The sequence below is a fragment of the Meles meles genome, chromosome 7, assembly GCF_922984935.1.
Source record: "Meles meles chromosome 7, mMelMel3.1 paternal haplotype, whole genome shotgun sequence".
NCBI classification, from domain to species: Eukaryota; Metazoa; Chordata; class Mammalia; order Carnivora; family Mustelidae; genus Meles; species Meles meles.
In genome coordinates this window covers 4741432-4882350 of record NC_060072.1, presented here as the reverse complement: position 1 = coordinate 4882350, position 140919 = coordinate 4741432, and the positions used below count along the sequence as shown (strand labels likewise).

At 56.9% G+C, this 140919-nt stretch overlaps 2 protein-coding genes across 6 annotated transcripts in view; one reads left to right on the top strand and one right to left on the bottom strand.

Moving 5' to 3' along the window:
- The window catches only part of PARVG (parvin gamma), a 26606-nt gene extending 25424 nt beyond the window's left edge, over positions 1-1182 (top strand). The window contains exon 13 of the mRNA XM_046013701.1: positions 1-1182. This exon is cut by the window's left edge and continues 457 nt beyond it. The gene's annotated coding sequence lies outside the window, so the exon portion shown is untranslated.
- Positions 1183-22612: 21430 nt separating this feature from the next.
- On the bottom strand, positions 22613-95721 carry SHISAL1 (shisa like 1). Of its 5 annotated transcripts, none has more exons than XM_046013654.1 (5): positions 95608-95721; positions 68057-68152; positions 64547-64760; positions 54297-54614; positions 22613-25843 (listed from the first exon to the last, which is right to left on the bottom strand). In XM_046013654.1, coding segments are annotated over exons 2-5 (600 nt in total). In that variant the 5' UTR covers positions 68124-68152; positions 95608-95721; the 3' UTR covers positions 22613-25842. The 5 variants fall into 5 exon arrangements, with proteins under 5 accessions (XP_045869610.1, XP_045869609.1, XP_045869612.1 ...); XM_046013653.1 differs by lacking the exon at positions 95608-95721 and adding an exon at positions 94692-95048; XM_046013656.1 differs by lacking the exon at positions 95608-95721 and adding an exon at positions 87836-87922.
- Between the last annotated feature and the right edge of the window lie 45198 nt (positions 95722-140919).

Below are 140919 nucleotides of genomic sequence, written 5' to 3'. Positions count from 1 at the left end.
CCCCCACCTAGGGCAGCTCGCCTTCCCACGGGGCCAGGCAGGGAAGGTGCTCAGATTCCCATCTCCGAGGGCACTTGTGGGGGCCGCTGAGAGCCCAGTGATGCTGACCTTCCCTCGGGCTCAGGGCCTGACCTTGGGAGCAGAAAGGACTCTTGGGGCTCAGGGTGGATGGCCAGAGGCCCCAGCCTGCCCCTCAGGCTGATGGGCATAGCTCCAAAACCAAGCCCCGGAGCCCTTTGGGGAAGTTAAGTCAGTTACTAGCCAGAGGAACCGTGGGTCAGGCCCTCACAATGGTGGCAGAGAAACCTGCCCAGACATCCTGAAGGAGAAAGCTTTGAGGTCTCCCAGTCTGTCCCGGTGGGGCCCCTTGCTCTCTCTCTGGTGAGACTTGGCACCTGCTGCCTTTGCAAAGAATAATTCCCTGGAGGAGGGTTGACCGTGGCGGTCCCAGTACCCGACGTTGGTGGGGAACCACCAAGACAAGGCACGGGGGGCAGGGGGCAGGGCTGGCAGGGGAGGGCTGAGGTGGGCACCCTGAGCCTGCTGCTGGGCATCTCCCCTGCGTTCCCAGCTCCGGGTCCTTGTGGAGGACAGAGCCCTCGAGGTCTGGGGTTATCACAGTTTGACGGCCTTCGATGTGGGGAGGGGCTTTGTGGTAGGGGGCTGGTGTGGGCCAGGCCATCTCTGCCAGACCAGCTGGTGGGGCTTGGGAAGACATCCCACAGGGAGTGACATCAAGAACCCTTGGAGTTGGTGTCTGAGTGTGAGACGGTCTCAGGTGGTCTTCCTTCCACTCTGCCCTCATCCACCTGCTCCCTTGCCCTCCTGATTCACAGGCAGTCAGGTCTAGAGGAGGTCTAGAGGTGGGGCCCCCATGATGGGATCAGCGTCCTAATAAGAAAAGTAAGAGATGCCGGCACTTTCTCTCACTCTCTGCCACGTGAGGACACAGTAAGAAAGTGGCCGTCTATAAGCCACAAGGAGGGTTCTCACCAGCCCTGAATCTGCCGACCTCTTGATCTTGGACTTCCAGCCTCCACAAGTGTGAGAGATACATGTCTGTTGCTTAAGCCCCCAGTCTGATAAAAAAAAAAAAAGTCTGTATTTTATCATAGCAGCTGGAGCTGCCTGACTCGGAGTTACCATACCACGTGTCATTAGGGAAATAAAACGAAAACCACGGGAACTACCGCTGTCCACCTCCTAGAAAAGCTAAATTGAAAAGTCCGACAGTTCCAAGTGTGGGCAAGGATGTGGCGCATCCTCATCCATGCCTGGTGGGAATGCAAATCGGTACCTTTACTTTGGAAAGGCGTTCGGCGGTTTCTTCGAAACTAAAACAGACACTCACCGTAGGACCCAGCCGTTTCAATGTTGGGTGCTTATCCGAGGAAAATGAAAACACGTGTCCACACAAAGACTTACGTGTGAATAGCAGTACTGTTCACAAAAACCTCAGACTGGGAAGGACACAAGGGACCATACGCTGGTAAATGCATTACGGTGTGTTCGTACGTGGAGGTTCCGCTCAGCATTGTGGAAAGGGGTGTTGATCCAGAGCCGACCTGGAAGACGGCAGTAGCGCTGGGCAGAGTGGAAGATCGGAGACACAGCAGACCACGTACTGATGAGAGAGTTTATAAGAAATTCTAGAAAAGGCAAAAGTGCAGCAGTGGGGAGAGAGGGGTGGTCCCCAGGGCCAAGGGCTTGAGGAGGGGGACGGACCACGAAGAGGCACGAGGGAAGCTTTGGGGGAGGTGGCCTAGCCCTGGGTCATGATTGTTGGCGTGGTGGGTACATGACTATCGGCAACCATCAAGACTCATCAGATCGTATGATTATTCCTCAGTAAAGCTGCAAACAAAGCCCTGAAGTTTGCCATCGGACAAAACACGGGGTGACGTGCGTGTAAGGGAGGGGGCAAAGGCAGCCGGGCGGCCCTGCTTCCTGCTTTCTCGGAGCCTGGTGTGAAGACGACCCGGGCTGAGGGGGCAAGACCAGAGGCCCTGGGCTGTGGGAATGCCTGCTGGAAGGCTCCGGAAGAGAGGAGAGGAGGGGAGGAGGGAGCGGCTTGGAGGAGGGAGGGGCGGACAGGTGCAGGGAGCCAGCTCTAGACATGGGGAGGACAGGGAGGACGGACACCTGGAAGGCAGGAAGGGCGGGGATGGGAGCAGACGGAGAGGATGCCCCTTGGAGCATCACCTGTGTCTCCTTGTGCTCCAGAATGTCGCCTGCTCTGAAACCTCATTTGTCTGATACTAACACAGCGAGATGATCTTTTCCGTCTTTCTACTATCAAACTGTCGCATCTCCGTGTTTAAAGAGGATTCCTCACAGACACAAGTAGTCGTATCTTTCTGACCAATCTGAATGCCTCTGCCTTTTAAGCCAGAGTCAATCTTTTTTTTTTTTTTTTTCCTAAATTGTGGCAAAATGCCCTCGATAAGCTGGCCATTTGGGCCACTTCAAAGTGCACGGTTCCATGGCAGTAAGTACGTCCTGTCGCCGTGGAACCATCCCCACCATCCGCCCCCAGAATCCCTCCCATCTTGCCAATCTGAGACTCTGCCCCCCTCAGACAATGACTCCATCGCCCCCACCCCCACCGCCAGCCCCTGACCCCAACCATCCCCCTTCCTGACTAGACCCACTGGCACAGCTTCCCTTGGGGAACCCACCGAACTCTCCATGTCCAAGTCAGAGCTCACCCTTCCCCTGTCCTACCTCCCGATGCCCCATCTCCAGCCTCCTGGCCCCCAGACCCCAGGCCCCAGACCTGTGGCTCATCTAGACATCACCCCCCCCCCTTCCCAGGGAACCAAGTCATGCCCTCGGTTTGCCTCTCAAACTCACACCTTCCCCTCTTTCTCTCTGCCTCTGGAGAGGTCAGGCTCTCACCCTCCATGGGGGACCGGGATATGGTGACTCCCCAGCTTGGTCTCTCTACCTGTCTCCCCTGTGACCCCAGATCCACTCCAACACTTGGGGTTTTTCTGTCCTGGGAACATGATCACATTAGTGTCCTGCTCTAAATCCCCCCTGGTCTAAATCCCCAGCCTCCCCGTGGCATCCAATGCCCTGGGTCCTCCTGGCCTGCTGGCCTCGTGGTCTACCCCCTGCCCCCCAACCCTTCCCATCTGCTTGTAGCTGTCTCTGGGGCTTTCCCACTGCTGTCACCCATTGCCTGAGATGCCCCATCCCCCCTGTTCCAGGAGCTCAGCTTTCACAAAAGGGACGATCCTTGAGGAGATAATGAGGGAGGGGGAGCCCTGGCGGCACTGGGCGGATGCCTTGGGGGTCCCGGCTGGTGCTTGGGGGCAGTAGAAGCTGTGGGTCTCACAGAGGAGATCAGGGAGGCGGACAGGGAGCCCTTCCCTCCGCTTAGCTGGCTGTCCTGGCCCCCCCCCCCCGCCCCCTCCACCCCGGGGAGTCTGACTCCTGCAGGGCTGCGGGGGATGTGGGAAGGAGGATGACAGTGGCTGAAAGGGAGGACAGGCAGGCCTGAGACGGAGCCGGCAGTCTGGGGCCGGGTGTGCAAACAGCTTCGGAGTGATGGGAAATGCCTCGAAGGAAGGCCAGGGTGCTGCGGAGTTGAGCCGCTTCCCAAAATAATCCAGGGGGCAGCTGTCTCGGATTCTGAAACTGGGTCTGGCTGCCTGAACGGCAGGAAGCCCCGGGCCCCACACCAGCCCCACTCTGGGAACAGATGGCACTAGGAATATTTTTTCTTTTACCCAAGTCAGCTGGTAAGCGAACAGCTTGTCTGGAGAGAAGTGTGTTCTTCCCCTCTCTCTCTCTTTGGCAACAGATCAAAGCCGCTACCTCCCCTCCTCCAGTCCTGCCCCTATGGGCTCTTTCCCTGTAAGACCTGAGCAGCCGAGGCTGAGGGGCGTCGCAGGCCTTTGCCACCTGCGGGCTCATGGGGTCCTCATCCACAGGTGGGTTTAACTTAGGGATCGGTCTTGATCCATGGGGGCCTGGGCTGAGCTGGGGCAGCAGGTTCTGGGAGGCCTGGCTGGTTGGAAAGTGCACAATGGGGATGTCCCAGACATGATTCTTCTGGGAAGAGCCAGCCAACTGGTCTGGGTTGGCCAACACCTGCATGAATTCATTCATTTGTCCACGAGCGTTTCCAATCGATTGGTACGCTTATTGCTTGTAAAGGCAATGCATTAAGACACAGGCGGGGATTTTACATCTGTACAAATCATTGTGCACAAGCCGTTCCCAATTGACCTTCCCTGAGCACCTACCAGTGTGAAGGCCCTGGGCTCGGAGCTGGGGATATAGATGGTTGGATGGAGGCCCTGTCCCGGAGGAGCTCAGCACCCCATCGCGGGAGGCAGGGTGGTGCCGTGGTCTCAGTGCAATGCTTGAGTCAGATTCTGGGGCGGAATCCTGGAGGCATCCTCCAGGTGCAGGGTGAGCCACTCCCCTCCTTGAGTCTCAGTTTCCTTCTCTGTCAAATGGAAGTAAAGGAATCTGCTTTTTGAAGGGTTACTATGAAAGTTAAAGAAGAGAATCCACCTGACATTGAAACATTACTGGATACATAGTGTTCAATAATGTCAGATGACGTCACCATCATCTCCACCATCATCATCACCATCATCACCATCATCATCATCATCATCATCACCATCATCATCACCATCATCACCATCATCACCATCATCATCACCATCATCACCATCATCATCATCATCACCATCATCACCATCATCACCATCATCATCATCATCATCATCACCATCATCATCATCATCACCATCATCATCATCATCATCATCATCATCACCATCATCATCATCACCATCATTTCACCATCACTATAGCTGCAAAAACAGAACTGAAAGGCCCTCCCTCCATGGGTTCTGGTGAGAATGCCACCATATGAGGTCTGGACCCTAGGACCTTGCTGGATTTCAGGACCAGGTAGCAAAGAGCTCGCTCAGCAGGTAACCTTAACTGGATTTTGCACACTCCCTGCCCACAGGCTCTCCTTGTTGAAACCCACAACACTACTCAGCACATCAGAGGCACTGGATAAATATTTGTCGGCTGACCCCCTGATAGGGACCTCTTAGCTCTACTGGGGTAGGGCAGATGCAACCCTGCTGCGGCCACTTGGGCCCACCCTGGGGCCCAAGCTGGCCACCCTGATGCTCCAGGAAGCCAGTGTTAAAGTTGAACTCAACTCTAGACTCACTCCTCTGACCTCCAGTTGGTTTCCTTGGCCCCTGGGTTCACCGGTGCCTAGGCTAGTGGGTTCACCAGCTCAGCTGAAAACACAGAGGCATATTGAGGACCTCTGGCTCCATGATGACTCTCCTTTCCCCTGTCGTCTGGAGCGAGAGGCAACAGTGTGATGTTATGGGAAGTCCTGGACTCTGATCTCAGCAGCTCTGTGCTCTTGGGCAAGACATGGCCCTTCTCTGAGCATGAGTTTCCTTACTTATAAGATGGGAAGGATCCTCCCTGCTTAGCTTAATCCCCAGGATGGCAGTCAGGAGGATTAACTGAAATAACAACGGGCAGGGCTTTTAGAGTGCAGTGAGCAAAATAATAACTGGAGCTCACGTTGACGGGACCTTCACACTTCTTCACCTGGCGTGGTCCAGACAGCCTGGCCGCTCACCAAACCTGAGTTCTCTTGCTGCTGGGCACGCAGCTAGACGCCATTTCCCAGCCGTGTGCCTGATCCTAGTCACTGAAATGTGAATGAAGTAAGAAGCAACATCACAGAGCCTGGTCCCCAGACCCAGGCCCTCCATGGCCCTCGGTCTCCAGGATGAGCCGGTGACACCCTGGTGATGCAGACGATGGGGTGACCTTGGCAGCCATGTGCTGAAGATGGCGGAGCCACAGGTGGAATCGTTCTGGGGGGAGCGCCGCCTGCCAGTCAGGAACACCTGCTTTGAACTTGTACGTGAGCAAGAAATGTCTGAACTGCCCTCTCCGATGGGTTGCTGCAGTAGCTGGGGGTGGGGGCAGCTTGCCTATAACACCTGCCGCCACTCTGATGGTTACTCCATTCATTTCATTTCGGTTATATCGTTTTTTGTTGCTGGGAGTTTTATTTGCTTCCTTTTCGAAATTTCACAGCCATTTTGTGGTCTCTTGTGCCTTATTCTTATGTCTCATCCCCTCTTTTACTTCCTTAGGCACCTTTATTATCTGTTCGGTGTCTGATGAGCTAAGACCTGAAGCCTGTCTTTGCGGTCCGACGCTGCCGCCTGTCGTCTGCGCTGACTCTCGCTCATGGTGCTTTCTCCCGTGCGTGTCTTCTGGGGGCTTTGCCGGTGGTGCTTCCTACTTAATCGTCAATAATTCTTCAAAGTCTAAGTTGCAGATGGGAACCCCCAGAGATAGTTCACATCCACTTCAGCCGGATCCCGAGGGTCACTCTGATTCGGCTCCCTTCAAATTAAAGTCTTAGTCTGAGCGTTGTGGCCCCCACGGCTAGTAGGATAGCCACATTAGGGCTGGCTTGTGGTTGTGACTGTAGGGGAGGGTTTTTTCCCTTTCTTCCCACACCAGGATTGATAAGGGCAAGTGTCCTCTTTAGGGTTTCGCCCCGACTTCTTTCAGCGGTGACAGCACAGCCCCTGGGAGACCCCCTTCGATGGGGGCTCCCTGGCTGTGCCTCCTGGGCGGGCCCGGCCCAGGCTTTCCACCCACCCCAGAGCCACGTGCGGTCAGGGGACCCGGCTTGGCCAAAAGTCCCCAGGACAAAGCCAGCTTTGGCAGCGGCTTCTTTCCAGGGAATTCCAGTTTTGCTTTTCGTCCCCCGGCTCGCGAGAGTTCTCCTTGCCCTTGCTTGCCCCGTGTGATGCACGTTCATCCGTGTGTCATGCACGTCTGTGCTGTGCATACAGTTGCACAGGTGTGTGAGGAGACCTTCAGACATGCCTCCGTATATATCACTTTTCTGTCATTCTGCGCCGTGACCCCTGCTCGGTGTGTTAGTCCCTTGTACCGTGGGGAATGGGAGACAGTCTCTGGTTTCACAGAGCTGATTTCTAACAGGCAACAGTTCTCTCTCTCTCCAGTTTTGGCTCCTCCCGGAGTCTCCACGAGCAGGTGGTCAAGATCCCCCTCGCCCCATCCTGTCTCCCATCCCGGACCCTGACCTGGACGGCAGTTGTCCGTGGCTCGCCTTCCCCGCCACACTGGTATTTGCCATTAACAAAAGGCTTTGGGTGCCTTCTTCTTGGGACAAAAGCGGTGTGGGTGTGCTGGGGAGATGGAACGTTCTGGGGGACAGGACCAGCCTGGGGCACCGAGTCAGCCGAGGCAGCAGTTCTGGAGGAAAGAAATTGGCCTAAAATTCCCGGGCAGAGAGCGGCAGGAAACAGGTGCAGACGAGCTGTTTCCCTCCCCCGGGGCGGTGGGGGAGGGCAGAGGCCCCCAGACATCAATGGCCAGGGGACTCTGTATCAGATCAGGTCGAGCTTTCCAACAGGCAAGGCCATGCCAGGAGGGCGTGGGCTGCCTTCGAGGTGCTGCCCGCCCACCTGAAAGGCGTCTGCACAGGGTTCTGGTATCCTCTGGCAAGGTGGGAATAGAGCACTCCTAATGGGTCGGGTGCTGCTCACCGGCCTAGGTAGCCTTGCTCGGACCACCCCGGGTCACCCAAATCCGGGCTGTGCTGGTCAGACAGGCTCGCCGGCTGATGTACATCCAGCACTCAGGGCCCACGGGGACAGGCAGCACGTCCTGGATTTTATATTAAACACCAGGCAACCGCTCGGAATTTACACGTGCGTGACTCATCTGGGTGTTTGATACAGATTCTGCCTTGCTGACAGGCTCCGGGGGATCTGGATGCTGCCGGAGTCCGTGGAGCGCACTTGGAGTAGCAGCTCGAGGACTGTGGCTCTCCTCTTGGCCGCACTTGGACTTCTGATCCTGGGTCTCCCCTGTAGACATTCCCAGTCCCTGGACCAGTTGCGGTTTGGATGCTGGAAGGTCTAGACCCTGTCCAGGGGACTCGAAGAGTTAGCTGGGTCCCAGAACCATACATGTAGACCACAGAGAAATCGGGAACGCCTAGGCCCTCCTGTTCAGCCTTCATTCTGAGAGGTTTGGGTATGGAGAAAGGCGTCTTCTCTGAGAGAACAGCGCAGTGCAACCTTACGCAGCAACTGGTTGGCTAGGATAGGACGCCAGTGAGAAGGGGAGACACAGAGAGGGGCCCTCATGGACTCTCCAGGACCTCGGGGGCAGGAGGGCACCGTGAGCAGGAAGGAAAACTCAGGTCTGGCTTGGGTTCAGCTCCTTGTTGCGTGACCAAGGCAAGGCGTGACCTGCCTCTGTTCTTGTTCTGCCATCTCTGGGCCAATATCAGTGCCTGACCTCCTCCCTCTTTCCTTCCTCCCTCCCCTTCTTCCTCCTCCCTTGCCTCCTCTCTTCCTTCTCCCTCCTTCCTCCTTCTTTTCCTGTCTTTCAGATCCCTTCCCTCTCATTCATGAGACAAGCCCATGAGGCACGAGGTCAAGGGACACTCCTAACCTCAGGGGTTCTCGGTCGGGGGACAAGACCCTTCCCCCTCAATCTCCCCACTTTAGGCCCAGGGTTGACCTCAAGATTCCAATGGGATCCTGTCCCTGGTCTGGAACTCTTAGAAGGGCCCCTTCTAACCCGTCTCATGCACTGTGAGTGCCCGTACGTCCCCAGACCCAGTGTTGTGGGGAGAGCTTGCCCCTGGTGGGATCTTTGTGTGGTTGAGACAGCGATGAATCCTGGCTGACACAGGATGGTTTCTGGAACAAGAGGCAGCCTTTTTAAAAAGGCAGAGTGGATTTCCTGGGAGGGAGGACAGGCAGGAGCCACAGGGTCCGTCCCTTCCCCGGGCCCCTTCCAAAGCGCTGGGAGGGTCCTATGTATCATTTCAGTTCGCAAGCGGAAATACTTTCATGTCCCTTTTGCTGAAGTGCCCCTCCCTCCTCAGTGTGGGGGCCTCAGGTAGAAAGGCCAGAGTGACTGGGGTGGTCAGAGCTGTCCAAGGTGTCCCACAGGCCTGTCCGGTCCCCGGGTGGGCCTGGCTGACTCTGGGGACTGACCGGCTCCGGGGACTGACCGGCTCCCAAGAACGGTGGCTGCTGGGTGCAGGAGAGCGGGAATCTGAGGGTCCTGGGAGGAAGCTGGTGGCCTTTGGTGACCAGACTGGAAGTGCTGCGGCAGGAGTCCCCTGGGTTCTGCAGCTCATGCGGTCACAAGCCCTGCTGAACTCGGGAGGTGAGGGACAGGCTTTTCTCCGTTGCTCAGGCGAGACGGAGCTGAGACCCCTGTGGGGGGACGCAGAGAGCAAATGGGGCTGGAGACAGGCTTGGGCCTGAGATGAAGCAAGCCAGTGAGCCCAGCAGGGAAGGCGTCTCAGGCCCGCAGGCCGCTCGGCTGTGTCAGGCTTTTTCTGATGGAGGATGACCCAGCTCCTGTCTCGGGTGAGGACACAGAAGATTTTAAAGGTGCCTTCCCTCCACCGCACGACTGCTTCTGGGCCAAGTTGTCTCATCCGGCGGGAGCGGGGAGGAGGAGGGCTGGAGGCTGGCCCAGACCGAGAGCCTGGCTGTGGTAGGTGCGGGGTCTGGGGCTGCACCCTGGGGACAGGGGAGGTGTGTGGTCGGACAAAGGACACCCCCTCATTTGTGAGTGAGTTTTCAGAGAAACCCTTACACAAGTGTAAAATCCTTTAAATACCCTTAGCTACGCATTTTACAAGCTACCACCAATGATAAGAATAAAATTCCGCATAAGAAACATCGGCTTCGGGTGGATATACTGTCCGATCAGCGTGTGTTCCTTTGGTCACTCGCTGGGGAGACGGAAGGCACACGGAGGGCTTTGTCCTCAGCCGTCTGAGTACTCCTTGGGCGCCCACTCAGCGCTCGCTCCTAGCTGTGTGGCTCAGGATAATGGTAACCTCGGGATAACCTCCAATGGGAGTTCTCGCACACTCACTTGGCAGGAGCCCAGAGAGGTCGATAACATTCTCCAGGCCACACAGCTGCAGCATGAGAGCCAGGAGACCCCAGTGCAAGAGTCCTGGGGTGGCCCAGGGCTGGGACTGGGGGCTGGAACCAGCCGCTCAGAGCCACGTGTGGAGAGAAAGAGGAGGCCCGGGGTGAAGGCTGCCCGACCCTGCCCCGGCCGGTCCCTCAGCCACCCGTTCTGTTAGCTGTCTGCCGGCTCTTCACCTGAGCCACCGTCTGTCTTTCCGGACCTCCCTAGGTTGGTTGGGCCAAATCAACACCCACGGGGTGGCATAAGGGGTGGCCTAAGACAAGGGAAATGTCACCGTCTGCAGATCTGAGTCCTAGAGCAGGATGTGGACGGGGCTGGCTCCCTCTGGAGATCCTGAGGGAGAAGCTGTCCCAGGCTTTCTCGGGGCTCCTGGTGGTGGCGGAACCCCCGGTGTCCCTGGCTTGTGGCTGCACTCCTCCGCTCTGCTTGTTCTCACAGAGTGTCCCCTGTGGGTCTCTTCTGTGTCTGTGCCTCAAATATCCCCCTTCTTCCTCTTAGAAGGACACTGGTCATTGGATGTAGGGTCTGGCCCAAGTCTAGGATGACCTCATTTTAATCATATCTGCAAAGACCCTCCTGTCCAAATATGGTCACAGGTCCTGGGGGTGAGGAGGCAGACATGTCTTTTTGGGGGACTCTCTTTAGTGCATAGAGCAGGGACAGGAGCCTGTATGAGGCTGACCCGCAGCAGGGAGTAGTCATGAGTTCCCTGGGGGGTGAGAGGTGCTGGGCTGGGGGTGAGGCAGCTGGAGCCCAGCTTGATGTGGGAGGGGACTCCACAGAGTCCAGTAAACCTAATCAGGGTCCCCCAAGGCTGCCAGGAAGGAGGGTCCCCAGGGGTGGGTGTTGGGGGCAGGTTCTGCTCAGGGGGAAGGCCACAGAGACCTAGAGGAGGTGGAGCAGGGATGGCAGGGGTGGGGCCCTGGAGGGGAAGGGCTCTGTCCATGGGTTACACATCCTCACATGGTCCCTCTAGGCTCAGAGAGCAGGTGTAGCTCCTTGCTGCCAACTGCCCCCTGGTCCCGGCCCTATTTCTGCTCCTGGGACCAACCCAACCCCAACAAAGACATTGAAGATGGCCACCCACATCACGCGGTGGGGGGGTCCCCGTCCTCAGGAGGGTCCCCACACCACATCTTCTGTTCAGAGTGCTGAACTCTGATAGTCACACGTACGGCTCCCTCTGACCCAGTGCTCGTGAAGCTGTTACAGCTCCTGGTCACCCCTATGACCTGTCCCGTCCGTGTCTCTCCCCTCCCTAGTGCCTCTGCCCTAGCGGGTGTCTCCTCCCTCCTCTCCTTCTGCTGTGTGGGTGGGTTCCTGTTTGTCCACTGCGGGAAGGGACCCTGGAGGTCCTACGGCATCCTGTGTCCAGAACACTGGTCAACACTGTTTTTTAAATGAAAGCACTTTCTAACATTTTTGAACCATCTAACCATGAAATGGGTTGCTTGTGATAGTGAGCCTCCCGTCGCTGGTGGTATCCAAGCTACAGTGAGATGAACGCTTGGCAGGGTATGTTGGAGGGATGAGAGCAGGGGGTTAGGGGAAGCTGAGGGCAGCCCCAGACACCCTCCAAGGGGCTCTGACCTTCCCGTGCTCCCTTCCTTGTCCGTGACCCCCTTCCTGGGCCATGCCGGGTAACACCCTCCCCCTGCCTGGGCCCCAGCCTCTCCACTGTTCTGGAAAACAAGAGGCGGCAGTATCTATTTGATAGAACTACCCAAATGGAACAAGCTGCAGAAGGGAAGACCAATATTTGTTCATTATCATATTCAGAAATTAGGCTGGGGAGCCGCAAATAGACATTTCTAGCAAGAGCCCGTCTGGCCCTGCCTCCCCGGCTCATGCAGCAGATTCCTCGTTCCGGTCACGTCTTGCTGCCTCCTGCAACCGAGTTTGGCTCCAATATTTGCCAGCCGCTCCGGGTAGATCCTGAGGTGATTAATGGGAAGGTGGAGGGGGTCCCACAGCGATCTGGGACACACGCTGTTCCCCGGCAACGCCCACCCCCGGCCTGAGAGCTGAACCTCTGTAAGCTTCAGGGGCTCCGTTTGGGAGCGGAGGGCAGGCGGGGAGGAGTGAGGGCAGGAGAAGAGAGGGAGCCGGCTCAGCACAGCTTGGCACTCAGGCTTCTAGCTCTTCTCCAGCGCTGAACAGGCCCTCGGCCCCCTCTGCCCTTCACGGCCGTCGTCTACCCTCTCCTGATGGCAAAGCTCCCCGGAAGAGCAAAAACCCTTCCCCGTCTTTCTTGAATCCGTCCAAAGCCCTCCAAGCAGGCCCTTGACCCCACAGATCCCCTGAGATGGCTCTGAATGAACTCAGAGGTGACCCCCACCCACTGCCAGACCCCGGCTCCCTGCCCCCCAGCAGCACCCGACTCTGCAGATGGGGCCCCCTTTCCTCCAGGCTGCCATCTCCGCACCTGGCTTCAGGAACCCGCACATTCACTCCTCCTTGCCGGGGCTTCCATGTGCTTGACCTTGCACGCAGTGCGGTGTCCCGGGACTCAGTCTTTCCACTGTGCCTCCCTTCATTAGCCACAGGCTCCCTTAGTGATTCGACGCGTGGAGTTAAACACCGATGAGATGCTAATGACTCCCACGTTATCCTCCAGCCTGGGCCCCTCTCCTGACCTCCAGCCAGCTTTCCAGCTGCCCCCGCGACGTTCCTCCGGGGTGTGAACCACTTTGTCTCAAGCCCAACACGCCCACGGCTGAACTCCCGGTCTCCCAGCCTTGCTGGCTTTCAGTATACCTTGTGCTTACCCACGGAGCCTGTCTCACACCCCACACGTGGTGTGCAGAAATCGTGTTGTCTGCCTTCAAAGCACACCCGGGACCTGACCACTCCCCACCATGTCCCCCTGCTTCCTACCTGGTCCAAGCCACCTTTATCCTGTATCCTTGTGCCCTGCAGTCTGTCCTCAGCGCAGGGCTCAAAACAGAAAGCCAGTAGCACCTGGCTGGCTCAGTCGGTGGAGTGTGCAACTCTTGATCTTGGGGCGATGAGTTCAAGCCCCACATTGGATGTAGAGTTTGCTTGTGCTCGCTTCGGCAGCACATATGCTAAAATTGGATGTAGAGTTTGCTTAAGATGAATGAATGAATGAATGAATGAATGAATGAATGAAATTTTTAAAATAACCCTAACAAACACGAAGCCAGAATTTGTCATTCCTCAGCTCAAAACCTTGCAAAATCTCCCAGTTTTCCCCTAAAATGCAAATCAAAATCCTTGCAAGTCCTGCAACTCCCTGTGTCATTTTCCTGGCCCTCCTCCTGCACCCCCAACCGCTCCCCCTCTCCCGCTCACCATGCCGTGGGGAAGCCCAAGCAGCCACGCGGAGATGACCACGTGTGGACAGCTTGTGGCCAGCCTCACGGGGGGCTCATGCGTACTGCCCAGCCTTGCCAGCGCCCCTAGAAAATGCACACTCTGAGTGCATAGAACTGTCAGAGTAAATGGTTGTTGGCAATTTAAGATACGACATTCTGGGGTGGGGACTGCTACACAACAATGGATAACCTAACAACAATAGATAACACAACAATAGAAAACCTAACAATAGTCCCACGGAGGACCTGGTTTAAAGTGCACTTTAGGACCGGTTTAAAGTGTACTTTATGAGGGGCGCCCGGGTGGCTCATTGGGTTAAGCGTCTGCCTTCAGCTCAGGTCATGATCCCAGGGTCCTGGGATCGACCCCCCCTCCAGCTCCCTGCTCAGTGGGGAGTCTGCTTCTCCCTCTCCCTCTGCCCCTCCCCCTGTTTGTGCTCTCTCGCTCTCTCCCTTTCAAATAAATAAATAAAATCTTTAAAAAAATACGATGTGCTTTAATGACATGAACACATACATGCATATATTATGCATAAAAGCCAGAATGTGTTAACATATGTACAATTTGTTTTATTGGCAGTCTTTTTGTTCTGTTTTCCTATTTTGCTTGGCTCCCTTTCCCCTCTCCCACACATCACACCCTATGTCCTCAAACCGTGTCGCCTTATCCTTCGGAATACTCGTGCAACAACTAACTAGTGTGTACGCACACATGTCCCCGGCGTTTGCTGGGGGAGGTCATTGTGTTGCAAAAACGGGATCGATATTATTCTCTCTTGTCTGTATTTTGCTCTTCTTATTTGGCAGTTCTTTGTGAAAATCCCTCCAAATCCTTTGTAGAACTCCAAGTCATTCTTGTAAATAGTTGCATAAAATCCCATTGCGTGGCGACTCCGTATTTACCAGCCGCTCCCGGGGCCGTGCCAGAGCCGACACATCCTGGCTCGTGGGAGTCTATTCTTAATTTTCCAGGAAAATTTTGTGAGCCAGTTATTAAGTGCAGTCAGCAAGGAGATTAAATTCCATAAACTACACATTAAATACATTCTATTAAGAAACAAAGGCAATAATAAATACTTAAAACGATCGCTTCCTGATGATTTCACCATGACTGATGATCAAGGTTATGAATATTTATTGTCATGCAATATAACGGCAAGCTTTGGCGTGTCTCTTCCTGATCCGACACGTCACGCGGGGAGTTCATAGGTGGCCGTGTGAGAAGGTACACACCACGGACACGGCCACACATTATAAATCAGGACATCATTTACTGTCTTGGTGGTTGTCTAGTACTCAAGAAACGCTAATGTTGATCATGCAAATCAGTGTCAAAGGGTGTCATGTTTGTAGCTATTGCATTGGGAATAGCACAGAAAAATGACCAAAACGAACATTCTCCAAGGACTTGAAAACGTATTTAACTGGACAAAGAGGGCATTCTTGCCATGGACAGAAGATTGCAGTCCCAGCATGTCTTGGTTTCTTTTTCTTCTTCCTCTTGCATGAAAATGTAACGACCTGCGAACGTTCACGCTGGACCCACACTTGCTCATTGATTACAACCCTGTGTGGGCTACAGGTCTAAGAGTTTGGCAAAAATCAATGGAAGCCCTCTGTAAGGATTATTGGACTGTACGAAATTTACAACCAAGCGTATTGCATATTTTATGATCACTCGTAAACTCTGTGCCACACATCTCTTACGTTAGAAAATTTTACGACAAATAAAAAATGCACGCTTCCCCTCACCGTGGGATTAGATTGCCATCACTTAGCGGCATGTCACTGAGTCTGTCCCTTTCGGCGAGTGTCATTTTTTCCCTTTCCCATGGGGAATTCCATTCCATCCATGCTGGGTTGAACGGGGTACGGCTTTTTAATTTTAATAGAGATTTTCAGATCGCTTCCAACAGAGGTGACGGTGGCTCCAGTTCTGACCACAGTGTATGAGGGCACCCTCTTCTCACGCGGCTGCTAACGAGAGATTTATAGATTTGGTTTTTCGCCGGTCTGAAGGATGAGCAACGGCAGCTCTTTATTTCACTTTGCTCCCCTGACCCATGTCCGTGTGTCGGAAGGTCTTTCTGTATGTCTGTTGCCATTTGGATTTAGTTCTGTGAATTGCCTCTCGGTGTCCCTTTTGCTTTTTAGAGAAATTGGGTTGTTTACTCCCTCTCTGTCGACTTGTGCGTGCTCTCTATAAATTAAATATAAGCCTCACATGTGCTCTCTGTGTTTAATTCTCTTGTTCGCATTTTAACTTTGTGTTACCTGTTGCCAAACACAAACTAATTTTTTTGTTGTTGTTGTTTATCACTTCTTTAGCTACTGGGTGTCTGGTCTTGATTAGGATTTTTCCTACATTGAGAATGTTCCTATAATCCTTTAGAATTTCTTGCTGAATTGTTTTTGTTTTATTGAAGTCTTTAATGGGCCGTTGGTTTTCAGATACGGTGAAAATAGGGCTCCACTTTTCTCTTCTCCTGGATGGGTAGCCAGTCAGTGTCATTTGTAAATACTTGTGACTTGGTCAAGCAATGACAATAATTATATATTCATTAATAATTCTTCACAGCATTGAAACACTGCTTTTGTTATATCAAGGACCAAATATGCTCCCTTATATTTCTGTATTCTAAGTTGTTTGTCTACTCTCAAGCCAGACACATATTGTTTTTTTTTTTTAAAGATTTTATTTATTTATTTGATAGAGAGAGATCACAAGTAGGTAGAGGGATAGGGGCAAGCAGGCTCCCTGCTGAGCAGAGAACACAGTTCCGGTCTTGATCCCAGGACCCTGAGATCATGACCTGAGGCAAAGGCAGAGGCTTAACCCACTGAGCCACCCAGGCGCCCCCATGTATTGTTTTGATCAAAGTGTCTCTACAGGATGTTTGCATCTGAAGGACTTTGGGAAGACAGTGTATAGCAGTGGGATGAGGTCATTAAGAAAGCTTCTTCATCTCTCTGTTCCCTCCCAGGGTATTCCCGTCTGGGAGGCTCTGAGGGAAAGCCCTGAGACAAGATGGAAGTGCTTGGATCCCTGAGTCACATTGTGGAGCGGAGTTTCCCTGCGGCACGGTCGGAGTGCATCATCTTTGCACGAAGGATGGAGAATCCTTCATTTTGACCTCTGAGCGGCCTTATGCTGTCCTGACTTAAACCGGTGTTGAGGTATCAAAAGGCTAAAAGATACGGCTTAGTATCTTAGTGGCTGGTGGCGAGTGCCAAGGAAACGCTGGATCTGGGGTGTGGGAGGTCAGGTTGTGGATGGTGACATACTCACCCAGGTCAGTCTGTGTGAACCGGTAGCCTCCTGGACTTGCAACAGGAAAACAAGAGGGGAGAGAGCAGGAGAGTAGAAGTGCGTCTTGGCTGTTGACGACACTCAATAAGATTTTGCAACAAAGCCATGAGCTCAGGAAAGAAATGGCTGTTCGTGGGCAGAAATAAAAAGAATAGGCTTGGCAAAATTGGAAAGGTAAAAATACCTTGATAAGGGATTTAGGGAGAATTTGAACAACAAAGGCTGGAAAAACTGCAGAGCAAAACGCAGACGAGAAAGGTCCAGATAGACTCCAGGTGGCTGCCGTTATACTGTGAGCGAAACATGGGGCCAAAATGACAAGGAAGCAAAGTGGAGACCCGTACCCATCCCAGATAGACCTTTTGCACTGAGGGATGGAACGTGGAACTCACCGGAAACACATATATCAATATCTACTACATTACATATACATCTGTATTGGAGAGGAACCCAAAGCCAGGACTCAAACTCTTGACTGTTGACTGTTCACTGGGTCCCCAGTCTTCAATGGGTGGACAGCAGCTGAGATCCCACAGACCCCAAAGGGGACACTCCCACATGTCCTTTTCACGTGTGGCCAAGGAACCTGATGGCAGGACATTGTCAAGGGCCGGCAAGAACGACCAGCAATGTACTTTCTCAGGAGAAGCCTAATCCAGAAAGCTTGCCCCCCTCCCCAGGGTAGGGGCCTTGGGCCCAGGTAGGTCTGCCCCCCAGGGTGTGGCGATCGCACAGAGCAGAGATGGCCACCCGTGTCCATTGTCTCCACGTGGAAGTGTCCATTGTTATTTGTCACGACCCTGCTCCGTCATTGAATATGGGGTCAGTATCGGAGGCAGGGAATTCTTTCAGTTTGCATGTGTCCAGAGCGAGAGCTGGTGGGCACTGAGCCTCTGGAGACCCCCGTGCAGGTCATTTGTCCAAGAGCCAAGGTTTCAAGCTGGATTCGGTGATCATGGCAGTTGGGTGGTCTCTGTCTGGAGAAGGTGTGAGTGCGTCCTCCATGGGGGACAAAGCGTGGCTTGCATTCTTGCAGGACGACTCTTCTTAGCTCCCCAGCAGTTAGGTGGGGCTGTGTGACCGGTTCCAACGCTGAAATGCGAGTGGAAAGGACACTTATTACCACCAGCCCAAAGTTGAAAAGGTGACGAGTGACCCTCTCACTCTGTCCTTCCTTGCTATGGTGACCTTGGAGGCCTTGGAGGGAGACACTGGTGAACAGATCAGAGGGGCCCCAGGCCCCAGAGTGGCATATAATAGAGGGTTCTCAGCAACCCACATCAGATTTTGTTTGAGTTATATATATATATATAAAACTTTCGTATAAATTTTTATAAATATTCATATACACATATGTGTATATGTATATGTGTATATATCTTGCTTACTACTGGGTTTAATTTAAATTAGATTATTTTGGATTTCCCACCGATACAATCATATCGTCTTGATAGTTACATTTTAATTTCTTCTGTTTCGAACCTCACACCTTCGATTCCTTGTCTCTGCTTCGCGGCACTGCTGGGAGTTCTGCGACGTTGGACAGAAGCGGTGAGAACAGGGGTCAGGGGCTCATTCCTGACCTGAAAGGAAAGCTTTCAAGATTTCAGGGATCAAGCTCCGTCTGGTGTTTTCTGTACATTTCACGGGGATCGGCTACCTGGATTGAAAATGTCCCCTTGTCCTCCAGCCTTTGTAAACTTGAACAGGTGTTGGCGTGTATTTATTTATTTGTTTTCCCTGTGCCGATTGAAAAGCTCACACGTGTTTCTCTTTCAGATGCTGATGCTGTAGATAGATCCTAGCTCTTGCTCCCTGATGTTCGGGCAGCCCGACGTTTCTGGGATACACCGACGAGGGCTGCTGGAGTCCGCGTGCTCCGCGTTGGTTGGGATTCCGGCATCTGTATGCTGACCGGGGCTCGCTCCGCCGGGTTTTGGTGTCAGCGGTCTTCTGGCCTCAGAAAAGCGAGTTGAGGCTGTTCGATGCTCTTGTACGTTTATCTTATTTTCCCTCCTGTTCTCCAGGAGCAGAGTTTGTGCGACATGGGCTTGATTTCTTCCTTTGATTGAATTTTGGTTGAATCTGTGGGGCCTGGAGCTTCCTTAGTGGGAATAATTTGCTGACGGATTCAATTTATTTAATAATTAGAGGGCTCTTCAGAGTCTCATTCTCTAGTACCAGTTTCTGGAACTTGTAATGTTTTAAAGAAAAGTGTCCATTTCTTTTCGACGATCAGGTGTTTTAGATTGGGTTTTTCTTCTCCTATATTTTTCGTATTTTTTTGGATGGGCAGTGGTGACTTCTTTTGAATTCCTGGTCTGGGGAACTGATAGCACTCGCCTTTGTCTCAAGCCTGCCCGTGGCACTCCATGGCCCATTTGGGCAAGTCCAAGACGTTTGGCCGGGCAGCGAGGCCCTGAGAGATCTGAAGCCAAACTCTGTCCCTTCTCCTCTGTGGTCACCCTGCCCGCAGCACAAGGAACAACTCGGAGGGAGATGGCAGCTTTCCAGGAGGACCGTCTTTATTCAGGAAGGTTGTCCCGTCCCCTCTCCAGCACCAAGCCGGGGAGGGCATGAGTGTGTACCTATGTGAGCCTGCGTGTGTGTGTGTGTGTGTGTGTGTGTGTGTGCACAAATGGCTACATCCTGGCCTGGTCTTCCTTGCCTGGGAATAGGGGCACAGGGAGACCCCACATCGCTCTCCCAAGGAAGCCTCCATGTCCCCCAAGGACAAGTCCACAGATCTTGCCTACGGCAGCAAGAACAGTGACACCAAACCAGCCCCATCCCCTGCCTTTCCTCGCCTGGTCCTCTGCTCCAGCCCACATGCTGGCTGCCCCGGGGATGGGAAGGTTGCGCTGAGTCCTTCTCTGTCCCCGGGGCCCTGGGATGGGGCTCCAGTCCGGAGGGGTGGTGTGGGAGGCGGCGCTCGGAATGGCGTTTGAGACTCTGGAGTTTTGAACGGAACTGGATGCGGCCCCAGCCCTTTTGGGGCGACACTGCGGTGGCCGAATTGTTCATGGGGCTGAGACTTGGGAGGAAAAACGGTCCAACGTGGCCCCCGTGGGTGGCAGGTAGGGGAGGTGAAAACCCCCTTTTGTCCAACAAGCGTGTCTATCCCTCCTGGAGAGCAGAGGCCTGGTGCTCCTCTGAGAACCCACGGGATGGGGCTCAGTCATTTAGGGCCACCCTCTGAGCCAGGGGTGGGAATCCACCCGTCCGGGAAGAGTGGCCCCCGCTTCACCAGCCCGGCACAGGGTTTAAGGAGATAATAAGGCGCAGCAACCATCCCCAGCCCGCGCGCCCGCCCGCTCACAGCTCTTGCCATCCCCCCGGTGGACCACACGACTGTCTCCTTTCCCACCTGCTCTTGTCCCTGGGGAGGTGGTCCCCGTCTGGTCTCTCCATCTGCCCTGGGGGCTGAAGTCAGGCTGGACCCCTAGTGCCATGCTGGACAAGTCCTCAGCCGAGACCTCGGACCCTCCTCTCCCAGCCTCCATGGCCAAGAGTGACACATCGGGAGGGCAGGAGCGCGTTTGGAAACGTGAAAGCAAGTTTTAACACTGGGAAGAGTTGACGTGACTCCTTTATTAAAACCTAAGGACATCTTTATAAAAACTACTGTATATAAAGACAAAAGCAGCGTAGCGCAGTGTAAAATACATTATTATTATTGTTGTTATTACATTATTATTATCAGGAATATTGTTGGTTTTTGGTTTTCCCGGTTATCAGCTCTCAGGGAGACCCCGTGCCTGCTCGCGGGAAGTCGGGGTGCGCAGGAGAGAGGGACCGTCCTATCCCACCCTCGCCTGTGTGCCCTAGCGTGGCGGACCCTGGGGTGGACACACCAGCCAGGAGGGGGTGGCAGTCCTGCCTTGTTGGGGCCACTGAGCCCTTCCCCTTCGGCACCCCACTTAGTTATTGCCTGACCCAGACGGACGGCTTGCCGATCTGCATCCCACCAGCTTGAACATACAGAAGGGGGAGAAACAGAAAACACACACGAGAACCCAGGCGGGGCTCCAAGAAGACATTCGCTCAGGTCACCAGTTTGGTCCCACTGGACGCCCGTGGTGGCGGTGCCATCCGTGACTTGCGACCATGTGGCCCAGGGATCCACGTCCCCTGCCCCACCCCCGCCTGTTCATCAACTTCCTTCGGCGCCTGCACATTTTGGAGGGCGGTGAAGGGCAGTCCACGGGACCTCACTGCACCAGCCCGGGGGGTGCTGTTCCAGTGTGGTCCGTAGAAACGCTGTTCCTGGGGACCCAGGACCATTTTGCTGACAGCATCGTGAATGGTACCGTTGGAGGGTGGGCCCTGCCGCAGTCCTGAATGTCACTCTGTCAAGGGCAAACGCATTAGGGTTTTGATGTAAAGATAGGAGTTTTAGGGACAGTGGGACTAAGGGTCAGAGCACTCACCAAGCATCTCTCGAGCACCAACTGTCTGGCAGGGTCTGGTACTGAGAACTTGAGGGGTAGGGACAATGCCATCTCCAGGTCACTCTCACAGAGAAGCAAGCTATTTGCTTTGTGGATCTGGGCGTTCCTGAATGTTGGGGACAACCAATCACTTCTCGGGGGATCGCAGCCTCTCCCACGGACATGCGCCTTTCCCCGACATCTCCGTGTTCGGCAGGAACTGCTCCCAGATGCGCACTGGGTTCAGAGATGGACAAATATTTGTTGAACAGACGAAGGAATGCACGCATGAGCGAATGGATTTTCTAGAATCTTCTGTCTCTTGCGCCTGACTGCTCAGCTTCGACATCTGTTTTTTAGGCCACAGACCCCAAGGTTGTATCTGTCCCCTTGACTGCCATGTGCGGCTGTGTGTGTTGCAAGGCAGGCTGGGAGCCTTGTGGGGCGTCGGTCACACAGCAGGTGTGTGGGGTCTGTGCGCTGCAGGGTAAATGGCATCGCCCCAGCCTGGGCTGGTGATGGGCTCTGGGGCTGCAGGTGGCAGTGAGCACGGTGTCACCACTCCCTGGGGGGCTGGCTGCCCCCCCCGACCTTGCAGTCGGTTTATGGGGAGCACCTAGACCCCACCTGATACTCACCAGGTAAGCGGTAAGGTCAAGAACTCCTAAAAGTCCCTTCTATGACTCCGACCTCAAGTTCCCATAGCAGACCACGGGGGCGGGGAGGCAGAGACGGCTCCCTGTGATGACAAGGCTGCCCCTCGCCACGGACAAGAAGTGCCCCCAGTGACATCACTTGGGGCTGTCACGTGAATTTGGGTTGTTGAGGGATCTAGGAGACTCTAGTAGACACAATGGACGGGGTGTCAGCTGAACCAGTGGACAGGGCCTGGGCTGGAGGAAAGGCAGAGGGTCAGGACACCGACCTGGTGCAGACGAGGGTCTGGGGGTCTGCGCAGGGGATGGTGCCAGGCACGGCCACTCCCACAGTCTCACTGAGACTGAAATGACCTAGAGAGAGCTTTGGATTTGATGGTGAGCCTGGAAGTGTCTCTTGGCAGAAGGCTGTTATCCCACGTTCCTCACTGTGTTGTCCCCGATCCCATCCCCCACCCCCTTCCCAAGTCCTTTCCAGCCCTGGGGTCACATGTCCCTGAACGCTATTTTGCTCAGTGAAGGGAAGGACCACCTGCCCTTGCTAGCCGCTCGCCTATTTTTCTTAGGTAGCAGAGACCACAAGGGGGTCTGGATGCCCCCACTTGTGTGCACGTGTGTAGGTGTGTGTGTGGCGCATGCGTGTTCCTGTGTGTGTGTTTTCAACTAAGGCTCTTTCCTACCGGTCCCGGTCAGAGTCAGACGTGCCCCTGGGGGCAGCTCCGGGCCCATCGGCAGGGGCGGGCCACTCCCTGACTGAGGCTCAGGGTGACTTCAGAGGTTAAGGTGAGGGCCGAGGGCCTGGGTGTTGGTTCTGAATCGGTTCCAAAACACACAGATCACACCATACACAAGTGAGAGGAAAAGCAGACGCCGCTTGTCCATGACACACTGTTCCCAGCGGGAAGAGGCCTTGCAAGCAGGAGTCACGACACAGACCGGCGTCGGGCACAGATTCCCCGGGAAGGTACGCTGTCTTCTTCTTTCTCTGCTTTTTATTTCTCTTTTTGTACGAGGATTATTGTTACGGTTACAAATTACGTGGGGATAGCCAGAAGCTCACAGTAGAAAGGAAACAGAGGCAGCTTGAACAACTGGGTTTGGAAGTCACTGAAAACACTAACTCTGAAGATCTCTACTTGAACTTATCACTACCCTGTGTCTTATTCTCGGGGATACTCTACTGATTGGCACGGTGGCCTGCCACAGTAGGGGGTTGGGGGGGCGGGTTTTTGCTGGGACGAGCCGGGCTCCTGTGGGGTTTTGAGGAGCCCTGGACATTGTGGGGGGACACACTGCTCACACGTGCCTTCCCCGCAGCCGTGCCCTCCACTTGGGGTGCTCAGGCCCGGCACCCCATCGCACCCCTCAGCCACTCAGAGAGACGGTGACTGTTGTTTCCTCCCTCCCACGCCGCCGCCTGTGATGTGTGCCGAGCCACACGTGGGAGGCCTCCATTCCAACAGAATGTTCCGCCCCAAGCCCTGAAGGATCACAGGTCACTCCCGAAAAGACTGTGGGCGGGGGCCAGAAGCCAGCTGTAATTCTCGGGGCTGCGGACCGGGTGGGTCCTAGCCCTGGCTGGTGAGAGCAGCCTCTGGCTTAGGCCCCCAGGCCAGGGAGGCAAGGCGACCAGCTCTGTCTTGCCCAAGAAAGGACTCTGTAAGCAGCTGCGTGAGCATCGCCCAGGACCACAGGAGGCCAGAGACGCCAGCCCCCGAACACCTGGTCTGACTCCTTCCTCTTACCGAGGGGGAAACTGAGGGCGGAGAAGGCACAGGCCTGGCCCGAGGTCACACCGCTCTGAGTGCAGAGCTGACGTCAGAATCGGGGTCTTGTACCCGCCCCCCCGAACTTCGGATTCCCCCGATTCCCGAGGCTCTCACATCTGACGCAAGTGAGGGTTGACCCCCCCTGGGCCGGAGGGAGCTGGGTCCCTCTCCAGGGCTGCCCATAGCGTCCAGGGAAAGGAAGATGTGCCCGTCCCTACTCAACACCCCAAATAAAGTTTTCCCTCTTTGCTGCTGCCAAGCCATACACTTGGGCACCCCTGTCTGGGAGATGTGGGGAAACCACGGGTCTGGTCTGCCCCAGCCTGCCTGGTGAACTTGGGCAGGCCACTGGACCTACCTGAGTCTCAGGTTCCTAGTCCACGAAATGGGGAGAGTCCTTTCCTTATGGAGCTGGAAAATGCTTTATCAAAGGATGGGGTGTTGTGTCTGTACGCCTTGCAGAGAGCCTGGACTCCCTCCCCCTCAACCCCTCTGCCCTCCTGCCGGTTCCGGCCATCCTGGATTTCTTTGGATCTTTGAAAGCATCAAGCACGCTGCTGCCTGAGGGCCTTTGTGCTGGGATGCTCCCCCCCACCCCCCAACCCCGTCTTTAGTGCCCATGGCTGGCTCTCGCTTATCATTCGGACCGACCTTCACTGTCACCTGCTCAGAAAGGAATTCCCAGACCGCCAACCTCGACGAGCCCCTCACGAACAGTCGGCCCAGTGCTCAGCATCCTTATTCACGATTCGCTTCTCGCCGGCCCTTGCTCCCCAGCTCGCCGAGCAGCACCACGGGCATCACCCGCTCACTGGTGTGGAGTCCGGCTGAGTGCGGACACGCCATCATCAGACACGTTTGCTGAGCAGGGTCCACTGCACTAAGAGCTGGGGGAGATCTGGAATCTCCCCCGGTGGAATGGGTGTGTCTACACTGGCCTTGTGGTCCTTGGGGATTTATATGAAGGTTTCCCGGGCAATGCCCTTCTGTGTGTGTGCCCTTGGCCGGCGGGGTGGGTGGTGGTGGGGACCTCTGGGGATGGATGTTGTAGGCATCTGGGTTTGTGCGGAAATCTAAAGCGGACTGGTTTCTAGAAACTTCCCTTGGGGCTTCCACAGCCTTTGTCACTGTGTTCAGCTCAGATCTGTGTATCTATCCCACCCGATGGTGGCCTTCCTCCGGGGCAGGGACGCGGCCTGCCTGACTCATGGCCAGTTCCCATCACTGCCCAGCCTGGGGTCTGACACACAGCAGGTGCTTAACAGAACGTGCTGTGTGGATGAGGGTTTCAGGGCCGTGATGGTGGAGAACTTGGGACAACAGTCAGTCCACTGAGAGGCAAGGGGGGAGATGTCCCAGGGATTGTGCTGGGGGTCCCCTGGGCTGGGGAGTGTGGACTTTTGGTTCCCACACCCCTAAGATCTGGTCTCCTCTTGGCTGTGTGACCCTGGGCACCTTCCCTGCTCAGAGCCATTTCTGCAGAGGGCTCACCACACCCCCCTCCCGGGCCGTGAGAGAGGGAGTGCATGGAGACACGCGGCCCCGTGCCTGTCCCGTGGATGACCCGAGATGCCTCATCACCTATTATTACATTGTTAGGGGAGCAAATTCCATAAGAACAAACCCTCACTAGCATTTTCAAGTCCCCATGTCCTCTGAGACATAGCGGGACCATATGCCTCATGCTTGGTGACTCCAGGGCGTTCACGGCTGCCCGCTACAGCAAGAAGTCTGAACGGGGACGCTGACCAGGGCCCCCACCACTGGTGACCTGTGCCCATTAGGGGACTCGCGGGGATTCCAATAGAAACCAACACGCAACCAAACAAAAAGAACACCCCAAACCACACCTCCAAACACACACTTATGCACACACACACACACACTCACATTCAGTATTCTGACACAGGCCCACAGGCCACACTGGAGGGACTGGAGGCGAGGGGCCCACAGGTACGACGCACAGGCCTAATCCCTGCAGCTTGAATTAGCCGGAGCAGCTTTGTGCTGGTCATCCTGAGTCCACAATGGCGTCCCCTCTCAGAAGCCACCAGCCCAGAATGGGACTATTGCTTGCAGACGGGCGGCTCAAGACCCCCCTCCCTTAGAACCCCCGGCCCCCACCCCTGAGTTTGCTCCTAGTCTTAGAAGTCCATGGAAGGGGGTTGTGGGCACAGGTGGCATTTCTTCCTCTGCCACCGCCGCAGCCACCTCGGCTCTCCCTGGGGTCTCTGTTGACGTTGGTCTCCGTGGAGGCTGTGCCGGGTGCTTCGGGTCTCACCTCCCCCATCCTGAGGCACGGCAAAAGGGTTTTCTGAGGAAGCAGAAGGAAACAAAATATCATACAGTGTCTCCTCCGTGGGGAATCACTGAGGACACTTCTCTTGGGATTCAGTGCCCAGAGAAGTTAGGTTTCCTCTGACTGCATGACTTCTGGATACAGAGAACTATTTGACGTTAAGACTGGAAGCAAGACAAGCAAGCCTGCCTCCACTATGGCTTCATTCGGTCCTGGCACTCGTGGCCCATGTAATAAGACAAGAAAAAAAAGCATAGCATCTTAGGAGTGGAATAAAAGAAATTGAATTACAATTAATGGCACATTATTATATAATAGGCACAGAAAATCCAAGAGAATCAACAGGCTAATTCCTAGAACACGGTGCAGATACAGAGATATGGTCTTCAATCCGTGAGATTAGCAGTTTAATGTATAAAACCGACAATATTCCATCTGCCTCAACAGTTACCAGAGTGATTATGTGTCTTAGCTTGGGTCATCCCAGTTAACACCTGTTGTTCTGATATAATTTTTAATATTGTTCCTCTTTCATGCCAATAAGTGTTTTGATTTATATGATAAACTATACGGTCACCCTTGGTTTTAAAAACTAGAAAATATTGGGGCACCTGGGTGACTCAGTTGGTTAAGTGTCAGACTTCAGTTCAGGTCAGGATCTCACAGTCTTGGGACTGAGCCCCGCTACAGGCTGTGCTCAGCAGGGAGTCTGCTTGTCCCTTTCCCTCTGCCCCTTCCCTCCGCTCATGCGTACCCACTCTCTCTGTCTCAAATAAATAAAATCTTTTAAAAAAACTATCAAAAATATTAAGAACAGCCACAGATACCATTCATAATTATATAAAAGCCATTACAAATCTTGGAATCACATCACTGGATGTGACTGTATCCTACAAAGCCATGGAGAAGAAACCAGGGTGCTCCTCGCACAGGAATAGACCAGGAGACCAATGGGCAGGGTCATGAGGGTAAACACTGGCCCATGGGGTATGTACAGCTTTGACTGGCAGAGTCGCGATGGCACTATGAATCCCCCGTCTCCTATCCAATTATCAGGGCAACTGTCCAGTCACAAACCCTTACCTTTCTAGGCATCCTTGCAGATGGGTGGTCCCATGACCTGTCCTGTGTAAGTGGAAGTCCTCTGGGAAAGGGACATGAATCCAGATAAGAGTACAAGAAGGAGGGACACTCACTAATGTAGGTAAAGTGGAAAGCAGGAAGACGCCTGGTTCTGGTGGGGGCCCCTGATGCTCGTCTTCGTATCAGTGCAGCTGGACTTCCAATTATAGCTCTTAACCAATAAACCATCTTCAACCAAGCTCCAGTGGATGTTGGGAGGGGGTGGGGGCAGGGGAGAGTTGAGGGAGTGGCTTTGACGAAGCCCGCACAGCCCTTCTTTCCAGAGTAGCTGAGAGTCCAAGAAGCAGAGCCAGCCCCCTGCTCTCCATCAGCAGAAACGTGTGACGGGCTCAGGGTTGGGATGCCATAGAGCCTTCTCTGCAGCTTCCAGGACAAAGCCAGGTCCGGTGATCCCCCACTACCTGCTTTATCTTCCTCCATAGCATCCAACCTCTTCAGCACACCACAGATTTCACTGACTGTTCTAATTTATTGTTTGTCTCCCCCACCCAGAAAGTAAGCTACAAGAGGGCCACAGTGTCAGTGTGCCCGTATTGCCAGGGTCTGGAACAGTAACATAGGCAGGTTCTGGAACATAGTTTCCTAAGTATTTGTCGAATGAATGAATGAACCAAGAATTTAAAACCCAGATGGACCATCTTTCAAGTTTAACATCCACAGAAACACTTTTTGAACCTATTTTTGGAATACAGTTTCTGGGAGTCCTTCTTACATAAATTACTAGAGGACACACTTGGGAGAACCAAGGCCAAATGGGGTGAGTCTGGCAATGGTACCAACAGTGAGAATCCACTGAACTGTAGGACTGTCCGAAACAGATCTACGGATTAGGACTACTATAGGCAAGAATGAAAGAGAAAACAGAGAACTGGGGTAAATAACAAGAGATGGGAGGGTAGAGGTGAGAAGGGGGAGGGAATTTATGTAAACTATGTCTTCATCACTTACATGTAGGCATCTCAAGAACTGTTCAAAGGTTTAAGTAAAATTAGAGGTATAAGAGTAAACAGGGAAGAAAATCATAAAATATAATCAACTAAAGTCATTTGGTGGAAGTGAGAGAAAGGGAAGGCAAGTAGAAATATTCTAATTTGGACATTCTTCATATGTAAGGAGAAAATAAACATTGTCTAAAGAAATAGAGAATTAAGGGTATCATATCACAGTAGAATTATAAAGATAACCACAGGATCAAAAACACAGCTTTGCAAATTGTCAGAAGACACATACACAAAAAATAAAACAAAGAAAACAGAGACCATATGGTGGAAATTGACAACCCCCACAAAAGCTATAAAAGCAAAAAGCATATCACAAACCATGACAAAAGTAACACCAAATGTATCTGCCATGTCAGTAAATGTTAATGAACCACACACGCTGGCTTTAAAAAAAAAAAAAAAAAAAAAAAAAGATGCTCAGACCAGATTACAAATGAGATCTACTGAGGGTACAAGGAGTCACACAGGTTTCCCATAAAAGGATGGACGGATGATGAAAAGGCCGCGGGAGATGGTTTTTCAACATCAATGTACTTAATGTCACAATTCAAAAAAAAAGGGTCAGCAGAAACATAACAAACAAACAAATGCAAACCAAGAGAAATCAGGGGTCTTGATCTGAATATTAGATAAAGCTGAAGTCAGGGCGAGAAATACTGAATGAGAAAAAGAAGGGTACCATGCAGAGCTCAGGATGAAAGTTACCACGAGGGTCTTAAAGTAGTGAACGTCTATGCACCAAAGAACACAGCCTCTGCGTTGCAGAGCTGGAAATGTGGGAAGAAAAAGACAGAGTGTGCTAGTATGCCTGCATTTTGATTAACCTCTCCGTCCGTTACAGATTAAGTTGACAAAAACATAAATAAAAAGAGAGGGGGCCAAATACCTAATCAGTAAGATAGTGTGCGTGTGTGCATTCTATGTGTGCGTGTGTGTGTTTGCATGTGTGTATGCCTGTGTGCATGCAGTGTACACGCGTGTGCACGGGTGGTGCCTATGTGTGTGTGCATGGAACAGGATCTACTACCTATTCAAAAGGTCTTGAAAAAGGACACACAGAAAGTGACTATCACGCCCCAAAGAAAGCACATTCCAAAACTGAAAAATCAGATAACATTCTCTGATCATAATACACGAGAATCTGAAAATATTTATAATGAAAACCACAAAACAAAATGAACGCTACAACCAAGAAGTTTAAAAACTCTAAAAGAACTTGTGCATCAAAGAGAGAGCCAAGAAATTAAAATTTTGGAATATAGAGATAATAAAAATAAAAATACCGTATCTCAGAACTTCTGGGATGCTCAGGCAATGCTCAGGGGAAAATTTATAGCTTTAAATATTGATATTAATCAACAGAACACGAATTAATTATCCAATTCAAAAAGTTAGAAAAGGCCAAATAAGCTTAAGGAAGGCATAGGATGGCAACTGATAAATTAAAACTGAAATGAAGTTGAAAACAAAGGAAGGAAGGAATACATAAACCAAATTTCTGGTTCTTTGAAAAACACTGAAATGTTAGCTGTTGGTAATCCAGAGGCAGAAGGAGAGAGGATCAGGCTTTTGCCCCAGCTAATCTGCAGAATTTGTCCTGGTCAAGGTCACCAAAGGCCTCTGTGTTGCTAAATCCAGTGGTCAATTCTCAGACCTTTTCTTACTTGCCCCCTGGGCAGCGTTGACCCAGGGGATCACTCCTCCTGCCTCTGGGACACTCTGGACCCTCTCCTGCTTCTCCTCCTGCTTCTCTGGAACCTTCTCAGATTCCTCCCTTGGTCCCTCCCCATCTTTCCGTCTCCTCTCCTCCCCATCTCCGATCACTCCTAAGGAGCTCGTCTCCTTGCAGGGACTCGAACACTCTATACACTGATGGCTCTCTGGCCTCAAGCTCTCGCTTTATCTCCATAATGTCCACTTGATATCACCAACTGGAGATTTGCCACACATCTCAAACTTAACCTCCTCAAAACTAAAATCCAGATCTCCGCCCCAGTCAACTTTCCCACAGTTGTCCTGACCTCATTAAATAAAATTCTATCCTTCTAGTTGCTCGCATCAGAATCCCAGGGCTATCTCTGGCCCCCCACCTCCTCTCAAAGTCCACTCTGATCCGTTAGCTGCTTCCTGCATCCCCTTCTCCCACCACAGGTCCAGCCCACGGGGTTCCTGCAGCGGCTTCCTTGGCAGTCAGAGGGATCCTGTGAAAACCTGAGTCAGATCATGTCACCGCTCAGCTCAAAACCCTCAATGGCCTTCGTCCCACCAAAGTAGAACCCAAAACCTTCCTCTCTATCTTCTCCGATCAAGTCCCTATCTTCTCTTTTATTCACTCCACTCCATCCCTGATGGCTCCTTTTATGGGTCAGCTTGACTGGGCCCATAGGGTGGGGCCAGACACCCGGTGAAATATGATTCTAGTGTGTTCGGGAAGGTGTTTCTGGGAGAGACTCACATTTGAGTCAGGTGACAGTGTAAGCCGACAGCCCTTCCCAGTCCACTGACAGCCCGAAGAGAACGCACCGACTGACTAGGGGAGAATTCCTTCTTCGCCTGGCTGTCTTCCGACTGGGACGTCGGTCTTCTCCTGCCTTCAGACTTGGACCCATACTAGCGCTCACACCAGCAGCTCTCCTGGGTCTCCAGCCTGCCAGCTACAGATTGTGGGACTGCTCAGCCTCCAAGATGGCACGAGCCAATTCCTTGTAGTAAATCTCTTTATACATTTATGCCTATATCGACAGGGTGTCAATAGCTATATGGCGTATCTATACGGACAGGTGTCTATTTCGACAGCATCTACAGTGTGCTTCCATTTATAGCGTGTCAATATCTATGGTGTTCTATATCTAGAGCCTTTCTATATATCTACAGTGTATCTATATCTAAGGTGTGTCTATCTTTGTCTACCGCATGTCTATATCTTCAGGGTATCTATTTCTATAGCAGGTCTGTATCTACGTGTCTCTTTATGTATGTATGTCTCTATCTATAACGACAATGTAGCTATATCTACCCGTGTTTCTATCTATAACCACAATGTATCTATGTCTATAGCAAGTCTGTATCAATAGCTACCTCCGGTCTATATCTATAGTGTGTCTATATCAGTATCTACAGTGTGTCAGTATCTACTTCTACATCTGCCCATTGGTTCTGTGACTAACACACCCTGGCACCCATCTCTTCTCCCAGATAAACACAGGATTCTTCTCTCATGGCCCTCAAGGCCCCTGTGCCCGAGTCCCTCTGTGACTACCCGATCAAGTTGCACTTTCTCAGACTCCTTCTCTGCTCTCAGACTGCTTTTCTCTAGCACTTACTACATTCGAATAGTCCACGGATTTTACATAACTATTTAAAAAAAAAATCTGTACCTCAAAGTAGTGCTTTTCGTTGGTTTTGGTGCACAATCGTGTCCCCAGGGCCAATAATGATGCTGGACATGGAGCAGGTGCTCGGTAGAATGAGGCGAGCAGACAAATCTCGAGAGAAGAGCCAGGGAGCCTACCCACTCAACTCTGTCCAACTAAACCAGAAAACCTCGACCAAATGAGTGAATTTCCAACAAAACAGAAATTACCCAAAGGATCCAGGAGGGGAGAATCGAAACAGACCAATTGCCAAGAAGAAAAACTGTCAGATCGCAAATCCAAAGTCTAAAATAAGAGCGATGCAAATTAAAGCCACAAGGAGACCGCGCCCTGGAGCACAAATGACAGGACACTGCCGCATCCTTGACTCATCACGCTGGCAAAGATCAAGAAGGTTGAGGCCTCCCTGTGTCTGCTGGATTATGGCGGGGCGGGTGGGGGGCAGGGCGGACAGCCTCTGCTGCACCGCTGGTAGGAGGAACACCAAGGTCATTTCTGGAAAGCAGCTGATGTGCCGCTAAGATTACAGATGCACGTGCCCCGTGACCCGGCAATTCCACTGAAAAATTATCCTCCAAACATGTGCACAAAGGCAAAGTATGCGGCACCTCGTGCATACCCCATAGCCCCAGCAGCGGAGTTTAGGATCCATGGAATGCCCATCCGTGGGGCACTGGGTTCAAAGGGACGGCTCGCCATTTGTGAAGGATGCAGACATCCGAAAGGCCCAAGCAGCTGTCCGGGAGGGCAGTCTGTCAGCTGACTCCTGCACATCACGCTCACGTGCCTCCCATTCTCCGGTCTCTGTCCCAGGGGTCCTTGGGGTTGGTGACTTTCATCCTGTCTACGTGTGGAGGACGCTTTCCTGAACTGTAGTCGCGAACATCCAACCACCTCCTGGATCTCCCCCTCCCATGCCCAGCAGGTGTCATTCTTGACTTCTTCTCAGTCCCCCACTCCGCTGACAGCTGCTCCATTCTTCCAGTAGCTCAGGTCCAAAGAATGCGAGCTGTCCTCGACTCCTTTTGTCGCACGCCCAGGTCCAACCCATCAGCCCGTCCCATCAGTTCGAAATACCCGTAGAATCCCACCCATTCCACTGTTGCTGCCGTGGTCCAAGCCACAGACCTCAAGGACTTCAATACTCTTAGCTGATTTCTCTGCCCTCACCTCCCTACAGTGTATTCTCAACACAGAAGCCAGAGTTTCCTGTGCTTTTGATATATTTTCAATATATATATTAAATCTTTTCTGCTTCAAACTCTCTAGTGGTTTCTTATTTCCAAAGCTCGGGGGACTCTCTATGTTGTCTCCTTGTACTTTTCCAATGCGGCCTCCTTCCTATTCATGCCCTTTTGTCATCCTCTCCAGCCACATGGATCTCTTTGTGGCTCCTCCAACATTCCTGGGTGCTCCTGCCCCAGGGCCTTTGCACTTGCTGTTCCCTCTGCCTAGACATCTGGGCAGAGCTCGTTTTCTCAGCAACCTCAGGCCGTTGTGCAGACGGCTCTTCAGGGAGGACTTCCTGACCCTTCTACATCCCCCAAGGCCCTGCTCAGTGCTCACTGCCACGCTCCTCATGGACTCATGTGCTGTTTCCTTCATTTGAGAACTGTCTTCCCCCCACCCCATCTGTTCCATGATGCAGGTCTTATCTGATGCTGTGTTTTCTGCTCCCTCTCAGCCCCAGGAACTCAGGTGGGGGGAAGCATGGAACAGATGATTCAGACTCTGGCCTTGGGGACCCCACCTGGAGGGGCAGATGGTGACATCAGGTAGGAAAATGCTGAGACAGAGGATGTCCCGGGGGCCAAAGGAAGAGGTAAGTCACAGGAAGCTTGCAGAGGAAGTCCAGGTGGTGGTCTAGACATTGCTTGGCTTCCCCCATGGACAGGGAGCTCACTACCTCGCAACCCATTGTCCTCAGACTTGTCCTCCCTGCCTCTAGTGGCCCTTCTGAGACACGGCACCAGCAGCAATGTCCCTCCTCCCTCGTCTTTGCTCCTCCAGGCTGATGTGGAAATGAGGCTCTCCTTTCTCTGAGGGGACGCAGCCTCATTCCTGACCTTGGCCAAAGCCTCCATGAGGTTGTCCCTGCTTCTGGGCCCCATGGCCAGGCCAGCCTCTATATTTCCCCAGAGTCCTTTCTCTGGAGAGCAAAATCTGCTCCAGTCACTGCCTAGAGGGAGATATGTGGGGATGGCAGGCATGAAATTCAGGCTGGTGGAACCATGCGTGGGTGCATGAGTGTGTGAGTGTGTGTGTGTGTGTGTGTGTGTGTGTGTGTAGGTGGGGCGGGGTATGCTGAGAGCTTCTCGATATTGCTCTGTTTCACAGTGGGAACGTGGTATTGACCACTCTTTTTTATGCCTCATATATGAATTTTACATATATTCTTTTATATAGAACGAATTACTTTGAAATCAATAATGTTAAAAAATTGGTCATGGTTTCTTCAAAGGGAAACTTTTGATGCCTTAGCTGGGCACCTGGAGCCTCTTTCCACGTGGTCTCCACTTCAAAGGACTCCCCAGAATGCCCCTGTGTTCTCCCACATGCTGGGAGCACCTTCCCTTTCTCCACTTGGCAAACTCCTACTCATCCTTCAAGACCCTGCTCACAGGGCATCCCTTCCACACAGCGTGACTTTGTGACAGTCAGGACCACGTGGCGCTGGCATCCCCTCCCACCAAGGGGCTGGGGGGCCGTAATGGCCACTGGTCCTGGGGCAGGCCTGGGTTTGGGTCTCTGCTCTACCCCTTGCCAACTGTGTGACCCTGGGCAAGTCACTTCACCTCTCTGGGCCTCAGAACCCACCTGATGCTGCTCCAGGCCTGTGGGACCATCCTCCTCGCTGGCCAAGGGTGACTTTCACTGCTGTGGACCCTCCCTGCCAGGCTGGCTCTCGGGCTTGGCCCATCAGCCCCTGCCCTAGGGGATACCATGCCTCAGAGCAAAACTTCAGCAAAGGTCAAGTTCAGTTCTGCTTTTGTGGCTACCATGCCTCGGCCAGGCAAGGAGTGCAGGGAGTACATGTCCCTGTCCCTGGGGCTGTCGGTCCTCCTGGGCACTTTGCAGATGGCCTGGCCCCTCATTGCCAAAGCCCGGCAGAACCTGGGGACAAGTGGCCGCTGCTCCCCTCACTCAGTACCCAGGCCAATGCCTCCGACCGGGTCCTTCTGGAAGCCCTCACCGGTGGCATCTTCTGCCAGGCTTGCATCGGCTGCTGTGGGCACAGACCTGCGTCAGGTGTGGGCTCTTCCCTTGAGGGCTTTGAGCTGTGGGAGAGCCACACAGGGGCCCCCAAACAAGAGTGGGAGGTCCACGTGGCGTCAGGGGTGAGGTCCTGGGGGCCCTGGGGGCAGGGACTGGACAGAGGCAGAAGGGGGGCTCAGGGAAACCTCTTGGGGAGCCGGCGCCTGAGCAGGTCAGGAAGATGAGGAAAGTATGCAGGAGGAGGGACACAGCCTCAGTCAAGGCCATTCAGAGGCTCGTAGTGGGCGGCCAGCTGCTCCTGGCAAGGGTGCGTCTGGAAATGTGGCTGTCACTGAGCACTTCCCCTGCCAGGAGAAGGCGTTTGGACAGGATCCTGGGGCTCTGAGAGCAGGCACGGGCACTGCTCGTTCCTGATTCTAACAAGGGCAGGAGTCTGGGCTGATGGGTGTTGGCTATTTCTTCTGTGCAAGCACTTTCCACGCACGGTCTCACTCAGCTCTCCTTGCGAGGCAGGCACACCATTTCCCCCACGCACAGAGGGGGAGACTGAGGCTCAGGAAGGAAATGGAACTTGCCCAGGGTCAGGTGTCTAGTGAGCGCAGCCTGGGATGCTTGCCCCTGTGCACGGCCCTTGCTCTGGTGCAGGGGAGTGGGCTGGCGGGCTGGGGGCAGGTCCCTGGCAGGGCGGTGGGCCACTGCAAGCCCCCCGGAGGGGAGAGGTGCAGAGCCTGGGCCCCGGGCGGGTGTCGGGCCCAGGAGGAGGGAAGGGAGGAGGAGTGTCCCAGCTGCAGTCTGCAGCCTGACAGGGAAGATAAGACGGAGCACCTGGCAATTTGAATAACAATGAACGTTTCCAGAAGGCTGGGAGAGTCGGTGACAATAACCGTTAACTGACAAAAGCAGAGGAGTCACGAGGCCCAACAGACTAATTGCCAGGTGAGCTGCAGACAATATGGTCCTCGGAGCCATGATAGCTGGGTTTGTGGGGCGCTGACTCGGTGCCAGGTGCAGGGCTAGGAGCTTCCCGCAGCCTTCCACCGCAATCCCATGGCAACCCCAGGAAGTGGAGGCCTAGGGTCCCCATCTTACAGGGGGCCAATGGGGCAGGCATGCTGAGGACAGAGCTCTTAGCCACAAAAGAGGCGGTCTTGGGAGGCTGCCTGGAGGAGGTGTGTTTGTGTAACACAAGCGTTGGGAAGATATAACATAAAACCACCATGAGTCACCCCTCACAATTCAGGCCCCCAAAGAGGTTCCTATCCCGGTCCCCAGAGGTGAATGTGGCCTCACACAGCGAAAAGGAGTCTGCTGGTGGGGGTAGGTTGGGGACCCCTCGATGGGCACTTCGTCCTGGGTTATGCAGGTGGGCCCGGTGTCGTGACAAGGGTCCTTCAAAGAGGGGTCCAGGGGGCCAGAGTCAGAGAAGGCAAGGTGAGGACAGAAACAGGTCAGAGCAGAGTCAAGATTGAAGGCACGAACCACGGAACGTGGATGCCTCTGGGAGCTGGAGACGCAAGAGAGCAGATTCTCCCCTAGAAACTCCAGGAGGGGCCAGCTCGGCCGACAGCTGGACAGCAGGTGTTCCTAAGACTCATCTTGAACTTATGGATCTGGGCTTCATATCCTCCTTCCTCGTGTTAGGCGAGAGCTAGGAGGTGAGCACGGGCGCGGGTCCCAGCTCTGAGCACTTAGCGTGGACGTGGTCCATGGCAGGTGGGACGGGGGCAGCCCTCCTCTCCGAAGTGCCCCGGGGAACACAGTCCTTTCCTGCTCACTGGGTCACCAGGAAAGATGAGACGCTAACCCAACAAAGATCTTATTTGTGGACAAACTGGAATTACTTTGCATTTTATAGGACACTGTGTCATTTGAAAGACTCGAATGTGAAACCTCACTTTCTTTCCCGGAGAAAGAAGATAGCTGTCATCCCGGGGAATGGGAGGCGGGGTGGGGGGGGGGGCGTGGGGGCGTGGCTCTGGTCGTCGGCTCTTCCCCGCACATTCCACAGACAAGTGTTGTGTCTGTGTTTCTAGGAGCACACCCACTGCTCTGGGGGGTGGGGACAGGGACGATGCATCGTGGGAGCAATGGGCAAAGGGCAGGGCATCTGGTCCTGGCGTCTGAGGCCAGGGGGCCACATCCCTTAGGCTGTCCCTGCTCCTCTGAGGACACGCCCCTTTAAGTCTCTGGACACCATGCCTCCTGGTTTCCTCCTGCCTCACGGGCTGCTCCCCCCTCACTGACTTCTTTCCCAGTTCCTCCCTCCACCCCAAGAGCTCCTACACATTTCATCCTCCCCCCAGGTGACATCCAGTCCCTCGGATTCCATGACAAATGCCCTTGGTCAAGTTCAAGCTGGCTGTAGCCTAGACCTTCCTCTGAGATCCGGCTAGTCTGTGGCCCCAACATGACCCCCTGAGGCTCACAAGCATCTCAAACTTCAGACATCCCACGCCGCTGGTACCCAAAGCCACACGCACCCCTAGGGTCCCATCTCAGAAAATCCCATCAGTGTATCCCCGGTGGCTCGGTCCAGGGTCCCAGCTCTCCCCTCCGGAGCCCCCCTCTTCCTTACCATCCCCCCCTCCCCAGCCAGCCTTGCAGGTGATGCCCCCGACTTTCCTTCCGAGGCACGAATGTACCAGTGTCCTCTGCCCCAGTGCCAAGGACCTGGCTTATCGGGCAGGCTGCGGGGAGCCTGGAAGGGCTGACCAGGTCGGCGCCCCACAGACACGGGGCCCATGGGGAGCTGTGCCTGGCTCGGGGAGCTTCATTATCCCAGTCCTGTGTGCCGACTCCCTCCCAGCCCCTCACCCTCCTGACTTCTGGATGTTTCTTGGGGAGCTCGGGGGGGTCTTTAAACATCGACATCCCGAAGGTTAATTTTTAATGCCACTTTGGTAAATATTTGATGCCACGGCTTTTGCAAGACAGCCGCGTTGCGCCTTCAGCGCCACAAAGGGATGGAGACGGAGACGCTGTCCTCTTCGACCGCGGCCTCTGTCACGGCCCCACCTCCTCCTGCTCTACAGAAATAAAAGACTCCCCCTTTGCTTCCTGTGATGAATTTTTCAAGGGCTTTCCACATCCATTCTGGTCCCCAATCGGCGTCTCCATTAGCCAGAGAGAAGGTCAGAGGGGTTTTAAGTTGAAAGATGCCGCGGAAGCGTGCTGTCGCATGGGGAAAGCGAAGCCTGGGGAGGGACGAGGCTGCCCAAGGTCAGACAGTGAGCCGGCGGCGGAAAGAGACCGACAAGCAGCCATGACTCCCAGCCCAGGGCTCCGCTCCAGGCACTGGGAACCGCAGGAGGACCCAGACTGTCCATGGCCTCCCCCATCCAGTGGGCACAGATGTGATAACAGAACGCATGGGCCTGGCTGTGATGAGAGTGGGGAGCAGGGAGGGAGGACCTTGGCGCGAGGGTGGGGGCCTCAGGGAGAAGAGCAGCCTGAGCAAGGTTTTGAGGGATGAGTAGGAGCTCGGTGCAGGGGAGGGGGTGGGGAACCCAGTGAGGTGACCAGGCTGGGAGGCGGGTCTCACGGGAGGAGACAGGGTCTGACATATTCTGTGTACCCAGCCCTGGACGGGAGGGGAGCCCAGGCTTTGGTCCCTATTTTGCAAATCCTTGTGAAATGAACGTGCCTCCCAGCTCTGGAGCTGTCTGTACCTCGCCCTTGACCACGGCTCCCCGAGCCCTGGCCCTGGCTCTGTCCCAGTCTCTGTGTTCCCTCCTGGGGACCGCTGACCCGAGGCTGTTTTTATGTTATTGCTCCCTGGGCTGCCTCAAATACCCCTGCTCGTGCCCACAGCCCTTTCTCAGTCCTCGGGCTGGGCCAGAGGTGGCGGGAGGGGCCGAGGCTGGAGCCAGGGTCATAGCCAAGCACGAGAGAGTGCACACAACACACACTCTGCTGCACACACACAGGATGCAGACATCCCACTACACACACTGAGACCAAACCACACACACACGCGCGCACACACACACACACACACACACACACACACATCCTGGTCTCTGGCTTTGCTGCCTGGCCTCAGAACCAGAGAGAAGGCCGTATCTCCTGGGCAATATGCTCCAAGCCCACCATCCCTCCTGGGGCCTCCCGCTGCCCACCTGGCACACACTTGTCCCTCCTGCCCACCTGGGACCTGCCTCTGGCCTCAGGATGCGCGTTCCAGCCCCGTACGTCCGCACCGGTGGGGCAGAGCTCGGGGCTCCGGCCACAGCCAGCGGCAACAGGCCCCATCACGCCCTGCCTGGGTGCCTGGCTCCGCCCCTTCTCCAGCGGGGTCCTTCCTCATGGGTGACAACACCACACGCCCCTCGGGTCAGACCCTACAGCCGTCCGGGGTGCCCCCTTCCTTGCGCCCAGGCCCCATCCCTCCGTCATCCTGTCTGCACCGCCTCTGAAACATTTCCAAAGTAGCTCAGCGGCCCCCAAAGTCTCCTCCCGGGGGCACAGCAATGGCCTCCCCACGGCCTCCTTGGCTCCACTCCTGCCTCCTACCGCCGACCTTGCCCATGGCGGGGGGCTCTTGTCAAAGCTCCCATCTGACCAAGTCACTCGCCGCTCAAAGTGCATGGCTGCCCCATGGTTTCCTGAAACCAATGGACACGATCTCTGCCGTCGAGACAGCCGCCCCGTGGTGTCCTGCCTTTCCTCCCTCTGCTGATGCCACCAACCACGAGAGGCTCCATCCCGAGGTGGATTTTCAGGGGAGAAGGTAGCGGCGGTTCACTACACAGACACCTTGGCCGGGGACACATCTGGATGCCAGAGGGGATGAAGACGTACCCCACAGGGTCATGTGAGTGACGGCATCAGGGCCCAGGTGGGCCACAGCCGCTGGGCTGACGTGGAATAAGGCATTTATCATAGGAGTTCCTGTTGCCACACTCTGGGACAGCGAAGGTCGAGGACGGGGAGTCAAAGGCTCAGAGAAGTGTCCCTCAGCTGCACTGGGTGGGAGAACGGGACCCATCTGCAGGGCACTGGGAGCTGAGAGGCAGCCAAGGGACCTGGGGTCCATGGGTCCATGGACCCATGGAAGGGTCTTGCTTTCCGTGAGCAATGTGGGGCATGTCTGTGGGATGTGCGGGCTGGGGTCAGCAGTCAGGAAGAAGAATCGGATGCAGACGGAAAATCTGTGACACACGGGGGGCCGGGGGCACCTTTGTAGCCGTGTCTCTCTGGCTTTGAGACCTCTAGGCCCAGTGATGCTGTTTGGGGCTTCCAGAAACTCAGACAACTCTGGCCAGCCTTGCCAGGGAAGTGGATTCTGGGATACGAAGAGCCCAGGCTAAACAATCTAGCACAATCTATCCCTTTTTCTTGTCTGGCTGATGAGCTATGACATAAACTCTCAGCAACTTCACACTGGGAGAAGGGGCGGAGGCAGTGTTGGGAAGGGACCCCTTTCCCTGCAGCGAAGTAGACAGAGACCAGGAAAGGTGGAGATTTTGGAGGTCCCAGCACATCCTCAGATGGCTTCCCCATGACTGCCCTGCCAGGCACGGATTATTGGCTTCCCTGCCAACGTCTCAGAGAGGTGAAGCAGTTTGCCCAAGGACACACAGCTGGGCAACACAGAGCTGGGTGCCAGCCCAGCCCAGGGGGTCTCGGGGGACACCAGAGTCCTTGTTGCCACCTAGGGGGCTGCCCCACCCAGGGATTCCTGAAGTCACAGGTCCCAGGACTTGAGGCGGGTTGGAACCACACCCAGAGCCTGCGGCCCAAGCCATCAGGCAAAGAGCTCTCCCCAGAACCCTCCAGGGCACCTCAGAAATAACAAGAAGCCTATTCTGGAGGGCGTGTATGAGGAGCCGGCGCCCTCTCGGCCAGCAGGCGAGCGTTGGTTTCCATCATTCTGACGGCAGCGGGATGCCCACGCAGGAGTCTCACTGCGCAACAAGCATTTATTCCTGGAAGTAAATATTTTCACAGCTAAGGCCAGAGTTTGAATGATGGATGGAACAAAGAAGGGAAGGTTCCCGGGTCCTCCCTGGTCTATACCGATGGAGATAAATTCCTGCTTCTTACGCTTGGGTTGCCCAGTCTCGGAGCCCGGCCCATCAAGAGCCCCTGAACTAAAGGGTTCAGAGCACATTACGGCTGTGGGCTCAGCCTCATGGCAATCCTGTAGCTTCCCCATTACCCTGCTGCAGCCCAGGGGGCAATCAGATAGCATTCCTGTCTAATTGACGTGAAGGAACATCCTCTCTTCTCGCAGGCAATGATCCCCCAGATTTGCCCAGGCCTCCGTGGAAACATCTCTTGGTTAATTGCTCGCTCAAACTGGCATGTTTGTTTACACAGGAGCGGGCCACAGTGACTGGGTTAGGGAATTTTAATTGAATTCAGACCAGTGTACTGGTTGGGCAGCATGCGTAGGGCCGCGTGGCTGGGAGTGGGGACAAGGATGAGGCATGTCTGACCACGTGGGTCACCTGGCAGCATGCCCCTGGGAATGGGGCGCCGTGTGGCTGAGCCCCTGCTCTGTGCCAGGTTCCTGGTGGGCTCCATCTCTGTCCTCCCAATTTTCACATCCAGGCAAAGGAGCTTGGGAGGAACCAGTGACTTGCCCAAGGTCACAGGGCCTATGGATCTGGTCGGCTGGACTCGTGGTCCTAGCTCGTCCCCCTGGGCCCAGAAGCAGCGAACCTATCTGGAACTTAAGCCGAAAGAGGGCTCCGCAGACAGTCAAGTCTGCCATTTTGGACTTTTCCAGAAACTTCTGTAAGGTATACTCACCCTGTGACTGAGTACATTGATTTTCCAGATAAAGTAAGTGGCCAGGATTGATTTTCTGCAAATCACTGGTTGGGGCTCCTTGCGGGAGGGGCTGTGGCTCTCTTATCTTTTAGTCCCTGCACTTGGCCCCGGCACCGCCAACCCTCAGCCAGCACAGGTTGACGGAGTGAACTAATGGCATCCGGCCGCATGCTCACCACGGTGTACTCTGGTGCTGGGAAGCTGAAGTGGACAGGGCTGGCAAGTTTGCATAGGGGCAGAGCAAGATGTTCCCTCCAGGGACCAAGAGCCGGATGGGTGATCGGAAGTTCTGACTGCTCCTCCTGCCTTCTCATCTCCCTTATTTTCTTTGTTCCTGGAAGGAGCAGCCACTGGAAAGGGTGGATGAATCCCCTTTCCAGGACCACCTTGCCTCTTGCCCCGGCTACAATCGCCCAGGATTCCTGCCTAGGGGTGTTCCTGGAAGCACCGGGATCCAGTTTCACAAGCAGGGACGGACACGTTCACTGCTCCACACTAAAAGTCACAGACACAGTCGGAGGTGCTGAACACGTGAGTGTTTGAAACATCACGTGCAGTGGCATGCCAGTGAACATTTAAAGACCAGAGCTCGAGAGGACCCATTGCCATGGTGTAAATACCGTCAGTGGAATGTCAGAGTTGGGAAAAGATGCAATAACCAGTATTATGTAAGTTTCACTACACACACCCAAGGGATATAAAAGCTCCAGAGCATAGATGGTAGGAAATGTAGCAAAATCACGAGGAAGTAACAAGTGTCGCATGTCTATTACTTTCGTGTTTCATATAATTTATTTAATTGTTGGCTTATATCATTTCATTTTTATAGCAGCTGTATTCAACAATGGGCTCACAAAATCCCTAAAAAGTTAACTACTAGCTTTTGTGAGCCAGTGCAAGGAAGCCCCATCTGGGGCTATGTTTATACACATGTTTTAACATTTTTTTTTTTAAAGATTTTAGTCATGTATTTGTCAGCAAGAGAGCCCAAGCAGGGGGAGTGGCAGGCAGAGGGAGAAGCAGCCTCTCCAATGAGCAGAGAGCCCAGGGCAGGACTCCATCCCAGGACCTGGGGATTGTGACCTGAGCCAAAGGCAGAGGCTTGACCAACCGCACCACCCAGCTGCCCTATACATTTGCTTTAATGTGTATTAGGAAAAATAAAACTCTTAAACCAAAGATGTGATTGCTTAGAGCAAGTCTGAGGTTTTTTTTTTTTTTTCAAAAAGCAACTTGAATTAAAGCCAATTAAAAATGTATTAAATAAACAGTACAGGGGAAGGAGATACACAGGCAAGAGCAACACCCAGGAGCAAGTTTGGAAAACAAAAGTTGCTTTATGGAAATGCCTTCAATTAACACCTGTCTTGGGGGCAGTAACATAGATGGGCAACCCACGAGAGAGGTAATATAGTTAATTAACAAGTGAAAAGAAAGGTGTTCAGTCTCGGCTAACAATCAAAGAAACGCAAACCACTAAAAAATGAGGGGGTCCCACCCTCGTAAGCTGCGGCTGGTGACAGTCCCCGTGGGGAGGAGCTTGGCATTGGTACAAAGAGCCCTACAACAGCCATGCCCCTCGACTCAATCATTTCCCGGCCTGAAATGTATCCAGGAGAAATACGTCATAAAAGGGAAAACCATAAACACTTAAAGGTGTTTATTGCTGCCCCTAATCTTCTGGGGTATGTTTGCCCTCCTGCAGTATTATTTGTCGTAATAAAAACAACCGTAAGCTGTACAAGGCCTTGCTGCAGGGGAAAAGCACAGTAAGACTAGCACATGGGTACTACTACTGGGTAGCTACTAAAATGATATTTAGAAAAATGAAGTAAAACCACAGGGTAATGGCTAATTTAATGCTAAGTGAATATAATTAGAAAGCAAAACGTGAACATCATTATTAGGAGAGTATTAACCCACGTGCATAAGAAAGCAGAAAATGCAAAATACCCAGAGTTGTCTGGGGGGTACTGTGTGGCCTTCCTCTCTGTTCTACTTGCCTCCTAATAACCACAACAATAATTACAATTAGAGTGTCTCAAGGCACCTGTCACTTGTTGGGCCCCGTGATAACCCTCGCGATCATCCCACAGGGCAAATCTACCTGTGTCCATTTTACTGACAGGGAAAGTGAGGCCAGGAGAAGTTAAATACTTTTCACAGGCAGGAGGCAAATAGGGAGCTGCCAGGTAATGGACAGGGACACCTATAGTTGGATAGACGGGGACACCTGGCTGCCTCAGCATCTCCTCTGGGCTCCAGAGAGATTCTGAGGGCTGGGAAAGACCTTCACAGATCTTCACAGCCAGAGGGAAGATGAAGCCGCTGCCCCCAGACCAAACCAGAGCAGCCACACGCCCCCTGGAGGATGCTACAGAGCCAGTTCCGGGTCAGCACCACACCAAATTCTCAGCTGCTGTTGGGCCCCGGCCAGAGAGGGTTTGGTGTGCTAGTGCCTGGAGCTTCAGGCCTCATGTGCTTCGGGGGATCCTCGGGCTCCTGCCCCAAGGGCGGGACCAGACCAGCATGGTCATGTCCAGCATGAGGCCACGTGCTTGGTGAGCGCCACTACACTGCTTCCCACTCAAAAAATGTGGGCTTTGGAGTCAGCTGGGCTTGGGTGTGAATCCCATCTGACTCCGCTGCTGTGCAGCTCAGGACAAGTTGCTAACTCTCTCTGAGCCTCACTTCCTCCTGCATTCATGGACCTCAGGTGCCAAGCTGCTGTATGGTTGGGGACATGCCATGATCCTGCTTGTGGCTGCTGCTCAGCTCAACAGATCCTCGGGAAGTGGGAGGTACTGTAACTAACAACAATAATGAGATTCATTCACTGATCTGAGGCTTAATGAATGCCTACTGCGTGCTGGGCGCTGGACAGATTAGGACGCATTCATTAAACACTTAGCATGGAGCACTAACTAATGGGGATTGGGGGTATGGCCGAGCACAAGACAGACCAATCCCAACTCTCTTGGGGTCTCCTTACAGCAGAGGAGACAGACGCCAGATAAGAAAACCAACACAGCAAAAGGCCATGAGCACGAGGAGAAGATGAGAGAGGATGAGGGGGGTACAGAGGGGTAGCAGTGGTGGGGGGCTATGCTAATTTGTAGATCTTGGCCAGGGAAGGCCTCTCTGATCAGGTAACATCTTGGCACGTGCCTGGTGGAAGGGAGGGACCGAATGGAGCAGGAATCTGGAAAGGGAGAGTTTCAGGCGGAGGGAGTGGCAGGTGCAAAAGCCCTGAGGTGAGAGTGAGCTTGGCAAGATCCAGGAATGGCAGGGAGGCCAGTGTGGTTGGAGCCAATGGGGGAGATGAGGACAGAGGGACTGGGGAAGGGTATCAGATCAGATGTTGGCCACTGAAAGGATTTTGGATTTATCTTCTAGAGAGGGGGAGACATCCATGGGCTTTGATTTACATATTAAAAGGATTGCTCTGCTGCTGTGGGGGACAAAGAAAGGAAGCAGGAGGAGATTCAGAAGGTACCACCTTGGTCCAGGAAAGAGGGCGGACCAGATGGTTGGTTTTGGTAGATGGATACTGAGGGCGGATTCGGGGTCCGTTTTCCTGGTGTCCCTGATCAGACAGATGTGTGAAGCAGCAAAGAATCGGGATTTTGTCCTGAGGAGATGGCGGGAGGGCAGGGGACCCTGGGTGTGACAGTTTGCGATCTGAACACCTGAAGGGGGCGCCTGTGAACACTCAGGGTTTGCGTAGCTGAGTCTGGAGTCGGGGTGAGGTAGGGGAGTGGGGACACTGCAGCGGAGACAGACCCGGAAGCCGGGTGCAGAGGGACAAGTCTGGAGCTGGTATGCCAGTGGAGTTCCCATGGGTGGGTAGAGATGGAGAGCGAGGGCTCAAGGAAGGAGACCTGGGCCCTCTGGTATCTAAGGCTGTGTTGATGAGGAGGGAGCAGTGAAGGGGACCAGTGAGGGGCTGGGAACCACGGGGATGGTATGAGGACCTGGACCTCCCCATGGCTCCCCACTTCTCATTGGCCTTTCCCATCCTCTGGGATTTAGCTTGAGCAGCACTGTGCCTAGATGTCCATATTTCCACCTCCAGAAAACTCCTACTGATCCACTGAAACCCTTTCTGGGTATTGGCTGCTCCCTGGCCAGCTAGTGCTCGGACCCACAGGGCTGTGGACCCTGGGACAGCTGACTGCTGTCCTCAGCATCGCAGAAAGCCTGCCACACGCTGCCGTGATGCCAGGAGGGGCAGGAGCAACACTGGCTGAGCGGTTTCTGCCGGCCACGGTCTTCTGCGTCTGCTCTTGCTGAGCCAGACAGCGCTGATGCCAGCAACCGGCTTCCAGGGGATGAGGGGGACGCTAGGTCACCGGCTGAGGTACGCCAGGAATCAAAAAATGGGGGAGCAAGAGATGAGCCCAGGTCTGTCTGCCTCTAACAGGTATTGCGTCTAAATGCTCTGTTTCCTGCCCGTTTAAAAAAACCAAAAATCTTTGTAGCAGGTGGGGTCGTTCCCTTGAGACGGGCGCTGCTGGAGGGAGGCAGCGCCCCATCGCCGTCCGGACTCGCCCGGGTGGGATGCTCGACGCCCGCATCTGGAAACCCGGGGCCCAGCATGAGACGGAGCAAAGCTCCGAGAGGTGGAAAGAGACCCACTGTGGGGGAGGGGGGCAGGGAGTCAGAAGCCCCCGGTGGCCTGAGTCAGGGAAGTGGGTCACCGACTTATGGCCCATCATTTCCCGACGGACAATTAAGGCAGCTATTAAAACCGTGTTACGAAGACTTCTCAATACTGCGGGGAGCTCGCTGAGACAGAATGTTGAATTAAAAACCCAAGACACACAACCCGATGTACAGATGTGACAGCTGGAAGGTGGGGGGAGCTGCAGGGCACGTGGGCGGCACAGGGGTGGCGAGAGGGCATTGGTATCTGCGCACCCCCGGCGTTGTCCCGCGAGCGCGGGCACTTTGATGACAGAAAATGAGGCATAAAAGGGAAGGACAGCGTGACCATTCCCGGGAGGAGGAAGTAGCCGAGCGGGAGAACAACAACGAGGGCTGGCCATGGGGACCCCTGTGCTCGGGCTCAGGGCTGCTGGGATCCTCGTCACCCTCTCCTGATGACCCCTGAGCTTCTGGGGGCCCGGAGGGGGTGAGAGGTTGCAGGTTCTGCCCGGGTCCCACCGCTCAGGAGGGTAGACAGGGAATTCGAGCTCCGGGTTGCCTGTGGTGTTGCCCCCCCAAACTGCTTCCCTCAGCCCCTCCCGGCTGCTCCAATAGCATGGCTTACTCGTTGTCACGAGGGAGAAAACCCACCGGCATAGACCCTGGTCACAGGATGTGGTCTGGTCCTTTCTTCTGGACTCTGGGGCCCAGTCTGTCCTAAGCACCCTGACTGATCCCTTCCGGTTGATCTGGGGATCTCTGTCTGGGTCTGCCGTGGTCCTCGGGGCAGGGACAGAGCGGAACTAGAGAAGGTTGTGAGACCCAGAAGTCTTTCAGGGGGCCTTTCGGGCCTCTTGTGGAGTATTATCCGCAAGATAGCTCTCATCAGAAAAAAAAAAAAAAGAGGCTCTCACCAGAAAAAAGGAATCTGATTATTCCAGTAGAGAAAAGAACCTCGAGATGATCTCTGTTTCAGGGCAGCTGTTCCCCGCGGAGACCCCCAGGTCCTGACTTACCCAGGCCTTTGCACCTGCTCTGCCTTCCACCAGCGACACCCTGTTCCCCCGCTTATTATTTTTTTTGGTCCAATTATTACTCGTCCTTGAAGATCATTCCAGCTCTCACCTCCTCCTGGAAGCTCTCCCTGATGCCCCATCTGGGCAGTGTACCGTCTGGGCTCCCTCCTATCACAGCTGATAGCTCATTGCCACTGTCTGCCCTGAGTCAGCCAGGCTAAATGTCCAGGTGCCCGGCTCAGTGCCTGGCCCAGGATGGGTGTGGGAAGATCGGCTCCTGTCCCTGCTCCTCTCCGGACTGGAATTGGACCCCACACCCCGTCTTCCTCCCGGCGCCTGAACCTTCCCCCTGCCCCGGGGCCTGTTCTGGCTGGTACCTGCACAGAGAGCCAGCTCCTGCCCAAGGCTTCCTGGGGCATCTGCAGCCCTCGAGCTCTGTCTCCTGCCTCCTGCCTGCCTTGTCCTGTCTGGCTCCCTGGCCGAGGGGACGAGGCTGCAGATGTGGCCCTGACAGCCGAGTGGCCCTCTAGGCCGGCCAGAGCAGACTGCCCGTGCTCAGACGCTGCGCCGGTCATTAACCAGCTGGGCGACCCCAGACCAGGTACCTAACCTCTCTGTGCTTCGCGTTCCTCACCTGCAAAATGGGGACACATCAAATAAGAGCTTGAGAGCTGGGGACGAGGCAGCGAGCCAAGCAGATGAAACCCTCATTCTTACACCTGAGTGGGGGTGGGCCAGGAACGGAGCTCGCCCTATTTGAGTGCTCTGTGAGACACCTGTTTGCCTGCGATTTTAAATTTGTCCCCCTAGCACCAAACCCAAGCATTTGTCCTTGGCCCAAGCTTCCCCGGGGTCAGGAAGGACGGACTGACTGGTTGGTGGTGGAGGGTTGAGGACGTGGTTCCCAAAAAGAAATCAATGTTCCCTGCAGCCCTACTGTGTGCTCAGCTCTGGGCGAGGTCCCCTCCTTCACCTGCTGTCACCATTGTCCTGGAGAAGTGCTGCGACTCAGAGAGGGCCAGCAACTTCTCTGAGGACACACAGCCGATGAGGCCTCTGGTCCTGAGCCTGTCACCCCACCCTCCCTCTCCTCCCGGATCGTGGAGCGGCGCTACTCAGCACACACCTTCCTGCGTTTTCTCCAAAGCCGTGTGCACGTTTAGACACAGGTGGTGCAGATGTGGGAGGCAGTTAGGGCCCCGGCCGGCAAAGACAGGGCTTCTGGGGGACAGGCCCAGGGTTTCCTAGTCCAGCTGAGAGCCCCAGGGTTTAAACCACCCACTCGCAGACTTCCTGGTCTTCTGAATTCCAGTCACCGACGCCTCCTTGGTATTTGATATGATGCCAAGGAAAGAAGATACTTGGTCTCCCTTTTTGTCTTCCAGCTTTCTGGGATTTCTTGCTGTTGGCTGGTGGCCTCCTGCAGAAACCACATATCAAGGATCTGGCCGCAGAGCCGGGAAGAAAGCGATGCCCGAGCTTTATCGGGAGGAAGGTTCCGGGGTCAGGTGAACTCCGGGGACCCACGGTGGGGGGCCTATGAATGAGTTCTGTAAAGAGCCAGAGGGTGTTCTGGGTTAGGGAGGAAGGAGGTGAGAGCGGCTGCTGCTGCTGTGGGGGCTTTGCTGGCAGGCGGAGGCCTGTGGCCCGAGAGGGGCCCCGCACATCGCAGCCCAGAGTCTCGTTCTGCCTGAGACCACATGACATCTGCAAGCCTCTTGCAATTTCCAGGGTCACCGTGGTCTTGACTTGTGCTGTTTCCTCATCCGAAGTAGTTTTTCCATTTTGTTCCATCCTGGTGAACTCCCCCTCACTCCCCGGGACCTGCCTTCACTTTGCCTCTTCCTCCTCCAGGAAGCCCACCCTGACTCCTCCTTCCCCTGCAGTTGACCGTGGCCTCACCCAGCTTCTCTGACACTTTGTGTAAACGCAGTGGTCCTCTGGCCTGCCCCACCAACCCGGAGCCTCCCCTCTACCACTAAAGGCACCTCCGGGGCAGGTCAGAGCCTGATGTGATTTGGTCCTGCCTGACACCTCCCTTCCCCCCCATGATATGCCAAACCCTGTGCACACCCGAGCCCCGCCCTGCCCTGGCCCAGCTTTCGGTGCTGCTCCTCTCCTGCCTGGGGCCAGGGTAGTCAGGGTCCCCCACAGACTCCTGAGATAGCGTCCCAGGCTCCCGGGGCTCCTTCCTTCAATCTGGGCCCTGGAGTCTCATGGTGCGGAACCCCCAGGCCCCCCAGCAAGCTCTCTCCCTACTCCTCGAGGGGCGGACCCCAGACTTCCAGCCTCAGTGTCCCCCAGGCCCAGCCCGATCGTGCACACCAGAACCGGTACATTGGACAAGAAGCCAGGGCACTGAATGCCCACTGAAGTTTGAAACACCAACAGCAAGCTTCCCAGGCCGAGACAGGAAGCTTCCCCAGAGCGTGGAAAGACTGAGAGGCTGTGGGGACTGGGCAGCCTCCTCCGGTCACTGCCCCAACCCACACCCCCCTGACCGGGCCTCAGGCCTCGAGGCCTGACCAGAACCTGTGACCTCAGGGAAGGTTTTGCAGGATGAATAGGAGTGTTCCCCGGGGAGGTGTGAATTGGCAAGGGCCAGAGGGGGGCCAGGCCAGCAGGGGAAGAACTGAGGCGGGGACGAGGCGGGAAGAGGCTCGCACATGGGCAGCGGCCTGTGGCCATCGGCTCAGGGTCCTGCTGGGTCCTGGGAGACCTGGGAGTGGGGAGATCTAGCTCCAGCCCACGGACTTACTGTGTAGCCTCGGCAAGTCACTTCTCCTCCCCGGGCCTGTGTTTGTCCGTCTGTAAAAGGGGATGATAACCTCACTGAGCCCAGTTCTCACTGCAGGAGCGGAAACAGTCCTGGCAGGCGGCGTCTATGTGGTGCCTCCCGCCCTGTCTCCCGGCACCGCTGGCCCCGGCCAGGTCAGAGGGAGGCGAGCAGCAGCCTGCGGCTTCGGGGAGAGCAGTGGAGTGGGGAGGGCCTCAGGGGCCAGGCTAGGGACTGAGGCCTTGCGGGGGCAGGGGGTGGAGGGGAGTGGGAGGGAGGCTAGGGCCCCAGGTGGGCATTTGGTGTTCATGACGGCAGCTACGGGGTCAGGCTGCTTTTGTCCCCATTTTACAGGTGAGAAGATCAAGGCTCGAGGGGCTGAGCTGGGACTCGAGGCAGGTGGGTGTGTGCGCGCGTGCTGCTGCTGGTCCCCCTGGACCTGCCGCCGCAGCCAGGAGGGCACCTGTCCGGGACAGCAAGGACGGCAGCAGCACAACTCAGAGGTTGTCCTGGCGGCCGCAGGCTGACAGCGCGAGGTTGCGGCTAGCAGGCTGAGGCCACGAGGAGCCCTGGGTGGTGCTGAGCGGTGCCCTGGCCCTCACTCTTCTTCCTTTTAGGCCACCAGAGCCCTGAGTGGGCAGTGGCACAAGGAAGCAGGCCTGAGGGCTGGTGTGAGGGGACGCGGTGACCGGAGGCGCTCCCGCTCAGCCAAGTAGCACGAGCCGTGCCCCACTCTGCGCCCTGAGCACCAGACACAGCTCCCTGCAGTGGCCGGGCTGGGGTTCTGGCGGAGGGAGGGCGTGGCCTAGCATCAGTGATGGGATTCGTCCCCCCGCGGGAGGTGCCGGCGAGGACACACCTGGAGGGGGCCCTGGGCTGGTGGCTAGAAGGCAGCATTTCTGGAGGGGCTGGGCGGGGTGGGTCTGGGGCCCCAGAGCGGGCTGGGTGGGCGTGCGCCTCCTCCCTGAAGCCTCCAGAATTGCTTTCCCTGGGGTCACTGGGGGGCTGCTTCAGTCCTACACGCCGGCCCGGGTTCTGACAGGAGGCTGCCCACCCCGCCATGGGCGAGCCTGCGGCAGAGAGGACACGGGCTCCAGGCTGCCCTGGGGTGGGGCCCCGCCTCCGTCTCCCCTTTGCTGGGTCACCCGGGCAGGCCAGTGACCTCCTCCGAGCCCCCCAGTTCCCACATCGGAATATGGGGCACAACATCCTTACCCCACGGGGCGGGTGGGAGATGACCCAGCAGCATGTAGCCAGCCTGTGCGCGGCGCCGGGTGACCGCCGCGCGCATTTCCCCGTCAATCCTGGGGGGCAGGACCCCACCACGTTTACCTGCCCACCTGAGAAATGACCACGAGGATGACCGACATGGGGCCAGGCGGCGGGCCAAGCCTCTCCCTATTCTCCAAGAATCTCCCCTGGAATTCTCAAGATGGTCATGACCCTTGGTATCTCATGGGGAAACCGAGGCACGGGTGGTAGAATGACTTGCCCGAGGTCGCAGAGCCGACCACCTGTACAGGGGGCTCTTGGACCCAGGGGGTCAACTCCAGTCCCAAACGGATGTGCTGCTCACGCTTACGCTCATGCCAGCCGTGCCAATGATACCTAAACGACCTGTCTGCAGCCGCATCACATGGGGCTGGGGGTCCAGTCACATCACAGAACAGGACAGGCAGCCTGGCTGGACTCGGACGGCTGCTCATGGTCTTAGATGGGCAGGGGCAGGAAGGGCCAGAGTGGGCCACCAACCAGGGAGCTATGAACCAAGAGGCAAGGTGGCAAGTGTCCCCAGGGAGGTCACCTCAGGCTGTGGGTGAGGAAAGGGAGAAGCAGGGCCACTGGGCGGGGGGTGGGGAGGGCAGGAGAGAGAGCTGAGTGGTGGGGGTGCCTGGCTGGAAGGGGGCACAGGACCGCTGGTGGGGCAGCTGGTGGGGTCCGTGTCCTAGGGGGACACTGTCTGGATGACTCTGGGTGACAGTTTGGACATGAAGCAGCCCAGACTCTTGTTCTGGGGGAAGCACTGAGCACAGCCTGCCCCTGCCCCAGCCACAGCCCCGTGCCACCTGCTGACACCCCGCCGGCCATACTCAGCCCACGGCGGGTCACAGCCCTGGCTCTCTGCCCAGGACACCTGCTTGGATGCGCCCTGGCCGTGCCCCACCCCCCATACCACTGGCACCACCCCTAGGCCGCGTCACAGCCTCCTGTCCTCCCACGAAGGTTCACTCACGTCTTGTGTATTGCCTGTCCCCACTACCCAGCACCCGGCACAGGGCCAGCAAGGGGTGGGGGCCGGTGGGGAAACGAGCCCCGGGCACAGTGCGAAGGAAGACTCAGAGACGGCAAACGGCAAACGCGGGGCCAAGGGGCACAGCGAGTGGTCGGCAGATGTTGCTGGAACCATGGCCTCCCACCAGGAAGCCAGCAGGTGACGGGCTCGCCAAGGTCACCCCTTCCCAAATGGTAGGTACAGTGGAAAGCCCAAGCAGGAAGCCCCTCGCCCAAGGTCACACTGGGGGTCGAGAGCAGTCAGGAGCAGGAAGTCACCAAGCGAACCCGTATCCTGCGTCACGTCCTTGCAGGCTTCGGACGATCTGTTCCACGAACGCTCATACGGTTATGGGAGTCCCATCCCGAGTCCACAATATGGGAACCTGAGGGGGACGCAAAGGGCCTCTGAGCTCCGAAATTAAAAGCCTCCCACTTAAACAGCAGGGCTCGGGGACCGCGAGTTCGGGCTCTGGTTTGGACATGAGGCACAAGCCCAGCGGCTGGGAAGGCCCGTTGCTCAGGGAGGCACGAGGTGTTCCAGACGGGGAGGGGGGAGAGAGAAAACCATCGTGCACGTGGGAGACTTCCAGCTCTCAAACTGGGATTTGGCCTCATGGAACAACGTTTTCCGCGGGTTCTCAGACTCCGGTATCTCAGGTGCTACCCCTAGAGTTTCCCGGTCAGGGGGCTCTGGAGGAGACCCGGGAATTTATTTCGATGAATGCCCCAGGTGTGTCTGTCGCCGGAGACCCACGTTTCAGAAAGCCCCACTGCCAGAACCGGGTCTGTTTCATGCTCCGCAGCTTTGCGTGGGTTTGCGTCTCCCCTTCCTGTGCCTCCAGGTTCTCTGCCCATCCCCTTGACATCACCAGGAGCCCCGCGCAGGGGAAGGACCCAGGGGACCGGCTCCGTGGGCATTTGTCAAGCTGAGCTGAGCAGGGCTGTGTTTTTGTCTTCTGCATGATAGATGGGGCAATTACTTGATCAATAAGCTGATTTAAGTGTATCCTATGAATTATGTAAGTCATTCATTATTGAAAAGGTCGCTACCCGCTAGCTACTGAATGGTCATTAACTAGCTTGGTTGCATCTCCAGCGAGGAGGCACCCATCCTTAACCGGGCACCTACTAGGGGCCAGACAGTTCATTTAACCCTTCGAGGACCCCGGCGGGGGACCGTGCCTCCTCTCCGCTGCCTCCTGAGGATGGGAGGGTCAGCAGGGCTGAAGTAACTCGCCTGCACACAGAGCTGGGAAACGGCAGAGCAGGGATGCAAACCCAGGTCGGGTTTCCTGCAAAGGTCACAGACTCAGCAGTAATCCTGAGCTGAAAACTTGTGCACCTGCCGGCAGGTGGGCTCTGAGATGGCTCTCGCAGGCTGGGCTCAGTCTTGGGATGCTCCAGGATGATGAGCCCCATGTTCCATGTGCCCACGGCTACAGCTCAGCCTCCACAGAGTGTCTGAACCCCACACCTGACCTCTTGTCTGGGGCATGTGCCTTCTGCCAGGCTCCTGTCTTTTGTGGGGGCCTCCCTCACAGCGGGCTCCTGCTCCAAAATGTACAGCCCCCCTCTCTCTGTCCAACTCTGCACTGCCCGGGGAGGGTCGGTCCTCCCTTACCTCCCACTGGCCTGGGACTGGGCAGAAATGAGAGTCACAGCAGGGAAAGTCGGGTTTGAACACACAGCCAGGCTGCCAGGCTAACTCCCTCATCTCCCATCTCCCCGGCCACCTCTCTTCCCTTTCCCTGAGCCATCACGAAGCAGCTGCCTGCATTGCCTCCCATGGTGTTAAGAGACCCCATCCATGTGAACACAAGGAACCAACCCAGTAATATGCTTACTTCCTAACCCCATGCTGAAAAGCTTATCTCCCAGCCTCCAAAACCCATTTGCTTCATTTGACCATGAAAACATGGAAAGCCATCCGATTTCCCTTTTTGCCTTGGCCTCCAGGAAACTCACAATTCCATTAACGGCTCAGTGGCCATCACTCCTGCACCAGTCTCTAAGTGCAATAACCTGGCAGGCCGGGTTCCCAAGCTCCATTTCCGCCTCGCGTTTGACTCTCGCCCGGGCGCACGTTATCCCGGGCAACTTCAAATCCTCTTGTCAAATGAGATAAGCAAACAATCAGGTCATCAAGGAGCCAAACACAGCGGCAATAACATCCCAATATTTTCCAAGCTTGGCAAAGACAAGTGATCCACCACGGCGGCCAGGGCCTTGACCGCAACCACTCACCAGGCAGACGAACTCTGGAAGGTCATCAGTGGCGGGCTGTGAGCCTCTCCCTGAAGCGCGTGCACGGCCTGGGGGGCTTGCGGCAGCAGGCCTGGGGGAGGCTGGGGCTGCGGGGCGGGCTGCCCTGGCCGGGGGGGCCGGGCAGGATTGCCCCACCGCCGGGGGTCCTGTTTCATCCATCGTCCGTGGATGCCCCACCGTGCCAGGTAAACCTTGCAAATGTCGTAGTTCATTGCCGAGTAATACAAAAGATCCAGGACCAGCAGCATCAGCACGAAAAAGCCGTAGATCCACACCCCCAGCAAGGCGGTGTAATTGCTGGGGGAGAAGAGAGACAGATGCTGAGGGGAAGAGGACAGTGGCTTCCACTGATAAAGTTTACCTATGGGGCTACTTTGGGGTCCCAGAGAGGAGGAGTCGCAACCCCCGCCCCTGGGGGACAGGGAGTCTGGGCTTTCCCTCTTCAAACTCACCCTCCACCTGCCTGATGGCCCCCTCCTGCCTGATGGCCTCCTCCGAGATCCTTGGACTCTACTCCCCGGCACCCTTTCCGCCCCGGAGCATCTCCTCCAGGATCCTAGTGTGGGCAGGAATCCCAGTGGGCCCCTCTCTGTTAGGGCTCTGGAAGGACCTTCACCCTCCTGTCTCTCCCAACATGGGAGCTGCTCCGGGACCTGCCAGATGGCTCCTGCAGGGGCCCTCACCTGCCTGCCCCCCGGGTCCCTGCTTACGCTGTTCCCCCCTCCTGGGATGCTCTCCTCCGTCCTCACTGTCTCCTTTGCCCCTCGTCTCCCCGCAGCTCCTCCCGACCTTACCGGACCCAGGGCAAAGGCAGGACGTCTTTTGTCCTAGGACAAAGCCACCCAACCTCCTGAACCATCAACCTCTGGCCCCCAGCATCCGCTCAGGGCCATCTCACACTGCCACGTGCCACGGGAACTCAGCTGGTGCCCCCTTCCCCCGGAGCAGCCTCCCCTTCAGCCCTCTTGTCCGTTCTCAGAAGTCCAGGAAGCAGAGGTGGGCTCGGCCTCCCTCCCCACACCCCACAGGGCAGCCACGGGTCCTGGCTGTTCCTCCAGCCCCTGCCTCCCCTGTCCCCTCCCCCTGCTCGCCCCTGGCGTGTTTGCGGCTCTCAGGGTCCCCTGACATGGTTTCTCTTGATCACTCTCCCAGTGTGGCCCGCTGAAGACTGCTCTAGCCCTCCAGAAGTGGAAGTGAGGGTGAGCTGTAGGCTGCTGGGGCTCACGGCTCCTTAGTGAAGCCTGGCTCCCTGTCCCTGCACAGAGGAGTGTGGCCCGCTCGCTTGGACACCGGGCCTTTGAACAGGCTGTGCCTATTACCTGGGCAGCTTTTTCCATTTTTCCTGCCTCCTGCCTGACTCCCACCTGCCCCTCTCGGACACTGCTTCCCCCAGGAAGGCTTCCCAACACGCTGCCCCTCCAATGCGGGCTGGGCCGGGCCCATCCTCCAGGCCAAAGTCCAGAGTGCCTGTCATACCGAGCTCCCACCTCCCGGGACCGGGCTGTCTGGGTCCATCCGTCCCCTTCCCAGGCCAGGGTCTGAGTGTCCCCTGGGTGCCCAGGGAGGCCTGGGTGCCCAGGGAGGGCTGGCCAGGGCAGCTGGGGCTTCTGTGCCCCGACCAGCACTCACCAGGGACTGTGGCTGTTCAAAGGGACTGATTTATTAATCGCTCAGATGCAGTCTCCGTCTGCGCCCTGCGGCGGTATCTGCTCAGGTGGCTAGTGCTGGTGGGGGCAGAGAGGAGGCGCACTGCGGACAGGGAGAGCCAGTGTCTGGCCTCACTGGTCCTGCTCACTGGACTCCCCCCCAGCTCCTGTCCAGACAGGGCCCCTCGGTGTCCTGGGTTCCTCACGGCGGATCCCTCTAGACCCTGAGGCTAGAGAGCACAGGCCCGGAGCCAGGGGGCCTGGTCCAGGTGCCTCCAGGCCCAGCTTTGCTGTGTGGCCTGGGAGAACCCCTATGTGTCTCTGGGCCTATAGGAGGTGACTGAGGCCCAGCTTCAGCCTCAGCAGGGAGACAGGGGCCACTGCCCTCTGACTCCCAGGCCCGGGGGTCACTTTTGCTCACATGCCTTCTTTGCCTGGAACACCATCCGTCTCCTTACTTAGCCAAATCCGCCCCGCTCCGAAGACTTGGCTTGGTGCTTGGAGGCCCCTCCAGTGGGCCGTCTCTGGGTATCCAAGCACTGGGCACGGAGTGGGCACTTGTAAGTGCTCGGGGCTCAGTATCTGCTTGAGAAGCGAGACGCAATTCTGTATCTAGGCCACCCCCTTTCCCTGGTGGGGTCCCCCCTCCAGCCGCCACCTTCATGCAGCCTGCCGCAGTCTCAGGGGCTTGTTCACGCTAAGGTGTGAATGACTACCAGCCACGCCCCAAGATGCCTTTCTTCCAGGGGACACTGGCTTTGCCCGGCTACCTCTGGGAGGGTAATTTCCGTCAGGGACAGAGGCTGGCAGCCGGCCAGGCTTGCAGAGGCAGGGGTCCTGGGGTGGACGCCCACGTGGCTTGAAGAGGCGGCCTGACTCCAGTCTCCGCCCTCCTGCTTCCTCCAGCACCCTCTTTCCCAGGTCCCTGGAGCCCCCACGGCACGGCTGCCAGCAACAGGCCTCTTCCTGGTGGTTCCCATGGCAGCAGCCTCGGGGCTGAGGGAGGGGAGCAGGAGGGGGGAGGCAGAGCAGCGGTGTGCAGATGCTATCCAAAGAGAGGGAGACTGTGACGCCAGTCGGGGGTGGTGGCTGGGCCGCAGCTGGGCCTGGAGCCAGCAGGACTGAGAGATGATCGGAGTAAGGAAAGTGGCAGGCAGCGCGCGCCCCGTACAGTAGCCCACTTGACATCCAGAGCAAACAAAGAAGGCCCTGTCCCTGCCGACACCACCAGTCCCGCTTGATAGATGGGAAACTGAGGCTCGGAGGAATTAAGAGACTCATCTAAGATCTCATACCCATTCGGTGAAGAGCCGGGATTTGAACTCAGAAGCCTCGTTCCAGAGCTCACCTTCTTAACCACTGTGCCACGCTGTCCTGGACGGCTGCACCCAGCCTCTCGGGACAGATGAGTTACCTCCGGACCTTGGTCAATGTGGCTCCTCTGCCTGGAACTCATTCCCTACTATCTGGGCACCGACGTCTAGCTCAGCTCTCACCTCCTCCAGGAAGCCTTCCTGGATGTCCTCTGTTAGATCCAGCTCCTCCTTCGAGGTCCCAAAGTCACTGGATTTCCCAGAGCACACGGTGTTGTCTCCGCTGCTTTGTAGGACTGTTGGCTCCCGGAGCCAGAGCTCCCTGAGGCTAGGGCCAAGGTCCCATTTATCTTGGTGCTGCGCCCAGCACTCAGCACAGGGCGGCTGCTGACCTTACCGAAACTGACACCCATAGCGGCCTCGGTAGAATTAGCTTCTTCACTAGATTTTACCTCCTCTCTACGCATTCCTAATAGCTAATAACCCTCCTAGCAATGAGAACACGCGGCACCCGGTGTTTCTCCGTCCTGCAGCAATACCGGGAGGGAGCGAACAGACCAGCCTGCCCCGAGCTCAGATGAGGAAACGAGGTCCAGAGAGGCCAAGTCACTGGCCGGGTGGGAAGGGGCCGCCCTGGGGTTCGGGCCCAGATCACCTAACCACAGAGTGTGTTGAATCTTGGGAAAACCCCAAGGTCACGTCTGGATGTCCAGGGAGAGATTTTGCACTGTTAAGCAGCGTGCCCACTTGTCCTGGGTCACCCCGTCCCGGGACCTGAGGACCGGAGGGCGGATTCCAATCCCTGCCCCCCAGATCATCCCACGTCTCAGCACGTCCCTGGCTTTGCGTGCGTGCGTGGGCACTGCTCGGCCTGCGGGCCTCTGCCGCCGGCCGCTCCGACTGGCTTTCAAGGGGATGCAGGGTGGTGGGCTGCTCTCTCTGCCCTCCCTGCTCGGAGAAAGGAGGGGTGCGCCTGCAGAAGACGCTGAGGGGAGCCCACACAGGAGGTGCAGCTGGCCGGAGAGCCCAGGCTACCGACACCATGCCCGGGCAGCTCTCCTGTCTTTCTTGGCCTGTCCTCCCCATCGCTGGCCGGCTGGAAGGATTCCGGGTGTTTTAATTTAATTTTAAAAATGTGATCTGGAAATTAATTCCATCCAGATGCAGGGGTCTCTGTTGCGTGTAAGCGTATATTTTGTAAAGGGCAGAAGATAAAACGGACGCTGTTTTATGGGGCAAGATGTGAAGCCAGCCAAAGCCACAGACAGCAAATGTTTGGTGTGTTTTGGGACATTTATGGATTCGAATTCTTTCTGTGTCTCCCAAGCGATAGATGAAAACCTCTGCTGGAGGAATCTTCCAGAATACCTACTGGTACAGGACCAGGTACACCACCGGGAGGGGGCGCCGTGGCCAGGAGGAAGTCCCCGCCACCGCTAGTGGCCCTCGAGGTGGACGGAGGAGGTGAGCCGCTGAAGCCATCAGGCCAGAGGGGAACAGGGCTGCAGGGCTCGGGGCCAGGCCAGTGCTGGCTGGGAGGTGGCCACGGCCCCTGGCCGACCTCACCTATGCTATCTGGGCCCTGAGCCCGCTCACAGGGTAGCCTGTGGGTCAGTGTAACAAGCTGGTGACCCTGGTGGTGACATTCTGGGCCCGAGACATCAGGACTGTGTGAATTTAAAGCCCAGCTCGGTGCCTTTCTCTCCCCTGAGCTTTACCATCCTCATCTGCAAAACAGAGGTAATACTCACCCTCCTTGACGGTGTCATTGATGGGGCTTGATGAGACAAGCATGGGGTGGGGGGCCGAGGGGGGAAGGACGCGTTGAATGCCGACTCCTGAGAGCCAGGGGCACAGGAATGCTCAGTGGATCCGGGCCCAGAGAGGCCAGACCACCTGCCTAAGGTCACACAGCAGGATCGAGGCTGCCGCAGGTGGAGGAGGAGCACAGGCTCGGGGCCAGTGAAGCGGGGCGCACGACTAACAAGACAGTTGCCATCCCTCCCTGCGTCAGCCCGGGCGCCTCTCCCCTCCCAGCCGGTAATAGCCTTGGCCGAACCATGAGCTTTGGCCACGGAGTGTGACAAGAAGTACCGTGGCTGCTTCTGAGCAGAAATCAAGGGCCGCCTCATGGTTTCACCTGTGTTCTCTACCCTCTGCCGCGGGACACCCCAGCCCCGGATGGGATGTGCTTCGCGGGCCTCGGTCACAGAAGGCTCCACGCACAGAGCCACAGGTGACTCAGAAGGACACAGCATGGGAGCCCAAAATCAGCCTTCAGGTCTGGAGCGGTGGGGACTGGCACACTTGTCCCCAGCCCGTGTGTGTGTGTGATGTCAGGCAACTCCTCACCCTCTCTGAGCCTCAGCCCTGGTGTACGGGGGCCGGGGGACCTTCTCCGCGGATCACACCTCCACATGGATCAAAGGAGCTGGTGAGGCCCCTCACGCTACAACAAGGGCTCACACATGTTCATTTGTCTCCCTCCCCGTGGTCTGGCTCAGATTAGGAAACATCGTGATTCTAGAACCTCTTCCGTCTTCAGAAGGCTGCCAGTGTGTATGCAGGCTTTGGGCCTAACAGGGCTTGACGGGGACGAACAACGGACAAGAACATCCAGAAGCTTCTGACCACACTCGGGGGCTCTATTCAGAACCAGAAGCCTCCGGACGGGGCTATAGAGCCTGCAGGACAGGGCCCGGAGCTCTCGGTGCTCAGGCACTGGGGAAAGGAAAGCTTTTGGGGGGCAGAGTTTTAACGAGCAGCCAAGGGAAGAACGAGAATGCATCCACTCCATCCTTGAGGATGCTTCTGCCTTCCTAGAACTTCTCCCACTCTCCGCCTCTGGCTGCCCACCTGCTGGCGAAGGAACACCCACTCACCGCACAAGACTCCGCCCCGTGCCACCTTGGTCCCCAGGGAGAGCCGACCGGGGCCCTGCTGGTTCCGGGCTCTGGGTCTGGGTCCACCTGGCAAGGGACAGTGTGCAGCACCCTCTCCCGAACACCCAGGGCCTTGGCCCGCATGGCAGGACGTGGCACCTTGCCGTGGCAGTGGGCCTGGCAAGGCTGCTTCCTTCGCTCTGCCTGCCTTTCTGCCAGGCAGCGAGAACCAAAACAAACCATTCTGTTCCTCCAGAAAAACACAAATAAAGAAGTCATCAGAAGCTCCTTTTCCCTGTCACCAGCTCTGCCCCTCACTGATTCCCGGGCTGGGTGGGTGAGGTGGGCGGGCGTCAGGCGCCCTGGCCACCCGTGGACCCCGCCCATCTTCAGGAAGCCCAGGAAGGGTCCTGGTGGCCCTGGGCCCCCTAGGCGGGCAGGACACGCACGGGTCCCCGGCCCCTCCCTCTCCCCACGCGTCTCCTTGCACTTCACGCTCAGGCTGCAGGGAACCCCGCCTGGAAATGCTCATTCCTCTGGACCACATGGCTCCCCGCGCCTAAACAAGTTCTGGATGCAGGGGAATCCGGCACCAGGCCTCCCTGCAGGAAACGCAGAGACAACAGGTGTGGTACAGCCTGGGTGCGGAGCGGAGCCCAAGTATTCTGCGTTAGGCGCAGCCCCTCTCTGGGCCTCCGTCCACATCTGTGGGAAGGGAGGGGGTGGGGCGGCTCGGTGGGGAATCGCGAGAAGGAATCCCTCCAGAGCAGCGACTCCCAATGGGGCGATCCTGACCCCACACTTGGCAACATCAGGAGACGCGGCTGGTTGTCACTGGAGGGGAGGGGCTGCCCCCCATGGCTCATGGGTGGTAACAAGGGAGGCTGCCACAGCCAGCGCATGGGGTAGCCCTCCCCCAACCCCGAGAACGATCCAGACCCCCGTGTCAGTGGTGCCGTGGTGGGGATCCCCACTCCAGGGATCTGCCTCCATTGGTGGAGGCCCCAGATTTATTAAAGCAGCCTCCAGACACAGCTGGGCTCCTGCGACGGGCTGCCTCGATCCAGCGACTCACACAAGCTCCCCGTGCCTCACCTTCCCTGCGTGCGATGTGGGCTCAGGTTGGGCCACCAAGTGCCCTCCGGGACACGGCAAGGACGGAGCCGAGCACCGAGCCGGCCCCGTGCCGCACACTCTGTAAGCGCTTTCTGAGGTTAAAGAATCTGAACTAAGCTCACTTTCTTCAATAGCTCCATTCCTCCCCAGGGGAATGGCTTTATTGTATGGCTGAACTCTTCCTCACAGCAACCAGGCCCCGCGGTGCTGAAATGATGGGAGTCTTCTGTGTGAGATCCTGTGGAAATGTGCAGATTATAGAAACATGTGGGCTTCAAAATGAGGATCCCAGACACCAGTCGCCGGAGCCCTGGAGAAGTCGGCTCGCCTTGCCAAGCCTCTGTCTTTCGTCTGGCTTTCGGCCGGCAACGACAGCATTCTGGGGTCCTGACCCCAGGGCTGGCACCAATTTCCAGCCTCAGGGAGTCCGTCTGTGGTCTTATAAAAGCCTCGGGTCAGATTCCGGGCCTGATTCCAGCCTCTGTGATGGACAGGGCTTGCTGAACGACTTCACACACAGAATTATTCTAAGGCCTGAGCAGATGGCAAGATATTCAGGGGAAGCACCCATGCATTTGAGGAAGGAAGGCTGGGGATCGGCCTTGGTGGGGGGAGGGAGATTTGGATGATAGTCAAGGAGTCTGCATCTCCTGCCTGACCAAGAGGAAGGGAGATTTCCCCCGAGCGAGCACGGCACAGTGGTGAAGCATTCCAGCCCTGACATTGGCAGACGGATGGGGGTCCAGACCTCCCAGTGGTACCACCACTCCCTTCCACGGTCACTCAACAAACCCTCCTTCCAAGTGGACTTTTCCTCACCATGAAAAAAATAGAGCCACCCAAGAATCAGCCTTGGGCTTACTGGGGAAATACCTGAGTTCTATCAGGAAGAAGAGACGAATGCTTGAGAATTCCCAAGAGGGTTCTAGAGGTACTAGCCAACATGACTGGACAAGAAAAAGGAATGAGGCACAAAAACTGGAAAGCAGGTAAAATTACCATGGTTTGCCAATAGCATAATGGGAAATTTAAGAGATTATCAACTGAAAAAGTATAACAAAGATGAAAATTTCAGTACGGTGGCTGGGTATAAAACTCACGTGTAGAAACTGTTAGGTTTTGTCGTTCAAATGAGAGTGGGTTAGACGATGCAGTGGGAGAAAAGACCCTATTTATAACAGCAACGTGTGAAGAAATAAGTATGAACGGTGCGGAAGACATGCATACAAAATTCATGAAATTAATCCTGAAACGCTATGAAAGAAAATTTGAATAATTGGAAAGACAAACAGAGTTTCCTCAACTTACGACGCAGCTATGTCCCAGTAAGCCAACTGTAAGCTGAGAATATTGTAAGGACTTACTACACTCAACCCACCAAATGTCACAGCGTAGCCCGGCTCACCTTAAATGTGCTCAGATCACCCACAATAGCCTACCGCGGGGGCAAAGTCATCTACCACAAAGCCTATTTGATTATCAAGTGTGGACCATGCCGCATCATTTACTGAATACTGTACTGAAAGTGAAAACCGGAATGGTTGTCTGGGGACAGAATGCTTGCCAGTGTGTCAGATGTCAAGCCTCATGATTGCTTGGTTGATGAGGAGCTTCAGCTCACAGCCCCCGTTGAGCATTATGAACGAGGGCTGTACTGTATTCTGCCAGCCTGGGATGAGATCAAAATTCAGTATGGATTCTACTGAGTGCATGCCCCTTTCGTACTATCGTAAAGTTGGAAAGTCATAAGTCGAAGCCTCATAAATCAGGGATTGTCTGTACTGTGTTCTTGGATTCAGTATCGTGAAAAGTCCATTCTCTTTGAATTAATCTATGAACTTAATGTAATCTCAGTAAAAAATACTAAGTGTATTCTTGGAGTAGCGAGACTACACAAGCTGCTTCTAAAGTTCATATAACAAAAGAGCCGGGGAGATAGATTAAGAAGGCATTAAAACATATCAAAAGCCATAGGAGTTAATCCAGTGGGATACCAGTGTATGGGAAGACCAATGAAAGCCATGAAAACGTATCACGATCTATCCAGATCGCCAAATCTAGTATATTATAGTATATAAGTTTGCAGTTTACTTCAGTGGGGGAAAGAGGGACGATTCATTGAATGGTATTGGGACAACTGGCTACCCATTTGGAAAAAACAATGATAGAGTTGGATTCCTACCTCAAAACTTTCATCCAAATAAACTCCTAACAGATCAAAGATTTGAAGGCGAAAAATTAACACATTAAAAAAAAAGGTAAAGGAGGGGCATCTGGGTGGCTCAGTGGGTTAAAGCCTCTGCCTTCGGCTCAGATCATGATCTCAGGGTCCTGGGATCGAGCCCCGCATCCGGCTCTCTGCTCAGCAGGGAGCCTGCTTCCTCCTCTCTCTCTGCCTGCTTCTCTGCCTACTTGTGATCTCGGTCTGTCGAATAAATAAATAAAATCTTTAAAAAAAAAAAAAAAGGTAAAGGAAAACATGAGGAGGATTTTTCATGACCTCTGAATAGGGAAAACCTTTCTCAATCTGATACAAAACCCAGAAGATATAAAAGAAAAGAAATGGATCTAATTTGGTTATATAACAACTAAAAATTAAGCATGAGATAAAAGTACCACACATTTAAAGACACACTGAGAAAAGATTTTGCAACTCATTGGATTTCTTTCATATATAAAGAGTCCCTGTGAATAAATAAGAAAAAAGCCAACAATTCCATGGGAAAATGGCAAAGGACATAAACAGCTAGCTCACGGTAAAAGCAATACAAGTGACTCCAAAGATGTGGAAAGTGGCTTAGTTTCTTTCACTCATGATAAGAGAAATGCATGCTGTTTCGATCATGCACGGCTTTCCTTAGCATATCCCCACTGCTTTTCTGCAGGGTAAATTTGGTCCCTCCTGTTTTGATCACCTTAAGGAAAGAGGCTGTGTGGGATTCATCTCTGAGTCAGAACCACCAATCGAATAAATAACGAAGGAAGGAACATAGGTTCCTGGCCCCTGCACCTGCCGTGCCTCCAAGCCTACTATCCCACATCCTTGACTTCACTCACCTTCTGCAGCAGCCCCAGGAGGTGGGTACTGTGCCCGTTTCTCAGAAGAGAAGGCTAACATCAGAGGACAGACAGCCTGGAAAACCTGTCACCTGAAGATTTTTCCAGAATCCTTCCAGGCCCACCTGTCCTTTTCCAGTTACCTGACAGCCGCCCCAGGGGATGGGGTGATGGAGCGGACCCCGCCACGACAGAGGCCCCAGCCCGGTACTCACTTGTGCGCGTAGCCCTCGGAGCCGGCCGTGAGGTTCGCCTGCATCACCGCCTGAAACTCTGTCTCGTTGCAGCAGTACTTGAAAACCGTGTTGTTATGGTGACAGCAGAGAATGAAGGTTTTGTTGTCCGAGAGCCGGGGGCAGTGGAAGCCAAAGTGATAGCGGCCTTTGTGGTCCGTATAGGGCTCACAGACCCGGAAATGCGCCGACAAGACTGGAAAACAGAGTCCCCAGGCTCAGTGGGGGGCTCCCCCAAACCCACTGCCCCGGGAGTCCACGAGTGCTGGGACGAGGAGCCTGGTCCACCTGCCCCAGGGTGCTGCTAGCCTCTTCCCTCCCCAGGAAGGCTTTGTGGGCCAGTGTGTAGTCCAGGAAGCTGGCTCTGCGCTGCTGTCCCACCCCAGACCTCCCTCGATGCCAGCCCTGCTTACATTGGGTCCCCCGGACGCACGGCTGCATCTTAGGCCTCCAGGGATCCCCTCCAGCAGCTCTGCACTTAGCAGGCACTTGACTAGGACACAATATTAACTGAGCATCTACTGTGCTCGTCACACGCTACTTCCCATTTAACCCACTTGGCCAGCCTAGCCGGCAGTTCTGGGATCCCACTGTACAGATGGAAAAACTGAGGCTCTGTGAGCTGTCTGAGCGGGTAAGAGGTGGTAGAGGGACTCCAACTCAAGCCTGCCTGGGTCTGAAGTCAAGCCCTCTCCGCTCCTGTCACCAGCTTCAATTTCCACTGCTACCGAGTGGACTGGGGACGGGCCCGACCACAAGCCCAGGACGCCTGGCTGGAGAGCAGCCAGGGTACAGGAACCGGATCCCCCTCTCAAAGGAAGCAGCAACTCCTTGGTTCCAGGGCTTCTCCTACACTAGTGCTCTAGCCCCAGAGGTCCCCAGGGGCTGGCCTTGGCTATCCCCAACTCACGGCCACGGAGCTGCCCTGGCTTGGGGCCCTCCCTCCCAGGGCTCGAGGAGGGAGCCCACTATTCAGCCACAGAGACTGCTGCAAACCCAGGACAGTATTTACCAGGCGTGCGGATGGTGATAAATAGGAGGCAGAGCCTAAGCAAATATAACAATGGAAAAAACCTGGAGCCCGCGGTCTCCGGCTTAATTAGTATCTTCATAAAAGGGATCGCTGTATCTAATTTGTATCGCTGAAAAGGGGCTTCGTTGGCTGAATACATTTCTCTAACCACAAAGGCTCTGGTTTTGCAAAAGCTCCTCCGCTGGCTCGTTGGAAGCTCTGTCTCCTCGGAGAGGTAATCAGACAGCAGCCCTCACGGCTCCCTGTGCGCCCGGGGCTGCTGGAGGGGAGTCCCAGCTGGGCTGCACTGGCCGGTGGGCGGATGGGCCTCACGAGCTGGAGTGCTGAGCCTGGCTTGGGTAGTCTCATGAAATCCTGTGCCCAAAGTACAGCACCCTCGTTCGTGGGGATAGACGTGGCCAATTTGGGAAGAGGGTCTCAGAGTTTCAGGGGTCAGGGGAGTCCTGCAGGCCCCCATGCTTGGCCTTGACCTTGGGAAATAGAAGATCCTTCTGCAGGGAGATGGGTCATTAAAGACGCCCTATCCTCAGTGGGGCATAACCCATCTCCCTTAATCTCATGTACTCCCATTGTACAGAAGAGATAACTGAGGCTCAGAGCAGTGGTCACACAGTGTGGACCTGACCTGCCTCAACTGATCTTCCGGGGACGGGCACCAATGCGGCTTCATAGGCCTCTCGGCAGACCTTCCGAATGAGCCACGCTGACCTGGGAGGCAAGCCCCGCAGGGGAGGTGGACAGGCTGGGGTTTGGGACCTGCCGGCCCAGAGGAAGGACGCACAGGGGCGCTGGATGTGAGCATTAGAGGCAGGAAGCCCGGTGTGTGTTGGGACAGGTGAGGACGCCCTGCTGTGGGTCGGCTGGATGTGTCCGCCACAGGCAAGCGGCTAGTCAGAGAGACCGGCTCAGGCCCTGGGGCTGGAGGGGGAGGACAGGACTGGAGGCAGGAACCCGGGAGGGAAGCGACGGGGCAGGGAGGTGGCCTTTGAGCTGGGCATCAGGGAAGCCCACTGTGCAGGGCTGGGCTGGGAGGGAGGCTGAGTAAGGCAGGGGACAGAAGTCCCACCGAGGGTCAGGCAGTGGAGGCCACCGCCACTCCCGAGGGAGAATGAGCTGAAGTCGCCCAGAGCTAGGAGCTGGGACAGCGGGGTCCGAATCCTGGAGCCCGCGGGTCACCTGCGCCATCACGACCTCTCCTGGCCTCCTTCCCCCGACAGAGGGGAGACCCCTGGCAGCCCGGATGGCTGGGGCTCCGAGGAGAGTTTTGTAAACAGCAAAGCTTCGGCCTCGCTTTGAGCAGGGAGGGGTGCGTGAATGAGTGGGTAACACAGGGCCGCACCTGCTGGCTTCGGGGCTCAGTGTGGTTCTCGGCCTGCGGCGCCCGGGGCCCCGAGGGCCGACGGATGCTGTTAGGAGGCCAGTACTTATGAACCAGGAGAACCGGTCCAAGTGGAGAGAGGACACCAAGGAGAGAGCCTCTCACTTGGATTCCAAGGGATGAACACAGTGTGGCAACATCTAACAGGTGACCGTGTGGCCTTGGGCAGCTCACAGTCCTCCTTTGAGCCCTGTTTCCTCATTTGTAAAAGGGGTGAGGACCGTCTCCTCTCTTCCAGGAGGCCGGGAGGACCAGATGCACTCATGCACGGAAACGGAGTCAGGGAGGAGTTTGGTAAACAGCGGCCCCCAGACCCTTGGCCTGGCTTTGGCTGTGGGATCCTGGAGCCGGCCGTCCCCAGGGCCCTTCGCGGCCTCCCTCAGAGTCAGGCCCTCAACAAAAGGGCAAGAGGGCACGAGGAGGTCCTGTGCACAGATGCATGAGCAGAGACACAGAGAGACAGAGACAGAGGGACACACAGAACAGGTGCCTTGCTCAGGTGTTCAGACAGCCAGCGCTGGTGCTGGGAGGTAGGGCGGGCTTCTCCAGGCGCCCACTTTCGTTTGGAACCGTGGAAGGACTTGCCTTATGTCCACCTTTGTAAACAAGAGTGTGAGAGCCCGCCTGCGGTCTCAGGGGGATCCCAGGAGGTGGTCGGGTGCTGGCAGGCGGATTGGAACCGCAGCCCCTGCATGAGCTCTGGTGCCTTCTGCTAGCAGGCGCGGCTCTAAGACTCAGTTTCCTCATCCTTAAAGGGGATGACCGTGACGCTCTGGACCTGACTTTTAGGCATAGGTGGAGAATTTGTGCAAAGGCTTCTCGCAGGTCTGGCAGCCACCATGAACCCCCCCGAGTCAGGGACGACACTCAGCGCGGCTCCCGCAGCATGCACGTGGGGCACGGCACACAGCAGGTTCTCCCCGAACAGCACCACATATTAACTCCTCACCAGCGGGAATGCCAGGGTCTAGGGGCACCCCCCCCCGCCGGTACCCAGAATCCCAACTGGGCTTGTGCTGACCCCGGGAAGGGAGCCCACCCCCATGCCCCCGCTCCCCGCCCAGCCAGGCACCCATTCTACCTGCAGAAATCAGCAACGAGAGGACGGTGAGCACGTTCAAGGACTGCTGGCCACAACTGGTCATCATTTGGCTGGCATCGATCCGTCGGGAGCTGCCTGTTTAACGAGATCCGGCAGAGGCTGGGTGTGGGCTGCCTTGCCTGCGGGCGCAGACACGGGCTTTGCTGCCCACAGCGGGGGACGGGCAGGGAAGCGCGTTTGCTGGGAGCCGGGGCTGGGCCTCGGATGACGGAAACGCTGCCATCCAGTTTCCTTTCTGGAATGAATGACCCCCCCCCACCAGTCAACTCTCACCTCCTTTGCTTTTCATGGCAAGATGAGACTTAATCAAAGGAGGACCGATGGCTCAGGTGATGGAAACTACAACGGGTGGGCTGAGGCCAGTGGGCCGGTGTCCCGAGGGCAGGGGGCCAGAGCGCCTGCTGCGCGCAGGGACCCGGGGTGGGGTGACTGGATCGGAGCTCGCGCACCTCCGGGGAGACCTGCCGGACCCCCATGTCTCCTTGCTGTGCCACTCACAGTGACTTCCATCAACCCCTCCACACTCCGCACGGAGCCGGGCACCTTCCATGCATTACGAACACGGCAGTGGACTAAACAGATGGCAGGCAGCACCAAGCGGAGTGTGTCCCTGCCCAGCTCGCGCTCCAGGGAGCAGGGCTGACGGCGCGCAGACAAGCAGATGAATATTTAAGACACTACGAGGCTCCTGGGGATGCGCCCGGAAGAACTGAAAGCAGGGCACAGACAGATGCTGCGCACCCGTGTTCACAGCAGCGCGAGGCACAGCGGCAAGAGGCGGAAACAGCCCTGGTGTCCGCGGACGGGTACATGCGGGAGCAAAAGGGGCCGATGTGCACAGCGGAATAGGATACAGCCTCAAAAGGGAAAGGGGTGCCGATACGTGCCACGACACGGACGCCCCCCGAGGACATGGTGTTGGGTGACGTGAGCCTGACACGAAAGGACAAACCCTGTAGGACTCCACGCCCATGAGCTTCCTGGGGTCGTCACGTTCTGGGGACAGCGAGTAGGATGGTGGGTGCCGGGGGCTGGGAATGGATGGGAGTTCGTGTTTCCCGGGGATGGAGTGTCAGTTTGGGAGGATGGAGGGAATCCTGGAGACGGACGGTGTGACGGCTGCGTGGATGGATGCCCCTCAACTGTACGCTAACGATGGTTAAAACGTCAATTTTATATTATGTGTGTTTTACCACAATACGCAAAGCTATGAGGGGGAATAAAGCCAGGTGTATCGGCGGGGGTACAGAGTGGTCCTGGGGCGTCTTTCAGACAGGATGGCTGGGGGGGGGGGCTGCGGGCAGAGGTGACAGCGTGCAGACCCGAGTGAGGCCGGAGTGAGCAGTGTGGCTATTGGGAGGAGCAGCGCTGTGGACTGGGGAGCAGCAGGTGCAAAGGCCCTGAGACAGGAGCAGCCTGGGGGCCAGTGGGGGACGCTAGAGGGTGCGGGTAGCAGGAGGCCTTGGCCCTCGGGGGCTACAACTACAGGTTGCTGAAACCCCAGGACAAACCTGAGGACAGCTCGCCATCACCACCCCCTCCGTGCAGGGATGCAGGAATGGAGGCTGGGGACAGGAGAAGGCCTATGTATGCTCTGTGTAAACTCAGAGGCCCAGCCCGAGTCTCTGTGGGCTGCAAGCTGCCAGCGGCTGCAGAGAAGTGTAGACGCTTGGGATGGGGATTCATTTGCTGAGCACCTACTGCGCACCAGGCTCGGGTCCTGCACACCATCCCCTCCCCTCGTGGCCCCCCATCATGGCATATAAATTGTGTCCACCCAAATCCTTATGTGGCAATCCTAACCCCATTGTACCTCAGAACAGGACCTTATTTTGAAAAAGGGTCACTGGAGATGTAGTTACGATGAGGTCACCCTGGAGTCCGCTGGGCCCCAAGTCACCACGACTGGTGACCTTTTAAGAAGAGGAAATTTGGACACAGAGACATGCGCAGAGAGGATACTACGTGAAGACGGAAGCAGAGGCTGGGGTGATGCCTCTACAAGCCAGTGAACCCCAAAGATCTCTGGCAAACCTCCAGAAGCTGGGGGAGAGCCTGGCCAGACCCCCTGCGAGTGCCCAGAAAGATCCATCCCTGCCCACACTTGATCCTGGACTCTGGCCTGCAGACTGGCAAAGCACACACTGGGGTTGTGGGGAGCTTTGCTCCGGTGGCCCCAGGACACCGTCACACACCCTCCCATGGGATTGTCCCAGGATGGGTTGGGAGGGACACTGAGGTGTGGTGGGTGCTTGGGGCTCACGTGGGAGCCAGAGCCTGGACAACCCCCTCACCACCACCGCGCCCCTGGTGGAAACCTGTGCACCCTCCCAGCCAGGCTGTACCCCCCTCTACAGAGCAGGTTTTGGGGGGTCCCATGGCCCCTCCAGTCCTGTCCCGTTTGGTGAAGGCCTCTGCCTCCCAGGGGAAGGTCTGAGAGCAGAGCACACCCTGCAGAGATGTGCCGCCAGAGAACACAGTTCTGGAAAAGGGCACTGGGAAGGGCATGCCACGGTCCGCAGGAATGGCCCTCTGACCACCCGGGCTGTCCCGGGGCACATGCTCTGGGCCCAGCCAGCTCGTCTTTGCCCTCAGGAGCTCGCGGCCCGGTCAGGGAGGGCACAGGGGTGATAGCTGGGGTCCGACGAGGCCCGGAGTCCTCCTGAGTGGGGGCAGGCAGGGCAGGGAGTCACCCTGGGTAACCCGGAGGCTCGAAAACTTCTGAGGGAGGAGACAGGACTGAACTCCAGGCCAAACGCAGGGGGCGCGGATGGCAGGGCCCCACGGGTGAGCCGGGCCTCACTCTCCCCTGCAGCGTGGCCCGTGGGGTGGACCCAGGAGGCGAGAGGCTGCTGGTCCTGTAGTGTGAACCAGGGGAGGAGCGGGGAGGGGAGAGAGTGTCCGACTCCATCCGGAGGTTATGCAAGCAGGGGAAGGGCCCTCCTATCTCTGGGGCAGGCCTCCCTGCACCCATCGGAGCCCCACTGGCTGTAAGCTCCTTAATTGTTTTGAGCCTGGGCCTCCTCCTGGCCTCCTTCAGGGCCCTCCTGGGAGGATGAAGGAGATTAAAGCATTTCAAAGTGCTTAGCCAGGATTTGCACTGAGGAAACCCAAGGATCCGCCCTGGAAAACACAGGGTGGGGGGGGGGGGGACTGGGGAGTGGCAGGTGCTCTGAGACAGCCGCAGGCAGAGGCGAGGAAGCCAAGGCCTGCTCCCGAGCCCAGGCAGAGCAGGTGCCTCGCGTCAGGAGCCAGGGCTCAAGTCCAAGGGCCCGCGGGTTTGTTGAATGAATACAGGGTGGGGGGCTGCTCCTCTGCCTTGTACCCAGGCCCCCCTCCTCCTGCTCTGGCCCCTCACACCCGCGGGTCCTCCTCTTACTCCTGCGAGTCCGAATCCTGCAGCACCAGAGAAGGGGCTCCAGGAGGCCCCCTCGATCCCGTCCGCTGGGAGAAGCCTGTCCCCCCATGAGACACACCCCATCCCATCTCCTTCCTTCACGTGCTCGCCCACCCCCTCTCCCGACATCCCCTCGTTAACCCCCACTCTGAACAGGGTCTGGGCTGGCTTCCAGGGACGGGGAGGAGGCGCTGTGCCGTGCGAGGATGCCCACCAAGCTCTCCCCTCAATGACGGGTCCCCAGGCTCTCCATCAGGCCAGGAGGGTGCTGGGCCAGGGCCTGGCCAGCTGGGGGTCGTGGCCTTGGAGCTTGACCAGAGTCCCACAGACTGGGAGGGGATCCCAGCCTGGCCAACTCTGGCCTCAGGCCCCCAGGCCTGTCTGGGGGGACTGGAGACAGTGGCCTCAGGGGCCAGCCTCCTGCAGGTGTGTGGGAGCAGGACCACTATGGCTGCATCTGTCCCCGTCCAGTACCGGGCTGCGCAGACTCCACGGCTCGGCCGTGCTCCCCACCCGGACCTGGGGCTGCCTGGGCAGGACTCCGTGGTGGGGGTGGGGGCCAACAGAAGCCACAGCCCTGTTTGCTGGACAAAGGTTAGGGTACAGGGACTCTGGGTAGGGGGGCACAGGGGCCTGTGCAGGGGTGCAGCCCAGGCACCAGAACCGAACGCTGACTTTATGGTGGAACAAAGTCCACCACGTGTCACAAGGGAAGTTCCGTAAAAATTCCATTTCTCACGAGACAGCAAAACTCAGAAGCCAGCCACTCCAGCTGGCAGGGTCAGAATGGCTTTTGGAAACTCAGTGGCAGCCGTGATCCTTGGTCTGTCCTCAGGGGTCACACGCCTGATAGCACGAACATTCACAAGGCCAAAGCCATCCCCTCCTGCCCTACGGGGGTCTGCAGAGGGGGACATGGGCTCAGGGGCTACGAGCTCAGGTGTAAAGGGCAAGTCATGCTGTTGGGTACGGCCACCTGGGACCCCCACAGGTGACGCCTGCAGGAAAGGGGGAGCCCCTTCCTCCCACCGGGCTCCGGCCGCCCCCCACCCCGAGTCCCGCACTCTGACTTCTCTGCACGATCAGGGAATCTCGTCACCCAGCACAGGCAGGTCATCAAACCCCAGCTCGTAAAGAAGGAAACTGAGGCTCGAGGTCACACGGCTCCTCAGGGCTCAGTTGGGAGGCCAAGCCGGCCCAGATCCTGTTCTCCGCCTCGGCGCAGCGTGGCAGGAGTTTCCGGGGCCTCCCCGGCCCCCCGCCCCGAGAAAGCACATTTACGACAGACAGATTCGATTTATGGTCTTGGGTTCTAGCTCTTTGGAAATTGGTAAATGGCCCACGAGGGTAGCTCGGGGCCAACAATAAAACTCCAATCACTGGAAGAACATTCTGGACGAGGAGGACTCCCCGAGGGCTCCGACCACATCCAGAACATGAGTCGGGCACGCATCTCTGCGGTCCACCCCTCGGGTCAGCCGGGGACTGCTGTTCCCAGATTTGAGAATTATTTTTAAACACCGAATTTGGCGAGGCTGGAAAGGAGAGGGAGGGCATATGGAGAGAGACAGAGCTGACGAATTACACCCCACCGGGAACAACAACAGATCTGTTTTCCCTTCAGTCTGGACAGCCACGGGTCAGGGCCCCGGGGCCTGGCGGGGGGGGGGGGGGGCGGGGGGAGGTGTTGCGAAAGATGCCCCCGCCCCGCACTAGCGATCCCGCATCCTCTCTGGGCTTCCACCCCTTCTCTGACCACATGCACCTTCCCCCAGCCAGAGGCCCAGCACCCGCTCCTGCCCCAACCGGGTCAAGGGCAACCATGGCCTGGAGGTTGGGTCCTTGAGCTTGGACTGCACTGTCTGGGGCCCAGTCTGGGCTCCACCTCTGTAACCACACCCTGTGTGGCCTGGGACAAGTCTCCCCAGTCTCCTTGGACCTAGAATAGGAATAAAAATAGTTTCTAATTCACAGGATCCTTGTGACCATTGAATAAGGTGATGCGTCAGAGAGCCTGGAACAGAGCTGGCGGGCGGTGGGCGCTTGGAACGGGTCCGCGCTGATGCTCTGCAGGCTGCCTCTGCCCCAGCCTTGCCCACCCATCCAGGTCCTCGTGGGCCCAGGGCCAGCTTGCTATAGCGCCCGTGTGACCGGCCGCCCATGTTCTCAGGAGTCCCGGCAGCTCCGGGTTCAAGTCTCCACCCCGTCCTGAGGCCCCGTGTGGTCTGGACCTCACTTCCACCCCCTTACTCTCTCCGCTCCTCAAGGGTCAGCTGTCTCTCCTCTGGGCCTTGGCACCTTCTGTTCCCACACATCTGGGACACCCTTCCCCTATCCTGTATCTGGGCCGCTTCGACCCAGATTTCAAGGCTCAGCTGGGGTGTCCATCTCTCAGGAAGCTTTTCTCCCCCTGACTCTCTCACTCTCCTGAAAGTCTGGGCCAGCCTCTGCCCCCCGGGTTGTCCCGGGCTGTGTGGGACTCACTTGCTGCCAGCGTGGGTAGGAGCATGGCAGGGCACTAAGCCTCGAGGGCAGATCAGGGGCAGGCACTGAGTGGCGGTCTTAGACCTGGCCACGCACACCCTGAAATTTCCTGGCACTGAGAACAAAGACGGACACGTGACTACCGCTGTGCCTGTCACCCCAACATCTTCCACCTTGCCCCTCCCCTGCAGGGGTGCACGAGGGGCGGGAGAGGGGGAAGGAGCAGCTCCGTGGCCAGCCCCACGGCAGGGCGAGGACAGGTCCTGCCTCAGCCTCCTGGGTGCCCAGTGGCGGAGAGCAGAGCACAGGAGTCAGGACTTTGGCTCAGGCTGGCCCTTCCGTGGGTCCGGCTTCCCCCCACTCCTGTGTCCAAATCAGACCAACCTGCAAGGCCCAGCTCTAAGGCCACCAGGTCGCCCTCCCCATCCGCTGTCCAGGGAGTGGTTCTTCTTCCGGAGGTCACTCAGTGACTCTCTAATGGGGCTACCCTGGGGGCCGAACCCAGTGCAGGGCAGGGGCGGGGGGCGTTCAGACACAAGCAAGAGGGACGCAGCCTGGCCACCACCATGGGACTACGGTCTGGGGTAGAATCATGAAGCTACTGATTCCAAGATGATTTAGTCACGAAGCCTGGACGCTCTTCTTCCTCCTGCTAGGAGCAGTACGAGCACTGGGAATTCGTAATAAAACAGGGGCGGGGCCCTCTGCGGGCAGCAGGTACCCAAGAGACAGGTGTTGGCACGGATGGGAGGGGGCAGCTAACAGCTGGTGGGGACCCTCCCCGGCCCCAGCACTTCCCTCAGGAGCTCGCCCGCTGCTCACCACCCCTGAGGCTGTTTTCTGTCCTCCCCAGGATGCAAGTGGGTGGGGAGTGGGGGGCAGAGCCGGGATTCAAAGTTCCCAGGGCCTTCCCCGAGGGGCGCAGAGGGAACCCGGAGTTCTCGAACTTTTGTTTTCAGGACAACGCCCACTTCAAGGTTATGAAATCTCACTCCGAAATGTGAAGTCTGGGAATAAATACGGGGAAGCCAGATGCCTGTGAGAACCAAGATCAAAGTGGGTCCTCCTGACCCTGCAGGACGCGAGGGAGGGAGCCAGGAGGGAGGGAAGAGGGATGTGTTCCCTCCCCGCGCCGGCCAGGGGCCAGCAGCGCAGAGACCCTCACGTGCACCAGCCCCCCCCCGCGCCAGCCCCCTCCCTCACCCACGCTTCCCACTGAACCTCACACTGGCCCCCAGGTTCCCTGGTTCCCTCCTCCGTACAGACCCATGAGCCCAGGAGGCTGCCCGGCCCCCTCCGGCTTCCTCCACTTCCTCTCCCTTGCATCTGTCAAGCCCCATGAGGTCCCCCCACACGGCCCATCCCCAACCCATCCTCCCCTCGAAGCCAGAGAGCTGGCTTTCAAATTGTAAGCCCCATCGCCCCAGGGTCCTGGCTCCTTCCTGGCCTGGAGGCCCCCCCTACAGCCACACGAGCCATCTCCATCCTTGCGCTGTGCCCCAGCCCGCTGTCCCTTCCCCGTACATGGCAGTTCCAGACCATTCCCCCAGGGCCTGGGGCCCCGAAGAGGCGTCCCCCGACCCCTGCCGCTGTGCTCACGGCCTGCCTCCCTTGCCTTCAAACACAGATGGCGGTTCTGGTTGCGCACTCAGCGCGGTGGCTCTGGGCACATCCGTCTCTTCCATTGGACTGTAAGATGGAGGAGGGCTGGGACCCAAGACCGGTGACATACTTTGCACGGCCCAGCACAAAATGGAAAAATGCAGGCGCTTGTTTAAAAATGATTAGGCATTTCTAGACAGTGATGGCAGAGCATTAAGCCAAGCTTGGGGCTCTCCTGAGCACCGGGCTCTGTGTGACTTTGCGGGTCACATGCCCGAGAAGCTGGCCCTGCGGAGACCGCGTGGTGGCTGCTTGTCACCGTAAGCAGCATGGGGCCTGGCACATAGTGGGCACTTTTTAAACACTTGATGCATTGGTGAAAGACTGTAGGCATCCTGAGCTCCATTTTCCAGATAAATAAACCATAACTTAGAGCAACTAAGCGGTTTGCCTCGACCTGCAGGGTGTCAGGGCCGTGACCGGAACTCAGGTCTGTCTGGCCACAAACAGGTTCGTGGTGGGTTGGGGGATGACAGCCCCTAGCCCAGGATCCGCGCTCTGCCGCTCATGAGCTGGGAATGCCAGGCAACTTACTCCCCCGGGCTCAGGTTCCTGATCTGTAAGATGGGAACTGTGCCCCCACCTTGCTGGGGTACAAAGAGACAGAAAGAACCAGAAGCGCTAGCAGAGCCCCCAGCACACAGACCAAGGGCTCCACAAATGGCTCCTGTCTGGTGTTGCCCACTCTGTTTCCAAAGCCAGCGGTTTAGGTACGTCAGAGTTTCCTGGGTGCCCATTGGCAAATGAAAGTGTGTTTGAACTCTGTGCCTGCAGGTGACTTCCTCTTCCTGCTGCGTCTGTGCTCCACTTGGCCCTAGCATCCTTCCACCCCTGCCTGCGGACTAACTGTTTCCCTGCCTGGGGCAAGCTTCTGGGGCAGAGGGGACCTCTGTGCCTCTTATCTGCCCTGCCTTGCTTTGCATACAGTAGGTGCTGGATAGATGTTTGCTGCCCAGAGAGTACAAACTCCATCCACACGCACTGGCCTGGATGCCGGGTCTGCCTTACTGCAAGGAGCAAGCTTTTAGAGGAAGCCAGGGAGATCTAGGCAGAGACCTTAGTGCAACATGCTCGCTCCTCCCACAGAGACCGGGCTTGACGTCTACTGTCATTGACAGTGACCGTGGGCCTCAGCCTCACCGTGGAGCCACTCGCCGTAGCTGAGAAGCCCCAAACCCCAGCTCTGCGGCCAGGAAACCCAGGTGGGACGGCTCAGAGTCTCCGATCGATGCTCCCTGTCCCCGCCGACCTCCGGTCACCCATATCAGGCAGACCACGGTAACACCCGCTCCACGGGGCCCCTACAGGGCCAAAGGGATCTCTGCAAACTGTGGTGTGGGGTGTCGGAAAGAGTCATAAGGGGGACAGAGTGCTGGTTGCCACTAACAGAAACCACTGCTGCCCCTCCCCCCCTTCGAGAACACACTGCAGTCTCTCCGTATAGAGCTCTCTCCCCTCTCTGACCCCCTCCACCCAGCCAGCTGGGCTTGGGGTTCACGTTCTAGCCTCGGCTTGTTTCCCTGGTCCCCTTCCTTGACCCTTTGCCCTGGGCCCCTTTGTGCACATACCGAGTCCTTCCTGTATGTCCCGTTCTTGAATACTGGAGGCGAGCACTGCTGCTCTCCCCATGTCTCAGGCGACGAGACTGAGGCCCGGGGAACGGCGCATGGCTGGCCATCCTCATCCCCGAAGGTTCTGCCCTTCCCCTCGGGGCCACGCCGTGTCACAGGCCAAGTGGCTCCCTCGAATCCACCTCGGTTTCCTCCCCAGGGAAGGGGAGGGCTCAGCTGAAGCCATCGAGGGACACTCCGCGACCGACATCGTTCTGCCTCTGTCTGTTCCCCTGAATTACTTGGCGGCACCATGGAGATAAAACAACCCTTGGAAATCCCAGCGGCATTTTTTCCCCCCACTGGAGCAACACAAAAATATCCCATGAAGAATGAATCACTGAAAGTGTCAGGCCAGAAAGAGGAAAGACAGGCCCACAGAACGCCTGCTGGAGGGTGGCCTCGATTTCTTTCCCGACGCCCAGGCCTCGAGTCCAGCCTCCCTCGGGGCGAGAACCCTCCTCCTTGGGGAGAACAGAAGCCAGAGCCAAGCCTCAGTTTCCCATCTGCAAGTGGGGATCTCACACCCATTTGAAGGGGTGCTGGGAGGGACCAAGGAGGCATGTGAAAGTATTCATTCATTCATTCGTTCTTTTGTTCCCTACAAGGCGTCAGCTGGGCACTGGGCTGGGGACAGCAGACGGCACAGCAGGCAGAACAGACCCGTCCCAACCCTCACGAAGCCGATCAAATGCTTACACAGAGGCCAGCTATGATCCTGGGGTGGGACCCTCCATCTGCCCACTAGGTCGCCTGTCTGGCCAGCTAGGTGTGCCCACAGGCCACCTGGGGAGCCGGGTGGGGAGGGGGCGTGTTGGAAGGATTTAGAGCGGGGCCCTAAAGGAGGCCAGCTCCCTCACCCTCCCCTCCATCCCTGGAATCCTGCCTGCCCTGAGCTGCGGCAGACATAAACCCCCTTCCTCACCCTCTAAAGAACCCGGCACTCCGTTTGTCCCCAACTGCAGACTGGCCTGGGTTTCCCTTATCCAGCTGCGGCCCAAGGGGACAGGGACCCCCAGGGTGACCGTGGGGCCCAGGAGAAAGGCACACCCAGCCTGGTGGAGTATTTATTTAATCCTTGGGATTAGGAGGGGTGGAGGTTACCTGTGATCTACAAGTAAGGAAATGGGCACTTTCTCATCTCCCGACTCCACAAGCTTCCTCACTTACCCTGGGCCACCGGCTCATCGGTGGCAGAGCTGGGACTCCATGAGGACCCGAGGGTCTCACAGTGGCTTCTTGGGTCGGGGGAAGGGTGTTCAAGGAGCAAGAATTATAAATGGGAGGAGAAAGTGAGGGCTACTTCGGTGTGATAAGCACACACACGGGCTCGGGGCCCGGCTCGGCTTCAGCTGTGTGACCCTGGACGAGCCCCTGCACCTCTCTGAGTCTGGGCCAGATGTTGTTAAGCTACAATTCAAAGCGAACCTCCCGTGTGTGAGATCCTGAGCACCCATCGCGGAAACATGCATCATTACGTTACTCTTCGCGACCACCTGACGTTGCAGCTCCTGTATTCGCCTTTGCTAGGGCTGGTTCCCAGCACGACCGGCTGGCCTAGCGGGGGTACGATCCCCCACAAGCTCGGCGGCGCCCAGGAGAGGCTCACTTCACTACATCCTCTTAGGCACGGTGGGCGTCCAGGCACGGCATGGTAAGTGCCTCCAACACCCCTCCCTCCCGGGCTCAGGGGTTCGGGCCCCCAGGCACCGGGTGCGAGAATGTTCCCAGCAGCACGGTTTAGAAGACCCAAACGCTGGAGACGACCCGGATGGGAAGAGGAGCAAATGCACTGTGGTATGCCCAAACACTAGAACACTCCACGGCTGCCAGGGGAACCGCAGCCACACCAAACGTCTCAGGGCAATTTTAGCCACACAGGACCAAGGGAGAGATTCAGGGCCCCAGATCAAACACAACATGGTCCGCTTGCTGAGACTAGAAGGAGCCAGAGAAACACGCGCTCTTGTAGGAGGCGTATGGCCATGACCTGGGCACGGAGGGGAGCCAACATGATGCCTGGGTCCCGCGGGGCGGAGGTGAGGGAGGGCACTCGGGGCGGATGTTCCAGCCCTCGCGTTGGGTGGTGTGCTGGAGAAGCTCTATTATGTTATTAATAGACAAGCAGGTAAGTGAGCCGGCTTTGACAGGAACCGCGGTGGGAGAACATCAGGAGAGGCACTAACCTCATTCCCTCACTGGGAGTCCGGGCGGTGATGTAGAAAATGCTTAAAAATATGGGGGGCACCTGCGTGGCTCCGTGGGTTAAAGCCTCTGCCTTAGGCTCAGGTCATGATGTCAGGGTCCTGGGATCGAGCCCCGTGTCAGGCTCTCCGCTCAGCGGGGAGCCTGCTTCCCTTCCTCTCTCTCTCTGCCTGCCTCTCTGCCTACTTGTGATCTTTGTCAAATAAACAAAATCTTTAAAATAAAATAAAATAAAATGCTTAAAATTATGGACAAAAATAAAGATAATTCCCCATCCCCCTTCGACTGTTAAAAGTCCCAGTCCCCAGACTCTGGGGGGCCGAGGAGGGGCCTGGTGCGGGGTCTCAGGGAGCTGGCTTGGCAGAGTTCTCTGGAAATGCTACCTGTGCTCAGCTATGCCTCCTGGTCTCCTGGCCCCGTGCTGGGATTGCCCCCCTCCAGTAAGGATCTGTCTCCGCGCAGATCCCTGGCCCCGCTGGGACAACCCCATCCCTTCGAGTGCTTCGTGGTCATCATCTCTCCGGGCCATAGGCTTCCTTGCCTATAAACAAGGGACATGAACCGTCTTCCTGCGTAGCCCTGCCATGTGCCTGACCGGCTGGATCCACGTGACCTAACCCAGGCCCAGAAGCCCAGGGCTGCCTCCTACCTGCCTGGGCAGTTCACCTGCCTCTGGAAGGTGCGGTTTCTTCCTCTTCGTGTCGTGGGTGCCTTGCCTCTCCCCTCTCTGGGTTTTGGGAAGATAAGGGAGCAAGCTGATCATTCACAGTGATGCCAAGGAACCCAGAGACTGCAGGACAGGTGGTCATGCCGAGGGGGGATAATGACACCAAACGGATGTTGGTAACTGAACAACGCCGCCAACCGCCAGCCGCCCTGCAGATGTTGGCGGAGGACAAACAGAAAAGTCCCCCCTGGGCGCCAGGTGCACACGGCTGTGCCCTCGATACCCTGACCTTGCATGATCACGCTTCTTAACCCGAGGAGGCTGACAGCGCTCTGTGCCCGGCTCAGGTGTTGCTGTTACTAATGATAAAGCCCCAGTGTAGAACCCAGATTCGAAACAGACCAACCTAAGTAACCAGGGTGTGTGCACCCTGGGGAGAGGCACCTGCGTCAAGGATACAGTATGTGGTAGCAAAGAGCCAGCGCTTATCACTTCAGGACCTTGGAGAGTCAAGGGACCTCTCTGACCCTCAGTTTCTTCTTCTAATGGGGGTGGTGTTCAGGGTAGGACAAGATGTGTACAGACCATTGGAGAGGTAGTTGGACCAGGGTGCCTGGAGTGTGGCCCTGCACTCGGGAGCTGCCTAGAAATGCAGGATCTCAGAATCTGCGTCTTCATCCCGGCTTTTCCTGGCAGATGCTCGAGTATGAGAACCACTGGGTTAGTCAGAGGTCTGGAGACGTCTTCTAGAAAGGGCCAGACGTACATGTCATTGGCTTTTGAGCCACTGGGCCTTGTGGGAACAACTTAACTCTGCCATCGTAGCAAGAAAGCGGCCACATGTGATACTAAGCACATGGGTGAGGCTATGTTCCGGTAGAACTTTATTCACAGAAACAGGGCGCCCCAGCTTGTGAACCTCTGATTAGAGCCTTGATACCCACAGTGCAGTCCACAGACAGCATCCAGGGCATCTCCTCGGAGCTGGCTGGAGACACGGGCTCTCGGGCTGCCCCCCTCCGAACCCCGAGGATTCAGGGCCTGCGCCTACTAACCAGTCCTGGCGCCTGCTAACTGGTCCCAGCACCTGTGAAGAGTTCCCACCATCTGCTAACCAGTGCCTGCTGACCAGTCCCAGTGCCTGCTAACCAGTACCTGCTAACGAGTCCCGCCATCTGCTAACCAGTGCCTGCTGATGGGTCCCAGCCCCTGCTAACCAGTCCCAGCACCAGCTAACCCGTCCCAGCACCTGCTAACCAACGCCTGCTGACGGGTCCTGGCGCCTGCAAGCTTGAGAAGACCCAGCTGCGGCGCACACCAGGGAGCGGGCAGCAGGGAGCGGGCAGCAGGGAGCTGCCGGTTCCCTCGGGGTCTGATGCACAGGGGCCGGAAGGGGGAGCGGGGTAGGGGCTGCCAAGCGAAGGTTTAACAAACCGAGGCACCAACGCGGCTAATTGGCAGCAGCTGCTGTTGCAACCAGAGACTTGTCAGCTGTGATTAAGCGAAGTTGCCTTTAGGCCAACCAACTTCAAAATTATGCAAATAGGGCCATAAAGGAGACCACAGGGATGGTGCTTGCGAGCTGGCTCTCCCATCCCCCCCCCACCTAGCACTCTTAACCCCCCACTGCTGGCCGGGGGTGGGGGCTCGTCCACCTGGAGCACCCCTGAACCCGCTCCGCTTCTGGGGGTTAACGAGCCTCCCGCCCACACTCCCCATAATTGGCACGAAAGCTGCTGAGCGGGAGACGAGCCAGAGGCTGCCAAAAGCCAAGCCAGGCCCCGCCGCCCCTCTCAAAAGCATCTGCCGCCCCCGGGTAGCTGGCCCGGTTCCCTATTCCATTCCGAACCCCAACGAGCCAGGCCTGGCCTCCCTGGGACCCTCCACACCCAAGAGGGCTCCCTGGCGGCAATGGCCAGGCAGCCGGGGGCACAGGACACTTTCAAAGGTGGCAGGAAGCGGCTCCCGGCCATCTTCCCCGAGTGCTGATGCTGATGACGCCTCAGACTTGAACAGACAGCAGCCCTCCTCCGGCTCACCCCCACTCCTGGGGCCGCGGGTACCCCAACCTAACCTCCCTGGCCGACCCCAGCCCTGTGGTCCCCACCCTGGGCTTTGCTGTCCCCTGTGCCAGCCGGTCCCATGACGGATCTCCCGAGAAAAATGGGGAGGGGTCGGCCGCGAGATCGGAGTGAGAAGTGGAGGGCAGGGGGGTTCCGGGACAGAAGGAAGACCCCCGCGTCACACACACTCCCCGCATCCCCATCCTGTCAAGAGAACGGCAGTATGACGTGGTCGTAGGAGATCTGGAGGGAAGCCAGCTCTCGGGCCTGAGGTCACCATGGGCAGCCGCTGGCAGGCGTCTGGGGAGGAGCTGGGCTCTGGAATGGCGGGGAACTGCTCTGAGCCCCTGGTGCTTTTCTCAGGCCTCCTCCCCAGCCCAGTCGGCACCAGCCAGCACTTCCTCCTCGAACTGGAGAGCCGCTCTCTTGACTTTGCCCTCGGGAAACCAAGGAATCGCTAAGAAACCCATCTGCCTGCGTCCATGGAGCGGAGCCCTCTGCCCATCCCCAGGTGGGCTCTGAGAGGGAGCGGGGAGCCAGGGCAGAGCACAGGCCCCCGCCGGAGGGGGAAGGCCCGGCCATCAGACCTCCACCCCCGCCAGCCGGGAGTCCATCCCGGTCCACCCTGGTGACGGGGCAGAGCCTGGCACTGGGAGGACAGGCCTTCCTCACACGGGCTCCGTGGGCTGAAGAAGCCATCCCGGCCCACCAGGACAGGCTTCCTGCTTTTCAAAACGGAACATGGCTCAGGACGGGGAGAAAATTGCTCAATTTTTAGGACATCTAGGTAAACAGTATTACGGAGGTCTCAGTAGTGTGCTGCTGTGGGGGGAATGTGGGCCCCCAAATTTCTGCGGAACGGAGAGGTAACATGAAAAAGCGTTTATGAAAGAGCTCGGTCAGCAAGAGAGCCGGTCCGAACGGGGGTGCGGAGGGCGGGAGTCCCCTGGGAGGTGGGCTCCGGGCCAAGCCTGGCAGAGGGGGGCCGCGGAGAGGACAGGGGCGCAAGCTGGCCTGGGGGAGGGGCCACGGTGGTCCTGTGGCCCCAGACACGTGACCCAGCCTGTCTGGGCCTCCCTCTTGCCTGCGAAGTGGGGTGCTGACCCTAGCCTCACGGGGGGGGGCCTGCGGGATGACAGGAGGAGGCATACGGGAATCCAGGACCGAGCCGGGCGGTCAGCGGGTGGTCAGGAGACAGGGTTTCCCTTCTTGGCCTCTCCTTTGCTGGGCTCAGGGTTTGCTTCCGGCTGCTCCACGGTCTTTGAAGTGAGCTGCACGTGACCCTGAGACGCGGTCCAGGGGAGATCATTCGCTCAGACGTGGACACGGAGGAACGGAGGACCAGAGAGGTTGTCATTCCGCAGGGATGGGGGTGTCTGACAGGTCCTGTGAAGCCGACCTGGGACCGGCACCCAGACTTCCATGTTCTCGGCACGGGGCTCCTCCTCAGTGCCGCACTGGCCCCAGCTGGCACAGTCCACACATCCCTGGCATGGCTCGGGGGGCGCTGAGACATTTAGGGGGGCACAGGTCTCTCCACACTGTGGCATGCCTCCGCCACCACCGTCAGCCGGGGTGCGGGGGGGGCACAGACCTTGGACCACAGCCTACAGGCTCCAGGCTATAGAGGCAGACCCCCCAAAAGCTAGCCTGTATAGAAGTGGCCTTCGGTACAAGGGAGACAGGAGAAAGAGACTATTTCTTGCGCCACTATGTGTCCGGCCCTGGGATGGGCGTCTGACACATATTGTCTCCTTTAATTCTCGAAAAAGGGGGCTGCTGCGGCCCCAGGCGCAGATGAGAAAAGTAAGGAGGCCAAGGTCACAGAGCAGCTCAGCTCCCCGCACTTGACCCCAAGCTGACCCCATTTCCAAGTCAAGGTCCTTTCTGGGCCTCCAGCTCTTGGCCTTGGGCAATCGGGGAGGATGTGGTGGTGGGGAGGGAGCTGCTGCTCTCCTGAACTGAAACCACCGGGAATTTCCCCTTCTCCCGAGGCCTGGGGGAAAGCAGAAGAGAGACCATTTTTGGAATAAACTGGTCCCATTTCCCACCGGAGCTGGAGGCCTGGCCCTCTGCCTGCGAGCAGGACTTCCCGGCAGACCTGGGTCCTGACTGAACTCCTCCAACCACAGCCCCCGGGGGCCCGTCCTCCTGGGGGACAGTCTTTCGGGGAAGCTGGGGAGGAGGACTCCACACTCCAACCCCTCCCCTCTACACTAGTCTGGCCTCACACCGAACAGGCTTATTTTAAAACAATCAGCATTTGGCTCAAGCTGTGAAAACGAAGCCTACATTTGGTTGTGTGAGGAAGAGAGGGACAGGCCATGCCTGGGAGAGAAGAGGTTGTTGATACGAGTGCCCCCCCCACCCCAGTATCTCAGACCTAGCTCCCAGCCTCACGGACGGGGCGGGGGGTGGGGACGTCCGGGCACAGGGGTGAGATCTAGTACTAATGCCATCCAATGCCATCACCGCCGCTAACCGACATGGGACCGTGAGCAGGTCGCTTCATTCGAAACCTCGGTTTTCTTCTCGCTTGCCTGTTCCCATCCACCATTCAGCCAGGAAACGTTCGCTGAGCCCCTGCTGGGTACACTCCTGACTCGCAGCCCTGAGGACGCAGGAATGAACGAGACAGACGCCTGCCCTTCGCACACAGAGGCTCAGGGCCGGAGCTGGGAGTGGGGCTTTCCATCCCTCTCCACCTGGTGTCTGCACAGGCGGGACCTAGCTCAGGGGGCCCTTCTTGGCTGAGCCCACACTGGAGGCCCCTACGACTGTTGGCTTCCAGTGGAGGCTGGATCTATGTCCGATGTCCCTTGGAGACCCTGGGTGTCCAGCCCTGCCCTGAGGACAGAGGTGGGGAGTGGGAGAGCAGGGGACCAGGGCAGTGATGGAGGGCAGCACGGAGCTAAGAGGCCCTGGCCAGGGCCTTGGACAGTCCACAAATAAACTGCTCATCCCTCTTCCCAACTGAGAGAGAGAGAAAATAGCTTTCACACTATATTTTCTGATTTTTTTCCCACTTCACTGCTTCTAAATCGATCCAGAACAGACTGTCCAATTGTTTGAATTTCAGGAGGAAAGTCTCCTAATCTTTCCCTCGCCCTGCCCAGAATTCTGCCAGGCCCTCGTCCTCTCCCGGACATCCCCACCTGCTGGCCTGTGGCCCTGCAGGAAGACGGACGGGGGCCGGAGTCCCAGGGGGGTGATCATGTCTGGACCCACCGGAAATATCCTGTCCCCGGAAGAGGAGGCTTTGCTTCCCCAGGTAGGACTGAACTCGGGGGCGGGTGCTCTGCAGGCAGTGGGACCCCCGGGGACCCTGGCACCTGGGTGGAGCTGGAGGCTGCCACAGGCCTCCGCGTCCCCTCTCCCTTCAGGAAAGTACACTGGGTGCTTCACACGAGCAACTGGGAAGGGCCGTCACTATCCCCGCTGACCACAGCGGCGGAACAAACACTCCTTAACTTGCCAGCGTCCTTGGAGGTCAGGCCACTGCCGAATGCCAGAGCCTCCCCTGCCCGGCCTCCAGCAACACCACGGGACAGCCGTGGCCAAGCGCGGAACGTGCGTCGACTCCTTTTCCTGGGCTCCACGCGCCTTGTTCCTTTTCCCGTGATGTCCCTCCGCCCCTGGCTTGTTGACCTCGTCATCTCATACTCGTGCTACCTCCCCTGGGAAGGCCTCCTTGCTGCTCCGACCCCCGTCAGCACCCACACTTGCTCAGTCCCTTACGTGGGACCCAGACCCGTAGGATCCAGACGTCCTGCAGACCACAAGCCCTGGGGGTAACTTCTGGGGTGAACACCATGTCACAGGGACCCGAGCGGACGGCGTACACACTCCTGACCCCTGGCCCAGCCCCTTCGGGGGAGGCAAGAGGTGGCAGCAGAATCCAAGGGTCAAATATTAAAGACCCCGCTGCCCTTGACCTCCGGCCCAGATGAGGCCGGGGCAGCTCCAGAGCAACCCTACCCCCGCTCCACTCCTTCCCCAGGGTCTCGCTTCGCTGCGTCCCCCTCCCCGGAGAGAAGGAGCTCCACGATGGTGACAGACCAGTGGTAGCGTGTAAAGGGCTTGCTTCTGGAGCATTCTGCCTGCCCCTCAGGCACATAGGACCCCGGGGTCCTGCTGCGGACCCCGTTTACAGAGGAGGAAACTGAGACAGAGAGGAGGTGGCTTGGCAAGGCCACACGCCAGTGAGGGGCGGGCGCAGGTCTCTGGTGTCCCCGTGCCAACCAACGCCTCTCCGGGCCACAAAGCGTATCCGGCCTCCCACCGTGGAAAGAGTCGAAGCTGCCAGATCCAGGTCCTCAGCAGCCGTATGGTCACAGGGAGGTCACCACATGGGAGCAATGGTCACCTGTCCTTGCGCACGGCACGGTCCCAGGATCAAACCGCTGGTGTTTACGAAGCGCCCGGGACGGGTGTTCTGTGGCGACTCAGGGGTCTCCCTAGCAGGTTGGGGCACCCGCGGGCCTGGGAGCCAGCACTCCCGCGCCCGGGGCAGGCAGGCTGAATTCTGCCGTGGCTTGGCAGTGCCCTCGTTTCTTGCCCCTCCCCTGACCCTGCGCTTTGGGCCCCTCTGGCAGAAATCAGACAGCTCGCAGGTCGCTGTTCCATAGTCTGTGCGGGCAACGCGCCACCCCTGCTCCAAAGCCTCCCGTGCAACCTGTCCCCCACCGTATGGAGCCCAAACACCTCCCCCGACTTCCAGCGCAGCTTCACAGATTACAAACTACGCTCAGACACCTTATCTGTGCGCGTCACCATCCCCCAAAGGCAGGCAGCGCTTGGCCTGTACCATGGAGAAGGGAATGGAGGTTTGGAGCTGCACTGGGACTTCCCCGTGCGAAAGGGGAGGAAGCCACAGCATGAACCAGCTCTGTCCAGCTCACAACCACACTGGCAGGGACACTGGTGGCCTGGGCCCCCGGACTCGGGCCACCATGCCCGGTCCCGTGGAACAGGGATAACAGACGTCCGCACAGGGAAGAGAGATGGCTACGCAGTCCATTCCACCTCATCGCTCACGCACCTCGAAAGGAATCCCCTCCCCAGCTGCCCCGATCCTGGCCTTGTGACGTTCCCTGACAGCTGTCCGTCTGTCCATCCTTCCTTCTTCCGTCCATCGCCTCACTCGCTCATTCATCCATCCGCCCATCCGTCCGCCCACCTGCCCATCTGCCCATCCTGCCCAGGCACCCTGGGCCAGGCTCCAGCCACAGAGCTAAAGCAGGAACGAAGTGGTGTCCACCCTTCCAGCACAGAGAGAAGCCCACCGCCTCCGGGCCTCCTGGGTGTTTCCGTTATTAACCGGACCCCTGGCGGTGAGGACCGTAACGCGTACTGAGCATTGAACTGCACGTCAGGCTCTGCACCAAGCGCGGTCCTTGGACTGACTCATTTAATTCTTCAAAGAACCTTGTGAGGTGGGTGCTATCCCCATTTTTAGATGAGGACACTGAGGCTCAGAGAGGTCATGTAACCTGCCCAAGGTCACACAGCTAGCCAGGATGGAGACTGGGGTGTGAGCCGAGATGGTCCCTCCAGAGTTCTGGGATAATAAAATCACGGTTATCGTTGTGATGGACCCAGGAGCCTGGAATATTATGATTCTTACCCGTAACCCTCAAAACTGCCCTTGTAACGTGTTAGTGTCATTACCAACGTTATCAGCCTTGTCTTGCCAACAAGCACACGGAGGCTTGGAGTGAGCCGAGCGGCCGGTACTGGAGATGGGGTGTGAGCCCAGGAGGCTGCGCCGGGCAGGCTCCACCTGGTCTCAGGGCCCCCTTGACTCTTCCTCATTCAGTCAACAACCACTGCCTGGGGGTTCAGGGACGATCGGGTACGGCTCGTGCCTGGCCGCTGCAGGAAGAGCTGAGGCGGTGCGAACAGTGCCACGGTGACACGCCAGCTCGTCCTAATAAAGTGAGAAGACAGCCGACGCGGTCGTCAACGCACACTCTGGGCTCACTAAGCCTCTCCGCAAACCTTATCTGGCTCTCACGATAACCCCTTTTGCAGATGAGGAAACAGAGGTCCAGAGGTTATATAACCCACCCAGGGTCGCAGAGTTTGGAACGAGCACAGGGAACACTCGTCCCCGCAGGAGCCCCGGGCACAGGCTCTCTACCCATCTGTGCATCTGGGCCAGGAGCCTCCCTCCGGCTCTGCCCGTTGTCCTGACGATGGGCCTCAGCTCAGAGGCTCGGTTCATTCCCCAAAGGCCTCGGGGCCCCGGGGAACAGATTCCAGGCAGTCACACCCAGAGGATGCCACACTGCCCACCTGCTCTCTGAAACACCGAAACGGCAGAGGCCTCGCAAACCAGCCCACGGCGGGGGCATGCTGGACTCCCGCAGAGGGGAAGGTCGGGCCTCTGGGGCTCAGTGGTGTGGCCAGGCTTCCTGCAAACGGGCACAGAGGCTCCCTGCCCCATTTCCTGGATGTAGAGACTGAGGCTCAGTGCTAGCAGACCTAGCGTGGACATCCCGGGCCCGTCCTGAAGCCCAGCTTGGCGGGAGCGGAGGAGACGGAGAGAGCTCAGAGGGAGGAAGAAAGGGGACTTTCTAGACTTTGGTATTAGTGTCTGTGGTTCCATGCTTTAATTTTTAGAATTTCCATTTTTAGTGTCTTATGCTTGTTCCCCCATCCCAAAGAGCCCACAGGATCCAGAACCTGGAGTTTCAGAGCCCTGTCTGGCCATGACCCCAGCACCCGCTTCCTCTCTCTGGGCTCTGTTCTCCTTAGCAAAAGGGATACTCACAGGTTGGCCCTGGGGTTTCCCGAGGGCGCTGGGGGGTAATGCATATGAAGGGGCTTGGCAACAAGGGAAACTGCCAGCGTGAAAATCAGAAGATGCCACCGGGAGCCCGAGCCTCTGCCAGACCGCTTCAAGATTTTCTTGGGCTACTCCTCTTCCTGAAATGCCCTCTGCCCTCTTCTGGGCCGGGCACCGTCTGACTCACACTTTAAGACCCAAGCCAAAAGTCACCTCCTCCAGGGAGCCCTCCCTGCCCCCTCAGGCAGGGTGGGACCTTGTAGATCCCTGTTTCATTCTATTCTGCCCCCAACAGACACACTGCAAAACCCAGCAGGTCCTATCTTCATCGTCTCTGGTCTCCGGCTGGCACCGTGTCCTGGCACAGGGTAGGTGTGCCGGAAACGTGGAATGAATGTGAGCTAAATGCATCGGCCGTTAGTCTGGAAATCCAGCTGTGCACGGAAGAAAAGGAGCCCAAAGTGAAAGCAAATCACCATCCTTTCCGTAACCAGCTCGGGGAGCCGCGGAGGGAATTCTCGCACTGGATTATGGAAGGAATTTGTCTTTATTTTTAATTTGTGCCAATATCTAAGAAAGCAGCACTTTATTCTGAGCCTATCAGGTGCCGAAGAGCTTTGAATCTGGTGCAGGAGGCAAACTTTCCCTGCCCAATTTCCCCATGCAAACCTCTCGGCGGCGGCCGAGCCATCTCCGCCCTCCGCCGGGCATTTCTGACGCTCGCCAGCGAGGAATAATCAGATTATGTAGCTGGGTTTTAAAAGATCACGGTTTGTCTCATTTTCCAGGGAAGTGTGAACAAAGATTTTTTTTTTCCTCCCAGGGCTCTGTTAAGAGCTTCCAGAACTTAATTCAGTGTTAAATGGGTGTAATTTGGGAAACTCATGCATTATTTCTTAATTTCTTGAGGCAAGTCTGCACGCATCTGCTGAGGTACGTGTGCGTGCGGACAGATGGGCGGTAATCGGAGCGTACGCCCTAGTTGGGGGGGGAGAGGGAAGGGGCAGGCTGTCTAGAACACGCAAAGTAGACGCTCCATTCATGGCCGACGTCTGGAAATCTGGGATGGGAGGCATTTGCATTTCATCTGGCTCCTGCTTTTCCGCTCAGATGGCCAAGGGCCTAGAGGTGGTGGGGGTGACGGTGGGGGGTCTGAAGCCTTTTTCGGAGGGGACTGCATTCGACCGTCCCGGACCCCTCCCGATCCCCCATCCCAGGCAGCCTCGAGGGCCTCTGAAAAACACCTACCAAGTCTGCATCCTAACCCTGAACATCCTTGGAGGTCAAGGGTGTCCATTCACCGTGACCTTGAGCACATCCAGAGCTGGCTCTGGACTCAGCATCCTCATCTGTATCTGGGTACAGGGACAAGTTTCCAGCTCCCTCTCGGGACCCACCGCAGCAGCTCCTGGGGCTTCCCTCTCTGCCTTAGCATGGCACAGAGGCCCCAGATGTGCTGGGGTCCCTGTCTTTGTCTGATTCCCCAACTTTAGGCTATGGAGAGTGGGGGCTCCCACACCCAAGACCCTACCGGGACCCCTTACCCCACAACCTTCATGTCCTGTACTGCTGAGTGGGAAAGGGGGCTCAGGGGGCAAGTGACTCGCCAGTGAGGGGCCAAGTCAGAACGCCCAGAGAAGATTCTCCAACCTAGTCACAGTCAAGGGGAAGAGGAAGAAGGATCTTGCCGCCAGGGGACCTAGCTGACACGAGGGGTTGTAAGTACAGTAACAGGGTCAGTGGTCCCAAGACAGCCACTGTCCCAGCCAGAGAATTAGCTATTTATTTACTCAGTCATCCACCAAGTTGAGCCCTGGTCATCTCTAGGCAGGGCTCCACGGGGACAGGTGTGAGAGGATCTTCTCTATGTCCCCAGGTCACACACAGAGATGGGGTCAAGCAATGTGTGAGCTGCAGGAAGGAGGTCAGGAAGGACAAAAAGAGAGGGATGGAGACAAGGAAATGGAACTTGCTTCCTGCCAGGCTTTGTGCAGAATGAGGCCAAAACCAACAGAGTGGGCGGCACCTGCCGTCTCCAGGACGCCATGGCCCAGGCCTCTGGTCACCCTCCTTGCTTTTGCTGGCTCCGGATGTTCAGGACCCCACCTTACAGAAGAGGGTGTAGGACACAATTCCTCTTGTTCTTGGAGGTTGACTATTATTTCAGTAACTTCTAGAAAGAGCAGCTGGGCTAGGAGAAGCCACTTTTTTGAGGGAGCTGGGGCTGGGGTTTCTCTGTTCATCCTAGGCCTGATGTGAATCTGTTGTGTGACTCGGCTGGGGAGAAGCAAACCAGCAGAGGCTGAGTTAATAGAGGCAGAGTGTCTCCAAGAAGGGAGGTGATACCTATCGCCCCAAGCATAAGATGGGCCGCACTCTGGCTAGGCTCAGAACAGAGGAAACAGAATGAGGGCGGGCTCGAAAGTGAGACTCCAAGCAGCCTGACCCAGGGCAGCTGCCAGCAGTGTGAGGCGCTACAGGGCTGCCCTGGGGCTAGGGCTGGGCTCTGGGTGGAGTCCCAAGCAGTTAGGAGCCGCTGGGTTATTCGGAACCCCTCTGAGGCCGTTTTGTCCTCACAAGGGCATCCATAAGGACCAGTTCACGCAGATGGCCTGCAGATTAAGGAGGTGATGGGGCTCTGGGCTCTCTCTGTACCACACCTGGCACGTAGTAGGCCTTCTGGCCTCTGCCATCAGACGCTAGCCTAGTGTCACGGAGGCCTCATGCTGCGTGTGCGTCCGCCAAGTCGCCTGTCATTTGCAGCAGTGGTCGCGGCCCAATCTGGTGTCCACTTGCTCCCTGCCTCTCTTAGAAGCCAAGGGTCTGGCTGCGGGGCACTCATCTCCTGCAGTGTGGCCGGAAGTGGGGAGGGCTGGCAAGGGGTTGGCTGATTGTCCTAGAGGGTTGGAAACCAGACCCCATCTCCTTGTCTTCCAAATACCCCTCCCTCTGTCCACCCCACAGCCAGGCCACATAAGTGTCCAAGCTCCAAACCTACCCATCCTCCCCTCCTTGCCACCCCACCCCTGCTTCTGAACCCTCCCCCAGGCTGGGGGCGGGGGGGAGGGGTGTCCAGCTCCCTGGCACCCGCCCGGGCTGCGTGGCGGCACCATCTGCTGCCTGTCTCCCTAGTCCTGCGGCCCCCCGCCCCCCCCAGCCAATCTGCATCACCACCCATGGAGGGGCTCTGCCCAGAACACCTTCTGCTCCTCCCTTCTGGCTGCTTCGGGCCTGCCTTCTGGACCAGGACCCCCTGGCTCCCCTCCTCGGGCTCTCAGGGGCAGACGCTCCCCCATGCGCCCCTCCCCACCTTGGCTTCCCCCAGGCAGGCCTCCAACCCTGGCTTGCCCCATCAGCGGCTGTTTCCTCAAGAGCAGCCAAGGGCAGAGTGGATGCCCTTTGGCGGCAGCGGTTATGGGGGCTTGCTGGGCGGGGTGCCCGAAGGAAGGACTGGACGGGTGGCTAACAGGACCAGGGAGTGGCTCTCAGCAGCGGCTCCCTGGGGCAGGCCTCCCTCCCCCTTTCTCTCCCCCACAGAAGTCTGAGCAGCTGGCCCTGCCCCCACCCCTCCCCTCCCATCCAGCGGGACAGGCTTCGGGGTGGGTGGGACACACGCACAGACACGTTTACACACGCATGCACACATTCGCACCCCACACACATTTACACGCACACCACGGTGGCTGCAAACTCACACCACACACTCGCATGTTCCCATACTCACACACGTACACACGCAGCTCCAAGCCGAGCTGTTTCTCCTCCCAGATGCCTGAGACGGAGCCAGGAACTCCGTGGGATGCTGACACGAAAGAAACGGCAGAACCCCCTGCCTGGGGCTTTCACCTTGAGCCCCGAGGTGCGAGGCGCGGGGGGCCATCTGGCTCCAAGGAACTTTCTGGCCTCTAACTCCACACTCAGTCCCCTGTCAGGGCTGGCACACGGCAAACAGCGTCTCTGGAGAGATGGATGGCTCGCAGGGAGGGGTCCTGCCGCGAGCAGTCACGGGTTCAGGGGTTGGGGGACACCTCGATTCTGGACAACCCTGGCCAGCGTGGGGATTGTCCTGAGCTGGCACCAGGGACCAAGGACTTACTCTGATTCTGCTCTGAAAGCCACGTCCAACCGTTCCCTGAAGACGCCTGTCGGGGAAAGGTCCCGCTGGGCTACATGCTTTCTGGTGACACAGACCATCTGACAGGCGACGAGACCACGGATGGTGGAGGGACCCCCGCCCCTTAGTCTGACTCTGAATGGGGCCCAACTTGCTAGCTAAAGGGCATTTCAATCACAAGCTGGTGTGGAATTCACAGGACACCAGTGACTGAAGATGGCTTAGACCCACAGGGGTCAAGGCCCTCATTCTATAGACGAGGTAACTGAGGCCCAGAGAAGCTGCCTGGGGTCACACAGCCAAGAGCACACCATCAGACACCGGCCGGGCCTTCCCAGGGCAACCTCTACCAACCTTCAGAGGCAGCAAGGGCACCGGGGCCACTTTACAGATGGGGAAACAGAGGCTCTGAGAGGTCAAGCACCTTGCTCAAGGTCACCCAGCCAGGAGAGAGAGGGCTAGAGGCCACCCTCTGTGATTCCTGGTGCAAGGCACTTTCTGCTCCTGTCATCCAGCTCTGGGATTCCTTGGGCAAAGCAGTCACTAAGCGCAGGGATCACAGAGGCCGAGAGAGGCCGGGTAGACACAAAGAGGCACAGACACACTCCCACCGCGTATTATGTAACTCCCCTTCCTTGGCCCCATCGCCCCAGGGGTGCCACCCGCCACCAGCCGGGAACCCACCGGGCCTAGCCCACGGGCCCCTCACTGGCTCTCTCCAAAGAGAGGACAGTTGGAGGCGCTAGGACGCGCTGGCGTTTCTTTCTCCTTTCTTTTCTCCTCTGGCTGAGTAACAAATACTAATACTAATAATGATAATAATAATTAGAATAAATATAACCTGAAGACGCTTGGGGTCTCGTTGCCATGGCAACCGCTCGCGCTCATGAGCTTCGGAGGCCGCCGCCGGGCCACCCGGCTCCGGGCGCGGGATCAATATTGATTCGGCCCCGGGAAGCGGCGGCGGTTCCACCGGGGCCACGCGGCGGGCGGGGAGCCAGGGGCGCGCTCTTGGAGGGGGTCTTCCTGGTGGCCCGCGCCGCCCAGCTGGGGCCCCCGGAACCGGCTGGGTCCCCAGCGTGCCTCCGGAACTCTGTCCGGCGCGCACGGGGCTACCCGCTCGCTGCGCTCCGGGACTCGGTCCTCGGACACCGGTCCCCACCTCGGACGCGCATTCCGGTCCCAACTGCCGCGTACCGGCACGACGCGCTCCGGCTCGCTCCTCGGTCCCCTCCCCTCCCAGGTTCAGCGACCCCGACCTTGATTAGCCCTGGCGCAGACCCAACGCCAGAGCCCCGGCTAACCCTCACCCGGCTCCCGCCCCCAGACTCTCCGCCCGGCGTCCCCGACCCCTTTCCAAGACACGCCGGACCCTCCGAAGCACCCACCGCGGCTCTCCCAGCGCGCCCACCCCTCCCCGCCCCGGGCGCCAGCACCCCTTTCTCCCGAGCCCAGGCGCCGAAGACCCCGCCCCCCCCGCCGGGACCCTCCCCCGCCAGGAGCCCCGCCCCCGGCCCGCTCTTCCCGGGGCGCTCGGACCACCCCCTCCGCCCCTTGCCTCCCGTCCGGGCGCGCCCCTCCCCCGCGCGGCCCCAGCCCGGCCCGCCCGGGGCGCCGCTCACCTCGTGCCCGCCGCCCGCTCGCTCCTCGCTCCGCCGCCGGGAGCCGGCGCCCGCGGGGCTGAGCCGCCTGCTGGGGCGCGGGGCCGCCCACGCCCCCGCGGTGCCCCCGCCGCTGCCGCCGCCGCCGCAACAGTTGTCCCGGCCCCGGGGGCTGCGGGGACTCGGGGGCGCCCGCGGGGCTCGGGGGCTCCTAGGCGCGCGGTGGGGGGGGGTGGGGGGCGCGGCGCGGCGCTGGGGCTTCGGCTGGGACTCGGGTTCGCGCTCCGGCCGCCCGCCGCCCGCCCCGCCGGCTCCCCGCGCCGCCCGCCCGCGGCTACTGGGCGGCCCGCGCCTCCCGCCCGCCCGCCGGCCCCGCGCCCCGCGCCGCGCCCGCCGCCGCCGCCGCGCTCATGCTCGCCGGCCCCGCGCCCGCCGCCGCCACTTCACTCTTTGGCGCTCGCCGCTCGCTCCGCGCCCTCTGCTGCCCCCTCGCCGTCCTCGCGGCTCCCCGCCGTCCTGCCCTCGCCGCCGCGCCGCGCTCCCCCTCTCCCAGCGCCGGCGTCCGCCGCTCCCGCCCGCCCTCCTCCTCCCTCGCGCTCTCCCTTTCTCGCGCTCGCCCGGCCGCTCTCCCTCTTTCTTTCTCTCTCCCTCCCTCTCTCCCCACCCTCCCTCCGTCCCTTCCTCCCGCTCGCGCGCTCTCCCTCTCGCTCGCGCTCTCCTCCTCCTCGCGCTTTTTCTTTCGCAGCCTCTCTCCGTCCTTTCTTTTGTGGCTCCGTCTTTCTGCTCACTATCGCCTTTTCTTCCCTCCCTCTTTCTGTCCTTCGTCCTTCCTTCCTTCCTACTTTTCCCTCCCCTTCTCTCCTCCCGTCTGTCCTTACTCTCGGCCCGCCTCGCACCCTGTCTCCGATCCCTGGCTCCCCAGGCGCCCCGCACTCACCTGCCCCCTTCCAGGTGCTCCCGGCCCCGCCTAGGGGAGAACAGACCCCCTTCTGCAGACCCTGTCGCGGCGGATGTGCGGCCTCCTGCGCCAGGAGGCTCACCGGGGCAGGTTTTGTCCCCAGGCCATTCCTGTCAAGGGAGGCGTTCCTTCTTGCCAGCCCAGGCGCTGGGTGCCGGGTGGCTGGGTCAGGGGAGAGGATCCATCACATCCGAAAGGAGGCTCTGTTCGGTTTCCTGCAGACAAAGCCCAACTTCTCTGACCACTGTGACCGCTGCTTGGGCTCCCGTCTCCCGTTCCAGTCCGTGTCTCTACCCGTGCTCCCCGGCAGCCCCTGTTTCCCACTGGCCCTCCCGTCTGGGTGTGCAGGGTGTTCTGCGTGGCCCTGGGTCAGGGAGCCAACCTCAGTAAGCCCCTCTTGCCACCTTCCTCTGTCCCAGGCCCCCTGACCTCCAGTGGTGGGGACTGTGGGGGGACATTGCAGGGACCACACAGAAGGGGTGGTGTTGAGGGTGGCCATCCCTTGGTCATTTGGGAGGGAGAGTGCATTTAGTGCCCTGGAACGCAGGTCGGTTCCCCGGAGGGCAAACTCCTCCTGGCTCTCCCATCCTTGGATCTGGTTTCATGGTTAGGGACCTGGATGGAACCTCACCAGAAACCGGGCTGAGCCCTTTATATGTGGTATTTTATTTATTCTTCACCAAAGCACTGGGTGGTGTCCTCCCCTTTTTGCAGACAAAGCAGGCAACTGGGGCTCAGAGAAGTTAGGACATCTCCCGAGAGCCACACAGCCAGCAAGAGGCGGAAGTGGGGCTGCAGCCCAGATCCCCCTGACTTCCCATCCCAGGCTCTCCTCCCGTGGCAGTGTTCTTCTTCAGTGTTCTTCCCTCAAAAGGTCGCAGCAGCACTTCCCTCCCGGGATTAAATGAGGCAGGACACGTGACGCACTTCGCCCGGCACCTGCCAACCCTCCCAAGAGGGGGTCCGTGGTCACCCCATGTTATGGTGGAAACCAAGGACAAGAAAGGTGAAGAAACAGGCTTAAGAGCTCATGGGGATGGTATTGAGGTTGAGAGATGTCTGTCCTCTGTCGCCAAGGCTGTGTCCTGGGGATCGTCGAGACTATATAGTGTGGGCTGTGTGTGTGTTGGTGTGTGTGTGTATGTCTAGTGTGTGTGGGTTTTGTGTGTATGTGTGCACGTGTGTGTATGTACCTGGGTATGGCGTGTTCAGGGCATATTGGAAAGCCTTGTTATTCAGGACCGTCCCTCCTCCCCCTTCATGTCACTGAGCAGGGCTCTGGGCCTGTCCCTTGTCTGGTGCGAGTCACCCAGAGATGAGACGAGCTCACTGCGCCCAAGAGGTTCACAGCCCAGTTGGGTGATGACTCGGAGTGTTAGACCTCCATCCACCCTGATCATCTACCCTCAAACACAATCACCTCTTCCTGACCCTGGGGGCCCGGCCTGCCTTCCCAGCCTGCTCTGCAGCCAGATCCAGCGGGAGGTGGGGGTGCCCTAGTCAGCCTCAAACCTCCACTCTCCACCTGCTGTGTGCCAGCGAGGCTGGCCTCCCTGTGCTCCCGAGCCTGCACTTTCTCCTTCCCCACGGCTGGCTCCCCGACCTTGGACAGAGCTAGGTTGGCCCCCTCGGCCTCAGTTTCCTCATCTGCAGAATGGGGATGCTTTTATCCATCTCGAAGGGTCAACATAGGGATTAAAGGAGAGACTGTGTCATAGAGGAAAGGAGCTCCTGCCACTTAGTCGGTATTGGATCTGCCTGATGTCCCTTCTGTTCTTCCGGTGGCGGGGAGGGGGTCCCAAGTGTGCAGGGAATAGCATGGGCCGGGGGACTGGTCGGATGGGGATCTGGAATCTCAGCGTGGCTCTTCCCCAGCGGCATGACAGAGGGCAAACTCACTTCTCCCAACTCCTGTGCGCTGGTTTCCGATGGCTGCTGTAACCAATGACCTGGAACTTGGAGACTTAAAACAACGTATATTTATTCCCTTATAGTGTTGGAGGCCAGAAAACCAAGAATCAGCATCGCTGGGCTGAAGCCGGGTGTCTGGGGGGCGGCCTCCCTTGGGGACAGAAAGGGAGGACGGCTCCAGCTCCGGGTGGCTGCCAACATCCTTGGCGTATAGCCGTGTCACTCCGGCCTCCAAGGCCAGCATCTGTCCGGCTCTCTGTGTGGCCTGCTCCTCTGTGTGTGTGTGCGTCGGACCCCCCCATCTGCTCCACCGCAGAAGGTCCCCTGTGACTTCATTTGGGGTCAGCTGACAATCCAGGATCATCCCCCATCTCAAAGCCCTTCGAGGTCTGCAAAGCTCTTTTTTTTTTTTCTCTTTCTTGCCATATAAGGTAACACCCCCAGGTTTAGGGGCTAGGGGGCAAGAGGATATCTTCAGGGGCGGGGAGCATTTTCAGGCTTTAGAGCTCCTGCCAGCCACCAGCCGGCTGTGCGTCTGCGGAAGCAGGAGGAGTGGGCTCCGAGGCGCATGGACAGAGGCGCATGGACAGACGCTTCTGGGCATCCCAGCCCACAAATCTCTGTGTCCCCTCTTGGGGGCCGGGCTGGGGGAGGGAGACGTGAGGCGGTATGTGCGGGTAATTACACAGATGCCCCATTTCTGAGCCTACTGTGTGTCAAGCTCCACGGGCACGGTCGCCTTTAATACCATCCCTATTTACTATTTCTCTGCCTTCGGGAGGCCTGCTCCCCCGCAAAATGCCGCTGCTCACCAGGGCGGGAGGGAGGCCTGGAGATGACTCACGCTCTCTCTGCTCTCTCCGTGGAGAGCAGCCTTTTCAAAGGGCTGGCTGGGGAGGGAGCTAAATTTAAAGCCAGGCCTCCCGAGAAGATCACCTGCCACGTCAAAATCACTGCCATTTAATTAGAAGTTGGGGACGTGAGGCGCTCGGCAGAGGTCTGTACAGGGAGCCCCCTTTGGGAGGGAGTGAGGCCCTTGGAAGCTGAGCCCCTGTGGTAGGCAGGGGGAGGGGCGCCAATGTGAGCACCAGCAGCAGCCGCGCTCCCCCCCCCCCCCCCCCCGCCCCCGTGCAGAGCCCCGACTCCCCTTACTTCCCCCCTTCCTCTGGGAGCAGCCTCTGCCCTCCCCAAGGCCCCTCAAGTCCCTCCTTCCTCTTCAAGATCTTAGGGTTCTGACTTCAAGCCCCTATTTCCCGAATTCAAAACAAGGAACCAGGGCTCAGAGACAGTTGGAACCTCGGCCCCAAAGTCACCATGGAAGATGTGGCCAAGCCAGGATTTGAACTGCGGGCCTGGCCTGGGGCTTAGGCTCCTGACCATGTGGCCACTCGGTCCCTCCTATGGAGTGGAGAGGGGGTGATGGTCAGGCCACTCGCTTTCTGCAGCCTGTGACCTTCTCCATCTGGAGGGGCTGAAACACTCAGGCTGCTTCCACCTCTGGACAAAGCACTGTTGGGGGGGCATCAAGTCCACCCCCCCTTGTCTTCAGAGGATGCAAAGCCCTGGAGCGGGGCAAGCAGCCAGCCAGCAGCCAGGCCTCAGCCTCCCAGTCCTGACCGCCTGGAGGCGGGAGGCCAGGCAGGTCACACTCCATCCTGGGAGCTTGCCGCTTACACTCTCCCAACTGGCCAGGGCAGTTCCTTGTGGCAGAAAAGCCGCCGCCTCCCTGTGGTTCCAGGGCCGGCCGGCAGGGGGCAGCGCAGGGACCAGGGACGTGACTCCGTGGGGAGCCTCAGCACAGTCTCCCGCTCCTCCCGGCTCCCCCGCCTGCCTCCTTCTTGGTCACAAGGGGTGAGCCCGGTTTCCATTCCCGCCCTGGCAGGGAGCCTGGCAGGACCCCTCAGAGCCCAGAAGAGACGGGGCTCCGGTCGGCTTTGGAAGCGCGCACACAGCAAGCCCGGTTCTAAACACCCCGGGTTACTCTGAGATCCCAGGAAGTGGCAAAAAGGGGTTTTACAGCTGTAATGAAGATGACTGATCCGTGGACCTTCTGATAAGGAGGTTATCCCCTGCCTAAGCTGATCACAGCAGCCCTTTACAAAAACGTGAGGGTCCCCCCTCCTGGTATTAGAAGACGAGGTCAAAGCCAAGTCAGGGTGAAGAGGGTTCCCGGGAGGGAGGCTCCTGCTGAGCTGGGAGCTCTCAGGGGGACAGCAGCCCTCCACCCACAGCCAGTGAGAAGCTGGACCTCAGTCCTGCGGCCACCAGGAACCACATTCTGCCAGCGTCCTGATCCTGACGGGGGCCCCCCAAAAGACTCCCAGATCTCCCCACAAGGACCCATCTTGGCCGATGCCTTGATTTCTACCTTGTGAGACCCCGAGCACTGGACTCGCTGAGCCCACCCAGGCTTCTGACCTACGGAGCTGTGGGATAATGAATGGGTGCTGTTCCAAGCTAGGGCATTAATTAAGTGCTAATAGAAAAACCTATCTCTCTGTATATACGTAAAGAAAAACCAATGTACTCAGCCATCACTCATGCAAACTACTTACTTAATTTTTACGGGGGGAAGACGCTTACAGCCCATCCCTCCCGCTGCAGACTCCCGGGGCCGTCTTTGCAGGACATGACCCTGACCTAGCCGTGTCTCTGCCTGGGGCCCTTCTGTGGTTATGCCTTTGGGATGAAGTTTGGGTCCTTAGCTTGGCAAACAAAGCCCTCCGTGTTCTGATTCCCGTCTTCCCACATCCCTGCCAGTGGCCCTGCTCCCCAGGTGCTGTGGGCCACGGTGTGTGTGCCAAGGGCAGCCTCTGTCCCTCATCCGACCCAAGCCATGGCTCATGACGGCTCCCCGATCTCAGGCATGGCACCGAGATGTTCCCAAGGGTTTCCCTTTCGTTCAGTCCACCCCCCGATAGCCGGTTATGTGGCTATCAGGGAGATGGAGGCAATAATGTTAGCACAAGTTGCAAATTCCACATTTCAGAAAATTCAACACAGGGATGAAAAGACACAGTCTCCATCCGTCTGGAGAGAGCCGGCAGTGAAGCCCTGCCGGCTCCAGGCTTGTGGCCGCTGACTCTAGCAACGGGCCTCGCTCCCGGGGCAACGGCAAGACTGGAGACTGTGGCCCTTGCAGACCGGCCTGCCCCAGATGCTAAGGCTTAGAGCCTGTGGGTGCCCAGCCATCAGGAGCTGCTGCAGGGGTGGGGGTGGGGGGCAGAGGGAGCCGGGCAGGGCTGGTGGGTGACCGCCAGCTGCGCCTTCCAAGCTGCAAAACAAGTCCCCGGAGACTCGGTTTACTCATCAGTCTAAGTCACTGATACGCTGCCTTCAGGTCGCACCAGGCTGTGCCGGGCCATGGCGCGTATTAAGTCACGACAAGCCTGTGGCTTCAGAGCCCGCGTCCTCTGTCACTGTGACGGTCTCGCAGGTGGGGAACTTAGAATGGGAGGGACGCGTGCCCTGGGACTGAATCCCGGCTGCCCTAGTGCCCGCTGGTGGCCTTGGGCGAGTTGGTTCACCTCCCGCAGGGGGACGGCGGGGAGCTGTGGCCAGGCCCGGCCCCCAGAAGGCACGGCCCAGGCCCCCCAAGGAAGGCAGAGAGGCTGCGTTGGGGGCAGTGAGGGGTCTCCAGCTGGGCCTCAGACCCCCCGCGGGCCTGCCCCCAGCACGCACCTGGCTGATGGACAGGACGCCCGTGCCCACGTCTGTCTGGGTTCCGGCCGTGCTGCAGCTGGTGGTTCTGGGGCTCCCGTGTCTCAGCGGCACCTCCAGCGCGGAGCGCAGATGACGAAGATTAATATGATGCAAATTGGTAGGTTGAGCCAAGCGCCCCGAGCAGAGGCCTAATTTCCACGCCGCCCAGCCCTCCCCACGGGCAGGCCCCCGAGTCATCACAACAACGGTGATGATCTGGATAATTGGCGCGTGCGGGGCCTCCTGAGCTCCGTGCCCTCTGTGTGCCTTTGCACCTAGAGAAAACGCGGGGCGTGGGGGCAGGGGGCCACCACGGTCTCAGGGCTGCGGGAGGGGGCCCGGCGAGGTCACGGGAGGGCCCGAGGGCACACCGCATGTGAGGGGAGACCAGGGGCAGAACCCCGAGGGCCTCGCTGTCCCCCCAGCCCCTTCTCAGAGGCTCTGTCTTGGGGAAGTGGGATGAGGGCTTTGCTCCGTAGAACTGTCGTTTGAAGGAGTGTCCGCTGGGCAGCTGCTTGGCCCTGGACAGGTCACCTGAGCTCTGTGAGATGAAGAGCCTCCTTTGCTCTCAAATTAGTTGACAGCTGCTTGGGGCAGGAAGTGTGCCTTCTCTCCCCCCTTCCCAAGGGGGCTCAGGTATCAGCCCGGTACACATACGCCTGACCAAACAAGGCAGGGTTTCCATTTCCTGGGTGCTCTGTGCCCCCTCGTGTCATTTCGATGGCCTCCCTGCTTCCGTATTACCCTCTTAGGAGTTGCTTCTTTGCATTTCTATTTACAGTTGACAAAACAGCCCAGAGAGGTTACTTAACCAGAGAGGTTAAGTGACAAGCCCAGGATCACACAGCTAAGAAGTAGTCAAGCTGGGATTTGAACATGGATCTGTCCTTTCCCAGAGAAGGATCGAATTGGGGCCATGGACAGAGAGGCCAATCTATGTGGGAACTCTCCCCTTGACAAGGCTCACGCCCGTCTGTCCCCAGGGTGCTGGGTTCATCAGGCAGAGCCCTTTGGGTGCCTGACTTCAGCCTCTTGGCCATTCCTCCTAGTGCCCCCTGGTGCCACCCAGTTCATACCTCAGTCTCTCCTGTCTGGACTCATGCAGGAGCCAGCAGCCTCCCTGACTCCATTCTCTGGCCCCCTGGGAGCCAAATAAATCTGTGTGAAACCAAATCCGACAGCTTCACTCTCCTGCTCAGGAGCCTTCTATGGCTCCCAGTGCCTTCAGGACACATTGCCACGCTCCGTCTCCTGCCACAGAGTCATGCTAGGCTTGCTCTGTCTCTCATCTTTCCTGAACTGACTTCACAGCACCAGCCTCCAGCTCTTTGTTTTCTCCTCCCGGACTGTTGTCTCTTGTTCCTTCCTATCCTTGATAAGCCGGTCACTTGTTTCCTCCTTCTAGAAGCCTTCCCTGAGCCCAGGCTAGTTCCTCTGGGCTTCCTGCCCATCACAACCTGGGTCACACTAAGTGACACTGCCCGTCTGTGCTTCTGTCCCCACCAGGAGCTTCTGACCTGACTCGATGTCCCCATGGTCACCCAGCACAGGGCCCCAGCCCCGAGCAAGCCTCGGTTCAAGAAATTGCGCCCGTGCTTCTTGCGGGCCTGGGAGGCAGAGCGGGGTGGACGCAGCTCCCCCGGGGCCCCCAGGACATGGCCTGGCCGCGTCTGATATTTTATTAATAAGCACATTTGGCACTTGCCTTGCCCCTTTCATTCGCAGCTCTCCGAGGCAGCCCCAACCTTAATTAATTCTCCACGCACCCAAACAAGCTGCTCATCCCGCTGCAGATAATGATGTGAGAAGTCCTTCCCGTAAAGGTGCTGTGATTAATCCCACCGTGTAATTGGGTTCCTCTCGTCTCTGCCTCCCTCCCTCCAGTGTCCTCCTCCCTCTCCCAGCTGTCAGTGAGACCTGAGGCCATCTGCACCCCTGACATCAGACCCCACCCACTCACGCTTGCTGGACCAGGTCCCAGCACCCCTTAGCTGTCCTTGTCCCCCCCGCGCCCCCTCCCCAGGGCAGCCGAGGGGCTCTTGACAAAGCATAGCCCTAATCCTGCTTCCTGCTTGCCCCCAGCCCCTGACACAGGTCCCCCAACACCCCTGGACACCCAGCCTTCCTGGTGCACCCAGCATCCCATAGGCAACCACTGTGGACACACCAAAGGTCCCGGTTTTCTCTGCGCAGGGTCCTGGGTCACTGTTCACGTACGCTGCCTCTTCTAGAACGCCGGTCCCCACCCATGCATCTCAAGCCCAGGGAGCTGGCCTTTCCCTCTGGAGCTCCCATCCCAGTCTGCCAGCTTCAGGTTGGTTTCCAGCCTGGGGTCTGGAGTCACTGCCCAGGGACCCTTGGCTTCCCTGCGGCCAGCGTCCTGGAGTGTAACGTGAGCATAAGAAAGAGTTCTGATCTGTGTGGTTGTTGCAAGGACTGAGCAGGTCTGGCTGTCCTTCCTGCGGCCGATGACGTGCAGATGGCCCTTTGTAGACGGCTGACTATGACGACCCTTATGGAAACCACTGCTCTCCCCCACCAGACAGTACGGTTTTCAAACAGGAGACTGGGCTCCTTCGTGGATTAATCCACCGACACATTTCATGACTACTGAGGGAGCCTCTTCTAGGGGCCAGGCACTGTCCTGGGTGCCCCAGAACACATCAGTGAGCACAGGCGCCCCTGGGCTTGGGCCTTGGGCACCCACAGGCAAAAATCGCTGGGTGGAGGGGTGTGTCTGCCTCCGGGCTGGGTTTCCACCTGGCTGCCCACTCTGGCCCAGAATGGCCCTGGCCTTCTGGAGCAGGGCAGCCCAGGGACCAGGCCCTCTGCCAACTTGTCCAAATCTGAGTCTTTCTCTCCTGGGACAGTAGGGTGACCTTGCTATGGGCTAAGAGAGCTAAGAATAACCGGGCAGCCGCCCCTCCCAGCCCCGTGAGCAGCAGGAGCGAAAGGACCTGGCCGCCCGCGGAGGGGACAGCTGCTCCTAGCATCTTTGGGCTCAGGGCTGAGCCCTGCCAGTTGTTTGGAAGAGGAGAGGAGCCAGAGGAAGGGGGGAACGTTTCAATCTTCGAGAAAGTGCCAAGCCCAGGCTTGGCTGCTGTGCTGAGGTACTGCCAGGAGGATGGGGAGGTATTTGAACCCTGGCTCTGCCCCTTCCTGTGGGTAACCTTCAGCAAGCCACCGTCCTCCAGGCTGGGCTCCCCAGGTGAGGAAGTGGCCACACCCTCCAAAGCCCCTATCTTGACTCCGCCCCCCTGCCCGGGAGGGCGGAGACCTTCCTCCCAGGCCACGCCTCCACCCTCCAGCCTTGCCAAGCACACACCCTTGCTGGCTCTGGATCAGCGCCTAACAGCCCAGAACATTGCTCTGGGACCTGACAGCCTAGGGCCAGGCCCTAGATCAGCCACTCACAGGCTTTGTGACCTCAGACCGGCGGCTTTACCTCACCCAGCCCGTTTCCCCCTTTATAAAATGGGGATTGTGGCCCATCATGGGGCACGGTGCTGTGCTGTGCGGTTTGCTCAAAGCACGGCGCACAGTAGGCACCTCTGGCGCACACAGTGGGTGCTTGTGTTGGTATCGTGCCTCCTCGGGTCATGGGCACAATGGATGACTTCCGCAGGGCCCAGTTGGCGAGGAGAGGAGATGGCCATGGTCTGTGTCTCTGAGGGGTGGGGCTGGGACCTGTGGGGGAGACCCTGTGGGAAGATTGGGAGGAATCGCCCCAACTAGCATCCTCTCGGGTAGAGAACTCCCCATTCCTGGGGGCTACCAAGTGTAATTTTGTCCTCTACTTTTGGGGATAGCAAAACAGTGATTCACACATGCATGGGCCGGGGCCACCCTGGGGTTTCATGATGCTGGGGTTTATCTGGATCCGGGGCCAGCAGAGGCACGCTGTGTAGACTGTGAGCTAAAATCAGATATGAGCCTGGTAGGCTGCTGCCAAGGACCCTTCCAGGTTTCCATTGTCCCGACAGGCAAGGGAGGGGAGGAGGCAAGACAGGATGACCGTGGCCCTGCGCCCTCCCAGTCCTGGCCCCCCAGAGCTGGGTGGGAGGATGGACTTAAAGTCAATGCTGCCCGCTGAGTGAACATGGATGGGGTGTCCCGAGGGCTGGGGACTGATCTCAGAGGCCAGAGAGGACAAGGCAGAGGCCATGACTGGAGCAAACAATTGCTTCCTATCCTGCCCAGAGCTCTAGTCATGTGAGTCACTTGCCAAAGTTGCTGGCCTCTCCCGGGACCCCGTCTCACAGAGGAGGAGCCTGGGGCTCAGAGCCGGTGGGTGACTCTCTCTCCAGCGGCACTCAGCTAAGCAGTGAGCCCACAGGTCTGCCCATCAGGGTGTGTGTGGGGCAGAGCGGGGAGGCTTCTTCCTGCCTGGGCCTGCGCGCTGGGTCTTGGGGACCCAGAGGCACCTGTGTCGATACGCAGCGTGGAGGCTTCAGATCATGAGCAGAGCCTGGCAGGGTCCTCTCCCAGCCCCAAGTCTGGCCTCGGGGGCCTAATGAGGGACCCAGTGTTTGCAGCTCAGTCCCTGTTTGTGGAGAGCTCAAGTGGCCCCACCCCTCACCTCCATGCCCTGTGCCTCCAGATAGGGGAGCGGCAGGTGCTCTGTGGGGAGGGGGGTCCGTCCCATCCCCTTCCAAGGACTTGCCTGGGCCAGTCAGCGCTGGCAGAACTCGGGGGGTGCTTCCCCGAGCACAGAGCACCTGTGTTTGGCCTAGCACTGTACCACCCACTCGGTCACCTACACTCATGGCAGCCAGCCGGGCCACGCAGCGATCACAGACAGAAGCCATCCAAAGGCGGACAGACTTGTCCAAGAGCGCCCAGCTGCAGAGCTGCCTGGGGAAACCCACTTTGTAAGCCTCTGTGCACTGTTGTCTCTCTGACCCTAGGCCCGAGCCCCACGGAGGCTTTCAGGTCGTTTGAGGACCACAGAATCACAGAGTTGAGATATTTGGAGCGGAGCTGTAACTCCAATACCCCTCTGGTCCACAATGTGCTCTCAGCCAGCAGCCCCAGAGACCCCTTGTTTCCCTCCAGGGCCCTATCCTGCCCAGAGCCAAGGCCGGCTCATGGCCTCTCTTCTCTGCAATGCTCTTGCCCTAAGAGACCCCCATAGCTAAGTGGCTTGCTCCGTGGAAGCTTTTCCAGGATGTCATCTCCCTCAGTGAGGCCTCTGCCGTTCCTGCTGCTCCTCCCCAGTGAGAGTCCCCTTCCGGTTCTATCTATGCCGAAGCATCTCCTGCCCATTGGGACATTCTGCTCCTTTGTCCTATTGTTACAAATACTCCATTGATTTGGACGTCCCCCCGCACGGCCAGGGAGGGAGAGGGTCTCCCGTATCTGCTTGCTCTCTGCTGTGCCCCTGGGGGCCTGGCACACAGTAGGCCCTCAGCAAAGATTTGCTGAATGAGCGGGGACGTCTTGCAGAAATGTTAGGCAGAACACGGGCAGGGAGCGGGTGTGCTCCCAACTGTGCAAGTGTTCTTAATATTTTTGTTTCATTTATCCGAAACCGAGCCTGTGTCAAGCACGGTAATACATGTAAATTGGTTGATTAAAGCATCAGGAAGAAAGTGGTGCTCGGCGGCAGTTAAGGCGAAGCCATGGGAAGATTTGGAAATATTGTGATCCCTTCTGCGGTTTTTGCAAATGGGGTTTCTATTCATAGCGAGTCCGTTGTCTTTATTTCATTATTTCTGGGGGTTTTCTTCCCGGCTCCTCCCCAGGGTTTCATGATATTATTACATAAAGTGATTTTGATCATGAAAACCACGCACCGTTTGCTTTTGCTGATTTGGGAGCTGGGCTCGTGCGGGCAGGACAGGCCTGGGGGCCTGGGTAGGACTCGGGGCTGGGTGTTTGGACGTTCAGGCTCCTCTCACCATCAGATGTGGAGATCGTGGGGAACCGGCCTGGGTCAGGGCCTGCATCCTGGGCCAGGGGCACAAGAGGTAACCCACCCACCTCCCAGACCTCCTTACTTGCATCCTGCCCACCTGCTCCTTTCCTCCACTCCACCATCCTCCTTGCTGCTCCCCGGACATGTCAAGCACACACCTGCCTCAGGGCCTTTGTACTGGCTGGTCCTGCTTACCAGCTAGTTCTGCTGTCCTCTAATAATCCACCCCCACCCCGGCCTTCTTCCTGCCTGCTTTGGCTGACACACATGCTTCTCTGAAGCCCCCTCCCCTCCTGACACTTCCTACCCCTTTTCTCGGCTTTCCCCCCTTCGGGGGTTCACTGGCATCTGCTGCAGTATATAAGTACTTGCTTGTTTGTGAGACGTGAACAGATTCGAGTTCTCGAGGTGATGGGCTGAGGGAGCGGCAAGGGCCCGCTCCCGGCTTTATGGTTTGATGATGGGGGTTGGGGGGCTGTGGAATCATTTGCCCTGATGGGGAACCCAGGCAACACTCCCCTGACCAGCTGCCAGTTTCCCCAGGCACACTGGTATCCCCAGTGCCCCCATCATCCCCTCCTCCCCCTGGCCTGTCCCCAGTCCCCCCCTGGCCCTCATCCTGCCCTCACTGATGCCATGGTTGGCCCGGTTTCCCGGAGCCCCGCCCAGAGTCACTGTTTCTGGTGGAATCTGACCTCCAGCACTCAGAGGTTGAAGTTCTAACACTCCGCACCTCAGAATGTAGCACTTCCCCTGGAAATAGGATTGATGCAGATATAATGAATCACGTTAAGATGAGGTCACCTGGGGTGTGCCCTAATTGATAGGACCGATGTCCTCATGAAAAGGGGACACTTGGACACAGGCACGTGCACAGGGAGAGGTCCACGTGAAGGCAAGAGGCAGGGACCCCAGGATGCTTCTGCAAACCAGGAAACACCACACGCCTGCCAGCAAACCCCCAGAAAAGGGGAGAAGCCCGGGAGGGTTCTCCCTCACAGCCTCAGAAGGGACCAGCCCGCCAGCACCTTGATCTCAGACTTCCAGCTTCTAGAACTGTGAGAGCATAAATCCTCGTTGTCTGAAGCCCCTTCCCCTTGCCCCCTCCGTGGTCCTCTCAGCAGCAGCCCTGGGGGCCCTAACCACGTGACCCCCCCCCAAGCACCCCTTCCTGCCCCACCCTGCCCACAGGCAGCTCCAGGGCCGCCCTCGCTCGCTCATCAAGGGAGTCAGCTCTCTGAGTCTCTGGTTCCTCATCTGAGAAATTAGGATAATAATATCCACCTCCCACGGCTGTCACCGTCACGAGCCTTCAGTAACACACTGGGAAATGCACCTGGTTCGTAGTAGGGCTTGTCATGGGTGAGGGCATTAACGTGGTGGTTATTTTTACTGTTGTTACATTAATAGTATTATTGTAATTCGCTGTCAGTTGCTGGGTCCGAGCTGGCCCTTATGGGGGATAAAAGCACCTCGCGATTGCGTCTCTGCGGACCCCCGGGTGCAGGCAGGAGACGCCCAACAGAGAGGGAAAGACTTCCATGCTTTCATGCTCTCATTTATTCAGATGTATGTTGCCAGCTCTGTGCTCAGACACATCTGCCCCCAAAGCGAGCCGCGTCGAATGCAACGGGGCATGATTTGGGCTCCAATGAGGGACCCTGAGCCAGCCTAGGGTGGGGGCTGGATGCCAGGAAGGCTTCCCGGGGCAGGGGACTTTTGAAGTCAGCATAAAAGCAAGGAAATCCATGCCTCCCTCCGGTCCCAGCTCCTGCACTGAGTCACTCTATGGCCCGAGCGTGCTGGTGCCCCGGGAGAGCTTCGGTGTCACGTTTGCTGAGACTCACTACCCTCAGGCCCCGCCCTCTAAGCCAATCGAGGTGAAGACACAGGTTACCGGCAAGGCCCTCCTGTGGGTCAGATTCCAGCCAGTTCCAAGAGAGCCGCCTGCCTGGGATAAGAGAAAGAAAACTCCAGACAAACACCGAGAACGTTTCATTGACTCCCCGCCCTGCTCTTCTGGTGGAGGGGAAACGAAATGCCAGGCCAGTCTTGCTGAAGACCCACACCCTACTGGGGCTAAGCCTGGACTGTCCAATGCCTTCCCGGTTCTTTTATTCAACTTCGGCTCTGCAGCTGGCCACCTGCCTGTCCTTTTGAGCACCGAAATAGATAAATGGGGAAGCGGAGCTGGGCAGATGTCACCATTTCTGAGAGTCACCGCTTGCTCGCCACCTGGGATTTTGTTCCCCCCATCGGAAGACAGAATATCCCGGCGGCACCGAGTCTTTCTTCACTGGCAGATTTGAGGCATCTTATAAACAGGAGCCCGAGAAGGACAAAGAAACACATGTTCGTTGAGCACCTGTTCTGCTCAGAGTCTGCTGTCTGTGCTGTGTGTGGTTTCTTCTCTCTTCTCTACCCATTTTATAGTCATGGATGAGGGTGTAGGGAGCGCCGTCCCGGGAGGGGAGCCGGGAGGTGAAGTCGGGGCTCTGAACACCACGGTTGCCAAAGACCAAGACACAGAGTAAGATTTCAGGGGTGAGCGGCTTTGGGAGAGGACGGCTAAGCTGGCCGAGGCTAAGTGGGGGGGAGTGTTAAAGAGAAGAATTGCAACAGATGCTTGCTAAAAATGGCAAGGAAGACTTTGTTCAAGACTCTCGCTGTAAGGGTCAAGACTATTGCAGCGAGATCAAGTTTTTGAAGTCAATTCCAAATACAGCAAAGACAGCTGGGGCTTTACAGCCCTGAAGCAGAGCGAGGGGCCAGTGGACGGATAATTGCTAAGAGGGGCTTGATTAGTCCTCGGGGGTGGGGGGATTCCTGCTAAACAGCCCCGTAGAATTCTTCCCAAGGGCCAAGGACTTAGACATCAAGGATGGGGGATGAGGAAATGGGGATCCTTGATAAAGCGGCTTAGCAGGATTCTCTGTGGGAGCTGGGCTCAGGTCAAGTCCTGGTCAAGGAGGAGAATGCTCAGAGGGTCCTCGGGAAGTTTGGTCAAGACAGCACTCTGCCATGTGGAGGGGGAGAGGAGGAGGAGGTCAAAGGCCATAGTGTCTCTGGGGACTTGGTCGGGCTCAGAGGTGTCCCGGGATGTGGAGGCTAGGAGGCCAGGGGGGATGTGGTGCCGTGCCGAGACCACGCTGAGGACCTAGCGGATGCCAGGGCCCAGAGTTTCAGGTGGGTCCGGTGTTCCTTGACGGAGCCAAGATTTTTAGCCACAGTTTGGGCGGGCAGAGCAAGAGCAGCGAAAGCCTCGCGGTGGGTATGGACGGGTTACCCATCCAGCACCCTCAGCCTCCAGAAACCGCAGGTTTTGATGTGGTGGCCAAGGGCCCAGCCCCAGGGGAATCAGCCAGGGCAAGTGATCTGGGAGAGGGTGGCCCCACGCTGCTGGGCAGGGCCAAGAACAAGGCACTCACGTGGCCTGAGGCAGCACCTGCTCCCCGGGGGGCCACACAACGGCTGAGGGCAACACTGTCACAGCTGCAGAGTGGAATCCCAGCTCAACTACTGCCTGGCCTGGCCTAACTCAGCGTCCTCATCCCCCTGACAGGTAGCCAGAACACACACACTCCACTAGGACGGCTACATGGGCTAAGCCTGACCCATCATGTGAATGACCATGATGGGGATGATGATGAAGAAGGAGGAGGAAGAGGAGGAGGAGAAGGAGGAGAAAAACAATAAGAAGACTTAGGTACCCCTACCCCAACCTACAGCTCTGGCTGGCCTGGCCACTGGGCTCTGCCAGGCTGGCTGAAGGGGAGAAACCCTTCTCTATACTCCCATGGGCTGCAAGAGAATATATGCAAAGGTCCTGAGGCAGACTGGTGATGACACCCTTGAAAGCTTTTCCCATTTTGAAAAGGCTTTTCACATCTACCTCTCACAGCTCTTAGAAGGATTCAGATCTATTCTCATTCTACAGACGCAGAGACCGAGGCAAGGAGGCTCAGAGAGGTGAAGGGGCCCACATTGGTCTCAAGGGAGAGGCAAGCCTGGGCCTGGGGACCTTGTGCCCAGCTTCCTGGCCCTGAGTCCTCCCGGGGGCTACAGTAGGGTGGGCCTGGGAAGGGGTTTCAGGGAGCAGGACCAACGTAGGCCAAGGCTGGGAAGCAGAAGGGACCTGAACACTTGGGGGGTAGCCGTGAATGTTGGGGGAACATGGAGTAGAAGGGGGAAAAGTATCCCTAAGGGTGGAGCTGGGGCGACCCAGCCACACAGGCCTCAGAGCCCTCGGTGGAGTGGAAATTTCTGCCCTGCCCCTCCCTGGCCAATGCTCCATGGTCTGGCTGTGACTCCGTTTTCCAGCCGTTGAGTGGGGCCGCGGACGCTGATGACCCGAGTACCTCCAAGGAGCGGCGACAGCACAGAGAAAGGCACAAGTTCGCGGAGCCTCGGCCTGACCGAGCATCACCCTGCCGCCTGGGGTGAAGGTCCTGGAGCTTCCGCCCACCACCCCCTCCGATGTGCTTTGGCGACACCCCTGCCACGGGGACACAGACACCTGCGCTCTGCTGCTGCCGCTCCCTGCCCCGCAGGGCTGTGCGCTCACGCTGCTTCCGGCCAGAATTCAGAGCTGGGGCCGGCAGCGGGGACGTGTGTCCACGGGCAACTTCGGGGTGATGAGAGGGACGGGCTGGAGCCGCTGGCACGGAGGGAGGCGCGAGAACATGTGGGGGCCAGATTTGCCCCCGCCCCACTCCCTGAGAAGTCCTCCCAACCTCTATCACGACTCACTTCTGGGACAGCTAGGGCTTGGGACATGGGAAAGGCCAGCACCCCCGACAGGGCCGGCTCCGACCTGAGGGAGGGGGCCCATCCGCAGCCCAGCTCTTGTCTGCGTGTCCTGGGTGTACAGATGTGTAATGAGCTGCCTCGGTGCACGGTGACCGACTGGCTCCAGAGCTGTGACCCTGCTGTGCGTCGCCCGCGATTTGTCCCATGAATCCCAGACAGCGGCGGCGGGCCCGGTGGGGGGCCGGACAATGTGGGTGCCGGATAAATCAGTCTTGAGCTCTGCGTCCCAGGGCAGGCTCCAGGGCTAGCTGGCTGGGCAGCATCTACAACCTGATGGAAAGCCATGGACCGTGTCATGGCCCCTGCAGGCGGCTTCTGGGGAATCCAGAACTTTCCCGGACAATTTTACGAAGCCGCTGTAGCAGGGTGGAAGGCCCGCGAGCTCTAGAATGAGGCAAGCCGGGGTCCAAGAGCTGCCTCAGACCCTGGCTGGCCATGCGGCCGGGAAAGTCATGGTCTCTCCCAGCCTCAGTTTCCCTGCAGGAGGCAGAGCTCCTGTGGCGCTGAGGGGTGGCGTTCTTACAGGGGTTCCCGGAGTCGCGATCCGGGAGATCGGTGCTCCTCAAATTCCAGATTTGGGAGAGTCGCCCCCATGCGGTGGGGTTCGCTGTGCACCCACCACTCCTAGGTTAAGGTCCTCACCCCTCGCACCTCAGAGTGTGACTGCATTTGGAGACAGGGTCTTTAAAGAAATCATGACCTTAAAGGAGGGCATTAAGGTGAGCCTTAATCCAATATGCCTTATGTCCTTAGGAAGAGTCGCGGACACAGACCCACACAGGGGCAGGACGGCGGTCTGCAAGCCGAGGAGAGAGGGCCCAGAAGAGCCAGCGCCGCAGACACCTTGACCCCGGCCTTCTGGCTTCACCACAGTGAGACGGCCAGTGCCTGTTGGGAGTTCTTTCTCAAACGCTCCCTCCACGCCCTTTCCTACTCACAATAGAGAGAAAAAGGGTGCATCCCATCTCAGGGCAAAGCTGGGTTCAGTGTCCCCACCCGTGGAGGTCCCTCCTCTGGATGCCTGCTGGCCTTGGCCTCGGGGCAGCCGTGGTTTATGCCTCGGGCATCTTGAAGGCAGGCACGTTCCCTCCCAGCTCCTCTACAGGGCTCAGCACAGAAGGCGACCATCACAGGGAACGTCGGCATCGCTGGCCATGTGCCAGCTGCACCACGTGGCTTGTGCCTAGTACCAGCAGCAAATGCTGCGATTAGACCCATTGCACAGTGGGGAGACTGAGACTGAGGAGCAGAGAGGCTGAGTGCCCATCCACTGCAGCACTGTGGCCCACGGAGGTGGGGTGGTGACCACGGGGCCCCCTGTCTTGCCGTGCGTGGTTGAGCGGCAGTGTGGCGAGGGGTGTGGGCCTGCTGCCTTGCCGGGCTTGTTTCCTCTGCTGATGCACGGGAGCCCTCCCCGCCACGTGCCCCCGGCGCAGCGGAGAGGCAGGGGAGGGTCAGCCTGAGCTGGTCAGGCCCAGACACTTGGCTTCCAGTGGTGCGGAGCGCTCCAAGACGGAGCAGACCTATGTCCAGTGTGTCACACCCTCTGCCCGGGACAGCCCCAGCCCTCTGGAAGGGCTGGTCACTGGGTCAGGGACACTGGCCCGCTGGTAACGAGAGTTCCCTGCGCAGCGGGGTTGGCGGCGGCGCCTGGATGGCACCCAGCATTCTTGCAGGCTCTTCCGAAATCCCAGTCTAGCTCCTGGAGTCTGACGCTGAGTCAGCGCTCACGCCAACTGCTGGCTCGGGGCTGGCCAAGAGGCAGTGACGGCAGGTGTCCCAGGAGGGATGGAGTATCTGGGGACGCCCGGAGCCTCCGGATCCAGTAGGCTCTTCAGTTAGACCTGCTTCCCTGGACCCATTTCACAGATGCGGACACCGAGGCCCAGAAGAGGAGACCTGCCTTAGTCCCGCCCTCGATGCTACTTGTCAATCATCAGGGTGGCTGAGCTCCTGCAGGGCCCTGCCCCCAACCAGGCCGCTCACCTTGTCCTGCCCTCATTCAAGACCCACCTCCTGCTGGGGGATTGACCCTGGCCTAAGGCAGGAGGGATGGGGCTGACCCTGCGGCCTTAGGCCTGGGGATTCGGGCCCCATACCCCCTCCCGGGTTGCAGGAGAGGTAGTAAGGGGACACTTCCTGCAGGGGAACGCGTCCCTGGAGATCACCAGCTGCCACCGTCCCCCAAGGTCGTGATGGGCCCTGCCCCATTTCACAGGGAGCCTTGGATCCTCCCCAGCTCACTACTGCGCTGAGGGTTAGGGATCCCCACTGCATGTGGGCTCCGAGCAAGGAAGCATGTCTGTCTTCAGGACATTGTGCAGGACGGTGGTCTCCAGGCTGGGGCTGGGTGCTGAGAAGGGGGCAGCGCAGGGTGAAAAGGGAGCCCGGGTGAAGGCATCGTAGAGATGCACACCCAAGCCAGCCTGGCTCTGGGGACAGGTCACATGGGGTACAAATGGGATTGGATTCCAGCCAAGCCTCTAAGCCAAGCTAAGCCAGGGGGTCAGTCTGGAGGAAGGAGTCTGACTATAATTTGCACCAACCAGCTAGTCCCTGCTCGAGGAGGATGGGTTGTGGGTACCAAACAAACCACTCCAGGAGCTTGACAAGTGTTCCCTGGGACCTCTCAGGGATGTAGGTGTGGGAACAAGAGGCTGCCTGGGCCATGCAGAGGAGAAACCAAGGAAGCCCCTGGCCCCAAAACCAGCTCAGGGTGCTGGGGCAGGCAAGAGCTTAACTCCACGAGGCCCTCCCAGAAGGGTCCAGATGACCCAGACCTGTCCAGAAAAACTAGGAAAGTACCCGCCGTGCTCTTGCGCACGTGGGAAGAGGGAGTCTGCCAGCGGGAGCAAGCAGCCAGAAGCCAGGACGACGGGAGGTGGCCCTTCCCCCATGCCCCCAGCCCATGCTGGACCCACGGTGGGGGCTCCAGGGAAGAGCACGTGAGCAGCAGTTCGTGGGGAGCAGGAAAAGCCCCGCCCAGACACACAGGGAGGGGGCAGGGTTCCCCTGGGAGCGGGTGCGCTGCAGGGTGGTACAGGGGGCATGCGGGGCGGTGCGCTGACCCTGGCTGAAAAGTCACATCACCGAAGAACCCCGTCCCTCCAAAGGGGGATTCAGGACAGACTCTAACCGTGCCCTTGTGAGAAGCATCCTTCCCGGATGTCAGCGACTGTCACCAGCCGGCTCCTGTCCTGTCGTGGGGGCACCTGCTTCCCTGTCCCCTCTCAGGGCGCTAAGTCCCCTGAAGCTGTGCCATTATAACCTGAGTCACTGGTGTTGGAAAGGGCTCTTTTGTCTTCGGAAAGCTTCAGACTGTTGCTGAAATGAGGACATCTCTTTGTGGCATAAGGCTGCCGGAAGGAGGGCTTTGGTTTTCTGCCTGCACTTTTGTACCTCAGTCTGTTGTCCAGTCCCCAGCCACTGCCTGAGACACACGTGCTTGCACACGCACTCATGTCCACATATGTGCACGCACACATATACAGACTCATGTTCGTACCCGTGCACACTCACACACTCACATTCACACGTACACACACTCACATACTCACACTCACACACGTGCACGCACACACATATACACTCATGTTCGCACACGTGCACACTCACATTCACACATGCACGCACACTCACACACCCACACACTCACATTCATGCACGAACACTCACACTCACATGTGTGCACACACGTACACACCCGCATTCACACATGTGTGCACACTCACAATCACACACCCCACACACTCATATTCATGTATGTGGCATACACTCACATTTACACACGTGCACACACACTCACATTCACATGTGCACACACATACACACTCTCATTTGCACACGTGCACGCACACTCACAATCATACACACGCACTCATATTCATGTATGTGACTCTCACATTCACGCATGAGCACTCACATGTGTACACACTCACATTTGCACACGTGCGTGCACTCGCATCTACACTCATGCACTCACACACTCACATTCATGTATGTACGTACTTATGTGCACACGCGCACACACACTCACAGACCCTTCCCAGGTCGCTGTGGCCCGCTCTCTGCACAGCCTCCTTGCCTGGGACCGTCCCCGTGGCTTTTAGAGAAGTTTAGCAGTTTGGCGCCAGGCGGGTCGTCCGCAGGACGGTCTCTGCGGATGGATCAAAGCCAGAGAGAAGTGCTCCTGTCTCAAGACTTTGCTCCTGCAGATGGCACGCAAGGGGTACCTTCCCCAGCCCAGAGGCAGCCGGGCGTCTACACAGCTCCCAGCAGGTGTAGACCGAGCCTTCCCTGTGGCGCATACAGATGTGCAGGAAGGGACCTTGGACCTTTCTCTCACGTCTCCCGACCCAGCTCAAGGGTCTGAGCCTGCCCCATCCACTCCCTGCAGGCTCTTCACGCTTCTGCCCCAGATCCCCGCCACACACCCTGCCCCTTGGCATGAGGTGCGAGCATCAGATAGAGGGACTCGTGAGTCCTACCGTGGCACAGATGGGAAACCGAGCCTCAGGAGGAGAAGCTGCCTACACACGGTCACACATGGAGCTGACTCGTCTGGGGCCCCTTCCAGCTCTGGGGTCCCCACGTCTTAGCCCTGGCACAGGGACCCCGGGGACTCTCCGGGAACAGATGCTGGTCCGGATCGGCTGGTGACCCAGGAATTTGCAGGACTTGCTCCTGAGTGAGGGCATGAAGGAACCAACGGATGGTTTTGAGGAGCAGTGATAATGATAAAAGGATAAAACGGACTCCTTCCAGCACCCACCATGGGTGCGGTGCTTCTCCCACGGCTTTAAGGAGCTACCTGTGGGTCCTCACGGGAACTTTGAGTGGAGCCTGTCATCAGGCCCACTGTCCAGAGGCCACTGAAGCACGGAGAGTCTAAAGGACGCCCCAAGGTCACACGGCGGAGCTGGGACGGGCCCCCATGTGGACGACACCCCCTCTCCGTCACAACAATGCCAGCATCTAACAGGGACATGCTGGGAACCACAGCATTCAGAACCCCCTGTGTCAGCAACTGGAAGCCTGATGCCAGGAATCTTCCCTACTGCAGCCTCAACACCGAGACTGCACTCCCAAGAGAGGCGGGTGCGAGAGAGATTTTCAGAGAAAAGTCCCCAGGCCTGAAGCTGGGTGTCGCAGGGAGCGGTCCCCACAGCCACGGAAGAAGCTCAGGGTGGGAGGTGGGAGGCTTGGGTTCGAGCGACAGCGACAGCGGAAGGGACAGAGAAGAGGCGGGTTATCTACACAATGGAACATCACTCCGCCGTCCAAGAAATTGAAACTTGCCATTGGCAACCACGTGGATGGATCTGGAGGGTCTTACGCTAGGTGAAATGATCAGTCAGAGAAAGGCCATTATCCTATGTGGAATTTAAGAGGATCCTAGGGGAAGGGAGGGGAGGGAAGGGAGGGGAAAATAAAACAAGACGAAACCAGAGAGGGAGACAGACCCTAAGAGGCTCAATCATAGGAAACTGCGGGTTGCTGGAGGGGAGGGATGGGGAAGGGGGTAGCTGGGGGATGGGCATGGAGGAGGGCACGTGATGGAATGAGCGCTGGGTGTCATAGAAGGCTGGTGAACCACAAGCCTGTACCTCTGAAAGCCATAATACATTATATGTTACTTAACTGAATTTAAAAGAAAAAAAACACGAATGAAAAAAGCAACCGGTGTGTCCCCATATACGCTCTGCACGCCAGGCACGGTTGTTTAAGTGTTTTACACAAAGTATCTCACAAATTATAAATCCCTCCCTCAACCCTGCAATGGAAGGACAGCGAACGGACCCACCTTACAGACAGGACACTCAGGCCCCAAAGGTCAAGGGCCCCACCCAAAGTCACAGAGAGTGAGGCAGCCAGAAGATGGCCGAGCCCACTCTCCTTCCCTCCCCTCGCCTGTCCTGGGCCCCCGTGACTCAGTTTCCCCATTGTGAAGGGTCTGGATGTCACACCGGGCCTCTGGGGTCTCAGGTATTCTGCGACCCTGCCCCCAGCTTTCCTCCCTCCGAGTCATCGTCCGCTCACTGCTCACTTCCGACTGTCCAGCGCGGCCTCGTCACCCCTCACATCTGACGCCTTCTCAGAGTGCCACTGGCTGGGGTTTTGATTTTTTTTTTAAGAGATGTTAGTTTTTAGAGCATTTTGGGTTCACAGCGAGTAAGCAGAAGGTACAGAGATGTCCCGTATACCCTCAGCCCCCACGCAGGCATGGCCTCCCCCATTATGAAAACCCCACACCTAGTGGGACGTTTGTTACGATAAAGCCACATCGACATGTCACCCCATGCCACCCATTTCGTCACCCAAAGCCCATTAAATTAGGGTTCGCTCTTGGTGTTGCCGCCGCTGTGGGTGGAGACAAGACTGCAACGACACACATACACACATCTGCCGGTGTGCCGTCACACGGAGCAGTCTCACTGCCCTCAAAGTCCCCCGCGCTCTGCCAATTCACCCCGCCCTCCCCCTGCCCCTGGCAACCACTGGTCTTTTCAGTGTCTCCGTAGGTTTGCCTTTTCCAGAATGTCCTAGAGCTGACCTCATACAGTCCGTGGCCTTTTCACACTGCCTTTCACGTAGTAATATTGGCTGGGACGTGGCTAGCGTGTGTCCCCCTGACCCCCAACACCACCAATCGACAACGACAGGATGCCCGTGGCCACTGGAGAAGATGGCTCCTCTCCCACCTCCCCTACCTCCTCTCCTGAATCCTACCTTTGTTGTAGAAATAATGACGATCTTAGATGGCAAAAACAGCCACCTGTCCCTCCCCGCCCTCTTCCCTTGGTCTGTGTCGTCGCTCCCTCACCAAGGCTGGGCTTGTCCACGGGGCTTGCTTTGGCCGAGGGGACGATAGCCCGTGGGATGCAAGCAGGGGCTTGGACAACACAAGAGCGCTGGGGCTGGCCCTCGCGTTGCACTTGGAATGCCGCGAGCACTGAGCGAATTAGGCCCAGGTCGCCTCCCAGAGAGGCCATGTCAAGTGGAACTTGATTTGGGTCAACGGGCACCCGAGCCAAGCTTGGTGGGTGCTACTGGATTTCTGCTGACTCTGCCCCTGTGTTACTACTCTCCCTAGGAGGGGCCCTGCAGGCCACTGCATCAGGCGACCTGGCTCGGCCAGTCAGAGGCTCACCTGGGACTCTGTGTCTGGGACTTACGTGGTGATTCAGAAGCAGGGGTCATCAGGACATGCTCTTGGTGGAGACCATGCTGCCGAGCATCCTGGATGGCAGTGCCCGTGCTGAGCAGCCAGGGGGCCACCCCAGCAGGCTGTTCTTGGTTCCTAAGCCTTCTCCTGGCTGGGCTCTGTGTTTCTGATTCTTAGAACTTGCGGATAGGTTTCCCATCAAGTGTTTCTGCTGTTTGCAACCGAATCCCCAGATGGTCACCCCACAATGTGGGCTCTACCTATTTATGGCAGCTGGGAAAGTGGCGTGACCCATTACCTAAGGGAAGCATCTGAGCTGCAGAAAAGGAGAGGCATTTACCCAGGAATCCACAGCGGGAGACACAGAACGGGAAGAAGCCGGTGCTGGGGTTGGGGTGGGTCTGCGCACAGCTCTTGCTGGCTGAAATGAATAAGTCATGTGTCCAATGGCAGGCAGCACATTCTCCCCTTTCCCTGACCTCCCTCCAGCCTCCCCCTTCCCACAAGGACTCCTGGGAGCAGCAGCTCTGAGTCTGATGGCATGCAGGGTGTTGGGAGCTGGGGTGCGTCTGGCACAGGTGAATGAGACTGTCCCCACAATGCTCATGTCTGGGTAGGGAGAGACAGTGCAAGGGCAGCCCACCCAGTGTGAAATTGAGTCAGAGAGGCAGTCTAGAGAAAGAATGGTCCCTTCTCAGGAGGAGTGGGAAGGCTTCCCAGGAGAGGCCAGACCCACCCCAGCTCCCAACACCCTGCATGCCATCAGAAACTGCTGGAGCTTTGGGAGAACCAGAATCTAGTGTCAGAGACCCTAGCCCAGTTACCTCCCTACACAACCCCATAGATCCCCTTCTCTGACCCCAGCTCTCTGCCTAGGTCTATCCACAGCATCTCAGAAGATCTCCAGCTGAGACCAACAAACAGCTCCTGGGAAGGCAGTTTCCCCACACTCTGTCACTAGCCGGCTCCCCCGGGAGTGCCCCTGTCCCCTACCCCCTGCTTTGCAGGGACTTTAGTCCCACAGTCAGAGGTGTGGGGCACCTGCTGGGCCCGCACTTTCCCCAGTGGTACGAAGAGAGGAGCAGTGAGCAGCTGGGATGGGGTTGGCAAGGTGGGGGTGAGGTGCTCCAGTGGGGGGTGGAAGAGGTTGACCTGTTGTTAGTCTACATCCTGCACCCACCCAAGGGCCAAGGGAGGGCTGAGTCAAAACAATCAGTGATTACTTTTGGTTTCCTCTGGGCTGCTGTAAACACCTGCTCTCCACAGCCTTCCCACTGCCTCAGAGGCCTACCTCTGGCACACTCCTTGCTCTGACCTGAGACAGGGGATGGGCAGTGAGAATGTGGCCTGGCCAGGACTGCATGAAGGCCGGGGACAACCAGGAGCTCAAGGATCGGCCTTGGGAAGAAAAGCCTTGGGGTACATCCAATGACCCAGTTATATCTGGGAGCAGGCATGCCAGCTGCTGGGGGAACAGACGGACAGGAGCCTAGGGAGCACCTCTCGTGGAAGCCCAGCCTCACCACTTGACTCAAATCCAGCTGGGGACAAAGCAGTAGGTCCCAGATGCCTTTGGATCCAGGAGACGCCAGTTTCAGCATTGCTCATTATTAGCTAAATTCACATTTCTTTTAGTTAATTTAATTTCTTTTAGTTAATTTATCCACTCAGGGACCTGGGACCATCTCTGTGCTGGAAAACGCTGGGGGAACATGGAGACAATCAGGCAAAGCCCCTGCCTTTTCGGGCAGAAATGGCATTGGTGAATATGTGCTCAGTAACCCGAGGGACAATCTGTGCTCACCATTGACTCCTCTCTTGTCAAATAAGTCAGCACGTCTCTCTATTTCTTCCATCTCTGCTGCCATCAACATTGCTTCCTACCTGCCCTCCTTCCTGCCCTAACAAGGAGAAAAGTGCAGGAACATCTTGCATAAAATGTAGGAAACCATCAGCTTCGAGGTATGGAAGAGTGACAACAGGAGCAGCTGGGACTGAAGAACCCAGAGAGAAAGGAAGTTCATTTACATGAGGCAGGTTGTCTACCTGCTTTTCCCCATGGAGTCGCCTGCCCACTTGTAGGTGGTGGTTCCAAGAGGCCGAGCTCCTGAGCAGAAACTGGCATCTCTTGGAGCTTTTGGAAACCTCCCAGGTGCTGGGAGAGGAAACCTGGGGTTGATGGCTAGCAGGGCATCCAGGACTTTAGGGTCTAGATTCCAGAAGAAAAGCACAGAAGAGTGAGCTCTGTGCTCTCTCCATCTTCCCTTTCAAGAAGCTTGCCATTTCCTTAGCAGAATGAGCCCAGCACAAAGTGGCTGCCAACAGACTGAAAATCTTAGCAGAACTTTCCACAGATTTGTGGTGATGGGAAAAAAGTATTGGAGCTTGGGGACTGCCGAGGAGGGGGATGCCATAATCTCAGTTGGATCCTGAAGTTAGCTATCCCTGAGGAACTGAGGTAAGTCAGAGGTGAAGCAAGACTTACAGTTACCTTGCTGTCATCTAAATGACAAGAAAGACTTATAGTTTTTTCCTTGCCCAAGAAAGACTTACAGTTACCTTGCTGTCATCTAAATGTCTTCAGAAGCTAAGCCCTCTTGAAAGGATTATAACACTATCTTTAGAGAGCTGAAAGAAAATCACTGCCAACCTAGAATTATATACCTATAATTTGTACCCAATCCTCAATATTTAAAAAAAAAAAAAAAATCCCCAAGCTTGAAGCAACAGGAAGAAGAGGGGGGAAAACAGACAAAACTGGCTATCCAAATATAGGAGTGACCAGATGTAGACATCAGCATTATTGTGAGTAGTATGTTCAGGAAACTAGAGGACAATGCAAAGAATTTCAGCCCAAAGCCGGAATACACAAAAAAGAAGCAAATGGAAAATATGGATCCGAAAATTAATTGGGGTTGAGAGCAATGTAGGCTAGGCTGGTTAGAAAATGAGTTAACTGGAAAATAAATGTTTGGGAAATATTTATAGTAAAGCACAGAGTGACAAAAGAGGGAATGATAAGGGATCTGGGGATGAGTTAAAAGATCCAACATGCATGTAATTGGAGTCCCAGGAGGGGAATCTGGGGGTGAATCAGGCAGAAACACGATTTGGAAAAGTAATTTCCTGGGAGTTTCCAAATTTGATGAAAGACATTAAACCAAGATTCAAGGAGCTTGATGAATACCTCCAAACCACACCAGACCCGTCATAGAAAAACGGCTGACAACCAAAGACAATGAGAAAGTCTTCTGAGCAGCCAGAGAAAGAAGACACATGACCTTCAGTAGAGCAATGTTAGGACTGGCAGGTGGCTTCTCAACAAGGATGATGTGATCCAGGAGATGGGCCTCTCCAAAGGGCTGGAAGGAAATAACCACTGACTTGGAGCTGTACCTCCTATCAAAACAGCCTTCAAAAATGAAAGGAAAGTAGATATTTTCAGACACATAGGGCTTACAGAATTTATGCCTAGTAGACCTTCAAGAAAGGAAGTGCTACAAGAGAAGCTCATCAGGCACGAGAAAGTGAATGCCAGGCATACTGATGAAGTCACATAATAACATGGGGAGAATGGAGAACAGGAGCAAAGGTTAGCATGTAAATACACGGGTAGAGCAGAACAATGAGGAAAGTCCACAGAGGGGGCAAATCAAGTTAAAATGCTCTGAGGCCCCTGCATTTTAGGAAGTGGTAAAAATCATATCTTCAGTTAGGCTACAGACAGGCAAAGATGTATGAGGTAACCTCTGGAGAACCACCAAGAGACTAATTTAGGTATGTAAAACTGAAAAGCTAACAGAAAGGAGGAAATGGGGAAAATGTACTTTTCTAAAATAAAGAAAGGGTGGGGCACCAGGGTGGCTCAGTTGGTTAAGCAACTGATTCTTGATTTTGGCTCAAGTCATGACCTCAGAGTCATGAGATCAAGCCCAGCATCAGGCTGTGTGCTCAGCACAGAGTCTGCTTGTCCCTTTTCCTCCTTCTGGGCATGTGTGCTTTCTTTCTCTCAAACAAACAAATAAATAAGTTTTTTTTTTCTTTAAATGAAAGGGAGTAAAAGAACACAGGATGTCCAGAATCAATAGAAAACAAATACTTTTGTTAAAAGACTTCATCTCACAATTTTAACTGGTTTCGTTTTAACCCAGCTGTATGCTGCTTGGAAGAGAGAGCGTAAATACAAGGACTTCTAAGGCTGAAAGTGGAAATGTAGGGAAACGACCATGCAAAGTCTAATCACAGGAGAGCGAGTTTAGTTACAATAATAACAGGCAAAGTAAACATTAGGGCAAAATTCTAAGTAGCAATAAAGAGGGACAGTAAACTAAAAAGATCCATGATATAGGTTCAATTAGATAAGATTTATTTTTATTTTTAAAAATATTTAAAAATATTTTAATATTTATATTTTAAAATATTTTATTTATTTATAAATAAATAAATATTTATTTATTTATAAATATTTAATTAATTAATCAATATTTATTTATTTATTTATTTATTTGAGAGAGAGAGATCACAGGTAGGCAGAGCAGCAGACAGAGAAAGAGGGGGAAGCAGGCTCCCTGCTGAGCAGAGAGCCTGATGGGGGGCTCAATCCCAGGACCCTGAGATCATGACCTGAACCAAAGGCAGAGGCTTAACCCACTGAGCCACCCAGGCGCCCCCTTTGATGAAACAATTCTTAATGTGTATGGACTTCATAACACAATCTCAAGATAAATAAAGGAAAAAATGAGCAGAATGAAGAGGAGAGATGGACAAAGTCATAATCCTTGAAGACGATCAATAAATTTCTCCCAGTAACTGATCAAACAAACAGACAAAGACATAGTCAGGATACAAAGAATTTTATTTTGTTTTTTAAAAGATTTTTATTTATTTATTTGAGAGAAAGAGAGAGAGAGAATGAGAGAGAGATCACAAGCAAGGGAGGAGGGTAGAGGGAAAAGCAGACTTCCCACTGAGCAGGGAGCCTGATATGGGACTCAATCCCAAGACCCTGGGATCATGACCGAAACTGAAGGCAGACACTTAACCAACTGAGCCGCCCAGGTGCCCTGGATACAGAAAACTTTAGACAACAGGATTAATCAGTCTGATCTCCCTGATACGTACAGAACACTGTGAAAGTAAGTGGGAGGGTTGATGTTCTCATTGAGTGCTCCTGGAACATTTACCATAAGGGATTATACAATAGGCTGTAAAGAAGTCTCAACAAATATCAAATCATTACAATTGTATGTTCTTTGGCATTAAATCATTAAATCATTAAGAAAAAAGCACCTAGAATATTGCTGACCTTTGTAAATTAATAAATACTCTTCTAAATACTGATGAGTTGGACAACGAAGAGCAGAAAATAGTTTGAAATAAACAATGGTAGTAATGAATCCCCCAAAATGGGATGCAGCTAAAGCAGTGCTTAGAGGAAAAATTATAGTCTAAAAACTTGTCATTTGGGGGTGTGGGAAGACTGAAAAGAAATGATGTAAGAACACATCTTAAGAGGCAAAAAACAAAACAAGCAAAGAAAAACAAAGTAAGCTCAAAGAAATTAAAAGGGAAGAATTAAGAGTGGGATCTTAAAATAGCAAAATGGAAAATAAACATATAGTAGTGAAAAATCCACAAAGCATAAAAATTTTTTCAAATGCATAATAGATCACTAAATCCCTAGCATGACTGATCAAGAAAATAAAAAACAGTACCAAGAATAAAAGGAGGACAACTTTACACACCTTACCAACATTTTAAAGAACGGTAATATGAATGCCTCTTCACGCCAGTAAATTAAAGTTTCCAGTTAAAACAGACTGACTCCTAGAGAAACAGAACGACCAAAACTGACCAAGAAGAAATAGGAAGTTCGAATGGCCCTATATCTGTTTTAAAATTTTAATCTGTAATTTAAACCCTCCTCCAAAGAAATCTCCAGGCCAGCTGGCCTCCCTGACGAATTCTCCCAAACACGTAGGAGGTAAATAACACCAATCAGATACAAATTACACAGGGAATAAAAATTGGGAATACTATTTGTTCCGGAGACAGAGCAGTAGCTCACACTTAAATCTGATAAGGACATTACAAGGAAAGGGGTAGAAGGCATTTCCCAAAGATAACATATCCATAGGTTTACCCCATGCCTCAGGCTCCTCTTACAATGAGATGGACATTCTCCTCACTCCTTTCAAATCTGGGAGGGGCCAGGGGACCTCTCTGACCAATGGAGGGCTGCAGAAGGGATGTTACATGATTTCCCAGGCTGGTCTATAAAGGGTCGGAGATTATAGCATATGCCTCTCCGCCTTCCTCTTTCCCTCTATGCCTCTCTCTCTCTCTCTCTCTCCCCCATTCTCGCTTTTGGGACACAGCCACCATGTTGCGAGGAAGTCCAAGCTGGGTCCCCAGCAAGCAGTCAGCATCAACCACCAGGCTTGGGAGTATCTGAGACCTCATGGGATTCCCGTCCTGTTCCAGCCTTCAGATCTCCCATCTGTGACCCCAGATATCACAGAGCAGACACAAGCTGTCCCTGCTATGCCCTGTCTGAATTCCTGACCCACAGACTCCATTAGAGATAAGATTACTGCTTTAAGCCTGGATATTTGGGTACAATTTGTTATGCAGCAGTAAGTAACTAATACATAAGAAAAGTGAGTGGCCGATTTAAGGCCAAAAGTTAAAGATGTAAATATCATAAATAAAATATTAGGAAAGTAGAATCTGGCTCTATACAAAAAACAATACATCATGATTGGGGGTGCTCTGGGAATTTGGTATTTGACAGTCAGGGGAATTCACTGCTTTAGAGGAATATGATGATATGTTTGCCTAATGGATGTAGAAACCACATGTGATACAAGTCAACATTCATGATTTTTACAAAATGCTTAGCAGTTTATGAGAAGAAACTTCTCTCATTTGATCCAAGTATCTATAAAACCTTCAGTGAATATCATACTCAATTACGAAGGATTGAAAATGTCCTCTCCCCCTCTGAGTCAGGCACAAGTCAAGGGGACCCACTATCATGGCGTCTGTTCAACGTTACGGGGTTTAGCCAGTGCAATAAGGCATGAAAAGGAAAAGTGCACGGCCTGGAAGAAGAGAAATGACACAGTCAGCTTGTACGGGGACATGGTTTGTAAGGACAGACCAGCTGGTAGAATGTACAGGTAATCTGATAGATCTGATCAATTTAGCAAGATGGCTGGAAACAAAGTCAATATACCCAAACCAACTGGATTTTTAAAAAAATTTATTTGACAGAGAGAGAGATCACAAGTAGGCAGAGAGGCAGGTGGCAGGGGTGGAAGGAAGCAGGCTCCCTGCTGAGCAGAGAGCCCGATGCGGGGCTTAATCCCAGGACCCTGGGATCATGACCTGAGCCAAAGGCAGAGGCTTTAACCCACTGAGCCACCCAGGCATCCCCCAACTGGACTTCTATATGCCATTCACAAATAGTTAGGAAATCTTAATAAATCATTTGCAATAAGAACAAAAACAAAGCACTCAGGAATGAATGATGAAGATGAACAACTCCCAGAAGAAACAAAACATTTGAGGGAAACCAAGTAAAATCTGTTTTAGAACACAGAGATACACCATGTTCATGGACGGGAAGGCTCAACATTGTAAAGCTTTTCATTCTACCCAAACTGATCCATACACTGGACATTCAATGGCATCTGGTCAAGTTCCCAGCAGGTGTGTACGTGTGTGCATGTGTGTGTGTAAATTGATGGGCTGGTCCTACTATTTACATGAAAGTGAAAAGGACCTATAATATTTTAAAAATCTCAAAAGAGAAGAACAGGAGCCGATTGAAGAGTTACCACAAAGTCCCTCACTAGATTTCCTTTGAGCATGGTGTGCAAAGGCAAGGAGGTTTGTGAAGACATGAAAGGTAGCAGCTTCTCTGAGGCAGGGCCCATATAACCCCCGGAAGAAAACACGCTCAGGAAGTGGCAGGAGGGGACAGGTGCAGAGAGCTGCTCTGGACAGAGCCCCATACTGAACACTTTGCAAGTTCTCGCCCTTGGAATCCTCAGCGCAGCTCCAAAGGAGTATGTCCCTACCCCATTTTACAGGTAAGCAAACTGAGGCTCAGAGAAATGAAGCCACTTGCCCAAAGTCATGGAGGGCCATGATTCCAACATAGACCTAACTCTGTGACCTGTGCTTCCAGGAGCAGAGACTGACCCCAGGATTGAGCCGGGGCCACACGGGCATGTCTACGTCCTGGCAAAGCAGGGTACTCCCAGCCTGGTGTGCCTGGCATCTCCAGGGCAGGCCGCCTGCTGTCTTCCTCCTCGGGGCAGGCCTGGGGCCCCCGAAGCCCCTGCAGCTGGATCGCACACAGCCCAGATGTTCTCTGCGTACAAACAACACTGTTCTGGGGCAGCCCCACGGGGGAGCAGGCACAAAGTGAAGGGCACGGCGGCCGTCTTATGTGTTGGTGAGTGAATCAAGTCTGTGCTTGATGTGAAGGTAAAGCTTGGCCAACATTCAAGATGCAAAGTAAATATGATTCTCAACAAATCGTGGGAGTCCGTCTCTTCCCCCAGCCGGTTTCAGTCACGCCAGGAGAAAGCTGGCCCAGTGTGGGCTCCCAACAAGTTTTTCGTGGGAGGGATGGGTGAAGGAGCCCTGGAAATCAAAGTCTGGGGATGGATCTGGGAGCAAGGGAGGGCTTGATCCCAGGACCCCAAATGGTGGCAGGAATTGGATGCAGCAAAGTGAAGGCCGGGTCTGCCCCATCCTTGTTCGGCCCTGGGCATGGCGGGGACGGGGACCTCACTTCCTCCTTGGTGAGGGGATAGCGTCACCCCCTTGCTGGACGACTGGGAAGAATCCCGGGGGCACTGCTCCTCAGTGGCATAAGGTCCCCCCGGGGACCCAAAGGCCCCATGGCTTCCCGGTCACAAGCCAGTGAGAGCAGCTTCTGCTCCCTCGACTAGGGAGCTGAGTGGCCTTGGGCTAGTAGCTCAAGCTCTCTGGGCCTCAGTATCCCGAGCAATCAAATGACGTCCACACTGTGTGTTCCACGGGGGCTGCGGGAGGGTTCCCGGAGGTCACACGTGTGAGAGGCCGGAGGCAGGCCCGACACCTGCCAATATTCCACTGTTGCTGGCTGCTGTCACGGTCACTTCCTGGCAAGGAACATGGCCGGGAGGTCTAGGGGGAGGGCAGGAGCTAGGGAGAGATGGAACTCTGGGGCAGAGCCGTCCAGTGGCCAAGTGGCCCCAGTATGTCACTTCTCAGCCCCCTTGGACAGGTGAAGGGGACTCAAGAGGACCCGGGGTGGGGGGAAGAAGGGTCCTTGGGGACGGCTGGTGCTACAAGGAACACGTGACTCTCAGCCATCTGCTTGGTCCCCCCAAGACTCTGGGGTCAGGCAGGGAGTGATGCCGGTGTGGGAGCAGGGCAGAGACAAAGACGGAGAGAGGCCACCGTCAGGTGTGACGTCCTGCACCCACGCGGTGGATGGTCAGAGCCGTTGGGTCATAAGGACGCCGAAGAATGGTAGTGAGCACCCTGTCACCAGAGCTGTGCAGTCTCAGTGGTAGATGCAGAGGTGGAACTCCTGGGCCAGGGGGTCCCCACCTCCTGAGGTTTGATACAGTGGAGGAGCCCACGGGCATCTGTGCCTCAGTTTCTCCACCTGAGAAGGCTAGGCTGATAGCAGCCCCCTGTGGTGCAGGGCTGCTGTGAGGACTGAGCCCGCGCCGGTTCGCAGAGGCAGAATGCCGGCAGGTAGGGACACCAGCTAGGGTTACTGTCACGTGCTCGCAGGAGCAGGACAGACGGGGCTCTCCGTCCCCATGGCTGGCAGCCCAGCCAGGAGGCTGAGGGGTGGGGGGCAGGGAGCGGATGTCCCTCAGTGCATTAGTCTTGTTCCCGGATCTCAATTATCATTCCTAGACCACAGGGCGGCTTTATGGAGTGGAAAAAAATCCATTAAGGTTTTTAAAGCAAAGCTCAAGACGCAATTACCTCATTGTCAAGATGTTGACGTGGGGCCGGCAGCCCGCCCCCCCATCTCCCGCTGGCATTGCTCAGGTGGGGGCCGTGCCTCGTTGGGGGGGTGGGTGGGTGACTCAGGTCCCTGCTACCAGCAGCAGGCGGCTCTGGCCACCCTCCAAGCAGCCCAAATGACTTCAGGGTGCCCTTTCCAGAGCCTTCTGCCACAAATCGACTGGCCTCTCCTGGCTCATCCATCCTCCTCCAGAGTAACCTTGAAAAAGTCGGAGTCTGACCTTGTCTTTCTTCTGGCTAGAATCTCCAATGGCTCCCCAGTGCCTGTGGATAATGTACAAACCCTCAATGGCGAGGATCAGCGATCCGCTGGCTGGCATCTGCCCGACGGCCCGGCTGAGTGCAAGGACCTGGTCAGTCAGCTCGGGCTGGCACCCCAGCCTGGCCACTTGCCAGTGGGTCACCTGGCCTCCCCGAGCCCCAGAGTCCTCATGTGTAGACGGTATAAGCACAACAGCTGCCTGGAGGGCTTGCCAAGAAAATAATGCAATAACACAGCGAGAGTTTGCCACGGTGCCCGACTGGCTCACTGTCCCTCCTGCACCCCCTCCCACCTACCCCGCCCCCCATTTTCTCTCTGCTCACCCTTGCAGTACCCTAGTGGTATCTCCTTCTGGGTCCATTCAGGGTGGAAGCCCTCTGATTACCTAGGAAGGACTTCCTCTTCCAGGAAGCCCTCCCTGATTACCTAGAGTAGCCCTGGGCTTTTTCCCATCACAGAAAGGAGCACACAAAGACATCAGTTTTCATGCCTCAGTGAAGACAAGTGCAATTACTTTGAATTAATGGGGAGGGAATCCACTTCCCCCCAAACTGCCCCAATTCCCGTGTTTACCAACTGCTGATCTCCCCAGTCTCCTGGATGGCTTGCCAGAAAGAGTGTTAAAACCCTTGGTTTCTGCCAAGTTCCCGTGAAGGGCAGCTTTTCTGAGGGGTCAGATGTGAAGCAGGCAGGAGGGTAAGTCAGTCAGCCATGTGGAGAGCCAAGAAAGAACCTTCCGGGAACTTCCAGAAGTCTGGAGAAGGCCGAGAGCTGGGTTTGAGGATGAGCCAGGAGTTCTGAGCGGGTCCTGGTTGGGGGTGGCTGGACATTTTGTCCCGTCTTGACTGGAGGCCACAGAGCCACCCAGGGAGGAGACATCACATGATGTTAATAATGACTTAAAGGGCCCCTTGGCAGGTGCAATGTCCTAGACATCCAGGGTAGCCAGGCGGCCGACCAAGGGGAGAGGTACCCCCAGGAGTAGGTGAGCGATGCGTAGCTGAACGGGTTGGCCGGACAGAGTGGGGGCCGTGGAGAGAGTTGGGTGGATTCGGGAAATGTCTGGAAGGCGGGGTGTGGGATTTGCGGACACACTGGGCGCTGGAGTTTGAGAAAGGAGGGGAAGGTACCATCTGGGGGAGAGGGAAAATGGGGGGAGGGATCATGGCAGAGTTCGTATCTGTGAAATGTCATCCCTGCCTCTTGGGAGCCCTCCCCCCACCCCTGCCCCTGCCATGGGAGGTGGAGTGAGGCTGCCGGTGACACCTGCCGGCGACACCTTCTGAGCTCAGAGGCTGGGACAGTCCATCCACCTTCTGGATCTCAGTGGTGCGTGGACACCCCTCCCGGAGGCTGTAGCCCTCCTTGTTTGTGCTTTCTCCTCTAGTGGGCTGGTGTGGTTGCCCCATCCCCAAACTTACAGCAGAGGTTGGTGAAATCCCCCTGAAGGTCCCTATGCCCTGGGCCCCGCCTCCTCCGTCTGCTGTGTCTGCACCACCCCTGACCCCGTCACTGAACCCCACCCCGGCTTTCCCCTTTCGAGGCCACGGGTGCCCACATAGGCACGTCCTGCCTGATGCCTTCCTGAGCCCCGGACCCACGATCCCGGCTGCCCCGACCACTCCCTGGATGGCCATGGGCCTCTCGGGGTAAATGTGTGCCTTCACGTCCACAGCAGCTGCCTCCAAATCTCTTCGTGGCGGTTTTCTGTTTCCCAAGAGCGCTCTTCCCCACCGGTGGAACGTCGACGGGGCCGTGCCATTGGGCCCTCCCGAGCACTTCCCGCCACATCCTCCCCAGCAAGGTCTTCAGGGCGGAGACGTGACTTTCCTAGGACCCTCAGCCAGCGTCCTGTCCACGGGGCTGGTGCCCCTGGTGCACCCCAAGTGTGGCCGGGGAACCAGGGCGGATTTCGGGCTGGCTCTGGCCCTGGCCCCAGGCACCTCCGGCAAAGGGCCCGAGCTGCCCTGCCTTCTGGTCTGTTCCTCGCAGCTAGTACGCACAGGAGGGGTTCGCGGGCCACATGAGGAAGACGGCCATGAGAACAAGAACATGTTGCACGAACATTCTCGGTCAGGGACTGACCATTTTGCAATATCGGGGATTTTTAGTGGCTCCTTCCCCGGGCTCAGACACGGGAGATGGCGGCGGGAATTCCCAGCGGGGGTCTGGAAACTCCCAGAACACGGCAGGGGTTCTGGCTCACACACGTGTGTACGTGCATGCACACGCCTGTGCCTACGTGTGTTCTTTACCGGTGATGCCAGCTGATGTCAGGGCCGCTGCGCAATGCCTTCATTTGTCTGGAGCTGTGGGCTGCATGGGTGAGTGTAATAATGAGGCTGGTGTAACAGTATAAATGGGGCTGTCCTGAGCCACCCCGGAGCCAGACTGTTGCTTACCTCTTCTGAAGCCTCTGTGCAAGGCTTTGTGGGAACTGGCCACTGCCCACAACCCCATCAGACATCCTGTCCCTTTCTGTTTTCTGAGCTTTTCGCTTCCTGAGCACTTTGGGTTCCTTCCCACCCCAGGACATTTGCACATACTGTTCCCTCTGCCTGGAATGCTTTTCCTCCCTCTTGCCCTCCTCTCCTCCCAGTTTAATGTCCATCCATCCTTAGATCGTGGCTCAGGGAAGCCTTCCACCCTCCCTGGTGGGCTCAGAGTAGCTACCTGTCTTGTTGCTACTCATTCCCTTGGGTAGCGAATGTCTGCCTCCTGCCCGTGGGTACACGCAGTTCAGGGAGTTGACATCTCTCCATGCAAGGCCTGGTACACAGTAGGCGCTTACCAAATATTGCTTAAACCATCTAGTTAGGCAGATCTTATTGTTACTCCCCTAGGTGAGGTGAACCCGCACCTGGAGAGGTAATGACCTCCCTCCAGGTTCCCAGCTGTTCACGGCTGCCTGAGATCAGATGCTGGCGGCTCTGGGGGCTTCCCCAGGCAGGTCCCACTCCCCCACCGATGCCGGATCATCCCACCCACCAGGGGCAGCCCCAGAGTCTGGTAGTTTCTGCAGGGAGTAACTCCTTTGACAAAGCACATGCTGGAACCTGGACTTCTCGGGATCCTCGTGCCTACGACCATTCCAGGCTCAGCTCTGTGGCACCTGGCCACTTGGAGAGAATGCAGAGAGCACACACCCCCGTCCCAGTCATGCAGCATTTCAAGGTCCGGATCACGGCGAGGGAGGATGTCCTCCACGGTCAGCAGCCTGAGGTGGGAGCCGGCGGTCCCTTCCGGCAAGCCGGCTGCCTAATTTTCTGTCTGTGAACTTACACACGCCGATGGCGCTGGCTGTGTCCTGCCATCCTGGTCTCCCTGGACACCCCAGGCCAGACCCCTTCCACACTTACTCATCAGAAGAGGGACCCAGGGCTCAGGCAGCCGCCCGTCCTCCCGCCCCCTCCTCCACTGCACGCCTCTCTCCGCTTGCCCTGGACGCCTCCTGCCAGAGCCGAGGCCACCATCCCCGTGTCCGTGGGCCCCCCAGGATGAGGGACCCCCTTCCCCAACAGGGGTCATTTCACCCATTCTTTCCGTTCATGGCCTTTTCCTGTCTTAATGAGGTTTTTATTTATGGCTGTATTCTGTTCCCCTCCCTGGAACATGAGGACTGCAGGTCTCGCATGTTTGTCTCCCTCTTTACGGCTTACGGACGGACACCAGGTAATAGCCCTCAGCAACACCCACGCCAAAATCCCGGGACCCTGTAAGCGGATCACCTCCCACGGCAAAAGGGAATAATTTGCTGGTGGTGTTAAAAGCACGAACCTTGAAATGGGGAGACCGGGGAGATTATCCCGGGTTATCCAAGTGGGCTCAATTTAATCCTAAGAGTCTTTTTTTTTTTTAAGATTTTATTTATTTATTTGATTGACAGAGATCACAAATAGGCAGAGAGAGGGAGGGGGAAGCAGGCTCCCCACTGAGCAGAGAGCCCGATGTGGGGCTCCATCCCAGGACCCTGAGATCATGACCTGAACCGAAGGCAGAGGCTTTAACCCACTGAGCCACCCAGGCACCCCAATCCTGAGAGTCTTTAAAAGCAGAGTCCCTGTTCTGACTGGGTGAGAGACAGCAGGGGGAGAGGGCAGAAGTATGAGAGGGCCTCCCCCTCCATAGCCGGCCTTGGGAAAGGAGGAAGGGCACAGAAATCCGGAACACAGCGCCCCCGAGAAGCTGGAACGGCCCTCAGCTGAGACAGCCAGCGAGGAGAAGGGACCTCAGTCCTACAAACTCCAGGAACCAGGTTCCACCAGCCTCTGAGCGAGGCGGACACCGGTCCTCCCCTCGGACTTCCAGAAAGGAGCACGGCTCTGCCCACACCTTGACTTTACACCGTGAGGTAAGTCAGACCCCTGGCCTCCGGCACAAGGAGAGATTGTACCATTTTAGCCACCAAACGCGTGGTCATTGGTTACCCAGCAATAGAACAGCTCGAGTACATGGTGAATCTCCCCGCCTAGAAAAGCACCAGGTGCAGAGCTGGGTCTCTAAGCCACCTGCTGGGGAAGCTAAGAGCCCCTCTTCACCTCCCTCCCCCCAGAGGATGCTGCCACCCTCCCAAGCTCAGAGAGCTTCCGGAACCCTCCGGAGGTCATACAGCCAGTCAGTGGCAGAGGCGGGACCCAAACTCATTTCCCCTGGAGGAGGGTTTCCTCCAGGGAGTCGGAGAAGCCAGGCTGGGGAGACGCTTAGCATCAGCCTCCATCTGTACAAAGCCTCGCAGCTGTCTCACACCTGCGCAGAGTGTGGATGGCGGGCGACCCTGCACCCCCAGCGGCCGTGTTTCCGAAGGAGACCAGCGCTCCCCACTGGGTGCCGATCGAGCCTTCCCATCGACAGTCGCCATGTAGTCAGAGCTGTCCTGTGCTGGAGGACAGAGATGGCCCCACAGGAGGATGTCCATCTGAGGAGGAACTTTCTAGAAGGCAGAGCTGTCCTCCGTAAGAACACCTTGCCTGGGTAGTTGGTGAGGCATGTGACCCTGGCTGGTGGGCTACGCCTGGGATGCCCCTGGGGTGGTTCCAGAAGGGAGGGCAGGAGAGGGAGGCTCAGGCTAGTCTCAGATGCCCATAGCCTCGAGGTGTCAGGAGCACGGGACCCATGCACAGGCCACAGGGGTGGGTGGCGGGGGGTGGCAGAGGCTCAGACAGGCCATCATGGGACCCTGGACTCTGGTCTGCGGACGACGAAGGGCCACAGAGCAGAGAGGGACCTGGGCACAACTGGGTCTCGGGAAGTTCTGCCCAGCGCCGGGGAGGAGACCTGGAGCCTGGCATCCAGTAGCTCTTGTCAGAGAGCCTGACCAGCCTTTCCAGGAAGGACAGATGGACGGGAAACTACGACCCCATGAATGTCCAGAGCGTGGCTGGGAGAGGCAGGCCACCCTGTCTCCCTCTCCTGTCTGTGGCATTCCGTGGAAGGGGCCGGCGTGGTTCAGAGAAACCAGCCCGGCCCAGAGGCAGCTCTCCCCCACAAGTCATTTGAAAGTGTTCCCGACTGGAAGCAGGACAGTAAAAAATGGAATTCAAATCTAGTCAGTCCCTCCCTTTGCCTGGCTTAGCTGCCAGGAGTGTAATGATTTTCATTAATACCATCAGCTTTCCTCAAACTTGATTATAATTACTCTCAAGCCACATTCCCCTACGCCGTGTGATGCTGAGTGGAATGTACATTCATCAGATCAACTGACGGCATCTGAATGCTGATGGCCTGAACTTACAGCCCCGGGCCGGTGGGAGAGGCCAGAAGGGGGTGGCGCGGTGCCCCTCTCCCTGGGGCGGGCGGGACATCCATATGGATGGAGGAATGAATGAATGCTAATACCTTCCTGATGAGCCTCCTTCCCGCCTGTCTGCCTGGCTCCTTTAACAGGATCCATTCAGTGTATCCCCCACAGCTCCTGGTGGCAGGAATCCTGTTTGCCTTTTCAGCCGAGCCAGAGCCTTGGCTCAGAGAGGTCGAGTGACTTCCTAAAGTTCCCACAGCATGTTGGACGGAAGTCCATTTTTTAAACCCGAGTCTGGTGATCTTTCCTAGACATCCCGATTGTCCCCGCAGGACCGTGGTAGCTCTGCTGCCCGCCTAGCACCTCTAGGCCTCAGTTTACTCATCCGTGAGGTGGGGTGAGAGCTCACCTTTGGGGGTGCAGAGTTGCTTTTGCTCCAGGCACTTGGCAATGTCTGTACAAGTGATTTTCCATGGGGATCTGCTCGCCCCCCGTAGACTTCCTAAATGGTGAGAACACGCATTTCTCTCCGTTTGCTGAGGGCCGGGCCCTGCAGGTGCTCACAGACAGAAGAGGCCAGCTCCAACCACATGCCGTGGGGGTCCTCAGGGTTCCGGGCTGGGGACACACCCAGGGCTGTGCGGCTGGGTCTCGGGAACAGGTGCCGAGAAGCACCACACGTCACTGTGCGGATGGAGGGGCCGCAGGGGGCTCCCCAGATCCTGCTGGAGCCCAGAGAGCAGGGAGTCACCCAGCACGGGAGCCAAGTCCTCCCGGGTAACCACCGACCCCAGCACTGGACGAAAATAAATCGGTCAAGTCACGCCCCCAGCCCTGGCCCGGCTGCGCTGGGACTGCCCGGGAGCAGCTGAACTGTACGTGCCTGACGGATAACGGGACGACGGGGCCTCCCTGCTTAAGCCAGGGAGAAAAGCAATGCCTTAATATTTACTTTAGGGGAAAGAAACAAAAACATCATGACGCTGCTTGCCAGGAATAATAGCCGAGGCATCCTCTGGGGGCGAGCGGGCTTCCTGCCCAGGAGGGAGCACAGGCCTGCCGCCCTCCCCATGTCTGGACCTCCAAGTGCAGAAGGCGTGTGCGTAGAGAGGATGACTGCCCAGCCGCGCCGGCAAGGGAGGAAGAGGCCGCTGGCTGGCTCCCTAGGGTTTGGACAGCATTGGGCTGGAGTGGTTGGAGGTGAGGGGAAGCATGGTTCTCCCTGGTAGGGGTCTGACGAGTGCAGAGCGCAGGGTTTGGATAGGCGCCTTGTCCGTGTGCTTCTCTCTTGTTAACCAGAGTTGCTGGCGACGGTGATCTTGACTCCCCCCAACCTGGAACCCGTGGGGTTGGGCACAACAGAAGAGAGGCAAAGGCATGCAGGAGAACCTCTAGAATGTTCAGGAGGCCGAGGACTGCTACAGAAATCAGGACAATCGTCCAGTAGCTGGACTGATGAGTCCCACAGGCCCCCCCGGAGAGCAGAGTGGTGTTCTGGAAGACGAGGAAGGACCCCTCGGAAGGCAGGACGGAACGACTCAGAGGCAGAAGTGAACCAAGGACCAGGGCCCTGGACCCAGGATCTTGGGATCCAGCGGCATTCGAGAGCAGCTCCCAAGACAGCGAGTGAGGGAGGCGGGGAAGAGAAATCAGAGCTGGAGAAATAACGATGGGAGGAGGGTTCCCCCGAGCTGCCGCCAGACACGCTGGCAGATCCGACGGGCCCAACTCGTGTGTGCGCGGCTGATGATGGAGCAGACCCGCACCTGGGGACCCTCGGAGGAGGCCAGCGGCAGGAAACCGGGAAAGCGCCCCTAGGGAAGAGGCAGGCCCCAGACGAGGTACGGGCTCAGGCGTGGATGACGCTTTTCCCCATCAGCCACGGGAGTAGAAGACAATGGAGGCAGGTTCCCAGAGTTCGAAGGAGGAGGCTGTGAACAGAGTCAAAGGCCAAGGATGAAAGCCACCAGAGACTTCTCCAGACGAGGGCGAGGCGGTGGGCTTGCCCCACCCCTGCACACGCTCGCACATCCAGACCGCAAAGACCCACGCCGCTTGTAGTCACCAGAGCAAGGAGAAGGCAAGGGGGCGTGGGTCGAGGGGGCCTCCAGGCCATGCCGAGCAGTAGGGAGGCCAGAGAGCAGGTCACAAGGAACCCAGCTATCCGAGCCGGGCGCTAGGCAGGCTCTCCACCCAGGGCTGTGTTTTCAAGGGCTGGGATCACACTTCCCAGTCTGTAGATTCAGTCACACTTCATAGCTCCTCAGGGTATCATATTTACAGAATGCTTAGAGCATAAGCCCCGTTTATGAATTTCCAAGTCATAGACGTGGTGTACTGAGAAAACACCGCGACAAATGATTCCACCTGGAACGCAGCTACCTTCCACCTCGACGGGGAGGGGGGGCGATGGGAGGGTGGAGGGGAGCAGCCCCGGGCGGGGGAGCAGCAGGCAAAGAGGGAAGGAGTCGGCAAGTAGAGAAGCCGAGATCCACGTCTCTGCTCACGCGCTCGGGGACCCTCTGCCTGGTACCTCCTGAGGCCACAAGCACCTGGATCATAGCCACAGTCAAGAACAAAGCAGTTCTTCCCTCATGCAGGAGTCGGATGAGAGACCCAGCCACACAGGAGAGAGGCACCAGGAGTGGCCGCTAATGGCTAGGGCTTCGGGTGGAAAGATCCAGAAGAGGAGCACCTCGGCCGTCCAAGCAGGGGCCACCCTCTGGGGGAGGAGCCAGCGGGGAAGAGACTTCCTGCGGGGGAACAGCCAGAGTAGGACCAGGCCTAGGGAAATTGAAAGAGGCAGCAGGGCTGGGCTGGAGGTGGGGATCACAGAGAATGGGGAGACCCCAGGGCCAGGCCACGCAGGCTCCGGGAGGCCCCGGCGGAGCCTGGACTGGAGCCTCGGTGCCCTGGGTTTGTGCAGGGAGGTTTAAGCAGGGGCCAGCCCCGCTCCGAGGAGCTCCCTCTGGCTGTTGGTGAGAGGGACAGATCCAGGCGGCGGAGGGCCATGGGGGGAGGCCATGGGAGGGCCAGGTACGGACTCCGGGAGGCTGTGGTCGCCAACCACGGAGTCCGGGAGGCCGGAGCTGAGAACATTCCAGCCGGAGGCGGAGGCGACCGGAGAGAGAGAGACAAGCGTGGGCGAGCCAAGCCTCACGTTCCAGGCGGGAGCGGCAGATACTGTGTAACAACGATGAGAAAGAAGGGCAAGTGTATTATTTAAAGTTACAAAGAGATGCGCAGAACTAGAAGCGAGAGCGGAGACCAGCCGTTGGCTCCTGGGAGAGGGTCTGGGCAGGAGGATGGGAGCGGAGGCAGCTTTTACTCTTCCTTTTTACACATTTCCATAAGATTTGCAAACGCATTATACATAACCATGTGCCCATGCAAGTTTCTTAATTGAAAGGAGGGGTTGGGGAGCAACAGGAAGGAGCCTGGCGGTGGGGGGGAGACCCCTCCTTTCAGAGTGAGAAGCCAACTTAACATTAGAGGAGGGGATGGGTGCCTGTGTGGCTCAGTGGGTTAAAGCCTCTGCCTTCAGCTCAGGTCATGATCTCAGGGTCCTGGGATCCAGCCCCGCATCGGGCTCTCTGCTCAGCAGGGAGCCTGCTTCTCCCTCTCTCTCTCTGCCTGTCTCTGCCCATTTGTGATCTCTGTCTGTTAAATAAATAAACAAAATCTTAAAAAAAATAAGAGGAGGGGATGGGGTCACCTGGGTGCTGTGCAGAGAAGCTCATCCCTCCAGGGGTGGCCCCAAGGCTGAGCCTGAGGGATGAGGAGGCGGGGTGGGGGAGAGTGGTGACGGATATGGAAAGGAACAGAAGGAACACCAAGTGCAAAGCTCAGAGGCCGGAAGGGATGTATGAGGTCCTCCACAGAGGCAGGAGTGAGGCCGGCGAGGAAGCGGGTGGGCAGGTGGGTGGTGGGAGGGCTCACCCAGGGCCCAGGGCTGGAACTTAACCCTGTGCGTTGCTTGTGTGATTTGGAATAACATGACAACAATTCGGCTAAAGCTTGTGGACTCTGTGCACGCCCCACACTGAGATTTGCACATGATTCTTTCCTTTACTCTTGGCGACAACCTTGCATAATTTCACCCGTTTTACAGACGAGAAAACTGAGACTCACGGGGTGAACTGGCCCACCCAGAGTCGGAGGGCTGGTAAATGGCAGAGCTGAGATCTGAAGCCGGCCAGTGGCCAGCTCTCCGTCACCACCTCTTGCGGGAGGAGAGGACCATCCCCTGAGGATCCCCGAATCGTGGTCACCTGTCCAGCGGGCTGTACCGCCAGAGACGAAAGCCCCACTCCTACCAGCAGGCTGCCTGGTCCTGGACGGCTCCTGGTCCTGGGGCTCCCTGGGAGCTTGAAACTCAATTACATTATAAATGCTTTTTAAAATCCTCGGAACACGGAAGCCTTCTGACTGCGGAAACAGCATCAGGGATCGAGGCAGGACGGGCCCGTCGGCTCCTCTGGGGCTGCCTGCTGCTCTTTGAGGAAATAGTTCGGAAGTGCTCACTGAGGCAAAACAAAGCAGCGCCAGCGTACCGGGAAATAATGGATAAACACTGTTTCTCAGGCTGGGCCCGCAGGCACCCCGCCGAGCCAGGGCAGCGAGGCACCTGCATCCTCCCGGAAAGGGTGGGGCTCCTCCCTCTCCAGGAGCAGGAACCCGACTATTTGCCAGCTACACACACACACACACACACACACACACACGCCATGCTGGCTGTGCCTTGGGGCCGAAACAGCACGAGATGACGTCCAACGCCTACATCTGTGCCCTTTCTCCCTTTGCTGTGTGACCTTCGGCAAGTGACTCAGTCTCCCTGGTCGATCTCCTCCACTGTGGGAAGGAGACAATAGGAGAGCTGCCTCACAGGGCTTTCGAGCAGGACACCTCCAAGTAATGGCAGTGAGCCGACATGAGGCTGCCCCCAGGGCCTCCCACATGCTGTTCTCTCTCCCTAGGATGCTGTTCCCTGCGTTCCCCTGGCTCCCGCAGCTCTCGGCTTAAATGTTACCTCCTCATCCTCCGTGTTCCTTGCCTTCCAATTTTTTTTTTTTTTTAAGATTCTGTTTATTTTAGAGAGAGAGAAAGAGAGCACGAGCAGGGGGAGGAGCAGAAGGAGAGGGACAACAAACTTCGTGCTGATCGAGGATCCCAACATGGGGCTCGATCCCACGACTCCGGGATCACAACCTGAGCCAACTCAAGAGTCGGATGCTTAACCGACCGAGCCCCCCAGGCACCCCCTTGCCTTCCAATCTGCACTGTGAGATTACTGTGCTTTCTCGAGGTGCCCTGTTCTCCGTGGATACGTCCTCTGGCCTGGCCCTGTAGCTAGGGGGTGAGGCCCGGCCCTGCCTGGAGGACGCCGCAGTCTGGCGACAGAGAGCAGAAGCGGAAACCTGGAACTCGAACACAGTGCCGGGGTCCCACGAGGACAGCCAGCTCCCACAGATGGGTCACCCCGTGAGGAGGGAGTCTGGTTTGCCCAGAAGCCGAGGTGGGGGTATTCCAGGTCGGAGGAACAGGCCAGGCAGAAGCCCAGAGGGGTCTGACCGCGCAGAGAAGTCCGGGACAGGGCTGCCGTCTTCTGTGAGTGCAGCTGGTGGAGACTGTCACCGTGGGCCTGCAGACCTGACCCCCAGGGGTCCCCAGAACCAACCCTGCAGCTGCGGGTCCTTGTAGTACTACTTAGAGGTCGTGGCTAGAGGACGGTACCCAGGGGCAAG

Coding starts and splice junctions, on each gene's coding strand:
- SHISAL1 (XM_046013654.1), bottom strand. CDS start 68,123: ATGATGACCAGTTGTGGCCAGCAGTCCTTGAACGTGCTCACCGTCCTC. Junction 64,761..68,056: donor CTCGTTGCTGATTTCTGCAG/GTAGAATGGGTG, acceptor TCTGTTTTCCAG/TCTTGTCGGCGCATTTCCGG. Junction 54,615..64,546: donor TCCGAGGGCTACGCGCACAA/GTGAGTACCGGG, acceptor CTTCTCCCCCAG/CAATTACACCGCCTTGCTGG.